This window comes from Schistocerca americana, chromosome 4, assembly GCF_021461395.2.
Source record: "Schistocerca americana isolate TAMUIC-IGC-003095 chromosome 4, iqSchAmer2.1, whole genome shotgun sequence".
Taxonomy (NCBI): domain Eukaryota; kingdom Metazoa; phylum Arthropoda; class Insecta; order Orthoptera; family Acrididae; genus Schistocerca; species Schistocerca americana.
In genome coordinates, this window is record NC_060122.1 from 376,291,180 (window position 1) to 376,435,358 (window position 144,179).

A 144,179-nucleotide genomic window follows, 5' to 3' on the forward strand; every position below is an offset into this window, starting at 1 on the left:
CGATGAGCTTCCGTCAAGGAAATTATGTCACGGTATTCGCCTAGGATAGAATGGATGTTGCTCCGAACCCCTGGACAAGCCTCGTCTGGTGGTATTGTCTCCGATATTACTGTCTTGAGCCTTGCAGCCAACATCAGCGCGAAGATCTTATAGTCAGTATTGAGCATTGTGAGCGGTCTAAATTGATGGGCGCTGAAACTGGCTGCCGATTTCGGTATTGATATAAGCAGTCCTGCCAAGAACTGCGAGGTAACGTCAGCGTCAGGGCTCAATAACGCATTGTACATCAACACCAATTGGGACATTATGAAATCCGCAAATGCGCGATAAAATTCGAGTGTCAACGCATCTGGCCCAGGGGACTTGTACACCGCATCCTTGGTGAGTGCCCTCCGTATGTCATCTTCCGTTAGGGGTTCCAATAGCGCCTCTGCATCCAGATCATCCACCTCCGTTTGCATCTGCCACAAAATTTCGTCTCTTATCCGATTGTCCGTCGGGGTCCCAGTGAAAAGGAGGCGGTAATGCTCCAGAAACGCAGAAGCAATGTCCTGTTGTGACGTCAAGGGCCGACCATCATAATCATGGAGCACTGTGATCAAGAATAGGCGATTACGTGCATGTCCCTTGGACACGTGATGCATGCTAATACGTTTTCCATCGACTTTGTCTATGCACCGAGCGCGAATCGAAAGTCCCTCCAGTCGACGTCTCGTGATCGATAAAATGCACGGCTGAATGCGATAGACTTCCGCTTGACGCTCGAACGATGGGGCCCTGGAGAACAGGTCACGGAGCCCCATGTAGTAATAATCAAGTGTATCTCGGAGCCATTTCGCTTTTTCCTTGCCATACGTAATGAGAGCTCGTCGTATCGCCGGTTTTGCACATTGCAGCCACCATGAAAGAACCGTACGGTGCATCGGCAGACGGCGACTGCATGTCTGCCATGTTTCTTCGATCCGCTGTGTAAGTAGGCTGTTTAGGTTTTTTTATTGGTAACGCCACCTCTGTATGAAAATCACTGGCTGTGCTGTGTGCAGTCTGTGGCTGCTTTGCATTGTTGTAATACTCGCCATTGTAGTGTTAGGCAGCTGGCTGTGAACAGCGCGTAGCGTTGCGCAGTTGGAGGTGAGCCGCCAGCAGTAGTGGATGTGGGGAGAGAGATGGCGGAGTTTTGAAATTTGTCATGAACTGCTATATTTATATATGATGATATCAAGGTAAATACATTGTTTGTTCTCTATTAATATCTTTCATTTGCTAACTATCCCTATCAGTAGTTAGTGCCTTCAGTAGTTTGAATCTTTTATTTAGCTGGCAGTAGTGGCGCTCGCTGTATTGCAGTAGCTTGAGTAGCGAAGATTTTTGTGAGGTAAGTGATTTGTGAAACGTATAGGTTAATATTAGTCAGGGCCATTCTTTCGTAGGGATTTTTTGAAAGTCAGATTGCGTTGCGCTAAAAAATATTGTGTGTCAGGTTAAGCACAGTCTTGTATAATTGTTCAAAGGGGAAGTTTCAGCTGGCGGCATTCGAGATCCACCAATAAGGATGGATTTAGTTTCCATCAACTAAGGCTCCGCCACACCAGCTGCCGTGGGATGGTTAACGTGCATAAATATGCAAGGTGATCCGTAAAAGCTGTAGGCCAACGTTCAGCAGCCAAAACGTGATCCCTTAAACCGTCAGAAACATAAATCCGATCCAGCCTGCTCGTCGAGTGGCCATGTCCCGGCAGATCGTGTGCAATGAGTGGCAGGAGCTGAAATTAGGAGTTTGATCCTTCGGTGTGAGAACGCAGTTAAAATCCCTTCTACCAAGATGTGATCATATCTGCCATGGAATAGGGTGGCAATCTCCTCCTAGCAGAATCGTCCTCGCGCCCGTCGATTGTCAGATCCGGAGGGTGCATAGATGTTGATAATACGAATGCCGTTCACGATCATAGCCAAACCCCGAACCGAAGGTAGGTAATCGAGGTCATACATCGGAATCCCTTCCCGGACTAATATCGCTGTGCCACGGCCTCCGTCTGGAGTCGGCGCTAGATAAGTGTTGTAACCACGCACGTCGGGAAATGCAGAATTGCAGGTGTCCTGCACCAGCAGAATATCCACGTCTGTGGCGTAAATCATATCCCGGATAAGCTGCATCTTTGCAAGCGAACGTGCGGAGTTAATGTTCACTGTTCCCACCTTATACGCTCGGTCCGTTGTCGTTGTCATGCTCGTGTCATGTCATTGTGAACTCCAAAGACTTTAGTCCACTATTCGTGCTCGGAGGGGTGCCCGCCAACGGGTTGCCCTCCGTTGTTTTCGTTCCGTGGTTTGCATCCTATCACCCGTGGTCTAGGGGTAGCGTCTTTGATTCATAATCAAAACGTCTTCGGTCCCGGGTTCGATCTCTGCCACTGTCTAAATTTTGATAAATAATCAGCATTGGCGGCCGAAGACTTCCGGGATAAGAAGTCAGCCTCATTCTGCCAACGGCCTTGTCAAAGAGGGCGAAGGAGCGGATAGAGGTTCAGGGCACTCTCTTGTCCTAGGGGTGGGAAATTGCCCCTAAAGGCGGAAGAATCAGCAATGATCAACGACATGAGGATGCAGAAGGCAATGGAAACCACTGCATTAAAGACACGTAACGTGTATCCACAGGACATGTGGCCTGTAATTGAAGAAGTGTCATGATGATCTCTCCATTGGCAAAGGATCTCTGGGGGGGGGGGGGGGACTGCCAAAGGGGAGGTTACCATGAGATAAAGATTGAATAATCAACGAAAGGACAACGTTCTACGAGTCGAGGCGTGGAATGTCAGAAGATTGAACGTGGTAGGGAAACTAGAAAATCTGGAAAGGGAAATGCAAAGGCTCAATCTAAATATAGTAGGGGTCAGTGAAGTGAAGTGGAAGGAAGACAAGGATTTCTGGTCAGATGAGTATCAGGTAATATCAACAGCAGCAGAAAATGGTATAACAGATGTAGGATTCGTTATGAATAGGAAGGTAGGGCAGAGGGTGTGTTACTAAGAACAGTTCAGTGACCGGGTTGTTCTAATCAGAATCGACAGCAGACCAACACCGACAACGATAGTTCAGGTATACATGCCGACGTCGCAAGCTGAAGATGAACAGATAGAGAAAGTGTACGAGGATATTGAAAGGGTAATGCAGTATGTAAAGGGGGACGAAAATCTAATAGTCATGGGCGACTGGAATGCAGTTGTAGGGGAAGGAGTAGGAGGAAAGGTTACAGGAGAATATGGGCTTGGGACAAGGAATGAAAGAGGAGAAAGACTAATTGAGTTCTGTAGCAAGTTTCAGCTAGTAATAGCGAATACCCTGTTTAAGAATCACAAGAGGAGGAGGTATACTTGGAAAAGGCCGGGAGATACGGGAAGATTTCTATTAGATTACATCATAGTCAGACAGAGATTCCGAAATCAGGTACTGGATTGTAAGGCGTACCCAGGAGCAGATATAGACTCAGATCACAATATAGTAGTGATGAAGAGTAGGCTGAAGTTCAAGACATTAGTCAGGAAGAATCAATACGCAAAGAAGTGGGATACGGAAGTACTAAGGAATGACGAGATACGTTTGAAGTTCTCTAACGCTATAGGTACAGCAATAAGGAATAGCGCAGTAGGCAATACAGTTGAAGAGGAATGGACATCTCTAAAAAGGGCCATAACAGAAGTTGGGAAGGTAAACATAGGTACAAAGAAGGTAGCTGCGAAGAAACCATGGGTAACAGAAGATATATTTCAGTTGATTGATGAAAGGAGGAAGTACAAACATGTTCCGGGAAAATCATGAACACAGAAATACAAGTCACTGAGGAATGAAATAAATAGGAAGTGAAGGGAGGCTAAGACGACATGGCTGCAGGAAAAATGTGAAGACATCGAAAAAGATATGATTGTCGGAAGGACAGACTCAGCATACAGAAAAGTCAAAACAACCTTTGGTGACATTAAAAGCAACGGTGGTAACATTAAGAGTGCAACGGGAATTCCACTGTTAAATGCGGAGGAGAGAGCAGATAGGTGGGAAGAATACATTGAAAGCCTCTATGAGGGTGAAGATTTGTCTGATGTGATAGAAGAAGAAACAGGAGTCGATTTAGAAGAGATAGGGGATCCAGTATTAGAATCGGAATTTAAAAGAGCTTTGCAGGACTTACGGTCAAAAGCAGGAGGGATAGATAACATTCCATCAGAATTTCTAAAATCATTGGGGGAAGTGGCAACAAAACGACTATTCACGTTGGTGTGTAGAATATATGAGTCTGGCGATATACCATCTGACTTTCGGAAAAGCATCATCCACACAATTCCGAAGACGGCAAGAGCTGACAAGTGCGATAATTATTGCACAATCAGCTTAACAGCTCATGCATCGAAGTTGTTTACAAGAATAATATACAGAAGAATGGAAAAGAAAATTGAGAATGCGCTAGGTGACGATCAGTTTGGCATTAGGAAAAGTAAAGGGACGAGAGAGGCAATTCTGACGTTACGGCTAATAATGGAAGCAAGGCTAAAGAAAAATCAAGACACTTTCATAGGATTTGTCGACCTGGAAAAAGCTTTCGACAATATAAAATGGTGCAAGCTGTTCGAGATTCTGAAAAAAGTAAGGGTAAGCTATAGGGAGAGACGGGTAGTATACAATATGTACAACAACCAAGAGGGAATAATAAGAGTGGACGATCAAGAACGAAGTGCTCGTATTAAGAAGGGTGTAAGACAAGGCTGTAGCCTTTCGCCCCTACTCTTCAATCTGTACATCGAGGAAGCAATGATGGAAATAAAAGAAAGTTTCAGGAGTGGAATTAAAATACAAGGTGAAAGGATATCAATGATACGATTCGCTGATGACATTGCTATCCTGAGTGAAAGTGAAGAAGGATTAAATGATCTGCTGAACGGAATGAACAGTCTAATGAGTACACAGTATGGTTTGAGAGTAAATCGGAGAAAGACGAAGGTAATGAGAAGTAGTAGAAATGAGAACAGCGAGAAACTTAACATCAGGATTGATGGTCACGAAGTCAATGAAGTTAAGGAATTCTGCTACCTAGGCAGTAAAAGAACCAATGACGGACAGAGCAAGCAGGACATCAAAAGCAGACTCGCTATGGCAAAAAAGGCATTTCTGGCCAAGAGAAGTCTACTAATATCAAATACCGGCCTTATTTTGAGGAAGAAATTTCTGAGGATGTACGTCTGGAGTACAGCATTGTATGGTAGTGAAACATGGACCGTAACAGAAGAGAATCGAAGCATTTGAGATGTGATGCTATAGATGAATGTTGAAAATTAGGTGGACTGATATGCTAAGGAATGAGGAGGTTCTACGCAGAATCGGAAAGGAAAGGAATATGTGGAAAACACCGATAAGGAGAAGGGACAGGACGATAGGACATCTGCTAAGACATGAGGGAATGACTTCCATGGTACTAGAGGGAGCTGTAGAGGGCAAAAACTGTAGAGGAAGACAGAGATTGGAATACGTCAAGCAAATAATTGAGGACATAGGTTGCAAGTGCTACTCTGAGATGAAGAGGTTAGCACAGGAAAGGAATTCGTGGCGGGCCGCATCAAACCAGTCAGTAGACTGATGACCAAAAAAAAAAAAAAAGAAAGTTAGTTGTCATCAGTCGGGGTGAGAATTCCTGTATCTCTTCGACTGGGTCCGCCCAGTCGCAGTGGTCATCAGTCCCAGAAACGACCTCTGATGTAGTTGGATGAGGCTGCCGTGACATTGGCCCTGACTCCTCCGTCGGCAGTGCTGGGTCAGTCGGTGTCAGTGAAGAGGTACCGTCTGAAAGGCAGGACATCCGCTCACCACCTGAAGGAATCCTGTCAGCGTCCTTTACAGGCACATGTTCCGTGTCAGATAGTTCTTCTGCTAGTATAAATTCCGCGTCCCCTAGGCTAGGGGGGGGGGGGGGACACACGTGTCACTCGAACTGTGGCGACGCTTTTTGCGATGTGTTTGCGTGCCCTGTCCTCTGATGCCGTAAGCGACGCCTCACTGTGGTCGTCCATCTTTAGTTGGTCTTTTGCCGGCGCCACTGTCTCGACCTCTACTTCCACGCCGCGTGCGACGTCTGAGGGCGCAAAGGTTCCTCCCTCATCTGACATGACGTGGGTCTAGGGGCACTGTCAGTATCACCTCCACGCTCCGCTAATTCGGTCTGCACTGGCATCAACACGTCCTTGTCACGCTCCGAACTTGGCAACACCTCCCGTCGGGCTACCGACACGTACGTCATCGGCAGCTGAGTGGGAACTTCTCGCTGTGACGCTTCTCCATGTGGCAGTTGCATGACGCGGCATTGTATGCTCTCCGAACTGGTACGTCCTTCTTCACCACAGCCATGTGCGTGGCTGGCCATCGTAAATGACAATAGCTCTACATCCTCCAATGTATAAATAAGAAGGAATATGTTTGTTAAGGACGATCCGCACCTTTTGGACGCCGTTTGGCACGGGATAGGTGCTAAACTAGCCCAGCGTTCAGGCGTATGACTTGTAAGTAGGCTGTTTAGGTTTTTATATTGGTAACGCCACGTAGCGCTTTGTATGAAAATCACTGGCTGTGCTGTGTGCAGTCTGTGGCTAGTTTGCATTGTTGTCTGCCATTTTAGTGTTGGGCAGCTGGATGTTAACAGCGCGTAGCGCTGGGCAGTTGGAGATGAGCCGCCAGCAGTGGTGGATGTGGGGAGAGAAATGGCGGAGATTGGAAATTTGTTAGACTGGATGTCATGAACTGCAATACACATTATGACTTTTGAGCACTATTGAGGTAAATACATTGTTTGTTCTCTATCAAAATCTTTCATTTGCTAACTATGCCTATCAGTAGTTAGTGCCTTCAGTTGTTTGAATCTTTTATTTAGCTGGCAGTAGTGGCGCTCGCTGTATTGCAGTAGTTCTAGTAACCAAGATCTTTGTGAGGTAAGCGATTTGTGAAACGCATAGGTTAATGTTAGTCAGGGCCATTTTTTGTAGGGATTTTTGAAAGTCAGATTGCGTTGAGCTAAAAATACTGTGTGTCAGTTTAAGCACAGTCTTGTACAATTTTTCAAAAGGGGACTTTTCATATGTCGAGCCTTAGCCGAGGATACCTCACTGGAATCTTCAGATTTTTTCTTGTAGTTTGTGTAATTAGTGTAGATTTTGTTTATTGCTAGCGCGTAATTGTAGAGAGAATCTTCTTTGTAGTTGCAGTCTTTCATTGTTGTACAGTAAAACAGGTGTGGCACGCATGTAAATTTGCACCAAGTATTTCGCAGCTTGCAATTAACTATATATTATTTTCAGCGCTATGTTAATGTGTTCTCTTATTTTCTGTGTTATCGTGTGAAATGTTGTTACAATAATGGCGTGTGAAAAACGTAACACTAGGCTCCAAAGTAAACAGAGAAATAATAGTGACGACAAGCGTAGCTTACCAGCACCGCTGTGTAATGAATTAACAGACATTCAAAGTAGTAATTTGGTAACTGTGCACAGGGAAATGGAGCGGGCGTCAAATAATGGTGTAGACAGTGAAACAGGTAGTGAACAGGGAAGCATTATCGATCGATCGGTCGGCAACAGCTCGCCTCAGGAATCGGGAATGACAGAACACAATATTGCAAATCCTTTGACTCAGGTTTTGGGTTCTCACCGTTTTCTCAAATGAGTCAAGACACATTTTCCGCTTGTCAAAATGTGAATGTTTCCGGTGCAAATTCACTGCCGAAAAGCACTCAGTCCGCAGCTCGTGGTCGTGCGGTAGCGTTCTCGCTTCCCACGCCCGGGTTCCCGGGTTCGATTCCCGGCGGGGTCAGGGATTTTCTCTGCCTCGTGATGACTGGGTGTTGTGTGCTGTCCTTAGGTTAGTTAGGTTTAAGTACTTCTAAGTTCTAGGGGACTGATGACCATAGATATTAAGTCCCATAGCGCTCAGAGCCGAAAAGCACTCAGGGACATGTTTCAGACACCAGTGCATTGTTATTACAATTAATGCAACAAATGGGACAAAAGCTTCAAAAGTTAGACACAATGGAACAAAATCAGAGACATACACAGCAAAAGCTTCAAAAGTTAGACACAATTGAACTAAATCTTCCAAAGTTAGGCACAATGGAACAACACCAGAGACAAACACAGCAACAGTTAGACGCAATGGAACAAAATCTTCACACGACGCTTGAACAAACACGTGAAGATTTAACTACTGAGTTACATAAAATCGAATCGAAATGTCAAAAAGTCTGTAAAGACGTAAAAACACAAATTTGTGAGCATTTTCAACCTATTTTTTCGCGGCATGAAAATGCATTACAGAATCACGAAGCAGCCATAAAAGAACTGCAAATTATTGTTCATGAAAGTCATGAGACCTTACAAGCTAAAATTGACTCAGTTGCATCTACCGATTCGGTTACGCAATTTGCAAAAACTCAGGAAAACTTAAAGGACACAGTAGAAAGACACATGGAGGAAATTAGTTCATTATCAGAGAAAGTAGTTGAACTTTCGGATCAGCTAAATAATTTATCTACGAAGGTAGATGATAATCTGAATGACACAAAACCGGTAGTCTTTAATGACACAGAAGAGTGCGAACAAATTAGGAAATTCAAACAAAATTAGAATCAAATTAGTACGCAACACCAAAGAGAAATCCGGGAAGTACAAGATCAGCTGACACAAGTAATACAAAAATTACATATTTCAGAGGACACTCGCGCTCCAACACGGGAGGAGGAACTTAGAAATACGGAACAACCACAAAATAATAACACAGGACACTTCGGAAATTATGAAAGAAATTTGCAAGGCACACCGAATTTTGAGATGGAATCGCCGACATGATGATTTTGACTATAAGCTGTTCATTACTACACGTAAATTCAAAACATTTAAGAATTCTGGCATCGACATTCATCCACAAGCATGGCTCCATCAATTCTCTCATTGTTTTCCTCCCAACTGGTCATTAGAGCACAGATTAGAATTTTCATTCACGATTGTCACAGTGAAGGAGAATTTTACCATGCCTTCCTCTCAGCATATTGGTCTCAAGCTATACAAGACCGAGTAAAACATAGCATCATAATGATGAAACATTTCGAACAATCTGAATTTTCCAGTCTTGTGAAATATTTTGAAGACATTTTGCACAAGAATCAGTACCTGTCAAACGCATACAGCCCCTCAGAACTCATCCGCATTTGCTTAGTCAAATTACCTGAACATTTACGACATATTATTTTGGCAGGACGTTGCAAAGACGACATTGAAGCTTTTCAGGGACTCTTACAAGAATTAGATATTGACACAGACAGTCGCGGGATGCGAAAACAGGAAAACAATCACTACAGGTCACATCCGTCACAATTCCGTGACGACAGAAACAATAACTGGACGCGACAAGGCTATTCTCACAACACAAATCGTGACCAAAACAGACACCACCCGTATGACAACCGTTGGCAGAGTAGTAATAATTACAGGGAAAGATCACCTCTCCGCGGTTATGACTATGACAGAGGTTACCTTAGAAACAGACAATATGGGAACAAAAACAATTATTATCAAGGAAGACAGAATAACTTCAGACGCAACAGTTCAGCGCGCAGTTACGATTCTGGGAGAAATTCTCCACCACATGACCGACAAACAAGAAACTATGTAAACTACCGACAAAACGACAGACCTGAATTCCATCAGAACTGGCGGGATTCAAACAGAGCAGGGCACTCTCGACAAGGTGAATTTGTAGAAGTTAGGTCTCCTAATCCCAATAACGACGCACGCCAACAAAGAGACAGACAATGACTCGCACCGCAGGCAGCCACGTGCGCCGGCTGGCTCAGAGTAAAATTACATAGATGCTAACCTTGAGAAAAATTTTAGCATTCCTTACCGAAATACTGTATAGCACATGATAACTGCGTTGAAGTTGAAACTCTGCATACTAGGAAGAGTAAAGGTTTACACCACATTTCACATGTATAACCGTTTATTGAAAGATGATCTGCTTTTTAACTTTGTCTTTGCCATATAACTTTTCACTTTACATTACTAGTATGCTTTGTCAGACTTAGAATCTGTTAACATGCAACAATGTTTGAAGTTAAATATCCAGTCAAGAACCAAGAGAACTTATTTAAACAGAAATTACGAATGCATTATTATTGTGAACAGACGACACAGTGTTATTGTGTGTGTACATTCTTGCTTGTTAGTTGCATGATTACGTAACGACTATAAGGCTCACATACTTAGAACATTTACCAGTACTGCTAATGAGATTTTAATGCAACATTTTGGTTTACTTGAAAATACATTCTGGATTTAAAGTACTTTCAGTGAGATACCAGATGACATAGTGGTTAGTTTATGTGACAGCTACACGATTTTATCACAACGCTACTAATGAGTGACAATTTACAATGTTGCTTTTGCAGTGTTTCTGTTATATATCTGCACAGTTTTCTGTTTTATTCTGGAAAGTAAAACATGTTTTTGTAGTAACTTTCGTGGTATAGCTACAATGAGACAGCGTTTTCTGTAGCACAACAATACGTTACAGTACAGTACTTTCTTCATCACAACAATAAGTGTAACAACTACGATATCTATACACAAAGCATTTCACTTTTGTTTATCATGAGGTAAGTACATTGACTTCTGCAGAACTTAGCTTTCAGAGGACAATAACTATGAGACTTCCACAGAGATTATCTTACAACATGACGCATAGTTTAGCGCTACAGTACACGTATTTGAGTGATTAATTTCGCACTTAAAACATTTATTTTTTAAAGATATTTGAAGTACAATGATACAAGGGTTTTCCGTGATACATTTCATTCCATTGCTGTAATCTGTAACACCTGATGGTATAATTACATTAATCCTCAGGGGGGTACACGCTTACTTTGTGTACCATGTGTTTGTCAAGCACAAGGAGCCCTAGCTAATATGGTATTTGCTTATACAACTTTACACATCAGTACCATATTTCTCTAACACATAAAATACACAGCTATCTGATTATTTAAACAGAGAAACAAACAATTTTTGCTACGTCAGTGACAGATGTTTAGCAATTACACAGTTGGATAGCTTCAGACTTATGAAATTGTATTTCGTCTGTATTTTGTGAACTGTTCATATTTTTTCGGAACCATTGTGATACTATGAGAGCTTTGAATGATGTATTTGGTATGGGATCATGATTTTTAAAGTACGTTTGAGGTAGATGACACTTTCGACATGAGCAGAGAATTTTTTTTAGGTTTTGAAATTATTGAAGGAAGCTATGACGATTTTGATATTTGGCTGAGGTTTCATGATGTTATGATGACGATGTGTATTACGCTGTTGCGGTATGTTTATGATCAATAAGCTGATGCTATATGAGGAATTTGATTATGCTACGTATTTATTATGATGAAATATTGAAGAAGTGTCGACGAATATGTATATGTGTAATAAGGTAAGGAATGATGAGTAGTGGTTAGGGACTCTGACTTGTGAAAAAGTATGTTGGAAACCAAGAATCGTACTTTAAGTGTTATGAAATGTGTCTAAATGCATGAATGTACCACAATGCCGACGAATATTTTTTGGACACTGTTATATTTATAGGATTTTGTTTCTAAAGATTTGCAATGCAAATTCTTGAACCGTGAAATTTTTATATGAGACTGTCACAGTAGTGCAAACTGGTGTCGTAAATATTTCGGTAAGAAAGCCAGGTGACCTTGACGTAATGCGTCTTGAGCGGCCAGCTGTGTCAGATGCCTGGAGAAAAAGCCATTAGTGTGTGCCTTTTCAGAGCCACAGGTAAAAAAAAAGAGGGAGGCCATTATTCTCGCTGTTAACATTCCTTTGTAGAAAGCATCGTAAATATGACCCCCTCTAACTTCAAAACATGATTACACTGTAGAGTTCTTAATTTATGATATTTACTGAAATGAAATGATGAGAAACATTTCATGTCTATTGTCTTGCTAGTTGAAAGATTGTTTACTACATTATGAAATGCCATATGGCTAGTGAATGACGTTTCACGCCTTGCTTTGCCTATTTTGTTTAATATCTAGTTCCTAGCTGCACTGCAGCATTGGTTAAAATAAAATTTTATAGATGTACTAATATAAATATTTTATGCCTACAGATCCTGTAAAAAATAACTTTATGATGAATGTACTCCAAAAAAATGAGGGAGCACAAAAAGACATTTCCACTTCACAGGAATTGCATACATAATTTTTGTCAGTGACTTGGGTACTTGTCTGCTAGAGCAAGTTACAGTGATGCATCACTCTAGTGTTAAGATGTGACATAGGTATTAGACATGGTCATCTTTACTGTAATATTTTTTCTGCTTGAGCTTTTTCATGATTAGATATAAGTTATTGCATTTGCTGCTGCTGTTTGCCAGGCGTAGTGTTATTAAATTTCACTTTGTATTACTCTGTTAATCTAGTTTTACTACTGATTTATTTTTCTTGTTTGCTGTACATTGCCTTATATTAGTTGTAATATTGCTTTTGCTTTGCTAATTTATGCTGCTTGCTTTGCCATTTGTATTTTTTATCATTGCTGTTTGTGTTAATTGTTTTGTGCTGCTGCATTGCCTCGTTCCTTAGTTTAGCATCTGAGCTCAGTAGATTTAAGTTAGCTTAAGATGGGGTAGACTATATAAGAGAATGAGTTGTGATGAATTGGAGGAAATGCATTGGGAAGCTATAAGAAAATGGTTTGGCCAAAAAAAAATATTTTGAAAGAGGATATGAGCAAAAAAGTAGGGTTTAGGGACAACAGGTTTAAGTAGGATTTTCTTGGAAATAAATGATAAGGTAAGATAATGGAAAATAAATAATGAGGTAAGAAATATGTGAACATATAAATACAGAAAGCATGCTTGGATAGAATTTTTTTGGTGGAAACAAATGTTGAAATAAGAGGAAAGATATATGGAATGAAGTTTTGGGGTGAACTGCAGTACCAAATGTCACACTGAAAACAAACCCTGTCCTGTATTTTTGTGTTATTACACTATGTGAATTTGTGTTTTTCCTGTCTTAATGTGTTTAGCTAATAAGAGTTATGTTGTAGAATTGCTCTGATAATATGTTATTTTCTTTGTAAAGATGTTTAGACATTATGTATTCCGTTCTGTTTTAATGCTCATGTGTGAAGTTGATGTTTCGAAAGATATTCTGATCTTTTATGTACGTACTCATGTCATAATTCCTGTAACATTAATGTATATGTTATTTCGATTCTTTTGTAAAGCCTGTACTACAAATGTTATCTGTATTGTTATGTTCTTTAATGATGTATTTTGTACCTTTGTAATTGTATTCTTATGTTATAAAATTGTAATTGACACCAGTTCTTCATATTATTAACTTGTAAGTTCCATTTCACTGCACAAGTTTCTGTTGGTCATAGTATATGGACAATATGTGAGAAGTAGGGACTGTTAGTGTTTGCACGTGTGTTAATAATTCAGCAAGGGACTGGATAACAGCATTGCTGGTTCTAAGGACAATTCCAAAAACTTTGTGAGTGCACAAGTGGTGGTTATGGACTTGCTACATTGTCCGCAAGACTCTTCGATGGTGATTGTGCACCTCCACAGTCGCAGCAGATGGCTGCTGGCCATCTCTACAAGGACTACAGTGGGTGTACACCTTTGATGATTCATCAATACCATTATTTCTACAAGGACTACAGTGGGTCCGCACCTCTGGTAGCCCAGCAATACCACAATCTCTACCAGGACTACAGTGGGTCTGCACCTCTGGTGGCCCACCAATGCCATAATCTCTACCAGGACTACAGTGGGTCTGCTCTGTGATGACCTACCTACCAATAGTCTTCAAAACTTCGAATGACTCTGTTATGGGTTTGCTCTGTTGTGGCCCATTACCTGTCTGCATGTCAAGAGTCAGCACTGTCTCTCCGTTGGAAGGACAACACTACTTCTTCAAGACTGCATGGAAATCCACTACTTCCGTGTGTATTTTCTTCTACTGCTCAGACTTTGAGAAAAACACTGCTGTTTTACTGTGATGAACGATCAGGACTGTCTTTATGGACTGTGAGAAAATTTTAGCTTTTGACCAACATTGTATCAATAAGTATGTGCATTTGATTTCTTTGTTATTGTAATTATGAAAAATATTTTCAAATCTGTATTGGCCACTGCCCAAAACAATTTGTAAAATTTTTTGTGGGGAGCATGGGGGCTATGTAAGTAGGCTGTTTAGGTTTTTATATTGGTAACGCCACTTAGCACTTTCTATGAAAATCACTGGCTGTGCTGTGTGCAGTCTGTGGCTAGTTTGCATTGTTGTCTGCCATTGTAGTGTTGGGCAGCTGGATGTTAACAGCGCGTAGCGCTGGGCAGTTGGAGGTGAGCCGCCAGCAGTGGTGGATGTGGGGAGAGAAATGGCGGAGTTTGGAAATTTGTTAGACTGGATGTCATGAACTGCTATATACATTACGACTTTTGAACACTATTGAGGTAAATACATTGTTTGTTCTCTATCAAAATCTTTCATTTGCTAACTATGCCTATCAGTAGTTAGTGCCTTCAGTTGTTTGAATCTTTTATTTAGCTGGCAGTAGTGGCGCTCGCTGTATTGCAGTAGTTCGAGTAACCAAGATTTTTGTGAGGTAAGCGATTTGTGAAACGCATAGGTTAATGTTAGTCAGGGCCATTTTTTTGTAGGGATTTTTGAAAGTCAGATTGCGTTGCGCTAAAATAGTGTGTGTCAGTTTAAGCACAGTCATGTACAATTTTTCTAAGGGGACGTTTTATAGACTGAGTACCGCTCCATATGGTCGCAGCGATTCAGCAACCATCGATTCTGGTACCTGAAACGGCAATTCAGAGGTCCGAATGACCCTCACACCCAAGCCTGAAGGAGCTACTGTTACATCGCTGATGCGGCCATCACAGTGTCGAAATTTAAATTCTCTTTGAGCAGCGGCGAGACTTGTTTCACACGCAGATTCATCGGTCATGACGTACACTATTCCAATTAGGTCTGTAGCAGGTAAACGAACTACTTCCCTAAAAAAACGCTCGATTTCGAAAGTTTTTGGTGTGGCATATTCGGTGTCAAACGTAAACTGGAGCGCAGTCTTTCTAAAATTGTGTTCCATGGCGGTCTAGTCAGACAACAACACGCGCGAGTATCGGCGGTGTACACACTTCCTCGTTCACGCGCGCCCGCGACCGGGGCAACAGGTCCGTGCCGCGCCCCCACCTAAAGCAGGCTGTGTCCACTAAACCACCACCTCAGATGTTAAGAGGGTGCCGCTTTCCGCTCTCTTAAGTCACTGCTCCTCTCTCTCTGTAGTTGTGGCGAGTGCTCGCTAGGTGACAATGGCGTCGTTTACCAACTTCAGTTTATCAGAATTCAGACAGTTGGTACGCAGTATTCATAAATTATATAGGAAAACCTTCCTCGTGAATCAGTGCATCTGTTAGTCAAAACGGGATCAAAAGCGCTGCTTCAATTCCTGATGTTAGCCTGTACATACAGACGGAAGCGAGAAGGCCACTTCAAGAAGGCTGTATTATTATTACTACTACTGTGAATACGTAGGCTTTCCCGGCGTAATAAGTCTTGAAAGTCTCTTCGGGGCTGTTGCCGGATCCTAGAATCAACTTGACTCGATATTTCGGCGATCCAACTGTTCACCATCTTCAGGAAATGCTGCTTATGCTGATGAGTCCCGCTGAGAACTGACGCCAGGTTGCAAATCGACGTCCTATATAGGCCACCGTTCAGTACACGGCTCATGCGCCGCCCATCACGGTTTCTGGCTTCCAAATCAGGGAGGTGACGCCGCCCTTAGTGAAACACTGCTGGCAACGATATATCGCAATCAAGGCTGCACCGAAGAGCGTTCAGTTTTGATGCGAGATAATACAGGATTCCACGTTTTGCTAAGAGGAAACCCATTGTCTCTGTTGATTAAATTATCAGCCAACCTAATTTCAGTCGCCTCTTTATAGACACTATTCCAAAAACCGGAAATGTTGGCAATCGCAACAGTTTCCTCAAATTTCATTTTGTGTCCCTCATTTAGGCAGCGTTCCGCTACGGCCGATTTTTCCGGCTGGTGTAGCCTCGTGTGACGGCGATGTTCCACACACCTGCCATTCACTGTGCGAATAGAACGGCCAACGTATGCTTTCCCACATTAACACGGGATTTTGTACACCTCGGGTTTCCTAAGTCCCAAATCATCCTTAACAGAGCCGAGCAGAGCCCTAATCTTAGAAGGTGGACGGAACACACTCTTAATGTTAAAATTCCTTAAAATTCGTCCAATCTTAAACGATAAGCCTCCAGCATAAGGAAGAAAGGCCACAGATTTATGTTCCTCTTCGAACACGTCCGGAGACGGTGCAAATCCCATAGCCCGACGAATCTGTTTCTCGGTGTATCCATTTTCCTTAAAAACAGTCATCAAATGCTCAAGTTCTTGGGTTAAGCTGTCTGCGTCGGAAATGGCATATGCTCTCCGTACCAAAGTCCTAAAGACGCCACTTCGTTGGTGTGGTGGATGACAACTCTTAGGGTGCAGATACCAATCAGTGTGTGTCGGCTTTCGGTGAACACTGTGTCCCAAAGTTCCATCTGGTTTTTTATAAACCATTTCGTCTAAAAATGGAAGCGTCCCATCACACAGAGACAATGGGTTTCCTCTTCGCAAAACGTGGAATCCTGTATTATCTCGCATCAAAACTGAACGTTCTTCGGTGCGGCCTTGAATGCGATATATCGTTTCCAGCAGTGTTTCACTAAGGGCGGCGCCACCTCCCTGTTTTGGAAGCCAGAAACCGTGATGGGCGGCGCATGTACTGAACGGTGGCCTATGTAGGACGTCGAACTGCAATCTTGCGTCAGTTCTCAGCGGGACTCATCAGCAGAAGCAGCATTTTCCTGAAGATGGCGAACAGTTGGATCGCCGAAATATCGAGTCAAGTTGATTTTAGGATCCGGCAGCAGACCCGAAGAAACTTTCAAGTACTACTACTACTACTAAGAATTAACGCTACTACATGATGTTTCATGTGTTTGTCTCTATTCTTGATTGCTTCAGAAATAATGAATTAAGTTAAACATTGGCCACAGTTACTGTAGCGCTTGCTGATCGCGATCCTCTGACACCTCTGTTCTCTGAATGATTTCTTTTGGTAGTTATTAATTTTGTAATGTATTCAATTACTATCCATTTTAACACAAAATTAGCTCACTACGTTTTCATCGGATAGATTAGTCCTTTACGGCAGGAGACACTCCTTGAAATTTCCACTCTACTGTACTTAATCGCTGCTCAGTTGCTACTGAAGTTTGGAACCTGACGATTTTCATTACGAGAAAACCTGCCAGAATCAGCTGGTTTTCTGCTCCGATCTGGTCACATAACATTCCTGTCCACAGTGACGGAGCTGAGACGTATGCAAACAACACTGCCGTCCGGCTCATTGCTCGCTACACTCCCCTCCGCTCACCCCCTCTTCCATTCGCGAATGGTGCACGGGAAGAATAGCTAATGGTAACTCTTCTTATGCCATCGAATTTCTTGGTATTTACTGCTATGGACACTTCATGAAGTGTTATATCTCGCTCGTCTCTCCCTGAAACGCGCAGTGTCGGAAATTCAACAGTATGCCTCTCTTTCCACTGAAAATAGATATGGATTTCCATGAATCTCTCACACTAACTTAATGAATTCATGACGAAATGTGTTACTCCTTTCAGTATCCCGTATCTCTTAATCCTAAACAGTCAGGTCCGTGACTATGGAGGAATAGTCAACATTCATTAGACATTTTGTGGATGATGTATATTTAATTAGTATTCTTGCAATGAATACATTTCCTATACCCTGTTAACAACTTCCGTAACTCTAGACTCATGTAACTGACAGTTTTACGGTTATGACTTTTTCCTGTAATATTCCCCCTGCACGTGACCGAAAATCTTATCGTTATCTTATCGTTACGACTGTTTCCAGTGGTATTCTGCTTATGTAATAAGAGAGTAATGTATTCTCGACTATTTACGCAGAAATTTACATTTGCTTGCGTGGAGTTACGGTACGCGATAACAGAAACCGTACGTTCTGTAACGTGGCAGAACTCGAAATAATATTATCAATTAACCGGTGGCAAGGCATGAAGATCAACCCAATACAAGTGTTTTGTTGATGCCTGATATGAATTTATGATTACTTTATTGTCAAATAGGACTGTTTTCGATATTCGAATCATTATTTTACATGAACTTGATGTACGTCTTTAAAGCGCATTTACTAGGCCTCCTTTAATTAGGAGACCGTTGTACTTCCGTCGATATGGCTTTTGCTACTAGACATTTGCAACTCTTTGTAGACAGGACTCAAGTAATTCATTAAGTCTGAAATAAGAACCAAACATCTATGTTAATTTTTATTATTCATCAGTACAGTGAGAGAACTTCATAAACGTCATAAATACGCGACCAGTTATGAAATGTGGAATATAAGCTAAGTAAAACCAGTGGACAAAAACAGGACATTTGGCAAGTTGCTTCCCAACAACATGGAAACACAGGAGGTGAAGATTTAAGAAGTTTAGCTGCCTTAACCTACATAGAGTACAACTATGGCTGATTGATACAGATCTCTTAGAACGGTGAAAGCTGTGAGAATGCAATTTTTCAGACTGCGAAATGTTTTTATATGAGTTTCTATGTTTCATATCACTACCCATAAACGTAGGTATCACATTCACGAAATACATGGATTCCTTGGTTGACCACTTCTACATTCCTGTAGATGACAAAAAAATGGAGTTCTATGTAAGCGTGCCAAGTTTCGAACTGAAGTTAAGTAGTGCTGTTTCACCGCACAGATTGCCTAACTTGATTTGATATAATGTGCCACCCATTAACTAAGCAGAATGTCACGTTCGTTAATATTCTGCTTGTCCTATCTGGTGCTAATATTCGTAAATAAAACTGACTCCATCGTAATCCTCAAATGAAATTAATCTTCGCAAACAACTACCACTTCGTAGTGCAAGTTCGATGTCGCGACAGGAAGATAATAGTAGTACACTGATTTAGTAATTGAAACCACCAGATAGAATCCGTTACAGTGTATGAAACCAACTGACATTCCTCTCACGGTCTTTTTCTAATTATTCAAAACCGTAAATTAATTATTTCATCTATAACATGAGTAATTGGATCACTGCTGCACAAAATGCTGAATGGATAAAATAGTTTAACGTCTTCAGCTGGTGATTGAATGACTTCAGTGTTATGCGTTTCGGGATAACCCATGATCAGATATCAGATACATCGAGTTATACAGATGGACTGAAGCTATATGGTTATATATATAACTGTCAGAGGCACATAAGTAACAGATAACTTGAGTTCATCTTTACAACTCGATGTATCTTATATCTGACAATGGCTTATCTTTAATAATGCTAATGTCAGCATTTTTCCAGTACTGTTCCAACTATGTAATATGGTCGCTTGTTTCCTGTATGACTTCTTGACCCATCTCCAGTGAATGACTGGGATTTAAGCAGCTATGTAATCTGACGCAATTAAGTTCAGTTAAAATTCATTTATTCATAAGTAAATGATACAAGCACAGCACCTTTAACGTGCTGTTGCTTCCTTGAACTTTAGTGGCTGCGGGAGATTTTTTATATATGAATATCGTTTCTTATGTCTTTCATTATTCTAACGAGTCAAAAAGAATACCGCCCGGAATCCTAAATCCCCAGCTGTATGCTATCTTTGGACTCCTGTCGTCACACCGGCAGATATAAAACTCTGCGAAGTATTCGCTCTTAACTTGATCCATGATAGCGGAATTTCTGCACTGTCTGTGTAAGAAAGAGAAAGCAAGGCTAAGAGTGAGAGTGAAACATATTATACAAACAAAGGTAAAGACAGATATGGCCCGGACATACAACATATTCCTCACCGAGGTGGACAATATAGGAAACGTCTCTGCCATATCTAGACTTACCGGCAGTAGGCTAATGTACCAGCATTCTAGCTACACGATACAGCAACAATGCTGTTCATTGCAGCCGCATTGGAGCACCAGGGCCACACAGTGCTGTAAAATATTGCCCGCTTAACAGCACCATTTGATATTTTTTGAGTTTAAGCCTAAAAAACGGCGATATTATTTATTTTAAGATTCAATTTATGGAACTTGTAGTAGACAATGACAAAGCAAGGCATTCGATCATGGAGAGTTGGTGTTGTCCTTTCCGAGCCTCAGTTTTATGTTTTTGAATTCGCAGCTGTACTGCGCAACAAAGAAAGGCGGAATGAAGTTTCTCTTTCGTGTCATGCCGACTAACAGCGTTCTCTACTACGACATATTGTAATCGACTACGTGGATCATCCCGACTGTTGGGGTTATCACATTTTTCTTACTACTCATTGCAACGTCATGCTATGGAACATAGTGTAGGCCTACATTCTACATGTTTTTCTAAACTGAGTTTTTTGCTGTGCACATTTTACTGCATGCGTACTCTAGAAAGACTCTTAGGAAGTTGGCTGGTGGAACACTGACCTGTATGAATTGACCAGCAAAAAAATGCTTCTGTCGGAGAACAAAAAATGCGAACAAGTTTCTATTTATTTAGAGGACTCTTGAAAAGTGCGGCTCCAGATGCCTCTTTGTCTTCCTCAGCACCTTTAAAAGTTTCCCAAAAATTTTAGCATTCAAACATATTCGCACCTTTTTTAACGTGCAGTTTATCATAAATTTCCACAAGTTCCCCTAACTGTAACTCAGTCATACCCCTTAGTCCAGCGCTGTAAGTCGCTCATATACGTCCACTCCCAGTTGCTATTTTCACTCACTCATTCAGCCCAACTCACTGTCGGTATCTCTGTGTCAAAGCCATGGTCTCCTACGTTCTATCCTACTACCACAGTATCCTCAATGGCTCCCTCTTGCTCCCTTTTCCTGCTAATATCTCGTTCCTTCGTTCCTACTGCTGCTGTCTCTTCTCACTATCACTATTTCTCCCTTCGTCGTTCTCACTGTCACATACTCGCTCATTACCACTCTCACACGGCCATTGTCTTCTTCGCTCTTCCTGTAACACAACCATAGTCTATTATCTTTCAGTATTTATTACTTATCTCTTTGCCACTGCCACTGTCTTCTTCTCTCTCTGAATAAATAGCGTGAACATGTTCACATGCCAAAATTTTTGGGAAAATATTTAAAGGTGTTGTGGAGTCTAGAATGAGGCAGCTGGTACCCCTCTTTTCAGTCATAGTCTTTTAAATGAACAGGCAAATATACCTCATTCCTTGTGCTCTGGTAGGAGCATTTTTTCGCTGGTTCCTATCTTTTCCCAGCTACAGCACAGCACAGCCCAGCACAGGGCATGTAACTCACTCGAAAAGAAATGTATTGGTCAATAATATTTAGATAGCTTACTTACGTGAAACTGAAGTAATGCAAAACTAATGTTACACCTCAGACCGGATTTCCCGCAAAAAATGTGCATGTGCTTCGGTACTACAACATGAGGTTCCTAGGTGATAACGGAGACGCTTTACAGCTTATTTCTCCGTGCTACCTCACTTTATAAACGTATTCGCCTCACACCGGATTTTAGGTGTATGTTTGACGAATACCGTTAGGCTGTTGGAGATCGTAATTATTTTAAGAACACATCTTAAATATTACAGCCATATGCTATGCATAGCCGTATCGGTATGTGTGACTGGGTGTTAGTACCCAAAAATAAAGTTTGTCGGCTGTTTCTCGATAGCGGATAAATATTTTTGAAAGTAGGTGATGGCTAGTCTAGTTAATGCCAGAAATTTAAGTTTTAACCAATTTGTTGCTGTTATTTATTGTTTAGATTTCGCTTCATACCGGATTTTACGTGCAATTGAACCTCTGTATCTTGAAACGGATAAAGGTTTCAAGTAAATTTTCAAGGTCTTTCAATATCAGGATCTTAGAAACACATTGCAAGACTTCACACGTCAGCTGTGCATATCCATCTTGGAGACCTCGGCTGGGTTTTGGTCAGCTGGCGACGGCGAAAATATAATACCCTTTATGTCAGATTTTCCGAGGAACCGCTCATGAGCTAACGGTGCCTCCATACACTGAAGAGCCAAAGAAACTGGTACACCTGCCTGATATCGTGTAGGGCCCCTGCGAGCACGCAGAAATGCCGCAACACGACCTGGTATGGACTCCACTAATGTCTGAAATAGTGATGGAGGGAGGTGACACTATGAACACGGCACAGCTGTCCATAAATCCGGAAGAGAACGGGGAGTGAACATCTCTTCTAAACAGAACGTTCCAAGACATCCCAGATATGCTCAATGATGTTCATGTCTGGGGAATTATGTGGCCAGTGGAAGTGTTTAAACTCAGAAGAGTGTTCCTGAAACAGTCCTGTAGCAATTCTGGACGTTCGGGGTCTCGCATTGTCCTGCTGGAATTGCCCAAGTCCGTCAGAATGACAATGGACGTGAATGGCGGCAGGTGGTCAGACAGGATGCTTACGTTCGTGTAACCTATCAGAATCGTATCTAGACGTATTAGGTGTCCCATATCACTTCAACTGCGCACACCCGTCTCCATTACAGAGCCTCCACCTACTTGAACAGTCCTCTGCTGACAGGCAGGGTCCATGGATTCATTAGGTTGCCTCCATACCCTTACACGTCCATCCGCTCGATACAATTAGAAACGAGACTCGTCCGACGAGGCAACATGTTTCCAGTCATCAACAGTTCAATGTCAATGTTGACGGGCCTAGGTGACGCGTAAAGCTCTCTATTGTGCAGTCATTAAGGTACACGAGTAGGCCTTCGGCTCCTCTGAAAGGCCATATCGATAATGTTTCGTAGAATGGTTCGCAGGCAGACACTTGTTAATGCCCCAGCATTGAAATCTGTAGCAACTGCACTTCTGTCACGTTGAACGATTGTCTTCAGTCGTCGTTGGTCCCGTTCTTGCAGGATCTTTTTCCGGCCCCAGCGACGTCGGAGATTTGATGTTTTACCGAATTCCTGATATTCATGGTACACTCGCGGAACGGTCGAACGGGAAAATCCTCACTTCATCGCTACCTCGGAGATGCTGTGTAACATGGCTCGTGCAATGACTATAACACCACGCTTAAACTCACTTAAATCTCGATAACCTGGCATTGCAACAGCAGTAACAGATCTAACAACTGCACCGGACACTTGTTATCTTATATAGGCGTTGCTGACGGTATCTCCGTATTCTGCCTATTTAATATCTCTGTATCTTTTTATTACAAATTGAACCCGCAGTATGAGCACATATTATGCAAGCATGCTGTCGCATGCATACTGTGATCGACCACCGTTGACGTTAAGTAGCAGAGAAAACTGTTTAGTACACATGCGCGTGCGAGAACAGAAGTTGTATGCTGAATTTAAAATGTTGAAATGTGTTTGAAATCTTACCAGACTTAACTCCAAGGTCATCAGTCCCTAAGCTTACACACTACTTAATCTAAATTATCCTAAGGACAAACACACACATCCATGCCCGAGGGAGGATTCGAACCTCCGCCGGGACCAGCCGCACTGTCCATGACTGCAGCACCTAAGACCCCTCGGCTAAACCCGCGCGGCTGTATGCCGGATTAACGCTCGGTGAAATGTCAGGTGTAATTCATTTCCGAATTAGATTAGTTATTACCATTTATACCCATTAAACACAGTGTAGTCTGCTGTTTGACGTTGATAGCGATAAGCCAATGATTCAACGTCGTTTGGCGACTATCGATATCAATCGGCGCAGCTACTCCCATTAGTCAATTCGCTGCGAGTCTTGTTAGGCTACACTATAGTTAAACTCAAATGCCATTCAGTGTAATGAAACACATATTTTTTTCATGGAATTTATTGTTGAAAGAGTGTTGAAAAGCCTTCAAAAAATGTTAACGGAGATACTTTTACATTCAAGTCAAATGACACGTTGCGACCTACCGTATGGCATGTCCTCGCTCTCACAGGCCTGTTGAAATGGTTCCGTAGAGCATAAGAACCAGTCATTATGCTATTAGAGGAGGAGCGAAAACTAGGAAATTGTATTAAAAAGCTTATGGAAAACTTAATACTATAGAGTTCTCGGACCTAGGAAGTACCCCTCTGATCCCTTTCTAAGAGCAGCGTCTGTATAATTTCAGCCGTACAGATTTGGAACATCTTGTATATTTTTTGATCCATTAGAACGGATCATACCAGTAGCTGGAGAGTAGGCAATAATATACTAAAGAGGGAGCATTCACAACTGGACACATACCGGTGTACTCGCTTATTCGCAGTGATTTCGCAGTGATCCACACGTTCAGCCATACAGAGCAGGTGTCCGGAGTGAGAGTCGCTAAGAACAGGGTGGAGACCGGACCCTTCGCGCAGGCCTTTGTCCACTGCCGCGGCCAGCACAGACGGGCCGCAGACGCTGCCCACGCCGCCCTCCGCCATCACACTTGGCCGGCTTCCGCCTCATTCCGGTCGCCACACCAAAGCCGTACATCCGCGCCGTCTTGTCCTCTTCCTCCCGTCCGGAGTATTGTTCTGGGGTCCTTTGTCGTCGCTAGCGAAATTGCAGAACCGACGACTTCCGTGTGCATTGGGTGGAGGGTGAGGGGGTGGGGGGGAAGGTCACCATGACCTACGTTGTCATTGAGGTATTGTACTGGAAGCCAAGTGCTACTGCTGGCACGCAAAAAGCGGGTGTCACTCGTTGTAGGTAGAGCTACGTTTAATCTCGGGTAACAGCAACTTCTGATATCAATTGTTCAAATTGCTGGTAAGGACGTAATATCAGTCTGAAGAACATTTCTTGAGTGGTTGCCATATTCGCAACGAAACTACAGTTCAGTGTTAATACGGAGCTTAGTAGGGCTTTTGTTCTTCAGTTCAAAACTTTTTTTTAAATTTACACCTGAAGTGAGGACTATCAAGCAGATACGAGGGCAGATATGTTACTTCTCCGATGGACAACCTACGTTTCAAAATACATCGAGTGAACGAAAGTCACAGGAAGTTGTATCATTTTTATATGTGGCGTATAAGACGGTAGCTGCGTCATATGGCTGGAGTCTTGACACGATACCTCACCAGTATGTTACAGAGAGATGTTTAGCGAAGTCGAGAGATAACCAACTTTGAACGCTGGATGATAATCATTTGCCGTTGCTTCACAACAGCACAGTCATTAGGTCCACTTGAAAATCGATGTGAAGGCCCAAATCAATCGTGGAATTATTAAAACAGAGTACAAATCAACACCTGAAGCGACATTTCTTTAACTGAATATACAGTTTCGGGGTAACAGCACTTTTAGAACACGTGGCAGTATGTTACAGAGATGTGTGTAGCGAACTTGGCGAAACGCGGGATGATAATCATCTGACGTTACTTCACAACAGCACAGTCATCACATCCATTTAAAAACGATGTGACGGCCGAAACCAATCGCGGAATTAGTAAATATCAGCTCCCGGAGTGACGTTTCTTTAACTGAATATACAGTTTTGGGATAACAGCACTCTTGAACATGTGACGACTACGAGTAATAAGCTGAAAAATCTAAGTCGCCTATTCTATGGTGGTGAATGGGCAACTTATGATTAAAGCACAGCCTTATGATGAACGTAGTATGCAGTCTGTTACACATCAAATCCGTAAAACTCGTGGTACCATAGATTATAGTCTTGACAGCATCTACGCTATTGCGTTTTCTTCGAATCCTCTTACCACAAGCGACGTGCAGTCATGTGAATTTGTGGGATGTTGTTGGACGCATTCAAATTATAAGATCTTCAATACGATTTCTTTAATGCGGTATTAAAATTACCTTAACGTAGATGGTATCCAGGTAACATCTTTTTGTGTCAATCTAGTGGTGTTGCTGGGTTGTCCTGATCGCAGATACAAAGTGAAATATGTCTAACAACGTAACCGATGGCAAAAAGATTAAGTATACAAAAAAAAAAAAAAAAAAAACACTGTTCGTCAAACAGCGCAGGCAAAATACAGATTATAAATACGGCAGTCTGAAATAAGCACGACTGCGACAAACGGAATATTTTATGCGTTCCACTGTCGATCACTTTTCAGAGGAAGTCGAACGTCGATATTAATTACCCTTATTAGCATGCAAATAAGAAACTGAATATATATCTTCAATACCTAAAATGTTTGACTACCGTATTAATTAAACACAGCTTTAAGAATTGAACCATATCTTCTCGTACTTGGAGCTTTGCGTACACTGAGTACCAAGCATCAATTCATATATGCTCGGTTTTTAAAATAACATGATCGGTTTGAGCAGTGCGCAACCTAGGCCATGTCTCATTACTTTCTATAACAGCTCCTGCTTCACACTTACACCTCAAACAGAAGTCTTGAAGACTATAAAGCTCCAGTGACAACATGTAATCCGATGAGTGCTTGTGAGGTAACCAGTTACTTGTATGCAAAATATCGACACTGAAAACAATGCAGATGATTTGATTAGAACGCATTTTCAATGTACGTCATCGAGAATCAAAAGAATTGATTGTTAACGCGACACAACTAAATCATATTTCGGTGTATAATTATTGTTGGGTAGTGTAACTCAGTTCTTTCTTAGTGATTATTCTTGTAATTAAGTGTAGTAGTTAGTTGAATACTTCCATTTGGCATTACATGTTTCCTGTAACTTTTCGAGCGAAATCTAAAAAAAAAAAAAAAAAAAAAAAAAAAAAAAAAAAAAAAAAAAAAACAGACAAAGTGATATGCTATTTATACGCAGTTCACCTGTAGGCCTCTCTGGTCATGCACTGGTACATTTTGCCGGCCGGAGTGGCCGAGCGGTTAAAGGCGCTACAGTCTGGAACCGCACGACCGCTACGGTCGCAGGTTCGAATCCTGCCTCGGGCATGGATGTGTGTGATGTCCTTAGGTTAGTTATGTTTAATTAGTTCTAAGATCTAGGGGACTTATGACCACAGCAGTTGAGTCAAATAGTGCTCAGAGCCATTTGAACCGCTGGTACATTTAAGTTTGCAGTGTGTAGTATGAGGGGATGCACTCACCTCCCCTTATTTCTGCTTTAGAATTACACGGAACGCAACTGGTTATACTGTACAAAATTAATTTATACCATTTTACTTCACAGAGAGCACAATGTGATATTCGGTAATACTTTACAAGTTGCGCGTGAGCTGCAGCCCATGACAGGTGGAGACATACGACTGCTTGCTGTAGTGTCTCGAGGATACCTGAGGCATTCAGCAGTACCTGGGTGCACAAAGGATGTCGAAAGTCCACACATACACAAAGTCACAATATTTCCCGTGCAGATTATACTGCACAGATTGACCTGTCTAGTTTGCAAAATGCCTTCAGATGGTAACTGGAACGAGGAGTTAAGGTACTCTACACTACTAATGTCATATCAACAAAGAAACTTGATTGGAACCTAGACGCGGTTACACCTGAGACATGACTAAAATTAGAGACAAACTGAGACAGATTGAGCGATGGCAGGTTCTGACACTGACATATTTGTGTTGTCCAGTGAATGAGAATTTATGTATTTTAAGTACTTAAACATGATTAACTTGAGAGTAAAAATTATATTTTACCTTCGTTTTGAAAGGTCAGTATCAAGAAAGTGTATTCCACTTAAGTTAAGACTTCTAATCCTTTTAAAGCTTCATACCATTATGGCTTCATGCTCTAAATCGAGAAAAACGTAATGCAGATGGCTAAAAACATTCCTGTAACGTTCGAATACAGCGTCAGGAGGGGGCAGCTTGACACTGTCACTCCAATTAAATATCTAAGCATATCATTTCAGAGCGACAGGAAATTGAATCAGAGCGTTAATTTGGTAAAATAGAAGGGGAATGCTCGACTTCGTTTCATTGGAAGAATTTTGGGTAAGTGTAGCCATTCAAAAGAGAAACGGTGCATAGACGACATTCCGGCCCATTTTTGAGTACTGTTCAAGTCGTTGGGGTCCACACTAGATCGTACGGTACTACTGCGCAAATTTAGAAAACCGTGATTTGAGGCCGTCTGCAAAACAATTCTATTGCCACCAACGTACACTTCTCTTAAGGACCACGAAAATACGATGCGAGAAATAAGGCTTCGTGCGGAGGCTATTAGACTACTGCGCAAATTTAGAAAACCGTGATTTGAGGCCGTCTGCAAAACAATTCTATTGCCACCAACGTACACTTCTCTTAAGGACCACGAAAATACGATGCGAGAAATAAGGCTTCGTGCGGAGGCTATTAGACAGTCGTTTTCTCCTCGCTTTATTTGCGAGTGAAACATGAAAGGTAATGACTAGTAGAGCTAAAAAGCACCCTCCGAAATGCACCCTACTGTGGTTTGGGGAGTATACTGTATACCAATTATGTTGCAGCATTCATCGTTTGTACAAAAGATTCTGTCTTTTACACTTGAAACGATAAAATGTCGTTTGCACGAAACCTGACTTTATCCACAGCAAGAAGCCTCGTCTTAGTGACAGCTTTGACTTTCGCTAGAGCGCTGCCTATTTATCACATCTCCTCTACACGGCCGGCCGGTGTGGCCGAGCGGTTCTAGGCGCTTCAGTCTGGAACCGCGTGACTGCTACGGCCGCAGGTTCGAATCCTGCCTCGGGCATGGATGTGTGTGATGTCCTTAGGTTAGTTAGGTTTAAGTAGTTCTAAGTTCTAGGGACTGATGACCACAGATGTTAAGTCCCATAGTGCTCAGAGCCATTTGAACCATTTTCCTCTACACGCTTACTTGAAGTAAACTTCGTAATTTTGCGACTTATGTTTCGGCCTAATTTAGTGGGTATGTTTAACCAGACCGTGGAAGCCTGGAAATCAGTAATGTTCATCTCACTTGCAATTCAGAGGATCCAGTCTAGCAAATCTCCCTCAGTAACTCGCATTGACTCTCCAGAACGGTTCTTTAAAATACTTTATCTTTCACACACTTTTGCTGGTTTTCGAACGTGATGCAAATCTTTCTTCCATTTATATAATTCACGTTTCGATTTTACGAAAGGAACACTGCGTTTTCTCCGTAATTCACTAAGTATTTATGTTGTCTTTGTCACTGCAAGTTCTTGCTGTACATGTTTTCTTTGGGCTAGAACGGTACTCAGTTTTTGTTGAGCACTTTAAGTGGCACATCGGTCGTCGTTAGAACCACAATTCACAGAATCATCAGAGATAGTTACTGTTTCTTCTAACGTTTCCAAATTTGCAACAAAATTTTGACATCATTCGGATGAATGTTCAAGAAATTTATTAATAAATAACAACGTAATTCGATCTTCAGAAGAAGTAGGTGATTTCGATTGCATACAACGTTCTTGATATTTCTTCTTTGCAAGATTGAAAACATTAATTTGATTTCACATTACTGTTAAACTCTTGAACCTGTGTAAAGATAAACGTTATTATGTACCATGTATGAAGAAAACACAAACTAAATTAATTCAGTTTTATCTCCATTGTTAACACTTATCGATACCGCAAAGGCAATTCATAATTACTATGATATGAAAACAGGTATACATCTGCGTAAAGCATTAAGATAATTCCCCTTATACGAAGTAGTTTGCTTCGGTTAGTCTATGTTGTGTTGAGCTCCTAGAAGCTACAAATGACGCACTGCTGGGGAAGGAAGGCGATAACAGGTTTCAGTAAGCGGCGACAAACATTACAATCGTATGAGCAAATGATTTATATAGCATTCTTCGTCTGAGATTTACAACTATCGCTCAGTAAAATTATTCCATGAGAGCCTTCTTGTTGACAGATAAACCTTAACAGCGAAGAGTCACCCTACAAAACCGTATAATTGGTCTAGTACTGTGTAGAATCGTTTCTGTGTTTCTGATGAACGCGCACAGGTAGTCTTATACGATTATTTGTTGCTAGGTAGCCACTTTTTGTAGACATCGTGTTCTGACAGAATTGCGGTAGTTAAATAGCAAGTACCTCCACATCACTCGCAAATGCTCGCTTTATAGCATGCTCGTAATGGTGCCACACGAAAACGCTGTTATATTCTTAATAATGTCACATTATAACAGTGAACTTCGTGTTTCTAGCGCAGGTTCGTTCATTTGTTATTCAAATGATTTCATGAAAACTGTAGATTTAACACGAATGTGTAAAGGAAATGTGTCAATGGATATACGATTGCCTCATAGTTTTTTTATTTATTATTTATTCCCTTCTTACGGTGAATGTACACTTGGCACCACATTTAGACGTGGCGCTTTTGATATGAGGCATGTACAGCGAATCTTGTTGGCGACTGTATTATCCATCTATGTTTGCTGTTAATCATCTCAAGAAGGATGCTTGGATAAGGAGTCATATACTCGGTTTTGGCATACATTTTTCCTCTCAATCACGCATAATGAACTCTTAACATGAAGAAAAACTAATCCGTCGATGCATGGCTTCCTGCTTTGGGTAGAGGACTCTAAAATGTGTGGTGCTCGTGATGTACATATTTCAGCACGACACATGTTAGATAGCTGAATTTAATATTCATACAAATTGGCAGGGGCTTCTTTATCAGTGGATCTGCTCTTGGAGTTCAATGTAGTAAGGTTTTTAAGATGTTCCTGATACATCGGAAGACAAAAAATGTCTAGGTCACTTTTGTGTGTAGGGGACTGATGACCTCAGATGTTAAGTCCCATAGTGGTCAGAGTCTTTTGAACCATTTTAAGGCGTTCAGCCTGACCAGGTTGTCTGTAAACACGTCTCCGACGATTGTCTGGTTGAAGGCATATGTGACACTCATCGGTGAAGAGAAGGTGATTCCAATCCCGCGCGGCCGATTCCGCATGTCGTTGGGCCCATGTGTACTGTGCTGCATGGTGTCATGCTTGCAAAGATGGACCTCGCCATGGACGTCGGGAGTGAAGTTGCGCATCATGCAGCCTATTGCGCACAGTTTTATTCGTAACACCAAGTCCTATCGCTGCACGGAAACCATTATTCAACATGTTGGCGTTGCTGTCAGGGTTCTCCCGAGCCATAATCCGTAGGTAGCGGTCATCCACTGCAGTAGTAGCCCTTGGGGGGCCTGAATGAGGCATGTCGTCGACAGTTCCTGTCTCTCTGTATCTCCTCCATGTGCGAACAACATCGCTTTGGTTCACTCCGAGACGCATGGACACTTCCCTTGCTGAGAGCCCTTCCTGGCACAAAGTAACAATGCGGTCGCCATCGAACCGCGGTGTTGACCGTCTAGGCATAGTTGAGTTACAGACAAGACGACCTGGTGGAATGACTGGAACCGATCGGCTGTCGGACCCCTTCCGTCTAATAGGCCCTGCTCATGCATGGTTGTTTACATGTTTGGGCGAGTTATCTCTGTAGTGATATCTCTAAACAGCCAAAGAGTCTGTGTCTGTGGTACAATATCCACAGTAAACATCTATCTTCAGGAGTTCTGGAAACCGTGGTGATGCAGTACTTTTTTTGATGTGTGCATTTTATTTTTATGTTTACTCTTCAGGGACGTTTGGTACATTCCGCTGAATAATACCGATAGATGAATTATTCGAAATACAGAAGTTTCGAACACCACGAGAATCGCGCAAAGGCAGGTTTGCAACAGTGATGTTTCTTCGTATGAATCTCACTCGGCGAAGGAACTTCGTTAACACTGAAGATTTCAATCGCTGACAATAATTTCTCGGCAAACCACGCAAAAGGGATCACTTTGCCGAAAACTGGTGCTTGCAACTGATCGTGAGTAAGGATACATTCCAAAAATTCCACGGGAAACAATTTCAAATATTTTTTACATTAATTAATTAGTTAATTGACTTTTTTAATTCATTCACCAGACATATAATGTGTAGACGATTAAGGTCAACATTTTTGCGATGTACATTACACAACATTCAGTAGTAATCTTGTACGGATATCGGTAGATAAATGAAATACAAAAATAAAAGTAGTAATCTGGTTTCGAACACGGGGCGTAAAAGTGGGAACCCGCGTGACTAGCCACTCTCCCAGCGTTTCGGTTGAATTGCTTACTCGCTGAGAGGAACACAGAGTACTTCGAAAACTTTGTCCTTATCTCATAAACGGTTGAAAATTTAAGCATAAGCCGAGATACGTGTTTCCTTATTTTGACTCCTCTCCAACTGAGTAAAGTTTCTGGAAACTCGAATTATGTCACTCGCAGTGTTCGCCTCTTCAGTGCAACGGTCTTCCAGAGTCCTGATGGTGTGATCCATATATCACATGCCACAACTGCAGGTAATACGGTGTACCCGCATCTTACTCAAACCAAGATCATCGTTTTTGGAACATAAAAATCTTAGTCTTATATGGAGGTTGGAAAACAAATTTCACATCATATACCCGCAAAATACGATCAGTCTTATTAGAAACGCAATATTCCCTTATCCTAGAGGATTCGTCTCTAGTGATACCTAGTGGTGCATTTCGCATTATATGGGGGTGTTGGGATGGTTCTTATAAGATGGTGCATTTGTTTAGCTACCAACTGTCTTATGCGCAACAGATTCGTGGGTCTAATTAAAAGAACATTACGACCCACAACAACTCTCACTCCTATCACTCGATAGGCCCATCGCTGCTAGAACCTTATCAACGAAAAGGAATACGAAAGTATTTTTTTTGTAGTTTTTGGGTATGGGGTCGATTTGTGTTAATAATGAAGACAGGAGGGGTTGATACTGAAATAAAAATGGTGCGTTAAGCTGGTTAGCACCTTGTGTCCATCTTCTGTGACTCTCATGACCTGGCGAAACTGCTCGCTCCAGAGATTGCAATTGCGTTAGCGCCTCGCCAAATTCTCGCATCCACGGCACATGCGATCTTTCTCCTACTGCGTACTATCAAGAGCTTCCGTTCCTCCGGCTGCCTCTGTTAGCCTTGCAGTTAGACAGCTCTACCCTGCAGCTCTGACAAGTTGGCGGTGGCTGGCAATAGCCGGTAGCGGGCTCTCTGAGTCTGCGAGAGCTTTTCCTGCCTCGACTCTCTCAAATTTAATTAAGCTTTTAACGTAAAGCCTGGAAGTGAGCTCTGAGTTTCTGTTAGCGATGAATGTGTCGTGAATGAAACATGGACGGTGGAGTAATTTTTATACAAGGTGTTTCCGCAGTAATGGTACAAACTTTCCAGTATTACAGCTAAAGGCAAATTATCTGCAGCAGACGAGGAACGGAAATGACTATGTCCAAAGTTACGGAACCGAATGTATAGTGAAAAACGGGAACTTACTTTTTACTTGTGTCATGTAAATGATGTACTAAACAGAATTATTGATCACGTAATACAACATCGTACCAACCGTTTCTGTACACTACTTATGCAAACACGTACTCGTAATCCGCGTTTCACACTGTCCGCTTGTAAAATATAGCTTAAGCGTATTTTTCAGTACTAATTTCTATTTGCGTATTAGGCGTTAGGGAGCAAGGTTGGAGCGATAAAGTGCTGGTGCACAGCTGAAACAATCTAGTACACAATATGGATTTATCAAACAAACTATATATCTTGACAAAATACAGAAGTCTGTAATTAAATAATTTTCTATGACACACGAATCGTAGCCAATCAAACCTTAACAAAATTTAACTGTACTTATTACTCTAAGGTCATCAAGTAAAGACTACTAAACTTCAGAGATCAACAGTAGCGGCTGCTTTAAACTTTACACCAAAACATGCATTCAGTTAAATTAAAAGAGGATAAAATAATTTGTCAAATAACTGAAAGAATCGTTAAGTGAAATTGGACGAAGCTTAGAATATTTAAAAGGCTTCAGAAATACACGCTTGACGGAAGCTCCAAAATTTACATCAGGCTTGTAGTCAAAGAAATTCATAACATAGCAACAAAAAGCAAAAAATTTACTACATGAATAGAACACAAAATCAAAATGACTGAATGAACAATATGGAGACGCTCTACATGAGTAGTTTTGGTAGCAATAGCGGCTTCAGGCCTAACAACCCACAAAAAGAGCTTATACTACTTAGGTTTTTCAGATAACTGTACCAAGACAATTATTCAAACAATCTGAAATCAGTGAAATTTTACAGTGCTTGGACCATGAGACAATTTAAAGTTACAGTTCGGTACCAAAAATCGTGACAATCCAGTCAATTCTAACTGACAGTTAATGTCTCAATTTACTATATAACACAGACACGTGATAAACTGGTGGAAAGTTCCAATAAAACATATCAAATGGGCACGCCCAAAGGCGCCAGGTCTCAGTAGTAATTAATTTCGCGCCCACAACACAACGAATCATTTTGCTGATACAGAGCTTAAACTAGTGGACTAACAAATATACCTATTGCCCCACATGCTAGCACTCTGTGAAACTAATTTTTATACCCTCTCCGATTCACACGACTTGGGTAATCAAACCCCAACCCCAAGACAGTGGTCTACCTTAGCACGTTTAAAACGACTCACCCTTAACTGAAGCATACAACACAGCAATTACTGAACTATCCAGAATACATCGGTACAAATTTGTAAAATCAAAAGCAACTGTTTAAAACCATACTGTCTAACAGTTAAGGCTTTGTTTCGAGTACAGGAACTTAAGAACTCTTTAATCTGTTACCTTGTTCGATCACAATTTGCACCAAAAATCTTTGAATAACAGACGTAATACAGGAAGCCAAATTCAATGGCGCGACCCACATGCAGCTACACGCTATACTATAGAAACAATAACAGGTACAGAGTCAGCCTACAACAAAAACAGGCAGAACATAAAATTTCCGTAGGACAATGTACAAATCCAAATAACCACGCTGAAAAAAATTACGTGTGAACTGCCACGGTCGTAAATGAGCCCAAACGGTTTCGAAGTAACATCGTCACCAGACCATAGGACAATTTTAAGGGTTAAATACTCCCTCCAGCTACCACAAAACTTATGTATCACAATAATTACAAAATACAAATCCGAATGCACACGGTACAAAAAATTACGTGTGAACTGCCACCGCCATAAAACAGCCCACACGTAAAGACAATTTTAAGCGTTAACTACTCCCTCCAGCTACCAGAAAATTGATATACAAAAACAATTACAAAATACACATCCGAACTCTCATCGGATTGGAGTTAAACATGTGTGATCTGCCAATACATTAATTCTGACCACACTGTATAAAATTTGTATGCTTGTGATAATTCCTTAGCCTAACCCGCACACAAACGAAAACAACACAAGTGCCTCCACGGCTAAAACATCAAAATCTACTTAAATGACCAGGCGCTGAGATGCTCACCGAAGGATCCAGACTGTAGTATGATCCACATATTAACGGTCAGTCGCCGTCTGTGCAGTCTCAAATGGCTGTCCATCGTGACCGCCAACGAGCGACAACGGCGTATTCCATATCAGTAGCGCCGCGCCCTGACCAACACATCATAACACGGCTCCACACTGTCTCCAAACGTAAACACAGCTCAACTCTTCTCAGACCGCGCGAGCCCCTACATCCGCCTTTTTGACAGCTCACGGCCTTCAAAACTCGGCAAATCCACAGACCAAAACCAGTAAAAGGCACTCGATCGACCGATCGTGGCGCCTTGCCTGAAAACTTGCGGGCACGGCACAGTCTACGACAAACATGTTCTTTTGTTGTGTCAGTTCGCACTATGAGTCGTGAAATCTGTTATAGCTGTAGGGCTTCTTTTGTGGTACTCCATTAGTTTTGTTTCCAGTAAACGTTTCTGTTATAGGCTATATGTGTCACTGATTGTTCTAACTTGAAATATTCATTTTCCGGGTACAGTAACTTCTAGTAATCAAAGCCGACCGTCTTGTTCAGGTATTAAAGTATGGACAAGGATATAAGTTGTAGTCATGCTTACGACGGCTCACGCATGTTCACTAGAGCACTGGTCAAACCTTATGGCTATTGTCAATTTCCACTTTATCCGTCATCTAATTATATACTGTTTCCTCATATTTCGTGATTTGTGAGAGCATTCAACGCTTTTTAAATCACTGGGTGGTTGCTGTTCGCCGCTCTGTATGAAATAGGATGATCGAATGGCACTGTAATGTATCATTTCACGGCCACCCATGCGTGTTAGTCCTGGTTAATTTCTTTGCCGCCTCAGACAATTTCCGCTCACTGAGGAAAGGGGTTTTTCGTTTAGATAGAGGTGATGAGAGAGAGTTTACCTAGTGCTGCTTAATGGTGGTGGGTGCAGCGTACATGGCGGAGTTAGCGAGAAATTTCTCCATGGCGGCAGCTGCAGAAACGGTTCTTAACGGCGTACCAGGGGAGCATCTGGCAGAAGTGCTGTAAGCTGGAACGGGGGGCACACCTCGTCCGTAATCCGCCGGGAGAATTCTATCTGGGATCGGTGCACCTCCCCGACCCGGAAGCAGCATTTTATCAGGTATTGATATCTGGCCGGGTAAAACCGAAATCGGTAATCATCTTTAATAAAAGTAGACTGTAAGCAGGTTACTACAGAATTTCATCTTCAAACGTTCTTGTACTAATCCTCAATTATTTGTTGTTAGTGTTCAAAAAATGGTTCAAATAGCTCTGAGCACTATGGGACAACATCTGAGGTCGTCAGTCCCCTAGAACTTCGAACTACTTAAACCTAACTAATGTAAGGACATCACACACATCCATGACTGAGGCAAGATTCGAATCTGCGACCGTAGCGGTCGCACGGTTCCAGACTGAAGCGCCTAGAACCGCTCGGCCACAACGACCGTCTGTTAGTGTTCCCAGCTATGTATCCCTTTAGTACCATGTGTTGCAATCTATGTATCCCTCTTGTACCGCGGATGTCCTACCACAGCCGGCCGGAGTGGCCTTGCAGTTCTAGGCGCTACAGTCTGGAACCGAGCGACCGCTACGGTCGCAGTTTCCAATCCTGCCTCGGGAATGGATGTGTGTGATGTCCTTAGGTTAGTTAGGTTTAAGTAGTTCTAAGTTCTAGGGGACTGATGACCTCAGAAGTTAAGTCGCATAGTGCTCAGAGCCATTTGTCCTATCGCAAGTCCTATAATCTAATCCCTTCTCCTTTTCAATGTTCTCCATATAGTCCATTTTTGGTCGATTCAGAGAAGAGACTTTTCATTCCTTACCAGTGCAACGAATTTTCAACATTTCTCTGTAGCACCACATCTCAAACGCTACTATTCTGTTCTCTTCTGGTTTTGCCAGTGTCCATGATTCACTATCATACAATGATGTGCACCAGACGTGCATTCTCATAGATTTCTTCCTTAAATCAAGGCGTACGTTCAGTTATATTAGGGTTGTTTTGGCCAGGAATGCTCTTTCCGCTCAGCTAGTCTGCTTTTGATGGGTTCCTTGCTTCGTCCGTCTTGGGTAATTTTGCCTCCAAGATAACGGAAATTTTTGCTATTCTCATTTTTCAAAAATGTTCAAATGTTTATGAAATGTTATGGGACTTAAATGCTAAGGTCATCAGTCCCTAAGCTTACACAATACTTAACCTAAATTATCCTAAGGACAAGCACACACACCCATGTCTCATTTTTCCTACTTCTCATTACTTTCGTCTTTGTTCGGTCTACTCTCAATCCATATTCTGTAGTCATTCCATCCAACAAATCCTTTCAGCTTCATTGAGTATATCTGTCTCCGCAGCGAATCTTATCGTTGATATCCTTTCATCATGAGTGTTTACCCCCACCCTTGAAATTCGTTTCATTTGCGTCACTGTTTCTTCGACGTACATATTCAGCAGCAGATGAGAAAGACTACATCCTTTCTAACAGCTTTTTAACCCGAGCATTTAGTTCTTGGTCTTCCAGTCGTATTCCTCCCTCTAGGTTTTTGTAAATGTTGTTTGTTACCTATCTTACGCTTTAAGGTACTCAAACTGTTCTCTGAAATTTGAACATTTTGAACCATTTTACACTGTCAGACGACGCTTTTTCTAGGTCGACAAATCCTATGAACGTGTCTCTATTTTTCTTCAGTCATGCTTTTATTATCAAGTAACGTGGAGTCAGAGCCTCCCGTCGGGTAGACCATTCGCTTGGTGCAAGTCTTTCGTGTTGACGACACTACGGCGACTTGCGGGTAGATGGGGATGAAATGATTATGATAAGGAGAAAATCCCCGACCCAGCCGGGAATTGAACCCGGGCCGTTAGGTATGACATTCCGTCTCGCTGACCACTCAGCTACCAAAGGCTCCATCAAGTGTAACGTCAGCACTGCCTCGCAGATGTCTTTGCCTTTTGTAAAGCGAAACTGATCGTTTTCTAACACATTCCCTATTTCCTTTTCTATGCTTCAAATATATTATTCCGGTCAGCGACGAGGCCGGCCGGAGTGGCCGAGTGGTTCTAGGGGCTACAGTCTGGAACCGAGCGACCGCTACGGTCGCAGGTTCGAATCCTGCCTCGGGCATGGATGTGTGTGATGTCCATAGGTTAATTAGGTTTAAGTAGTTCTAAGTTCTAGGGGACTTATGACCTTAGAAGTTAAGTCCCATAGTGCTCAGAGCCATCAGCGACGAGGATGCGTGAAATTTTAAGCTGATTGTGCAGTAGTTCTCGTACTTCGACGGCTTTGCTATCTTTTGATTCTGTGAATGGTGTTTTGTCCGAAAATAGTAGTGCTAGTCTAAGAATAAAGTATGTCAGTTCTCGTTTGTATGCGATATGAACGCCAAATGTATAGTAACCGAAATTTCATGTATACCGAAGAAGATTGTGAGCGTGCTCATTGTCAATGAGTCGTCGTTCATTTGTCAACGATTTGTGCACCGTCTGCAGCTCGACCGTTTCTACGGAAACACTCTCCGCAACAGAGCTATCTGCGGCCAATCGAAATTGGGTAGGGCACTGTTTGGTTCCGAGAACTCAGTCGCGAGGAAGAAATTTGACGATGGATCGAGTAAAAGAACAAGTCGACGCTCTGAAGGGCGCGGGAGATAAGAACACCGCCGAGAAAGTACCGCCCGAGGACAGCAGGCGAGAGAGCACCGGCGCTGCGGAACGGGTCGAGACACCGGAGGCTGCGGAGAAGCTCGGCGACGAGGAAGCGGCTGCAGAGCCGGCGGGCGTCGTGTCCGGAGACGCGGCGCAGAGGGGCAGAGCGTCGACGTCGCCGGGAGAGGAGGACGCGGAGGTGGACGCGGCGCTGGCGCGGCTGGCCGAGTCGGCGCCGGACCCGGCGGCGTTCCGGCGGCGCGTGCTGCGGCTGCTGCGAGACACGGAGCGCCGCATGGCCGAGAGCGAGGAGGCGACGCCGGGGGCGGTGCGGCGCCGCGTGCGCCACCTGCGCTACCTGCAGCTGGGGCTGGCCTACCTGCGGGCCGCCTTCGACAAGGAGGTGTTCCAGCTGCAGCGCCGCTACCACGCCCTGCTGCAGCCGCTGCGCGAGTGCCGCCGCCTCATCGCCGCCGGCCTGGCCGAGCCCACCGCCGAGGAGTGCGCCGGCGCCGCCGCCGAGGACGCCGAAGCGCCGCCGGTCAGCGGTGAGTGAGCTGCCGGCACCGCGGCTGCTGGTCTGCTGCGCCTGTGGGAAAGGCAGGATGTATTTGCTTTATACAGGGTGTTACAAAAATGTACGGCCAAACTTTCAGGAAACATTCCTCACACACAAATAAAGAAAAGATGTTATGTGGACATGTGACCGGAAACGCTTAATTTCCATGTTAGAGCTCATTTCAGTTTCGTCAGTATGTTCTTCCACCTACGCTCAATGGAGCACGTTATCATGATTTCATAGGGGATAGTCTACCTGTGCTGCTAGAATATGTGCCTTTACAAGTACGACACAACATGTGGTTCATGCACGATCGAGCTCCTGCACATTTCAGTCGAAGTGTTCGTACGGTTCTCAATGACAGATTCGGTGACCGATGGATTGGTAGAGATGGACCAATTCCATGGCCTCCACGCTCTCCTGACCTCAACCCTCTTGACTTTCATTTATGGGGGCATTTGAAAGCTCTTGTCTACGCAACCCCGGTACCAAATGTAGAGACTCTTCGTGCTCGTAATGTGGACGGCTGTGATACAATACGCCATTCTCCGGGGCTGCATCAGCGCATCAGGGATTCCATGCGATGGAGGGTGGATGCATGTATCCTCGCTAACGGAGGACATTTTGAACATTTCCTGTAACAAAGTGTTTGAAGTCACGCTGGTACGTTGTGTTGCTGTGTGCTTCCATTCCATGATTAATGTGATTTGAAGAGAAGTAATAAAATGAGCTCTAACATGGAAAGTAAGCGTTTCTGGACACATTTCCACATTACATATTTTCTTTCTTTGGGTGTTAGGGATGTTTCCTCAAAGTTTCGCCGTACCTTTTTGCTACAGCCTGTATGTACTTTAAAGGAAGATCACTGCTGTCAGCTGCAGCGGGACATTAAGCAAAATCAGCAGCGATGGAGGAAAATGTCTAGCGGTCCGGGATCCCCTGCATACTAGGAAGGTGCCGTTACTATTGCACCATGCGGGCCACAGAGGTATCACAACTGCACTGACTCACACTCCGCTGGGTAATTTCCAAGAATGATTGCCTATCGAAGTCGGGGGTCCAAACGATACATATCGAACGTGCAATTATAAATCGATCATGCGAGTATCGTTGCGAGCGTTGTGAGTATGTTTAAGGTGGTCACTGCAGTAACGACAAAAGAAAGAAGTTACAAAAATACTTGTAATTTCAAATGAGACTCTTTACCTTATACGTCGTCGATGTTACCGTCATGTGGCAGTCCATGTGATGTATATGCTACAGGGACAGTTCCCTTTTTCCCATATCCAGGGTAAACTCTGCCAATATCACGCAAGTATATCACAAGTGGTTCAAATGGCTCTGAGTACTATGGGGCTTAACTTCTGAGGTCATCAGTCCCCTAGAACTTAGAACTACTTAAACCTAACGAACCGAAGGACAGCACACACATCCATGCCCGACGCAGGATTAGAACCTGCGACCGTAGCGGTCATGCGGTTCCTGACTGTAGCGCCTAGAACTGCTCGGCCACTCCGACCAACTCGCGCAAGAATATCGGCAGATTGTCGCGTGCATTAACTTTCCCTTGCAGACGCAAGTTGTGGAAGTACAGATACTGAAAGAAGTATAGGTCGTCCCTTTGTCCGGGACGCCCTCCCTTTTTGTTGTAGATTTAACAGATTTCCACTGCCGCTCAATATTCTGGGTGTGGACACTGGGGTCGTCCGAAGACACGAACTTCGCACAATGGTTGATGAATTCGTGGTCGAACCCTTCAGCTTTCAGAGTCTTGTAAGACTGAAACCCGTCTGTAATAACTTTAGTACCAGGAAATATGAAGTGTTTAATGGACACACTAAAGTGCTTGTCTTGGGACAGTACTCTCACAACGAAACACTTCCGAGACTCTCTTTCTATTCTACCGAATACCCAAATGTGATCTATTCCACTTTTCGAAGGTTGTCATCTCTGGTTTTTTCGTCTATCTATATGAGATTCGTCTACTTCTACAACTTTATTCGCTCCACCAATTGGTACACTATCATTTGTCACTACCACGTAACTCTCGGCAAAACCAGAAGTAGTCACACACGATATTTGCAGATAACTCTGTTTCCGATGCTGTTGCTTGCAACGTGTAGTCTCAAATCCAGCACGATACAAGAATTACGCTCGTCTGAATGTATAACTTGGAAGAGTCGAACCACGTATTTTTCCTGACACTCGTTCGTTTTCCGCACTGTCCGCAATGAAATTGCGACGGTATTTCTGCATCGACACTCCTCTTACGAAGTTTTACAGACTTTGCAGCACCACAGTCAACACAGTCCCTCCTTCCCCCGTCCAGCAGATCTCCATATTTGCGGCAAAATGCCAAACAACTCTCTATGCTGGATACAAATGGAGTTAGAGTTTTCCACGTCAGAGAATTCGCACATGAAACGTCAGAAACACCAGACACTACACTAATTATCGACAGAAACAGACTGAGTTTCCCAATCAGGTCACAAATAATTAGGGTGGGAATGTAATGTAGACGAACTAAAGGAACGACGGAAAACAGATAAAAATGACTAGAACAAATAATAGATCATAACGCCCGCCACGAGACTCGCATGATCAATTTACAATCGCACGTTCGATATGAATCGTTTGGACCCCGCGACTTCGATACGCAATCATTCTTGGAAATTACCCTCCGCCGATAGCCACCTGTCCGCCGTCCCAGTGCGCTATACACTTGTTTGCTTCTCAGAGATTCAGACAGGAGGTCGGGCGTATTTGTACATTCGCACTTGAAGGAGGGGGATCCATTGCCCAGCAAGGCTTAGCAGTTGTACGAATGTGCGGTGGCTGTCCGAAAGAATAGACACCATTCATAATCTGCAGCTGCGAAACATTATATACTTATAGTTATACGCATATAATTATATACATTTCGGACAGATACGCGCATTCACATAATAGTATTTGCTTTCCGAGGCTAATTTTCGTTATTGGTCCTAACGGAAATCAAATTGGCAACGGTAACCATCTGTGATGTACACAGGGTGTTCGGAAATTCGCATTACAAACTTCTAGGACTTCTAGAGGAGAGGGAGTATGTAATATTTTGAATAGCAACCCTTCTTAGGAAACACATAATTTCAGTTCTACGATGGTTTCAAGTGTAGCGCGTCCACGTCCGTCGAGGGAATAAAATGTATTGGAGTTGCTTGTCCTGATATGCAGTAGCCGGATTTAACCCCTATGGACCACTTCTGTGGGATTGTATGCAAAGTTTAATTTACGAGACTCCTGTAGAGACAGAGGAGATCTGCTGGCACGAGCTGTGGCCACTGCATTAGAAACTGAAAAAACATCAACTGGGATGGAGAGCGTGTCCCAGAACATCCATTGTGGCCACAATATCTGAAGCAACGTTGGTGGTCGCCACATGGAGCAGCTATTGCAATGCTTCAGTACTGTTCTGAACGTGCAGTATGCTGTTTATATTTTTTACTATTTTTTATTTAAAAAATAATATAAACACATAATGTTTAAGTGTAAATACAAGCAAATGTGCTCAAATCATAAATGGATAAATCGCTACGTTTCCTTTCGATTTGCTATCCAATAACCGTACAGCATCAAGCCTACTTCAGTTTCCCAGGTAGAAGTAGATGAGTTAAAACATCTGAACTGAAACCGCCGTAGAAGAGAAATGGCACGTTTCCGGACATGGTTCCAATTCAAAATACACTACTGGCCATTAAAATTGCTACACCAATAAGAAATGCAGATGATAAACCGGTATTCATTGCGCAAATATATTATACCAGAAATGACATGTGATTACATTTTCACCCAGAACAACCACATTTTTGCCGTAATAACGGCCTTGATACGCCTGAGCATTGAGTCAAACAGAGCTTGGATGGCGTGTACAGGTACAGCTGCCCATGCAGCATCAACACGATACCACAGTTCATCAAGAGTAGTGACTGGCGTATTGTGACGAGCCAGTTGTTCGGCCACCATCGACTAGACGTGTTCGATTAGTGAGAGATCTGGAGAATGTGCTGGCCAGGGCTGCAGTCGAACATTTTCTGTATCCCCAAAGGCCCGTACAGGACCTGCAACATGCGGCCATGCATTATCATGCGGAAATGTAGGGTTTCGCAGGGATAGAATGAAGGGTAGAGCCACGGGTCGTAACACATCTGCAATGTAACATCCACTGTTCAAAGTGCCGTCAATACGAACAAGAGGTGACTGAGACGTGCAAGCAATGGCACCCCATACCATCACGCCGGGTGATACGCCAGTATGGCGATGACGAATACACGCTTCCAACGTGCGTTCACCCCGATGTCGCCAAACACGGATGCGACCATCATGTTGCTGTAAACAGAACCTGCATTCATCCGAAAAAATGCAGTTTTGTCATTCATGCACCCAGGTTCGTCGTCGAGTACACCATCGCAAACGCTCCTGTCTGTGATGCAGCGCCAAGGGTAACCGCAGCCATGGTCTCCGAGCTGATAGTCCATGCTGCTGCAAGCATCGTCAAACTGTTCGTGGAGATGGTTGTTGTCTTGCAAACGTCCCCATCTGTTGACTCAGGGATCGAGAAGTGGCTGCACGATCCGTTACAGAAATGCGGATAAGATGCCTGTAATCTCGGCTGCTAGTGATACGACGCCGTTGAGATCCAGCACGGCGTTCCGTATAACCCTCCTGAACCCACCGATTCCATATTCTGCTAACAGTCATTGGATACCGACCAACGCGAGCAGCAATGTCGCGATACGAAAAACCGAAATCGCGATAGGCTATAATCCGACCTTTATCAAAGTCGGAAACGTGATGGTACACATTTCTCCTCCTTACACGTGGCATCACAACAACGTTTCACTAAGCAGCGCCGGTCAACTGCTGTTTGTGTATGAGAAATCGGTTGGAAACTTTCCTCATGTCAGCATGTTGTAGGTGTCGCCACCGGCGTCAACCTTGTGTGAATACTCTGAAAAGCTCATCATTTGCATATCACAGGATCTTCTTCCTGTCGGCTAAATTTCGCGTCTGTAGCACGTCATCTTCGTGGTGTAGCAATTTTAACGGGCAGTAGTGTAACATCTACCCGTGCGCCCGCTCTGTGTCTCGTGAACGGACAGAAAGAACTCGGTTTCAGACGATTTTGATTCCTACAGAGGAGATTTTCAGTCTCCAGAAATGTCATAATATGCGAGCTTAAGACACGTCCGAAAATTTTTCAACACACCAACGTCAGAGATATAGGCCTATAATTTTGTGCATCAGTTCGACGACACTTCTTGAAAACGGAAATGATTTTTCCACTCATTAGGGACGCTTTCCTTCTCAAAAGACCTACGGTACACAGCTGCTCGAAGAGGGGCAAGTTCCTGCGCATACTCTGCTTAGAATCGAATGGGTATCCTTTCAGGTTCAATGGCGTTTCCACTATAAGGTAATTTCAGTTGCTTTTCTATTGCTTGCTCACTTATTTCAATATTTATCATTTTGTTGTTCGTGCAACTACTTACAGGACGAACCAAAGTGTGAGCTTCCTCTGTGAAACAGTTTTGAGAAAAGACGTTAAGTATTTCGGGATTTTCTGTGTCATTCTCTGTTTCAAAGCCATTATGCAAACAGAGAGTCTGTAGAGATGCCATCGGCCCTTTTACTCATTTAACATAAGACCGGAACTTCTTGCGATTTTCTGTTAAGTTAGTAGCTAGAGTTCTACCTTAGAATTCGTTGAACGCTTCACGCGTAGCCCTCCTTACGCTAATTTTGGCCTCGTCTAATTTTTGTTTGTCTGTGAGGTTTTGGCTAGTTTGAAATTTGCAGTGAAGCTCTCTTTGCTTTCGGTTGTCGAATCAGGGTGGTATTTTCCATCCCTCACAGTTTTACTCGTGTCATACTTTTTTAAAGCGTAGTGTACGATGCTCTTGAATTTTGTCCACTGATACTCAACATTGTCAGTGTTGGACATGAAATTTCCGTGATGACTTGACAGGTAATCTGTCTCTTGTCACTGTTGCTAAATAGACAGCTCTTCCTACATTTCTTTGCACACCAACTTAACAGCCGTGTTTAGCGATGCTGTAACGGCCCTATGATCGCTGACTCCCAGTTCTGTGCAGAGTCGAAAAGTTCGGTTCTGTTTGTAACCAGCAGGTCTAAGATATTATTTTCACTAGTCGGTTCTCTGATTAACTGCCTCAGCTAATTTTCGGTAAGGAACTTAGAACTATTTCACATGGTTCTCTGTCAGTACTACCCATCCTAAACATGCACTACAAGCAAACGTTTGCATGTTATATTGTTCGATGTGCCACACGCTATACAACCCTCCATCTTCTGGCAATATTGGAGCCAACAGACAATCTAAACTGTTTACTTTTTTCCAATCTGTCATAGATAGTGGTTTTTGTTTCCTTTTTCGAATTAGTTGGTCTTATTGCTCCCTTATGGAACTACAACGAAGCTGAAAAATGTGGTAATGCGTGTGGTCATAGACACTTCTAGATTCTTCCAAAGAACTCTAAGAGCAATATTAAATTTATTGATTGTCAGTATGGATTTATACGAATGAGATGACAGGCATGCTGTTTAGTGCAAATGACCTAAGCCTATTACACACCCACTTCTTCTTACTATGTTCATTAGCAGAAACGAGTTTAAGATGTCTCACATAAAAAAAAAAAAAAAAGAGAGAGAGAGAGAGAGAGAGGACAATGTAAATGCTCCTCTAAGTGGCAACATTGAGCAACCGGAGAAAGGGCAGTGTATTACAACTGCGTGTCTAATAGAAAAAAACCTCAAGGTATCTCATCCCTTCTACTGCAGTAGTTATCTTCTGGAACGTCGCAAAATGTTGATTGCCGTGTCGTAGAAACGGAATTCCGCTTGGCTAGTGCCATCTCTTTCTGACAGCACAGGTTTGAAAATGCAGCGTATCCCGATTGCACGATAACGCTGGGATGAAATTAAATTACTGGGAGTGGAACGAGTAGCTGTAGGATTTTGTGGATTTTGTGTTTAGGGTGTGACCTGGTTGGTCCACCTAAATTGCTGTGAGCGTTGATACCCAGCAGTAAAATTCAATGAGGTAGATAAAAGTCTCTCTCTGACCACATTTACGTGAATGTGGTAGCGCGCCACGGAACTACTACTGGATTAGGATATGGCAGTCTAGCGTCAATCTCTGCCTGAATTGCTGCAGAGCGAATAGCGTTGGTATTCCGCCGGACAAACGTCGTAGTTACGTTTGTTAAGAGATATTGTTTGAAATAAGTATCTTTACCCTACTGAGTGACAACTTAGCCTGACTTGCAGATTCCAGTCTATGTAAAGTGTACCATAATTTATATTGAAAACTGGCACGACTTAATGTATATGGTAATAAAAGCAAAAACGTTCCATTAAACGTTTGTGTAATAATTAACAATGTGGATTTACAATCCGCCATTGATTTCAGTACGAGATATTGTCCTAGTTACTACAAATGTATTTTCAATGCAATTTTTTTGATTAAGTCCCCATCTAATTGACCCTAAATATAACCCATGGCCAATGGCTGGGACACCGGCACAGTTATCCGCTGATGTAAGACGACATCTAACACACCAGTATGGTTGAAGACGGACAGGTTGAGCAGGACCTCCAAGATCAGCTGATCTCAATCCTGTGGACTTTTTTGGTCTGAGGATGTCTAAAAAATTTAAAATCGAGCCTACATTTATCAGATGATCAGTGGCTGTTCTAAGGAATTTAGTGCTCACAGCAGAAAGGAATGCATGTGACATTTGGAACACTTCTTTGAAAGCGTACGTGTCAATAGTAATTAGCAACACTTAACGTGCTAAAGGAATACAGCATTGTTCAGTCACATCACCTGTCAAAAGCCTGAACAGCGACTGACTGCAACGCGAACTGTTGGGAGACGTGCACGCAGAGAGTCAGTGAGGTTCTGGAAGGTACGGACACTGGTGTGCAGTCATGACGAGTCCAGTGTTGTGGTCAGCAGTGCTAGGTTTTTCGATTGAGGATCGATGGCGCCAACAGTCCAATCGATGTTGTCCCACAGATTCTCGTTTGGGCTTACCCCTGGAAGTCTCGTTGCCAGGGGAGTGCGGCAAATTCATCCTGGTGCACTGGGAAACACGCACATACACTGCGAGCTGTGTGACACGTTGCATTGTCCTGCTGGTAGATGCCACCGTGCCGGGGAAAACAGCAGATGCATACTTGTGTTGCTCCATTGTAACTTCCAGAATGACGACATCCCCCAGGGAATGCTGAGCCGAGCGCGGCTCGCGTTCATGGCGTTTATTGTTTGTCATCTTCTCTTTGCGGTACTGCCGCCTCGTTTTTTTGTTCGATTTACTGGAAGTTGCTGGTTTGCTTGTCCGTGGGTGGCCGCAGCTGCGCTTATCGATAGATCCACTGACTTACTATCTCTGGAGCGACCGCTAGTATTTCCGGGTCGACGTCCGTCGCGAGTTCAGTCGTGGCGCAGCGCCAGTGAGGTCCGGACAGCCAGTACTCACCGACCGCTTGCGACACACATGCACTGTCCGCCGGAAGGAGACTGGAGTGGACACGACCGTTGGTTAGTCGCTCAGTTGGTCGTCTCATCGGGCGACGTGTATTTCGTCTTCCGACTGTAACTGGGCCCCTTCCATTGGTCATCTGATGTGCAGTGAGATCCGGACTGACGAGACTCACTTGACTGTTACCAACACGCGTAAGTTAAGTGGGGACGACCTTGGTTGAAACGACCGTTGGTTAGTCGTTCGTTTGGTCGTCTCATCGGGCGACGTGTATTTGGCCTTCCGACCGCTTCTGGGCCCCTTCAATTGGTCATCAGAGGTGCAGTGAGCTCCGGACAGCCGAAACTCACATGACTTGCCAACACACGTAAGTTGAGTGGGGACGAGCTTGGTTGGAACGACCGTTGGTTAGTCGATCGGTTGGTTGTCTCATCGGGCGACGTGTATTTGGTCTTCCGACCGCTTCTGGGCCCCTTCAATTGGTCATCTGAGGTGCAGTGAGCTCCGGACTGCCGAGACTTACTTGACTGTTGCCAACACACATAAGTTGAGTGGGGCGATCTTGGTTGGAACGACCGTTGGTTAGTCGATCGGTTGGTCGTCTCATCGGGCGACGTGTATTTGGCCTTCTGACCGCTTCTAGGCCCCTTCAGTTGGTCATCTGAGGTGCAGTGAGCTCCGGACAGCCGAGAATCGCTTGACTGTTGCCAACACACGTAACTTCAGTAGGGACGACCTTGGTTGGAATGACTGTTGGTTTGTCGTTCGGTTGGTCGTCTCATCAGGCAACGTGTATTTGGTCTTCCGACCACTTCTGGGCCACTTCAATTGGTCATCTGAGGTGCAGTGAGCTCCGGACAGCCGAGACTCACTTGACTGTTGCCAACACACGTAAGTTGAGTGGGGACGACCTTGGTTGGAACGACTGTTGGTTAGTCGTTCAGTTGGTCGTCTCAGCGGGCGACGTGTATTTGGTCTTCGGACCGCTTGTGGAAACTTGGGTGTGTCGATTTGTCATTTCTACTTGTTGTTCCACGGTGATTGGTTTTGGGATTGTCGAGTTCTGGGTGCAAGTGTTTACGTGCAACTGTGTGTAGCATCTGTGATTTCCACTGAGGAGAACAATGCTGTCTGTGTACTGGAGTAGCCAGTCGGTCGGTTGCGACAAAGAATAGCGTGTGTATGTTTCCTGGCCGTGTTGATGCTATCCGGCACGGAGTGTAGTTCAAGAGTCCTGTCTTTTTTCATATTTGTCAGTGGTTATTGTGCCTTGACTGTATTTAGACGCCTATGTTTGAAGACGTGGTGCTGCTGGTATCTTCGCCCTCGCTGACATGTTCGGTTGTCGTGCCGTTGGTCGGCTGAAGGGAATTGGTTAGGTTGTTGGTCGGGCCTTCCGCCGTCCCTGGGTCGTGTTGCCGTCCGTTTATTTAGTATTACGCTTGGCTGCCTGTCTCACCTAAACTTAAGTTACAGTTACTTCCGCATGCGGACCCTTGAAGCACTTATGAGCACCACTGTTCTGTTGTTTTGGATTGTGATTTTCTTTTAGTCTCAAGTCCTGTGCGACGCCTTCAACCGTGTATCAGTTAGTTTTAATGTTCAGTATGCGGCCATCAGCCGAACGTCTACGTGAAATATTTTAACATAAGGCCTTCAGCTGTCGTAAATTAAAATATGAAAAATCCGTTGTTTAAACCTTGAGAATTTTCTTGGGTCTGAAATTTTGTTGTCCAGGCCTTAAGCCTTGAGTGGTTCTATGTTCAGTATATGGCCTTCAGTGTAACTCTATGTGAAATATTTTAAGATGTGGCCTTCAGCAGAGTATTTATGTAAAAGTTTGGTAACTAAGACCTTCAGCCGCGTGTATTCCTTAAGATAATTTTAATAATCTGTATTCGAGCGTTCAGCCACGTTGTTTATGAACGATTCTAAGCTCATGTCTGATTAAGTATTTTTACCAAATAAAGTTTGTGTGTTTCTGCAACTAACAGTAACTGATCTTGGCCCCTTTCCACACCTATAACCCTGATCTGCTCTGCCCTGCGAAACCAAGATTTCAACGGCCATGACAATATTCTCCAAATCATAACGCTCATTCCTATGACCTAGCCTCCCGGCGACTGTTGCAGGGTGTTTGGTCTCAGTTTGATGGGAGTGAAACGTAACTTATCTCAAAAGTCCTCCTGTCGCCGCTCAGTGGGCGTTAAGTTGCGATATTGGCGTGCAAATTCCAGGCTTCATCGCCGATGAAGAGCAGTCAGCATGGGTGCACGAACCAGGCATCTGCTGTAGAGGCCAATACGCAGCAACGTCCTCTGACCGGTTATTGAGGAGAGACTGTTGGTAGCCCTATGGTTCATCTTGACGGTCTATCGCTCAACAGTAGCAGTTCCGTTCGCCCGAACAAGGCTTCGCAGCTGTCTTCCACCCCGTCAACTAAGGGCGAGGGTGCACTGCAGTTGCCTTGGCGCTGGTTTTGGATAGCGCCAATTTGGCATGCATGGTATTCTTCAACTACGGAGGCGCGCGAACGGCTTACAAACTTAGCCGTTTCGGAAATGCTTCCAGCCTTGGCTCAAAAAACAATGATTATGTACGTTTGGACGTAAGGCATGTCGCTTCGTTTCCGCATTACGACAACGACTGCACCGTTTACCGCGTCCCCCTGACACACTTTGTACACCTTGTACTGCTAGGGCTACTACCAGCCGTCTGTTAGTTGTTTAGCACATAGACCGCAAACATAGTTGGTGGTCACATTAATTTGTAGGAACATGTATATTTCTCGTTAAGGTAGGCCTTGGGTGAAATTTGAGGACAATTCGTTTGGGACTAAATCGAAAACATTTGCATTCCTAATTTATATATACTGACTAGGACAATATTACGTAGTAAGGTAAGTGGCTGATCGTATCCTGACGTTCCCAATAATCTCAAAACGGTGCGTACGCATCGAACGTTTTGCTTATATTACCATATATTTTTAGCTACATTTCAGTGGCAATTATATTATACCCCACGTATTAGGTGTTATAGAATCAAGTTCTTCCTCCTTAGGGATATCAGGGTTTGGTCTGCAAACCAAATACTGCTTTCTTCCGTGTAACCAGATACTCCAAAAATAATTTAACAGACTTTGTAAGTTGGCTGCTTCTGTGTTGGCAGCGCTGTGATGCGCTTTGCATTGGATCTGTGACTGCGCTTTCTTTGTAAGAGACTCTGAGGCTGGTTGGACTCGTTGTTGGAATTAATCGCCAGTAGTGTTGGGTTGTTGGAAGTTAGTCGCTAGCAGTGATGGAAATACTGTTGAGCAGTTGGAGGTGAACAGCCAGCAGCGATGGGTGTTAGAGGTAAGAAGTTAGCATTGATGGAGGTTAGAGGTCTGGAGTGATAACGTAGGCTAACGATCTGCAAGTATCCGACTTGGAGATTGAAAATTTTTCATGATTATATATATTTGTACTGGATGTCATTGACGATTTATATTCGTGTTTGAACTAGATGTCACATTATTAAGGTAAAAATACATAATTTGGTTTGCAAAAAATCTTTCCTTTGCTAACCACTGCCGATTAGTAGTTAGCGGCTTTAGTAGTTAGAATCTTTTATTTAGCAGGCAATATTGACGCTCGCTCTATTACAGTAGTTCGCGTAATGAAGATTTTTGTGAGGTAAGTGCTTAATGATATATATAGGTTATCGTCAGGATTGCTTCTTATTCAGAGCCATTCTTTTGTATTAATTATCTCAAGTCAGGCTGTAATTTTTTTGAGCAGTCAGACTGCGTTGCGCTAGAATATTTTGGGTCAGTGTTGACATGATAAGAAAAAGTAAAGAGAAAGTAGGCTCAGTACGTTCAGTTTTACTCAGCTGTTTCAGAATCAAATAACGTAGAGGTTCCATCTTCTCACTCATTCAGCAGTTTAAGTACAGACACACACATTTAAATAAAGAAGTTTCAACTTTCACAGGAAAAGTAAAACATGATACTAGCCTATTTGTACCCTGATGTGAATAAACTGCTTGACAAAGAAAAAGAAGCACGCAAAGGGAAAGGTGATGAAGGCGATCGGGTGGGGGGGTGGGGGGGGTGGAGGGTGGGGGGGTGGAAGGAAATTAAATGAAACTTCATGGTTAGAGAGAGTATGTGAAGATACATAAGAGATTATAAAATTTAACCAAATTTACAAAGGACTTAGCAGCACCTTGTGTGGAACAGCATTGTTCAGTTAAAAAATGGCAGCACCACACTGTCGCATCATGGGTAAAACATGAGCAGGCATGATGTCCGTGACACCCGTGACGTGCATACGAAGTTCCCTCAATCACTACCAGCTGTGACTCGCAGTCAAACCAAAGACTTCCCACCCCACGACATCAGCAGAATCACCGCCGTGCCTCTCGGAACATACTGGAAGAACGGGGACTGTCCCCAGGTCGCCCCATACTTGCCGGCGAGAGTCATCGAGGGTAGTGCAGAACCGCGATTCATAGCTGAACTCTTTGCGACGCCATTCATCAATACTCCATGCTTCCAGGTCATGACACCACTCTAAATGCAGCCGTTTCTGACGTGGTGCTAACGACAGCCTACGTATGGGACGTTAAATGCCTAGGTTCAGATGCTCCCAGCCTCCGACCACTTGTCCATGACGAGACAGTACTTTGCAGGGGAACAATTACTTCTTCTCGGATGGCGGGCGCCGATGTGTTCCACCATACGGCAATCATCCCTTGTGGTGGTCAGACATGTTCCTCTGGAACGTTGGCTACGAGTATACCTACCCTTACATTCCTATGCAGTCCAACATAGGGTCACCGCCACATCCGAATAGCCCAAAATTCTAAGTGTTGCACGATTCGACCGTGCGGCAAATGGAAATCAACAAATGGTTCAAATGGCTCTGAGCACTATGCGACTTAACATCTGAGGTCATCAGTCCCCTAGAACTTAGAACTACTTAAACCTAACTAACCTAAGGACATCACACACATCCATGCTCGAGGCAGGATTCGAACCTGCGACCGTAGCGGTCGCGCGGTTCCAGACTGAAGCGCCTAGAACCGCTCGGCCACACTGGCCGGCGGAGATAAACAATGACGTCATTCTGTAAGGATTGAGATCAACAACGAGGTCATTCTGCAAGGTCCTGATAGCGCTCTCTCGTACGAATAAGCTACATTTCCCTTTCCTTCACAACGATCTCTCAGCATCGTACGCTGCACCTCCTGGTTACAACAGAAAATTCGAGCAACACGAATATAGTATGTGGGACGCTCTATTTTTCACAGTGAATAACAACTCTAAATAATTACACACCTACCGACGGTGGGTACGATTACGATGTTACTTTGATATTCGACCAGGTGTTTTGCGGGCTTCACCTCTATCACGCACCGTGTTACGACCACTCCACACCGCGAGACTGAATGACACCTGATGAATATTCAGTCACGTGACGTGGTAAGGAAATTACACAATCGGAGCGGAGACGAATGGTGAATCAGTCTAGTGGCGAAATTCCTTGCCGCAAGCTACTTCGACAAAGTGGAGAGCACCTAGAAGCGTACATCTCGCAAACAACGAAGTTAGTCGGCTGTTCGTGTGCTTCTGTCGGGAGCAACTACGGAATGTGGTTCAATGACGGTGATACCACGAGTGGGGGGCGTGATCTATGTAATCCACCCCTTTTCACAGAACTTGGAGCTCGGAGGTTTGCACACGCTGTAGATCACGTTAGGAAGCGACCCGTGGCAGGTCTGACGGTAGACCACAATGCTGGTGGACGTGCTAGAGTATTTCGGAGCATATCGTTCAGATAACATTGTTGAATTTGTGCGACCATGAAGCCGTCGGCACACAAACCGTGCATTCGAACGTTAGCGTTGAGCGTGCCGAGTTTCTAACAACAACAAAAAAAAAAGTGAAGCACCCACATGACATGGTCAAATGTCAGTGTTGGCGGGTATGGAAATCATTGGAGCAGCAGTTCTGTGTGACGGTTAGAGCGGTCGACAGAGTTCATTAGCGTTCGTGTTTCGTGTTGTTACGAAGCGTGGTAGGGTACTTAAGGGACGTGAACAGCTTACGATGTTGGCTGGTCACTCTGAACGAGACGGAGACGCCGATTACTAGAGTGAGACAGCGTTATCAGCAACTGACAGAGTTTGAAACGGACCTCGCTGCGACTCTACAACTGGATGGCTGGTCAGTACCCAGATTTGTGAGGTATTCCGATGCAACAGCGGGTCGATGCTGTACTGCATATGGACGTGAGGGAGAGCAGGCATACTTTTTGTCAAGGTGCCGGCCGACCAAGCTGACCATCAAGAGGGAGGATCCGCGTATTGTGCACCAAGCACGACGTAAGTCCTTCACATCTGCGCCTGCCATTCGAGAACAGGAAACTGACCCCTCCAACGTGTCATGTTACCCCGTGATATTGGTCGGAGAACAGCAGCAGAGTGGAGAATTACCGCTCCATGCGTAGGCTTCCCTCAACACAGCAACGCTAATGGGGCCGGCAACTGTGACCGAGCGGATCTAGGCGCTTCATTCCGGAAGAGCGCTGCTGCTATGGTCGCAGGTTCGAATCCTGCCTCGGGCATGGATGTGTGTGATGTCCATAGGTTAGTTAGGTTTAAGTAGTTCTAAGTCTAGGGGACTGATGACCTCAGATGTTAAGTCCCACAGTGCTTAGAGCCATTTGAACCTGTGATCAGTGTCTAATATTCAGAGTCTGTTAGTCACAAGGCATTCACTCGGTTCCTAACGACAGATTTCTTTACTGTGAAACAAAAGGAAAAAAATATGAATACGGTTTTCAAACTAAAAAATGGCCTATAAAAACAAATAACCAAAAAATAGTATCGAGCTCAGTTTAAAGTTCTGTTTAGAACTCAGGGATTTTAACTACACCATGTGTGTTTATTGAACCGGGGACCTAGAAACAACGGATAGTCTTCGTCCCGCCGTAGCCCTCAGTGGTTCACAACCCCACAACAGGCCACAGCAGTCCACCCACCTCACCGCCGCCCCACACCAAACCTAGGGTTATTGTGCGGTTCGGCCCCCAGTAGATACTAGCAACGAAAATATTATAGTTCATCTGAAATGCGAAATTCATGTAGATATTTTTGTAATTATTAGAGCTACTAAGATAATCTGTGTGTAATTCTGTGAGAAGATTTTTCACACTTAATTTGAATGAAAACGGAATTATGATGTCTTAAACGGTTCAGGAAATATCTGAAGTGAACAGCTTAGCTGAATCGTCCTGTACATTTCACATGAAAGCTTGCTCCTCGCTAAGCGTATCTAATACATTGTCGGCCATTTCCTGGAACATAGTGAATAGACTGAATCGTAATAGGCCTCACATGTAACTTAGCGTTACTGGGTAAGACTTATGTCCTAACTGGTACTGGCAATACAAGCATATACAGGGCTCCCCCCCCCCCCCCCCCCCATGAACCATGGACCTTGCCGTTGGTGGGGAGGCTTGCGTGCCTCAGCGACTGATCTGGCCTTGTAACAATAACCAAAACGGCCTTGCTGTGCTGGTACTGCGAACGGCTGAAAGTAAGGGGAAACTACGGCCGTAATTTTTCCCGAGGGCATGCAGCTTTACTGTATGATTAAATGATGATGGCGTCCTCTTGGGCAAAATATTCCGGAGGTAAAATAGTCCCCCATTCGGATCTCCGGGTGGGGACTACTCAAGAGGATGTCGTTATCAGGAGAAAGAAAACTGGCGTTCTACGGATCGGAGCGTGGAATGTCAGATCCCTTAATCGGGCAGGTAGGTTAGAAAATTTAAAAAGGGAAATGGATAGGTTAAAGTTAGATATAGTGGGAATTAGTGAAGTTCGGTGGCAGGAGGAACAAGACTTCTGGTCAGGTGACTACAGGGTTATAAACACAAAGTCAAATAGGGGTAATGCAGGAGTAGGTTTAATAATAAATAGGAAAATAGGAATGCGGGTAAGCTACTACAAACAGCATAGTGAACGCATTATTGTGGCCAAGATAGATACGAAGCCCACACCTACTACAGTAGTACAAGTTTATATGCCAACTAGCTCTGCAGATGACGAAGAAATTGAAGAAATGTATGATGAAATAAAAGAAATTATTCAGATTGTGAAGGGAGACGAAAATTTAATAGTCATGGGTGGCTGTAATTCGAGTGTAGGAAAAGGGAGAGAAGGAAACGTAGTAGGTGAATATGGATTGGGGCTAAGAAATGAAAGAGGAAGCCGCCTGATAGAATTTTGCACAGAGCACAACTTAATCATAGCTAACACTTGGTTTAAGAATCATGATAGAAGGTTGTATACATGGAAGAACCCTGGAGATACTAAAAGGTATCAGATAGATTATATAATGGTAAGACAGAGATTTAGGAACCAGGTTTTAAATTGTAAGACATTTCCAGGGGCAGATGTGGACTCTGACCACAATCTGTTGGTTATGACCTGTAGATTAAAACTGAAGAAACTGCAAAAAGGTGGGAATTTAAGGAGATGGGACCTGGATAAACTGAAAGAACCAGAGGTTGTACAGAGTTTCAGGGAGAGCATAAGGGAACAATTGAAAGGAATGGGGGAAAGAAATACAGTAGAAGAAGAATGGGTAGCTCTGAGGGATGAAGTAGTGAAGGCAGCAGACGATCAAGTAGGTAAAAAGAAGAGGGTTAGTAGAAATCCTTGGGTAACAGAAGAAATATTGAATTTAATTGATGAAAGGAGAAGATATAAAAATGCAGTAAATGAAGCAGGCAAAAAGGAATACAAACGTCTCAAAAATGAGATCGACAGGAAGTGCAAAATGGCTAAGCAGGGATGGCTAGAGGAATAATGTAAGGATGTAGAGGCTTATCTCACTAGGGGTAAGATAGATACTGCCTACAGGAAAATTAAAGAGACCTTTGGAGATAAGAGAACCACATGTCTGAACATCAAGAGCGCAGATGGAAACCCAGTTCTAAGCAAAGAAGGGAAAGCAGAAAGGTGGAAGGAGTATATAGAGGGTCTATACAAGGGCAATGCACTTGAGGACAGTATTATGGAAATGGAAGATGATGTAGATGAAGATGAAATGGGAGATACGATACTGCGTGAAGAGTTTGACAGAGCACTGAAGGACCTGAGTCGAAACAAGGCCCCCGGAGTAGACAAAATTCCATTGGAACTACTGACGGCCTTGGGAGAGCCAGTCCTGACAAAACTCTACCATCTGGTGAGCAAGATGTACGAAACAGGCGAAATACCCTCAGACTTCAAGAAATATATAATAATTCCAATCCCAAAGAAAGCAGGTGTTGACAGATGTGAAAATTACCGAACCATCAGTTTAATAAGCCACAGCTGCAAAGTACTAACACGAATTCTTTACAGACGAATGGAAAAACTAGTAGAAGCCGACCTCGGGGAAGATCAGTTTGGATTCCGTAGAAATACTGGAACACGTGAGGCAATACTGACCTTACGACTTATCTTAGAAGAAAGATTAAGGAAAGGCAAACCTACGTGTCTAGCATTTGTAGACTTAGAGAAAGCTTTTGACAATGTTGACTGGAATACTCTCTTTCAAATTCTAAAGGTGGTAGGGGTAAAATACAGGGCGCGAAAGGCTATTTACAACTTGTACAGAAACCAGATGGCAGTTATAAGAGTTGAGGGACATGAAAGGGAAGCAGTGGTTGGGAAGGGAGTAAGACAGGGTTGCAGCCTCTCCCCGATGTTATTCAATCTGTATATTGAGCAAGCAGTAAAGGAAACAAAAGAAAAATTTGGAGTAGGTATTAAAATCCATGGAGAAGAAATAAAAACTTTGAGGTTCGCCGATGACATTGTAATTCTGTCAGAGACAGCAAAGGACTTGGAAGAGCAGTTGAACGGAATGGATGGTGTCTTGAAGGGAGGATATAAGATGAACATCAACAAAAGCAAAACGAGGATAATGGAATGTATTCGAGTTAAGTCGGGTGATGCTGAGGGTATTAGATTAGGAAATGAGACACTTAAAGTAGTAAAGGAGTTTTGCTATTTGGGGAGCAAAATAACTGATGATGGACGAAGTAGAGAGGATATAAAATGTAGACTGGCAATGGCAAGGAAAGCGTTTCTGAAGAAGAGAAATTTGTTAACATCCAGTATTGATTTAAGTGTCAGGAAGTTATTTCTGAAAGTATTTGTATGGAGTGTAACCGTGTATGGAAGTGAAACATGGACGGTAAATAGTTTGGACAAGAAGAGAATAGAAGCTTTTGAAATGTGGTGCTACAGAAGAATGCTGAAGATTAGATGGGTAGATCACATAACTAAAGATGAAGTATTGAATAGAATTGGGGAGAAGAGAAGTTTGTGGCACAACTTGACCAGAAGAAGGGATCGGTTGGTAGGACATGTTCTGAGGCATCAAGGGATCACCAATTTAGTATTGGAGGGCAGCGTGGAGGGTAAAAATCATAGGGGGAGACCAAGAGATGAATACACTAAGCAGATTCAGAAGGATGTAGGTTGCAGTAGGTACTGGGAGATGAAGAAGCTTGCACAGGATAGAGTAGCATGGAGAGCTGCATCAAACCAGTCTCAGGACTGAAGACCACAACAAACAAACAAACAGGGCTCCCAACACCGAAATCATCAGCGTCCGCCACCTAAGTTTCTTGAGCAACTATGTAACACTCTCGCACCAACTAAACGACCCCGTGACGAAATACGCTGCTCTTCATGGGATCGTCTCCATCTCTTCCATCAGTTACAACTGGTAAGGGTCCCGTGTTGATGAAAAATACTCAAGAATCGGTGGAACAAGAGTCTTGTAATCTACTTACTCTTTGGATGAGTTACATTTCCTTATGACTATTCCTGTGAATCTCAGTCTGGCAATTGCTTTTCTTTTCATTTAAGGTCGCTCTAAATAGATACTCCTAGATATTTTATGCAAGATATTGTTTTCAGTAATTTGTCGTCAATAGTGTAGTTGTAAAGGGGTGCATTTCTTTTCCCATGTCTGCGCAATATGCTACATTTATTTACGTTCAGGGCCAGGTGTCACAGCCTGCACAACTCATCAACCATATGTAGGTCATTCTGAAAATTGATACTATCTTCTGGCTTGCTGCTTTGTTGTAGATAACGAAATCATCTGCGTACAATCTTAAACAGCTTCTGATACTCTCCAGTGCATCATTTATATACTCTGTTAACAGTAACGATCCTGTCACACTTCCTTGGGGTGCTCCGGAAATTAAGAACGACGTGTTGAGTTCTGTCTGCAAGGAAGTCTTGCATGCAGTCTGAAATATGGTCCGATAGTCGCTAAGCTCTTACTTCTTTTTCACTAAACGACAGTGCGGAACGGTGTCAAATGCCTTCCTGAAGTCAAGAAACGCGTCAGCAGCCTGAATGCCATCGTCCACAGCGCTATGGATCTCATGGAGAAACAGAGCGACCTGAGTTTCGAAAGAACACTGTTTGCGGAATCCATGTCATTCTCTGCCATACGACGCCATAAAGATAACGTATGGAGAGGCATGTAGTCAGCAGACCGTTCTCCCGGCCGTTTTTCTGACATTCCAGACCTTAGAGCCGCTATTTCAGAATCAAATAGGTCCTCAATTGGCATCACGAGGCTAATTGCACCCCGTAACAGTCCTCCCAGCAAGCATAAATCCTTGCCAGTACTAAGAATCGAACACAGGCCATCCACATGGCAGCTCTCTAAGCTGACCACTAACTGCGGGGGCGGACTTAATAGTGGTCTTGAGGTTTCCTTAATGTTTTTGGTGACATCTGGTCGGAAGACGGATGAGGGATTCGGCATCATGATTACACTGCTCCTGCTCCAGCGCTCTCAAGATCGAATATACCCAACGTTATACACTAGGAACGTGTTAGGAAAGCGAATCAGTGGGAGTATATTTTGGAAATAACACAGTGCCGTAGTCAGCTACATATTCGGTGGATAATTCTAACGATTATTTTATCGAAATTATGCGAAACGAGTCAGTTTATAGGACATGTGTACATGACTGATGTTAAAATTGATGAAAACATTATTAAATTACTCCTACTCATGCGACTATACTCAAAAGTAAGTTCTTTTTTAATTTTTTGCCTCATATTGAATTCGTTTCTGAACAACGGACGGCCTTAATAATGTGCTTTAAAGCTATAATTTTGTAGGTCTGGATATCATTCTTCTTCTCAAATTGTGATGGATTAATCATGACGAAATTCATTAGCGAATGTATGTATTGCGACAGCTCAGTTGTGATTTTTAGCCTCTTGAAGAGTTAGCTACATTTCACCGGTGGGTGAACAACACACGTTATTCATACTGCTCACTTTTTTCCAATGAATACTTTCTTTCTAAGAGATGATTTCCCACAGAAAATTATTCCGTAAGACATTATTGAGTGGAAAAGTGCTAAATATGTCAGAAGGTTGATACTTTTTTTCAATATTAGGAATTATATACAGAGCAAAAGTACCTGAAATTATTCGTTTGAGAAGCTCAGTAATAAGCTACTTACAATTCAAATTTTCATCAGTATTTACATACGGAACTTTCGTGTTTGCATAAGTGCCGATTCTGTTTGTTCAATGTCAAATGAGAAGTCGTTCACGCATATAAGGAATAGTAGTGGACCCTAAATTGAATCCTATGGAACTCCATTTGCAGTGTCTGCTCAGCATCTAAAATTTTGTAACGTTCTTACAATCTTTGAATTGTTCAGCGCTACCTTTTACGTTCTGTAGTTTACGTATGATTCAAACCAGCTAAGCGTAAAACCATGAATTCCAAAAACTTGAGTTTTCTTAGAGAGTAACATGATCTTCACAATCAAGTGCCTTGCAAAGATCACAAAAATATCAACTGGCGATATATTATTATTTAAGGCTAGTATTATTTGATGCGTCAATACATAAACATCATTCTCAGTCGACCAACCCTTCTGTAATCAAAACCGCGATATGCTAAGCAGACTGTTTACACTTAAGTGTAAGACTACTCTTAAGTGCACCATTTTTTCAAATACTTCGGAAAAATATGTAAATAACGAAACTGGACGAAAATGGTTTTAGTCTGTCTTATCACCTTCCTTATCAAGATGTTCAACAACTGCGTGTTTACACCTGTCTGGAAGAATTCGCCGTGCCAGTGAGGCACTGAATAGATCGCTAAGGAATTTACTTTTCAAACTGGAAAATTTTTCAGAATTCTCTTTGGAATTCCGTTAACATCGCATGAACTTTTGCTTTTTAGAATTTTTTCTAATTCCGTTAGTTTCAGTGAAGGATTTTGGTGCTACTTCTAGTTGCTGAAAGTTCTGTGGAATATTATTCTTAGTATATTCTCTTACTTCTTCAACTGAACCATTTAACCCTATTTTTACTGCTACATTTAGAAAGTGATTGTTAAAGGTACTCTCATATTGTTAATTATAGACCACAACGTTGTCTTTTAGTGCAGCTGATGGAATTGTCCATGCTTATAATCATCAGTGTAAATTACAACGCAGTCGCCGTGGTCGGATAAAACTCCATAAAACATCGATTTAAAAATGTAGTGTGCCGTGTAATTCTTTTTATAGTTAACAGGACGTGGTAAGGAATTTATTTATTTTATTTTATTTATTTATTTCCGAACTGTAGACCTGTTACTGATGTTCAAAACAGGTCGTACATCTTACAATATTCGTTTTTCATCATTTTACAGTTTTCTTTTCTTTTGTTTTATCTACAGCAAAGAAGGATACTTTTCAACATAACTATAATTTAAGGTTGAAATATAAACAAAATTTTGTTGTTTTTTTAAGAAGAATATAAAAAGATGATAAAATAGCGAAGAAATTTGTTAGTACCATCACCGAATGTGACTGACGGTGAATACCTCGGAATGGTTTCTTCGAGCCGTTGACCACCAGTCTCATACACACACACACACACACACACACACACACACACACACACACACATGGTTATTAGTGGAGGAACAATATTGCTTATCATATTTATTACTAATCCTATGTATTAACTACACTCCTGGAAATGGAAAAAAGAACACATTGACACCGGTGTGTCAGACCCACCATACTTGCTCCGGACACTGCGAGAGGGCTGTACAAGCAATGATCACACGCACGTCACAGCGGACACACCAGGAACCGCGGTGTTGGCCGTCGAATGGCGCTAGCTGCGCAGCATTTGTGCACCGCCGCCGTCAGTGTCAGCCAGTTTGCCGTGGCATACGGAGCTCCATCGCAGTCTTTAACACTGGTAGCATGCCGCGACAGCGTGGACGTGAACCGTATGTGCAGTTGACGGACTTTGAGCGAGGGTGTATAGTGGGCATGCGGGAGGCCGGGTGGACGTACCGCCGAATTGCTCAACACGTGGGGCGTGAGGTCTCCACAGTACATCGATGTTGTCCCCAGTGGTCGGCGGAAGGTGCACGTGCCCGTCGACCTGGGACCGGACCGCGGCGACGCACGGATGCACGCCAAGACCGTAGGATCCTACGCAGTGCCGTAGGGGACCGCACCGCCACTTCCCAGCAAATTAGGGACACTGTTGCTCCTGGGGTATCGGCGAGGACCATTCGCAACCGTCTCCATGAAGCTGGGCTACGGTCCCGCACACCGTTAGGCCGTCTTCCGCTCACGCCCCAACATCGTGCAGCCCGCCTCCAGTGGTGTCGCGACAGGCGTGAATGGAGGGACGAATGGAGACGTGTCGTCTTCAGCGATGAGAGTCGCTTCTGCCTTGGTGCCAATGATGGTCGTATGCGTGTTTGGCGCCGTGCAGGTGAGCGCCACAATCAGGACTGCATACGACCGAGGCACACAGGGCCAACACCCGGCATCATGGTGTGGGGAGCGATCTCCTACACTGGCCGTACACCACTGGTGATCGTCGAGGGGACACTGAATAGTGTACGGTACATCCAAACCGTCATCGAACCCATCGTTCTACCATTCCTAGACCGGCAAGGGAACTTGCTGTTCCAACAGGACAATGCACGTCCGCATGTATCCCGTGCCACCCAACGTGCTCTAGAAGGTGTAAGTCAACTACCCTGGCCAGCAAGATCTCCGGATCTGTCCCCCATTGAGCATGTTTGGGACTGGATGAAGCGTCGTCTCACGCGGTCTGCACGTCCAGCACGAACGCTGGTCCAACTGAGGCACCAGGTGGAAATGGCATGGCAAGCCGTTCCACAGGACTACATCCAGCATCTCTACGATCGTCTCCATGGGAGAATAGCAGCCTGCATTGCTGCGAAAGGTGGATATACACTGTACTAGTGCCGACATTGTGCATGCTCTGTTGCCTGTGTCTATGTGCCTGTGGTTCTGTCAGTGTGATCATGTGATGTATCTGACCCCAGGAATGTGTCAATAAAGTTTCCCCTTCCTGGGACAATGAATTCACGGTGTTCTTATTTCAATTTCCAGGAGTGTACTTTAGGTGCCCATCCATGTACAGCATTTGACGATTTCTTGGCTAGATCGCCAGCACCTTATGCTTATTTACTGTCACATCTCAGCTTCCTCCTCCTGTTCGTCCTCATTGTCACTATTTGCGCTGTCACTGTAGGTATAGCAGTCCACCCTCTGGAGATTGTTGTTACGCTGCACATAGGCATGTCTGTAATGTCGTGTCCGCATGTACTCTTCATGTGTTGTTTTTGAAATACTGTTTGTCAGTGCGTTTAATTGTGCCCATTGTTTTTCGTCTCTTATTGCTGTGTATATATCTATGTCTGTATCTGTGTAGTCTAAGTGTAGTGTATGTCTATTGTTCGCGTATTGCCAGCAGGAAAAGACAGTGTGTTCTGGGGAACCTTCTTCCCCGTATGTGCATGTAGGTGTCTGCCTCAGACTCACGCGGACTAAGTGCGTGGGATAAGGTACGTGTCCGGTTAAGAAATGTACCATACCGCGGCTTGGATCCATATGTCTCATTCTCAACCGCTACCTTATGTCAGGGAGGAAGTCGTGCAGTGTATCCACACGCCAACGTATCGTCTCTATGGGCACACCGGTTATTGTGTGTACCTTATCTAGTCTCCCCACCTTTAACCAGTACCTTGCAGCTCTGCATTTGATGGTGATATCTATGGGGCACATTCCGAGCACCACAGACAGTGCATCCGCTGAGGTGGTACCGAAGGCTCCAGATAGCCTCAGTAGGAAACTTCTCTGCCCTCGTCTGACCGATGCTTTGTTGGTGACCACTTTCAGTCTGTGTGCCGACGTGCTAGCTGCAAAGCTGAGTACTGATTCCAAGAGCGCACAGTGGTATGTCCGTATGACTGGCAGAGGTAGTCTGTACTGTTTTGAATTTAGCCTCACCAGTTTGTGTAGTATTTTTTCTGCTTTGTCTGTTGTTAGCTTTATGTGTTCGTGTAAATTCAATTTTTCTTCTATGTGTACCCCAAGATAGCGCGTAACGTGTGCTCATTTGATGTTTGTGCCCCCAATTTTAACCGAAGGATTCCTTTGGAGTGATGCTTTCAGTAAAGTGTATGTTGTTTTGTTTTCGGCTATCCTGAGTTTGTTGTTGTGACACCACTGAGTAATTGTTTGTAGTATTCCACTGGCTTTCTCTTCTAACTGGGCTCTGTTGTTTTCAGTGACTAAAACTAATAGATCATCTGCGTAGGCGACAATTCCGTCTGACATGTCATCCCCATCCAGAAGTTGTAAGAGGGGTTCGATTGTTATGTCCCAGAAGATGGGACCGCAGATCGACCCTTGAGGACAGCCTTCGGTAATTCTTTTAATTACTTTCCCGGTGTCCATCTGCCATTTGACTGCTCGGTCTTTGCAGTAGTCTAGAAAACTGTTGTACAGTGACTGCGGTACCTCCAGATGTCTTAGGCTCTGAAACAGTGCGGGCCACCAGAGATTATCAAACGCTCAGGCAATGTCAATCATTATTGCCATGGCGTATTTCTGTTTTGTGGTGTTAACTAAGTGCAGTGCCTGGTTGATGGCATCATCTATTGATCTGCCAGTTCTGAAGCCGAACTGGTGTTGGCTCATACCCCTGAGAGCTCTGTGTGTTTGCAGGCGCTTACACAGTAGCTTCTCCTGAATCTTTGCTAGGGTGAAACTTCCAGGCAGATTAAAACTGTGTACCGGACCGAGGCTTGAACTCGGGAGGTACTGGCAGAATTGAAGCTGTGAGGACGGGGCGTGAGTTCAAATGGTTCAAATGGCTCTGAGCAGTATGGGACTAAAATGCTGAGGTCATCAGTCCTCTAGAACTTAGAACTACTTAAACGTAACTAACCTAAGGACATCACACAGATCCAAGCCCGAAGCAGGATTCGAACCTGCGATCGTAGCGGTCGCGCGGTTCCTGACTGAAGCGCCTAGGACCGCTTGGCCACTTCGGCCCGCCGGGGCGTGAGTCGTGCTTGGGTAGCTCAGATGGTAGAGCACTTGCCCTCGAAAGGAAAAGGTATCAAGTTCGAGTCTCGGTCCGGCACACAGTTTTAATCTGCCAGGAAATTTCATATCAGCGCACACTCCGCTGCAGAGTGAAAATCTCATGCCTTTGCTGGGATGTTTATTAGGCATATTGGCCTGTAAGTCTTTGGATCTGAAGGATCCCTGTCCGCTGATTTCTTAATAATGACTGCTTTGGAAGTCTTCTATACTGTAGGTACACTACCCAGCCGTAAGGCATCGTTCAGTAACGTTGTTAGGAACGGGGTGATCTGCGGTGCTAGTTTTTTCAGTGTTTCCGAGTGGATACCATCTGGTCGAGATGCTTTCTTGTTTTTGAGCTCTGAGATTGCTGGCGCAACCTGTTCTTGCGAAAACGAATACTTTGGTCCGCAGGCATCCCCAACTTCTGGCTGCGGGCGCTGAGGAACTCGCTGACGGTGGGCCCGCTGATCACTGAGCGCGACGCCGAGGTGCTGCGCCACCTGGTCGACATTCGCGTCGTCATGGAGGACCGCGAGCAGCCCGGCTTCCGGCTGGAGTTTCACTTCGCGCCCAACGACTACATCGCGGACTCGGTGCTCACCAAGGAGTTCGACGTGAGCTTCGACCCAGAGCCGGAGGACCCGCTGTGCGGCGGCGGCATGCGCATCGTCGCGATGCGAGGCAGCGGCGTTACCTGGAAGTCGCCGGAGGCCGACGTGACGCGGCACCCGCGCTCGGGCAGGACCTGCGACTCCTGCTTCCACTTCTTCGCCCGGTAAGCTTGCACCGGCCCTGTCTTCATCAGCTCATGCCAGGCCACCAGAATATACTGAGGTGAGAAAAGTCATGGGATAGCGATATGCACATATACAGATGGCGGTAACATCGCTTGCACAAGGTATAAAAGGACAGTGCATTGGCGGAGCTGTCATTTGTACTCGGGCTATTCACGTGGAACTGTTTCCGACGTGATTACGGTCGCACGACGGGAATTAACAGACTTTGGACGATGATTGATACTTGGAGCTAGACGCATGGGACATTGCGTTTCCGAAATCGTTAGGGAAACCACTACTGCGTGTGCCGGGATTACCAGATTGCAAACATTACCTCTTACTACGGACAACGCAGAGGCCGACGGCCTTCTCGTAACGACCGAGGGCAGCAGCTTTTGCGTACATCTACATTTATACTCCGCAAGCCACCCAACGGTGTGTGGCGGAGGGCACTTTACGTGCCACTGTCATTACCTCCCTTTGCTGTTCCAGTCGCGTATGGTTCGCGGGAAGAACGACTGCCGGAAAGGCTCCGTGCGCGCTCGAATCTCTCTAATTTTACATTCGTGATATCCTCGGGAGGTATAAGTAGGAGGAAGCAATATATTCGATACCTCATCCAGAGACGCACCCTCTCGAAACCTGGACAGGAAGCTACACCGCGATGCAGAGCGCCTCTCTTGCAGAGTCTGCCACTTAAGTTTGCTAAACATCTCCGTAACGCTATCACGCTTACGAAGTAACCCTGTGACGAAACGCGCCGCTCTTCTTTGGATCTTCTCTATCTCCTCTGTCAACCCGACCTGGTACGAATCCCACACTGATGAGCAATACTCAAGTTTAGGTCGAACGAGTGTTTTGTAGCCCACCTCCTTTGTTGATGGACTACATTTTCTAAGGACTCTCCCAATGAATCTCAACCTGGCACTCGCCTTACCAAGAATTATTTTTATATGATAATTCCACTTCAAGTCGTTCCGTACGCATACTCCCAGATATTTTACAGAAGTAACTGCTATCAATGTTTGTTGCGCTATAATATAATCATACAATCCTTCTTTCTATGTCTTCGCAATACATTACATTTGTCTATGTTAAGGGTCAGTTGCCACTCCCTGCACTAAGTCCCCATCCGCTGCAGATCTTCCTGCGTTTCGCTGCAATTTTCTAATGCTGCAACTTCTCTGTATACTACAGCATCATCCGCGAAAAGCCGCATGGAAGTTCCGACACTATCTACTAGGTAGCGTTACCAGTGCTCACACACAAGCAACACTGCGTGAAGTAACCCCAGAAATCAATGTGGGAAGTACGACGAACTGAACCGTTAGGACACAGCGGCGAAAGTCGGCGTTAATGGGCTACGGCAGTAGACAACCGACGGGAGTGTCATTACTAACTGCACAATATCGCCTGCAGCTCCTCTCCTAGGCTCGAAACCTTATCGATTGGTCCCTAGACCACTAGAAAACTGTTGTCTGGCAGATGAGTCCCGATTTCTGTTGATAAGACCTGATGGTATGGTTCGAGTGTGGCGCAGACCCCACGAACCCATGGATCCACTCTGTCAACAAGGCAGTGCGCAAACTGGTTGTGGCTCGATAACGATCTGAGCTGTGTTTGCATGGAATGGACTGGGTCTTCTGGTCCATGTGAACCGATCATTCACTAAAAATGATATGTTCGGCTATTTAGAGACTATTTTCAGCCGGTCATGGTCTTCAGTACTGTGTCACCAGGCCACAGATGTCGGCGACTGATTCGAAGAACATTCTGGACAATTCGACCGAATGATTTGGCCATCCAGACCGCCGGACATGAATGCCATCGAACATTTATGAGACATAACTGAGAGGTCAGTCCGTGAACAAAATCCTGTCCCTTCAACACTTTCGTAACTGTAGATGACTATAGAGGCAGCATTGCACAATATTTCTGCAGGACACTTCCAGCGATTTGTTCAGTCCATGACACGTCGAGCTGCTCCACCGCGCCGGCCAAAAAGAGGTCCTACACGATTTTAGAAGGTATCCCATGACTCTTGTCACCTCATTTTAGCAACGTTAGGAAGTAAACTGAAACGTTTTCCTTCTCGTCCATCCTCGGAACTTCCGCAGCGTTGGGCGAAAATCCAATCGCGGCCGCTGCCAGACCCCTTCGACGTGCGTTGGGCGACACTAATTACGCTACATATTGCTTCGTGGTTTTTATAGGAACGGTTTACTGGCGGATCTGGATCAGTTCTTTGTTCTGCTACACGTATACACATACATACTCTTACAAGAGGAACATAGAAACTTACCCTCACTTATTTGATTCGTATTGACTCGATGTGCAGGGCACCACTAGCACCTCAGCATATGTTACACGTTTTCGAGCAAAAAAAAAAAGCTTCAAATGTTTAGGCTTGCTGTACAGTTTGTGTGATCGCTTTTAATTATGGAGCCCACACCCGAGCGAAGAAGCACTTAGTTTCATAAGTGCGAGATATCTGGATAAAGACTCATTGCCGGTACATCTTCAATTGTATTCCCACATCATTCTAGCAACACTGTCCGAATTACCGCAACCTATCGATTCATTTGTTATTTCCAAAATTTTTCTCTTGGACAAAGGAGATTTCTTTTCGTGAGTAGGTTCAAATGGCTCTGAGCACTATGCGACTTAACTTCTGAGGTCATCAGTCGCCTAGAACTTCGAACTAATTAAACCAAACTAACCTAAGGACATCACACACATCCATGCCCGAGGCAGGATTCGAACCTACGACCGTAGCGGTCACTCGGTTCCAGACTGTAGCGCCTAGATTCGCACGGCCACTCCGGCCGGCTTTTCGTGAGTAGTTTCGATATAATATGATACACAACAACTATCAGTCAATTCAGTATAGCCATTTTATTTATATTAATGCATGTACATTTGGGAAAAGTAACCTAGGGAGTGCTGCACGAATGAGGTTGATATTGATCACAGAAGCATGGAAAACAATAATTATTGCGGCATACAGCGTATGCGAAGAAAGCCAAATTTCTGCATGGGCATGTTTTTTCCAATAAGCCTCTCGCAAAACAAACTTAGTTTACATTCATAAACGATTCTCCGTCAGCACACAACTTCGTTGCGTACTACATACATCTGTTGTTAGAATTACAGGTAATGAAAGAAAAAGCGCCGAAACCAAGATTAGATCCAGACACCTTGCAATAATGAAACTAATTGCTTACTTTTCTTCTCTCCTTCTTTCTTTTCTCGCTCGACTGTGGACTTCTTGAGTGCTAGGAACCATAGGAAGTATATAAGCACTCCTCAAATCTTCAAACTTGGTTTTCTCGAAGTGGGTTGAGAAATGCGTGTCCCCGTTTACGTATGTTGAAAATCCAGTTGTGCCTTACACAACCTATCAACACGAATCAAATCGGTGCGGGGAAGTCCGTAAGGTCCTCTTGTTAGTTCGTCTAACGCTAGGTGGCATATCGGGCGACACGTTTGCTCCAGCGAACTTGCTCAGCTGCCAGGCTTTCAGCTTCCTCCCGGTTTGTCGTCATGCACACATTTAAAACAAAGTTTTGTTTTCGTTACACGCTACCAGTTTTCCAGTAAAACTTCTTTCATGGAATGGAAGGAGTTGTCTGGATCGAATTATTTTGATTCAAGTTAAGACTGCATTATTACATGTCGGGAGTTTTATTTTATTCGATAAATGCCCAATTTTTTCTCGTTGACGCAAAGTGAACCATTTTGAGCCACTACTAGCTTCAAAAATGAGTATTCAAAGTCATTCTTTCTTCTAGCCGGCCGCGGTGGCCGTGCGGTTCTAGGCGCTCCAGTCCGGAGCCGCGCTGCTGCTACGGTCGCAGGTTCGAATCCTGCCTGCGCTGCTGCTACGGTCGCAGGTTCGAATCCTGCCTCGGGCATGGATGTGTGTGATGTCCTTAGGTTAGGTAGGTTTAAGTAGTTCTAAGTTCTAGGGGACTGATGACCATAGCAGTTGAGTCCCATAGTGCTCAGAGCCATTTGAACCATTTTTTATTTCTTCTAGTGTTGTAAATATGGACTTCGTTATTCTTGTTGAATTGTGTCGAAAGTTTTTTCATTCATAATTATCAAGTTATTCTCTCAGGAAGCGACTGATAGTTAACCTTGATGTTCTGTGCCACATTTATCTGGTTTTTATTTCTTCTTTTTTGCGGTTGAATCTTAAAAGAATAATCAAACTCAACACAGCGAATCTGGTTTAACAAAGGGTGTTTGCAACTAAAAATAGTGCCAAATGATATCACCATAAAGTCAAGAACGTATGCAATGCTGTCAAGCATCCACAGTTAGCGCTTTTCATTTACCTTTGTGACGAATACGTACAGCGGTTATATGCAGGAGGATTCCGAGATTATGTTAAAAACTTTCAGAGATCATGAAGAAGGGTAAATTTTGTCAGTTTGAGATAAGGAACACTGGTCTGGAAAAGACGGAGCCGATACTTATAGCTGAAAACCGTTCTGATACCTCTGATAATGGAATGCATACACCGGATTATAGGGCAGGCACCATTCAGAGGTGGTACTATAGGGGAAAAGAAAAAGAAAATAAAAATGCCCAGTAAACATGGGCTAAAAAAAGCATAGCTTAAAAGCTATGAGCACTTGTTCAGTGGAAAAGGTGTATTTCCCAGTGTCCAACATGAGCGAGTGCTCATAGCTATTGAGGTATGCATTTTAGAGCCCATGTTTCCTACACGTCGTCATGGAATCATTCTGTCTGCTGGCGGGTTATAATTAAAGGGCAGCTACCCACAGAGGTCCAGTACGGGCTGTAACTATCGCACGCCAACCAAACTTCATATATATGCTAATGCGTTAATGCGGAACTGATTTACATTCAAAAAATTATTTCCTGTATTGGCCACCAGGTGCAAATCTGGCGCTGTACACTCTTTTTATGACGGTATCACATCCACGCTGTCGTTTGACAAGCCATAACGTGAGTGATGAGTATGGTTATCGAGAAGAAAGTCCATCCGCTGCTAGCGAAACTTTTTGATGTGAACAGAAGCGATCACAGAGCAGCATTTAGAGAGTATGACCGACTGAAAGGTCTGAGGTGAGACCCGATGTCATTAAATGGTTAAAATAATACGAGAACGAAATTTGAAGGCAAGGGTGAGCTTGGTGTGCCACCTGGAAGAGGATGGCGGCCCATCCCAGTAGAGGTTACTGAAGAGGTTGCCGTTGCTGTAATTGACAATGCAGCACGTGCCACGGGTAGTACTAGTGCTCGTGCAGTGTCACGTGAATTGTCCATTTCATGATCAACAATACGAAAAGTTTTGCGGCTTAAGTACAATCCATCCAAGATCCAGACGGTGTATCAACTGAAATAAATGTGTGTGAAATCTTATTGGACTTAACTGCTATGGTCATCAGTCCCTAAGCTTACACACTATTTAATCTAAATTATCCTAAGGACAAACACACACACCCATGCCCGAGGGAGGACTCGAACCTCCGCCGGGACCAGCCGCACAGTCCATGACTGCAGTGCCCTAGACCGCTTGGTCGACTGAAATCTCATGATCCACCGCAACGTTGAGTATTTGTACTTCCATTTATGACACGGATCGAAGATGATGAAACGTGGCCAGATAATATTCTACGCAGTGACGAGGCGTAGTTTACGCTCCATGGTGCACTGAATGCACAGAACTGCCGAATTTGTGGTACATTCGGTTCGCTCTTCTTTGAAAAGAATACACCCAAAGTTCCTGTCTGGTGTACCGTGTGGCTGGCCGCTGTGGCCGAGTGGTTCTACGGGCTTCAGTCCGTAACCGCGCTGCTGCTACGGTCGCAGGTTCGAATCCTGCCTCGGGCACTGATGTGTGTGATGTCCTTAGGTTAGTTAGGTTTACGTTGTTGTAAGTCTAGGGGGCTGATGACGTCAGATGTTAAGTCCCATAGTGCTTAGAGCCATTTGAACCTTTTATTTGTGTGTGTGTGTGTGTACCGTGACGTCTGCATGTTGGACAGCACGCGACTCCTGGTTTCGAAGAGCGCCCTTTGTCGAAACTACTGTTTTCTATACTTCGGAGCAACACCTTATATCGCCCGTCCAGTGAAAGATCTCCTTAACGCTACTTTGAAAAAAACGGGTCCGAGCACTATGGGACTTAACTTCTGAGGTCATCAGTCTCCTAGAACTCAGAACTACTTAAACCTAACTAACCTAAGGACATCACACACATCCATGCCCGAGGCAGGATTCGAACCTGCGACCGTAGCGGTCACGCGGTTCCAGACTGTAGCGCCTAGAACCGTACGGCCACCCCGGCCTGCACACAACTTTCCACGAACATTTTATCTCCAGAGGTTTTCCATATGCATGGCCTGTAAGGCCACCTGATCTGAGTCGATGTGACTTTTGGCTCTACGGATACCTAAAAGAACGCGTTTATCGGGGACGTTTACGGTCTCTGCCTGATCTGAAATCCAGTGCGTAGAAACACGTTGCTCACATTTCGCCGGAATAGCTATGAGCTACTATTGATCACATCGTTTTAGGGACGCAGCATCTCTTTGACGTCTCCGATGCTCGTGTTGAACAAAGCACTTTTTCGACATTTCTGCCCATGTCCCGTTGCTAATCCATTACATATGGAAACACTTACATATTCCTTTGTTGTAGTAAGAGCGCCAGATTTGCAGCTGGTGGCCAAAATTGGTACTAATGCTTTTCCAGTGCAAATCGGTTCCGAATTAACGCGTTCGCTTATCTACCACGTTTCGTAGCCCACACAGGACCTTTGTCAGTAATTGCACTTTAATTATAACCACCTGGTATTGTGAAGGTGCAGTTAAAATGCCAAATACTCCGAAGAGTACAGCCTACAGACTATCCTTACTGTCTGCTTTGCTGCATCCACCACTTTTTAAGTGATAAATTACCCTGGAAAAGTATTCCATAGGGTATTATTTTGTGGAGATAAACAAAATATGTTAGGACGTTGATTCGTTTATTTCCAAAGATAGCTATTATGGATAGAGCAAGAGCAACTCGACTTAATAGTTTGAGCCGCTCAGAACTTGCCTCTTCCAGTTCAACTTTTAATGAATATGCACGTCAAAAATTTTGAAGTTTCTAACCTTGTTACCTCTCTCCTCTTCGGGTGCTACATCGGTTTTATGTATGAATCTGCTTTTTGTACGAATGTCTCCAAGTCATGTTAGCGAAGAGTACTCGAGTTCTGCCTTGCACCTGAGCGAATCCCGTGATGTGTGTTCTATTATAAAATGACGCATCTGACAGCTTTTACCTGCACGTGTCCTCTTGGGCTATGGTCTTCACATTGTCTACTGGAAATTTCGTCAGATGCGCTAAATTGTGCTCTTACACTATTGCTTCGTGTACCATTGGAGCTGACCGCTTGCTGACACACTATTTTTAAATTCTTATAGATATATGTGGATATCTTATTGCTCCCTAGCAACTGAAAACCAGTGAAATTTCAAATATTTTCCTTGCCTATGTCAGTAATTTACTGGAAGGAGGATAAGATTTAATGTCCAGTCACTGAGAGGAAAATTATGAAGCCAAAGCGCAGACTGGAAAATGATGGTGAAGGAAATAGGCCATCTCTTACTTAAATGAACCACCTTTAGTTATTTATGAAAAATATACAAAATTTTAAATTATAGGGCTAGCAGAGGATTTGAAAAGCCGTCCTCCACAATACGAATCTAGTGCCTTAAAAACTACTTGACCCGCAATATTTTATTGCAATTCAAAACTTTCGAATAAGGGTGGCCACATTTATAAAAACTTATGTGGCTGAGTAGTCAAAACATTGTTACTGTCGTAAAGACATATTACATCACATACTATTATATATTAAGTGAGCAACATTGACAGATAGATTGCATTTACATTTTATTCGTGGTTTCTGTTTTTAACAGTTATTGCAAACACCAACCGTCACAGATCCTGATTTGGTTTTTCTGTTATGTACACTCTTCCTAACAAGGTTCAAATCAGACATCGATATAAGTGAAACTTGCTTCACATAGCAGTCTTACCGATTATTATTGTGAACTTCATTAAAACATACGTTCTTCTCTTTGTAGGGAACTAATGTACTTGCCAACTCAAGCATGTGTCAGATATCTGTTTCATTTCAGCATCTGAAGTTGTGTCTCTGTGATTTGCTGAGTATTCATTACTTGAGCTATACTCCCACTGGTGCATCCACTTAAGTGAATTTACGTTGCAGTAACGACTGTCTACATGAAATACTTGAATACACAGATCGGCTAAAGCGTTAACAGTTTTTTCACTCACAGAACAAAGACGAATAAAGAAGCGGTGCTCTTGTCCCATGAACGAAACCTCTCACTGCATGTATAAGAGGCAGTCAAATGAAAACGAGACAGCTGGAAAGTGAAAGCTGTTAATACATTTGTCCCATTGAGAGAAAAGATGGTCAATGCCTCCGTGGAAAAATGTTTGCGGTAGCATACAGGAACATGATTGTACCCGGGCGTGCACCTCTTCATCTCAAGCAAATAGTCAACCATGAATTCTTTTCTCCGGGGCTCCAAAATCATGTAACTCGCATGTCAAGGTGGTTTCGAGCATGCTATAGAAGTTTCGCTGTGGAGAGCTGACGTATCCCCGGTACATTCCAGATCTCTCCTCGTGAACTTCGTTCTTGGTCTTCAAGTCTTATGTTTCAAACTCTATTCTTGTACACATTGTATATCGCCAGCGTTTCTCTGCGAATTACTCCTATTTTTCTAAAAATTTCTAATATCTTGTACAATGTACAATGTAGAACGCTTTTTCCAGGTTGACAAATACTATGGACGTGTCTTGAATTTTTTTCACTCCTTCTTCCATTACCAAGTGCAAAGTCGGAACAGCCTCTCTGACGCCTTTACCTTTCCTAAAACCGAACTAATTGCTATCGAACAGGTCCTCAAATTACTTCTGTACATTCTGTACATTGTTTTTTTCAGTCAGTTTGATGCATGAGCTGTTAATCTGATGGTTAGATAATCTTGCACTTCTCTGGTCTTGATATTTTGAGAATTATGTGGCTGATATTTTTTTTAAAAGTCTGATGGAACGTCGCCAGTCTCATAGACTATACACACCAACTTGAATAGTCGTTTGATACCACTTCCCCCAATGATTTTCGAAATTACAATGAAATGTTATCTGTCCCTTCTAGCTTATTCGATGTCAAGTCTTCAAAACATCTTTTAAATTCTGAAACTATTAGTGGATTCCCTATGTCTTCCATATCTATTGCTGCTTTTTCTTCTTCTATCACATCATCAGATACATTCTCCCGCTTCATTGTACTCTTTCCATCAATCAGATCTCTCCTCTGCGTTCAACAACGGAGTTCCCGTTCCACCAACTTCTATTTTATTTTCACTGAACTTTGTTTCGTCTTTTCTGCACACTGAATCAGTCCTTCCGACGATAGTTTCATTTCAGATTTTACAATTTTCCAGCAGCCGTTTTGCCTTGGCTACCATGCACTTCCTATCTATTTCATACCTAAGTGACTTGTATTGCCGTATACCTTTATTTCCTTGTGCATTTCTATATAGCCTTCTTTCGTCGATCAGTTGAAGTATTTCTACGGTTCCCCAAGATTTCCTCGAATGTTCAAATGTGCTTGAATTCCTAAGGGACCAAACTGCTGAGGTCATCGGTCCCTGGACTTACACACTATTTAAACTAACTTAACGCTAAGGATAACACTGGCACCCAAGCCCGAGGGAGGACTCGAACCTCCGGCGGGAGGGGCCGCACAATTGGTGACATGGCACCTCTAACCGCGCGGCATTTCTTCGTAGTTAATTTCCCTGTACACACATTTATCTGTCAGACATATGTTACTGCTCTTTTTAGAGACATTAAATTTTCAACTGAACTGCTTAAGACGGTTTTCCTTATCGTGCTATCCACATCCTTAGCAATCTTCAAATGAGTCTCATCATACCTCAGCACTTCAGTATCCCTCTTCCTTCCGCATCGATTCTTCAGGACGATACTCTTAAACGCCAGTCTACTCTTTCATCATTTCTAAATCTAAGTATATGCCTCTTCCTGGGAACACCTTACATTCCAGTATTTGACTTGAGAATCACTGTCTGTTCCTCATACATTCAAGCCGGAATCTTTCCGTTTCCGGACTTTTTAAAGTGTATCTCCTCACTCTCTTGTGATTACTGAACAGAGAATTTGCTGTTACCGTCTGAAATGTATTTCGTACTCAGCCAGTCTTCCTCCTCTCTTATTCCTATTGCTAAGCTCATGTTGTCCAGTGATTCTTTGTTCTCTTCCGCACATAACAGCATTTCAGCCCTCCATGATTATTTTATTTTAATCTCCCTTTCATACAGAATTACGCGTTGAATACTCTTATATACTTTCTCCATATCTTCATCTTCTGTTTGCGACGTCGGCATATATATAAGAGCTGTTGTTGTCGGGATTGGTTTGCTGTCGAGTCTGATAAGAACAACCCTATCACTGATCTGCTCACGTTCCTATCCGTAACAGGTCCTAATCCCGTATCCTATTTTCTGCTGTTTTTGTTATTTCCATTTATTCTTTTAACCAGAAATTCTTACATTCTTTTCATTTTGCTTCACAGATCCACACTATATCTAAATTGAGCCTATGCGTTGACGTTGAAACATCCCCTTTGAAAAATTTATGAATGGCTGTGCTGATAAACCTCTTACATTATTTGATTTTCAAACAGCTGAGCAAAACTGAACGTACTCAGACATTTCTCTCTTTACTTACTCTGATCATCACTAAACTGACACACAATATTTTTTTAGCGCAACACAGTCTGACTTTCAATAATCCATACAAAAGAATGGCCCTGACTAACAATAACCTATACCTTTCATGAATCACTTACCTCACAAAAATCTTCGTTACTCGAACTACTGCAATACAGAATCACTTATCTCACAAAAATCTTCGTTACTCGAACTACTGCAATACAGCGAGCGCCAATACCGCCAGCTAAATAAAAGATTCTAACTACTGAAGGCACTAACTACTGATAGGCATAGTTAGCAAATGAAAAATTTTGATAGAGAACAAACAATGTATTTACCTTAACAGCGTTCAAAAGTCAAAATATATATCAGTTCATGACATCCAGTATTACAAATTTACTCTCTCTGATGGACATACGTCCAGATAATCCGTTCTCAAAACTCCGCCATCTCACCCCCCCACATCCGCCACTGCTGGCGGCTCACCTACAACTACGCAACGCTAAGAGCTGTTCACATCCAACTGCCCTACACTACAATAGCGACAATTCCAACAATGCCAACCAGCCACAGACTTCACACAGTACAGTCAGTGATTTTGATATAGAGCGCTTTGTGGCGTTACGAACATAAAAACCTAAACAGCCTACTTACAACCATTACAAATGATCTTGCTTTCCTTCTACGTGGAAACTTCTGACATTCCAAGCTCCGACTAGTAGGATGCCATCCCTCCATTGTTTATTCAGTCTTTTTTTCCACCTCCCCTTGGGCACTCCCTCACGGAGATCCAAATGCGGGACTAATCCTGAATGATTTTCCAAATTGAGAGATTGTCATGACATTTTTTCAGTTACAGGGCACATGTCTGTGGATACCAATTATATGTCAATGCAGTAATTCCCTCTGCCGTCTGTATTCTTATGTCAATGATCATTTCTGATTTTTCCACCTTTTAGGGGCAGTTTCCCACCCCAAGGACAAGAGAGCTCCCTGAACCTCTTGTCCGCTCCTCCATCCTATTTCAGAAGGCCGTTGGCAGGCCGGGGCTGACTTCTTGTGCTGGAAGTCTTCAGCTTCTATTGCAGAAGATGTTTATTCAAAATTTAAGCTTTGGCTGGGTTCCAACCGGGGACTCAGGTCGCTTTGGTTACTAACCAGACGCAACTCCTAGTCCACGGGACCATAAATCTAGCCACTTTTGTTATATGGTTTCCCGTATTTTACTAAGCTTACAAACAGTATTCGATTTACAAGTGACTAAACAGCACTGAGGTCAGAAGTGAACAGTACAGGAATTTTACTACAAGTTGTGTGTGTAACGGTGGTGCGTTTTCGTTACAGATGACGTATTTTACACACTGTCACTAGTTTTTCAGTCAAAGGCACTACAGTTCTTCAAATTCACCCTACTCCCCTCAATACAATAATGGCACAAACAATAATATTTGTGAATGTGAACTACAGTCTTCATGCCAGCTTGATACTGCCCACCACGATTTTTTTCTTATGCCAGACACATCATCAAAGACTAACACTTACACGAATGTCCTTATTTACTTTTTGGATACATTCCAGTCAGTGCAGTCTCCTCAAATTTTTTCCGCCTGCAGATTTCTCTAGTATCGTAACATACACTTTATCATCCTGACCTTTCTTCCTGACAGTGTTTTTAACAAATTAATTTCCTCGCCAATTCCGAGGAGAACCTGCAAATACCATTTAACTTTTGCGATGTTCTGTAATACCACACTCAACGTCTTCGATTACCTTGTTCTGTGGTTTACTCACAGTCACATCCATATAGTACTGTGTTCTCAGAAATTTCTTCGTGAATCAAAGGCCCATGCCTGATACGAGTAGATAACTTTTATCGAGGAATATTCTATTTACCTGTGCTGATAGCTTTCTGCTCTCTTTGTTCCACCGGTCACCCATTATTTTACTGCCACGGCATTAGAATTCCTTCTCTTCGTCTACTACATGGACCCAAAATTTGTGGTTAAGTTTCGTGTTAATGTCATTTCTGCTAGTTCTCAAACTTATGGTCTTTTCTAGGCTTGCTCAAACCTTATTATATACTCCGTATGCTGTTCCTTTCATTGAATAGGCGTTGTTATTCTACCTCACATTCACAATTGAAGCCACTATCATCAGTGAGTCCTATCACTGATATCGTTTCACTTAGAATATTACTACTACATCTCAATATTTCCTTCAACACCCTCATTCCTTATTTTTGTGGTAAATTCAAGCAACTCGTAACCTTTTACACTGCCGAACACTTTTCGTATGTCGACAGATCCTAACTATTGTTCTCGCGTCTTTCTTACATTGTCATGCACAGCGTCAGAACAGTCTCTTTGTTACATTTATCTTTCTAAATCCAAATTGATAATCATCTAAAGTACCTTAGTTGTCAAGGTGACGGTGCAATAGTTCTTCATTTTATCTGCCTTAATGTTTGCTGTATAATGATATGTCGGTATTTTCATAGAATCTAGCCACTAACTTGAGTAACTATTTGGTTCCTCTAATCATTTAAAATATTGGGGTGGACCGTTCAATGCCTAAAGCCTTCTTTGGCCGCAAGGCTCTGACACTCCTGAGTCAAACACTGCATCTTGTACGTCACTAACAGACACATATATCATCTGCTCTCAAGACAGTAGAAAATTTCTCTCTTCATTGATATCGTCGGTGTAATCTTTCGACTAATCCCATTCATTCTTGGTACTCTATACATCCTCAGCATCTGTAAGAATAATCGTTGGAAAAACCTGAAAACCTTGCACAAAAGAAATTATATTTCTTGACCGGTTTCAGGCATCTAGTGGCCTTCTTCAGAAGAATGGAATTAATGCATTATTAACGAGAGTACAAAATAAACAGATGTATTGCTGTAGTCGCAACTGCTAATCTTTTGAAGAAGGGTAGTAGAAATTTCTTTTGTGTAACTTGCTGCTGATATAATGAACAACCTTTTCATTCTCTTCCTTTAACGATGTCATTACCTTTGCACTTTTAATTTGAATCCTTCTCATTTTAAGATCTTAAAACGCTGTTTCTTTATAACTCCTTCTGTCGACCATTTCCATCTTGATACTGTCATGTTTTCCATGCAACCACTTGGCTTTCGTTTATTTGTACTTCCTTTTGAGCTCGTTACTATGTGCCTTACATTTTTTAATTCACTTCTGTACTTGAATTTTTTTGTATTCCCATCCTTCGTTGATGAACCGAAGTAATTATTCTCTTACCCAAGTTTCTTTTCAGTTACCTCCATGCACCTATATTTGTCTTTCCAACTTCTATGATGCCATTATTAGTGCTGTTTGCCTTTCTTATACCGAATAGACTACTGTGATATTCATTATTGCAGCACCTACAGGCTCAAATAATTTCAAGCGTACATCACCATTCCTCAGTACTTCAGTATTGGATACTTCCTTACATAATGGTTCTCCTTGAAGGCTTCCGCAAATTTTACCACCTTTTCATGGATACGAAATTGTGCTTTTAGTCTCTACGTTATGTTGGGTGTACCTTTCAATGCTATATCTGATTTCGAAATCTCTGTCTCATCATGATGTGATCCAATAGGTGTCTTCCGGTGCATTCAGAGCTTTTCCACGCTTACCTTCTACTCTTCTGATTCTTCCATCATGCATTTGATATTACTATATGAAATGTATTGCAGAATACAAGGAGGCTTAACTCTCTCATTACTGTTATGTAGCCTCCATTCTCTTTTCTATTCCTTTCCACACTATAGCGTTCACATCCTCTATCATTTTTAATTGTGTTATTCCCTAAACTCTCTAAGCTACCTTTTCAGCTCTCTTATGTGCTGTCGCTATCTCGTAATCGTCTTATTCATTACTTCAGCACCTATAAATCAAACATTTCTTGGCACTGCTTTTTTTACTATTCTGGTATGAATATGGATGTTACACAGTAATTCATTCTTTAGTCTGTATACCAGTTCATTTCGAATTCTACTACCGTTGTACCATTGTCTGCTGTTAGTGATATTACCCCACATTTGCCTGCCCAGAAATACGTGTCTTGCTTATATTTCACCGAAGCGACTCTTATTACTCAGGGTGATTCAAAAAAGCGTTTACAAACTGACAATGCACGTCGGGCATACAACAAGGATCAGTAATCACATAGGAACCGAGAGTCACGAAGGCCATCTGGGGCTAATAAATGGCGTTGCTGTCATATAGTTACATACTAAAAGTGGACGTCCACAACAGGATCGCCTGACACCGACGCTGCATTGTTGGCGCACCAATTCCATGATACCTGGTGTAATCTCGAAGGCATTTTGCTGCCACAACAATCCTGCCCACTAGGTCGTTCGGCAATGGAACAGTTGTTTCTCACACAAGGCCCTTTAGATGCCCTCACAGGAAAAAAAATCTGTTGGGGACAGATCGCGTAACCATGGCGGCCATGCGACTAGCCCACCGCGACCAATCCAGTGGCTCGGAAAGGTTGCCTGCGGATTTGCCCTCACGACTCTGATGGAATGCGGGGGGGGGGGGGGGGGGGTCCATCGCGCTGAAATCGAATGCGGAGACAAATAGGCATGTGAATATTATTCAGCATGTCCGGCAGAATCTCTTGCAGGAGTACGAGATACGTGCGACTATCAAATGGGTCCGGCAGAATGTAAGGCCCAATTAAACAGTCTCCGACGATGCCAGTCCACAAGTCAAGGGTGAATTTGCGTTGTCAGATATGCGTAGATGTAGCATGTGGATTCACATTTGCCCATGTATGCAGGTTGTGAAAGTTCTACGCACCCTCGAATGAGAACTCAGCCTCATCGGAGAAGACGACACTTGGTGTGAAGTTATGGTCGCGTGACCGTAGCGCCCCTCGTGGCGTTTGCGATCTACGGTTCCTATGTGATCAATGATCCTTGTATTATGCCAGATGCTCCATGTCAGTTTGTATAGTATTCTGAATCACCCTGTGTATCCTGAGACATTGTATGTCCAGTTCTATACTTTCTGGCGTCCCTACTGCAACCAGGTTTCTGATATACCACGTTCATACTAGTGTAACATTACAATTTTTTTGGTTTCTCAACCTTTTTCCCATGGCCACCTCTCGTTTAGCAGCCCCTCACATAGTTTCGAGTGGGAAATTAATCCGTAATGTTTTGCTTATGAAGAAATCATCAATGCACTTTTTTCATCCTCAGACCAAACTGGCTGATTATATATATTGTTTTACCTCAATGCAGTGGTTTACCTTGCCTTCTTCATACTCATGCCGTCGATAACAGCATATTCTTCCTCCTTTAAGAGCAGTTTTTCACATCAGGGGGCTAAGTGGTTGGCTGAATGTCTATTTTGCTTCATTATGCTATCGTCCGTTCGATAAATTGTTCTTTTTTTACAGCAATACCACCGATCGGCTCTCCTTAAAATTACACCACTTGTCTTCCCTTACACTAGCATATTCCACAAACTTCAAATACATGGCACCAGTTATCTATAACGAACAGCAACCGCGTCACTGTATTCCACAGATGAAGCAGGAGACATGAAGAAACAACATTGTCAATAGTAAACCGTGAGAAATACTTATTATATCGTATTACCACTATAGTAAAAAAAGGTCACTCTACCCGTGAATAATCCGTTACTGCTCAGTCATCTTTTATACACTGATTATATTATGAAATCTGCCTCGGTGAGCTGATATTTCTATATCTTCGAGTAAGTCAAGCTTGCTTCCCTTCTTAGTTATGTGCAACAAAAATGACGCTAGCCTGACCTGTGAAATACATATTTACCGTAAGCATTCCTTATATTCTTTAAATAACTATGAACATTAATTTGACAACCACTAATTACAGTCAGTAACATGAATATTATTAGACAGCTTTATCAGTTTTCGATACGCTTGCCTGTAACGAATGGAAGCGTTGCATACTGACATCCTTTTGTCCCTGCTAATGACAACTGTTTGTGTCTTGAGTGACGTACAGCAACATTATTCGACCCGCTCGTCATTCTCTTCCACTGTACGTGCATGGTTCTGTGACCCCATTTCTTAGCAGTACCATCTCTTACTTCCTACTTCACAGTTCCCTAAACTCTTGAAGAGAGCTTACGACAAATGAAATCCAGGCCAGGAATACCATTGCTTACTCCAACAGGTAATCCTGAAACAACAGGAATCAGAGTTTCTGAGTTATTTTCTGGATGATACTTGAAAAGTCTGAGCTCTTTACGTGCATCGTTACATATATTACTGGATGAGTGATTAATATTTTCAATCTTACGTTCGGGTCTAGGCTCACAAGAGGCCAACATCCGTGCCATAAACGAAGTGCACGATGCCCATGGTACTGAGCCAGCATTTGGGATCTGTTCTTTGTAATGTGTGGATCTTCTGAAACATGTTCACCGCCACACAAATAATATTTTACGTAGTTGACATGGGACATCCAAAGCTGGGAATATTTTTGAAAGTACGATCCTTCTCTTTGAGAAACAAGAAAATAATTTCAACTATTTTACAGGGGAGGTTCAGTCTTCAGAAAGAGGTATCAAAGAATAGGTACGCTCTTGTCCAAGCAAGGTAAAATCGTACAAAATAATATCACTGAAACCATTTCATAAGTGATCCATAACGGAACGTGCATTCTTCGCAACTATCAACATTTCTTACTCCTCACTATTGCCTGCGTAACGTTCCCTGCCACTACCCATCCGGCATCAGAACCTACATATCACAGCAACACTACTGTAGTGGATATTTATTTTGAAACTGATATATTCTTTGGCATGACTCCTTAGCAAAACTCGATGCAAAATTTGAGATAACTCATCAATATCTATTCATAGAACTGCATTTAATTTTACAGTTAATACCGAGAATGGCTTGTGACCAAACCATACCACCTGCGTTAGAAAGGTCGAGGCCTTCCTTGTAAATTGTAAGCTCAACTAAAACGCTAATTTCATGAAGGCGGCGGACTCCTAGTATTATGAAACCACGACGAGCATGTGCCACATGAGGAAACGGCTTTAAGGCGTTTCAAAATCTTAACCTTCCACGACCTCGACCCCCCAAACCTTGGCCCCTCGATTAATTTTATGGCAGGAGCGAAATGAGGGAGCCGCTTCCTCGAGAGGCCCTCCAGACACCACTTGATGCACGGCGACGCTCCACGCCACGAGGCCATCCGTTATTTTAAAATAATAGAAGGGGAAGTCGAGGCCCGTAGCCACAGAACCTCGTTTACAGGCGATACCTGGAAGGAGATGCTTAGCGCGGAAATCGATTTCCATAAACTATGTAGTCGACAGAAACTCGACTTACAGTATCTCTGGCAGAATAGAAAGCTATTTTTGTTTGCAATGGAGTAACTGTAAACAGTCGCAAACTTGTTTTTCTAGTTCTCAGAGAAAATGGAACTTGGTAAACTGGAGGTGAGCACCTCTGATTTTGCATCGTTGGAAGCACGTGTCTCATGTGCAATGTTTGATGACTTCAGGTACATCATGCAATCAAAAGTACCTGAACACATATCAGTGGGCGGTGTGTCCACCCATCACCTTCATGACGTTTTGCACTCTGCTAGAGTCTCAATGGCTGTGTAGGAATGGCAGCCCATTCTTCCTCAAGAGCTGAAACCAGAGAAAGTAGTCATGTTGGACGCTGGCATATGGAGCGAGATCGACGTTATTCATCCGAAAAGAACTGCTTTGGATTCACGATGGGACTCTGGGCAGACCAGATTGTTTCAGGAATGTTACGGCCCATGTAACACTGCCTCGCAGATGCTGTCTTATGACAAGTTGCACTGTAACACTGATACAATACATCATCGCCAGCGGACTGGTACAGCACTCATTCTGTAAAATGTGTTCCTAATGCTTCCGCGTTTAGCGTTTTCTTAAGTGCAATAAGAGGTCACACCCTATCAATGAACAACACTCCCATACCGTAAGACGACCTCCTCCCTACTTCCTTGTTGACATTATACATGTGCTGGACTGCATCTGTAATTTCCAGACCAAAAATTGTGTAAGGAACGTTAGCAACTATCCAACTGGTTGTCGCTTTTTTGTTATTATGAAGTGAGGCGATGACCAGTGTCAACGCTGTGGCGGCGTCAGTACCACTTATCGTCATGAAATTTGGAATCCGCAAACATTTCCCTGACAGCATTTCACATTAATCTGAACGTGGCGCGGTGCTCTAACGCGTCTATCCCGCCACAGGTATGGCACAAGTTGGACGGTGTAAGGCTGTTTGTTGCTTGGTATGGTTTCGTACATGGCATTATACCAAGAGGCCTTCAGATGTGGTGTGAGGTAACGGGCCGTGATATTCTGCCACACTGCCTTCCAATGACGCTGCAGGGTCCGGACTTCCTCATAAACCTGCCTCTGATAGCGTTATTGAGCTCCTTTGCCGTTTTAATTCGTGGCTCAAAGTATTCCTGTAGAATGCAGTTCTTCTACATGAAGACTTGCCATGTAGAATAATAATAATTGCGAGGGGACTATCAACGGTTTATGGGAGCCACTTGACAAGCCGGTTAGTACTTCCTGAACAGTGCAGCTGTTGCACTGTATGGATGGTTTTCTAAAACGGCAATCGTTCTGTGCGCCAAGATTGTAGCGGGTTTGGCCAGCAGGTCGGTAAGTCCTAAGTCTTCCTTCTCCGATGGCAGTGTGCACTTTAAAGATCTCCTCCCACCACAATATCCTGTTAGCTGCTTGCACTGTAGTACTGCCTGTTTTCTCGGGTACGTTGAAAATTTGCGCTAAAAGAGTGGCATTTGATAAGAAGAAGAAGTTTATTTCTTGACTTTTTTGTGCTAGTGCCAGTTTCCTGCATGCATATCCGCCAGAACCGTTATGGAGTTGATAATCAAACGCCAATTATAGATTGTCGTAGTCTCCAAATTTACTTCGAAACGGACACGTCTTATTTTCTGTTGATCTTTAATTTGAAACCATGGTCTTTCGATCTGATATGAACTGATTAGTGTAGGGATCACAAACGTGTTACTGTGGTTGATGTCGGACTCTGATGCTCGCCTACACATTTGTGAGATAGAGTATGCTTCATCGATATCTTCCCTGTTACTAAAAAGCAAGTCGAGGCCACTTACAGCTACGTATTTATCCACCTGTATAAACTACCGTGCAGTGCATGGCGGAGGATACATCGCACTGTACGGTACCATTTCCTAGCACTTCATTCCGTTTCGATCACGCATGTATCGTGCAAAGAATGATTGCTTAGATGCCTCTCTGTAGACTGTAATTAATGTAAACCTGTCGTTAGTATCCTTTCGGGAACGATATGTAGCGTGTTGCAGAAAATCATTTACAGCATGTTCTTGGAACTTCGTAAGTAGGCTTTATCAGGGTACTTTACTTTTATCTCCATGAGTCTGCCAGTGCAGTTGCTTCATCGTCTCCGTGACATTCTCTTCTGGTCAAACAAACCTCTTACCATTCGTGCTGCCCTTCTCTGCATTGTTCAATATCGCCTGTTGGTCCTACTTGGTACGACTCCCGCATACTAGAGCAACATTCTGCGATGGGTTTCACGAAAGGCTTACGCCAATCTCCTTTACAGCGTTATTGCATTTCCTCTAGTATTCTACGAACAAAACGATGTCTGTCACCTGTTTTATCTACGACTGAGTCTGAGGCGTCCTCCCATTTCATATTCCCAAAAGTGTTACAACCAAATATTTATATGAATTGGCCGATTCCAGCTGTGACTCATTGACATTATAGTCATAAGACGCTAGTTTTCTTTCATTTCATTATGTGCACAGTATTAATTTCTCAACACTTACAGTAAGATGCAAATCTTCGCACCACTTTTAAATCTTATCAAGATCTGACTTGATATTCGTGCAGCTTCTTTCAGACAGTACTTCATTAAAGAAGACTGAATCATCTGCAAAAATCCTCAGGTAACTATTAATATTGTCCTCAAGATCATTAATACATAACACGAACAGCGAGGGTCCCAACATACTTGCGCACCCGAAGTTAGTTCTACATCCAAGATGACATGCTCTGCACTCCCTACCAATAAATCCTTAATCCAATCACAAATTTCGCTTGATACTCCATGTGATTGTACATTTTATAATAAATGTGCATGTGGTACTATGAAATGCTTTTTGTAAGTCGAAATACACTGCACCTACCTGACTGCCTTTATCCAGAGATTTCAGTATGTCGTATGAGAAAAGTGAGACTTGGCTTGGACGAGGTGATTCTGTCCGAAGTACCTCTTTTCGTTTGAGTTCAGAACGTGTCGTAAGATTCCACAAAAAAATGACGCCAAGGATACTGGACGGTAGTTTTGAAGATCGCCTCCACCTTTCTTGTGGACAGGTGCAATCTGTGCTTTCTTCCGATACTGGGTACGGATTTTTTTGTTCGAGGAAACTACGATGGATTGTACTTATGAGAAGGCTAGCTCGGCCTTAAATTCAGTATAGAATCTGACAGGGATTACATCTGCGTACGCACGACGGACTACCCACACGTTGTCAACCAGTATTGCCCGGCACACTGATCTCAGTTTTCGCAACAGAGGATCTAGCGAAGTCGCAGAGAGCCATATGGGCAATGAACAGCCCTGCTTTCCCGAACGTAGGACCTTCATGTAGTCCTACAGACGCCCGGAACTCGAGATTCTTGAATCTGAGTTGGACAACAGATTAATGATGGCATTAGGAATCTTGCTGCCAAATCCAAATTGCAAGACAGTTTTCTTCAAGTAACTATGATTCACTCTGAAGAAACCCTTTGGTAAAGTACCCTGAAAGGATCGCCTGTTGTGGCCGTCTAGTTCTGGCACCCGCGTTTGCATCTCTGTATGTTAGTAGAATGTCTAAGATAGTCCGATCCGAAATTCTGCAGCACACATTCTCCCAAAATAAAAATGGTTCATATGGCTCTAAGCACTACGGGACTTAACATCTGAGGTCATCAGTCCCCTATACTTAGAACTACTTAAACCTAACTAACCCAAGGTCATCACACACATCAGTGCCCGAGGCAGGATTCGAACCTGCGACCTCAGCAGCAGCGCGGTGCCGGACTGAAGCACCTAGAACCGCTGGGCCACAATGACCGGCTCACTCATTCTCCCTAATCGCCTTCATCATGGCGGTTTTTAGGCGAGCAGCAGGGCTATAAAATTACTGACCATAATTTTTCTCTCTGCCGTTACCGTGTGTCTTTCGATAGCAGAATTACAATACCTCCCAGAAAGGCTGCGGGAATTGAAATGCCTACAACTAATTCAGTGTGTAGTTCTGTTATCGTTGCGGAAAGCGTATCGCAGAATCGACGGTTGAATTGATTCAGACGATAGGCCGGATGACCTGGTGTGTTTGCTATAGCAATTATATGTATATTTATCATATTGTAAGGACTATAAGACGCACTTTTTTCTTACAAGGGAACCTCCCCATCGCACCCCCCTCAGATTTAGCTATAAGTTGGCACAGTGGATAGGCCTTGAAAAACTAAACACAGATCAATCGAGAAAACAGGAAGAAGTTGTGTGGAACTATGAAAAAATAAGCAAAATATACAAACTGAGTAGTCCATGTGCAAGATAGGCAACATCAAGGAGCGTGCGAGCTCAGGAGCGCCGTGATCCCGTGATTAGCGTGAGCAGCTGCGGAATGAGAGGTCCTTGGTTCAAGTCTTACCTCGGGTGAAAAGTTCACTTTCTTTATTTTTGCATAGTTATGATCTGTCCGTTCGCTCATTGACGCCTCTGTTCACTGTAATAAGTTTAGTGTCAGTGTTTTGCGACCGCACCCCAAAACTGTGCGATTAGCAGACGAAAGGACGTGCCTCTCCAATGGGAACCGAAAACATTTGATCGCAAGGTCATAGGTCAACCGATTCCTCCACAGGAAAACACGTCTGATATATTCTATACAACACTGGCGACGGCACGTGCGTCACATGACAGGAATATGTTGTCAACCCACCTAACTTGTACACTTGGCGAATGGGTAAAAAGATTCTTGTACCTTGCCCGATTTAGGTTTTTTCTTGTGGTTGTGATAATCACTCCCAAAAAAGTGATGAAAACATGAGCGTTTGTCACATAAAATGAAAAAAAAGTTAAGCTTTTCATCGGATGGAAGGCTTGAACCAAGGACCTCTGCTCACGGTAACCACAGGACCACGGCACTCCGGAGCTTACTCTTTCCTTGTTGTTGCTTATCTTGCGCGTGGAGTACTCAGTTTGTATATTTTGCTTATTTTTTCATAGTTCCACACAACTTCTTCCTGTTTTCTCGATTGATCTGGGTTCAGTTTTACAAGGCCTATCCGCTGTGCCAACTTATAACCAAATCTGAGGGGAGTGTGATGGGGAGGTTCCCTTGTTAGAAAAATTGCTTCCAAAATTCAGGTGCGTCTTATACTCTAACTTAATATCAAAATCTTTAGTGTTTGATTTAAAATTCCGGCCAGTCTTAAAAATGGCTACATATTCGATGCCGCAGGAAACTTATCTCTGGCAACATTGGGTTCAACTGGCAGCATCAGTGTAGCGATGCGACGCACATGAGTTGCGGGGATTCACAAGCCTGCTAACACTGTCTCCCTTCCAAGCCGCCATCATAAACCCGGAATACTGTCTAGCTTATAATGCGCCATAGCTATCTACGGTGCCAGTGAACTTGAACTAAGTGATTTCTGTTATCGGTAACATTACATAATTTTTGTTATTAGCTAGTTTCGTAATAGAAAAAAATAAAAGGTTTTCAAATGATGCGATGTATAAATTAAAAGGAATAAAATATGCCGAAGAACATTGAAACAGAGCCGCTGAAAGGCATTTCGGCCCTCCACCAACAGTAAAAAATCGTTGGCGATTGGCGGGCAAGTAAAGAGGAACTGAAAAATGGACGAAGACTAAACGTGGAAACAGAGGAGTGAATGCAAAATGGCCAAAACTAGGAGGACGTGTTGAAATAGGCTTAAGGACACCTTCAAAATGGCATTGGAATTAGTACAAAAATGATTCAAATACACGCTCGCAAGCTAGCCCTACAATGGAACTTATCAGACCTTAAAGGTTAAGTTGCTTGGTTCTACAGGTTTATGAAGCGTCATGGACTTACATCAAAACCAAAATATCTCAGAAAATGCCACAAGGGTACGAAGAGAAAATATTATCTTTCCTTCGCTTTATTATTCAATATCGAAAGAAAACCACTGTGCAACTAAGCCAAACAGCGAATATTGAAGAAACTCCTGTGACGTTTGATGTGCCTAGTAACAGAATTGCTGCCATGAAAGGTGCTAACTCTATAAGTAAGAAGTGAACATACAAAAATGCGCTTCAGTGCTGTCTTTTCATATTGTGCTGAAGGTACTAAACTTAATCCAATCATCATTTTTAAGCATAAAACAATGCCAAAATTTTCTGAAATACCGTCAGGTGTCGTTCACGTACATGACAAGGGTTGGATAGACGATGCTGCTATGAAATTGTGTAGTAATAAAGTGAGGGAGAGAAGGAAAGGTGCTTTATTCGTGTGCTTGATCAATTTGGTAGTCATTTAAAACATTCTGTGAAACTGAAATTGAGACAGGGAAATACAGAGCTTACTTTTATTTTGAGAGGACTTACTCCACAATTTAAGCTCTTGATGTCTCGATAAATAAACCATTCAACATGTATATGAAAGAAAAATGAAACAAATGGTCGGTAGATGAAATCCAACGTGAATTCACACCAAGGGCAGTTTTAAAGAGACATGCAATCAAGTGTGGCAGTGAATAAAACAGTCCTGGTCTAGAGTAAGAGCACCATTCTAGAGTAAGAGCAGACATTGTTAAACCTTTCAAGAAGTGCGGCATAAAAAAACGCTCTCGATGGCAACAAAGACCATCCTACATACGAAGAGGCAACGATGACGACGAATGGGAAGCAGAAAAGAAGAAGAAGAAGAAAGTTCGGATGCCTATTTTCAGAGATTTTAATAGTCAGATCGGTTTTATAAACTTAGAATTTTTTTTCTAGTCTGGGTTGGCAAAAAGAGTTGAAATATTTTTTAAGTTTTTAAAAATTAAGGTGCGTCTTATAGTCCGTAGCGACTTACAACAGAACGTCGGTGGTACTTGCGTCGTTTGCAGACTAATAATCATAGCTACTACAAGTATTATGTTTTGAGGTTGGTTAGCACCTCCAAGCACATGTGGCTAGAGCACGCCATTAATGTTTATTTTTCCCTAGGCAGCAGTTCAGGTGTTGTGTGGACGAGTGCAGCCAGAACGGTTAGTGTAAACTGAGAGCGTAGTCCACTTACTAACGTAGTTACATCTGTGCAGAAAGCATCAGTTTACAAAGTTTGTGACATATTTATGGGAAGATTACTCGACAAAAAGGAAAACCAAGTAACAGACTGATGTGTATAGCCATTAAGATACAACATACAAAAATATCTGCATTTATACCCGGTACACCCTGTATATATAGCATCGAGAACTTGAACTTTCGTGAAACTTTGGTAGAGATGTGCCAAACACGTTCTGAAGAAAATGTTTGGTATTCCTTGAGCAAGACTGTTCACGACTACGTTACCTATTTCCTTTTGCTCAAAAAAGTTGGTGAAGTATATATATGCTTCCGAAAACATCGCAGCTTGGGCGGTAAGATGTCCGTTTTCCCCTTTTAGTTCTTCGAGGCTACGTTGGCGGCGGCGCTTGTGTTCCAGCATAATATATTGTAAATATAGCACTTTGGTTGGCTTCTAACAATCTTGCCTTCCGCTTGAGCACTTTGAACAGTGAGGTACTCCACCTAAAGGTGTTTCAGTCTCGAGAAATGCCGCAAACGTCGGATGAGCGTCTGAGATAGGATTTTACGGCATTGTGTATGCGCTAGAGAAAGAATTCAGTCATAGATTTACGCGAAAACGCTATCTTTGCACTGTACGTTTCCAGGACCGATTTCCAAGCCCTCTAGTGATCCACCATTTTATGGCGCTTGAGAAGTTAACGCGTTGGTCGAGAGACTGTTTCTAGATCTGCTGGAGTTAGAATCGTAGTGCAACGGCCTGCAGATTTTGGATATTTTGTCTCCAGTTTTCGGTGTACTTCTGTTTCACTATGTGCGGCTGTCTTAGGGAGCACGTGTAAGCACAGCAATAGGAGAATGTGAGATGTTCTTCTTAATTCTCACGATATCACTTGCGCAATTTCTTGTCACGTAGATTCGGTCAATTCTACTCTGCCCTGTCGCGTAGTAATGAGTAAATATCGTTGGTTGGGATTGAGATACCTCCAAGTGTCTGCTAAATGGAGGTTACCTATTAACGTCTTTAGTCCTTGGCACCTGTTACGATCTCTGCTGTTGGTCTGCGTTGTCTGTTACAGAACTGAAGCAGTAATAAGTAAGTGACGACGCATACTTCTGCTGTCTTTCCTGAAGAAGTGTAAACACCAACAAAGAAAACGTCTTCCATCATACAGGCAGACGTTTCCATTCGGTAATCCTGAGACATTTTTAAAAACTAATGAGTGAGCGACAAAAATTGCGATGCTGCACTTGTATTGCGAGTCGACATTTAAAAGTATCTGAAAACCTGGCATGTACCCGATTTTATTGTTGCGGATGTCTTCCAGGAGGGCTACATCTGTTTTATTATTATTTAAAATAAATTTCTCAAAGACCTTAATTTAAAGGAATATTCAATTTTGCTGATGGTCAGAGCCTCAACAATAAATGGATTCGGTGTACCATGGAAAATATAAGTAAAACAAGCTGACAAAATGATGTTAAAATTCAATATCTGCTCCTCGAAACCACCATTCGCCCCCCCCCCCCACCCCCACCCCGCACCGCCATTCCCCCCCCCCCCCTCCCCCCAAAACGTCTCCACTTCTTCCACCGAGTCTGCGGTAGTGAGGTTTTCTACACCGACGTTAAAAAGAAGCAACACCAAGAACGAGCTGTTAGGCATATAGACGAAACTTGCTAGGAGTGTACATCTCAACGATGAAGTCTGTTCAGCATCAGCGCCACGACGAATATGCAAATCAGGTTTGCTTCACTCTCATGCTATAACGATCTTGAGCGTTAGTTACCTGTAAAACTGGACGTGGTGAGTTGATGTTAGTCAAGAATGCCTTTAAGGAGACAAACGCGCGGTTATCAACACGCCACTGAGTTTGGACGACGTTGTGTAACGGGGCTAAGATAAGTTGGACATCTCTTCGGCGATACTGCGTAAGGATTTGGCAGGAATGTAGCCACTGTACATGATTGCTGGCAGCAGTCGTCATGAGGACGTACGTTCACAAGAAGACCGGATTCTGTGTGGCCACGTGGCACTACCGAAAGGGAAGACCATTGTGTTCGGCGTATGGCTCTGACACGTCGTACGGAATCTACAGCAGCAATTTGAGCGGCAGTTGGCACCGCAGTGGCAGAACGAGCTGTTACAAATCGGTTACTTCAAGGACATCTCAGAAGCAAACGCCCTTCCACTGACCAAAGCAGTGACATTTGCTACTTCGGTGGCGTCAAGCAAGAGTTCATTGGAGAACTACGTGGAGGTCTGTTTTGCTTTATGATGAAAGCTGGTTGTGCATCGGTGTCAATGATGCCTGTGTGCTCTTTAGGAGGAGGCCGGTTGAAGGCCTGCAACCAACCTGTCTTCGTGCTGGAAGCACTGGACCGACACCTGGAGTTACGGTCTGGGCTGCGATTGTATTTGACAGCAGGTGCACTCTCGTGATACTCTCAAACACCCTAACTGCTAATTTATGCCTCAATCTGGCGATTCTACCTGCTGAGCTGCCATTCGTGAACGGCATTGAAAGGAGTGTTTTCCAACACGATAACGCTCGCCCACAAATCGCTGTTGTAACCCAACTTGCTCTGCAGAGTGTCGATATGTTGCTTGGGTTGCTCGATTACCAGATCTGCCTCCATTAGAACTCATATGGGAAATCATCGGCGACAACTCCAGTGTCATCCACAAACAGCATTAACCGTCCCTGTACTGATCTACCAAGTGCAACAGGCATGGAGATCCCTACCGCAAACTTACATCTGACACGTGTACAAGACACCATATGCACGTTTCCATGATTGCATTCAACATCCTGCCGGTTACACCGGTTATAAATGTACCAGACATTCACGTTTGCAGTTACTTACGTCGCGCTTACATTAACCTGTGATTTTGCGAATTTTATCACTTAAACATCCTACTTAGACCAATGTATTCGATAAGTTTCATTAGCGTACATTAATTGCTTTTTGGTGCTGTGATTCTTTTCCCGTCAGTGTAGTTTGGGGATTGCAGCAGCCAGCAGGGTTTCCTGCGGTCCATAGCAGTGCGAGTAACGGCGCAAGCGCTGGCGTGGACCGCCGCGCAGTCTCTGCTTTATAGATGTAGATTTTCCTCGCATGGGGCTTTCTGAAAGATTTGCTGTTCCCTTTGTTCGCGCCTGAACTGTTGGTCCACTGGTTTTGTAAACTGTGTAGGGCAAGAGGACTGTTGGTCGCTCTCATTCCTACAGCCTTGAATGTGCTTATTGGCTTTACTCTGGGGAACCATTTTTGGTTTTCGAGATTTTTGTTTGATGTCACCCGAAACATCTGCTGGGGGCACAGCCGAACAGTGATTCCTGAACGGTGAATGAACGCGGGGTTTCCAACTGTATCAGGTTGGGACTGTTAGAGTGCATTTACACTACTGGCCATTAAAATTGCTACACCACGAAGATGACGTGCTACAGACACGAAATTTAACCGACAGGAAGAAGGTACTGTGATATGCAAATGATTAGCTTTGCAGAGCATTCGCACAAGGTTGCCGCCGGTGGCGACACCTACAAATTGCTGACATGAGGAATGTTTCCAACCGATTTCTCATACACAAACAGCAGTTGACAGCGTTGCCTGGTGAAATGTTGTTCTGATGCCTCGTGTAAGGAGGAGAAATGCGTACCATGACGTTTCCGACTTCGACAGAGGTCGGACTGTAGCCTATCGCGATTGCGGTTTATCTTATAGCGGCATTGCTGCTCGCGTTGGTCGAGATCCAATGACTGTTGGCAGAATATGGAACCGGTGGGTTCAGGAGGGTAATACAGGACCCCGTGCTGGATCCCAACGGCGTCGTATCACTAGCAGTCGAGATGACAAGCGTCTTACCCGCATGGCTGTAACGGATCGTGCAGCAACGTTTCGATCCCTGAGTGAACAGATGGGGATGTTTGCAAGACAACAACCATCTGCACGAACAGTTGGACGACGTTTGCAGCAGCATGGACTATCAGCTCGGAGACCATGGCTGCGGTTACCCTTGACGCTGCATCACAGACAGGAGCGCTTGCGATGGTGTACTCAACGACGACCCTGGGTGCACGAATGGCAAAACGTCATTTTTTCGGATGAATCCTGGTTGTGTTTACAGCATCATGATGGTCGCATCCGTGTTTGGCAACATCGCGGTGAGCACACATTGGAAGCGTGTATTCGTCATCGCCATACTGGCGTATCAGCTGGCGTGATGGTATGGGGTGCCATTGGTTACACGTCTCGGTCACCTCTTGTTCTCATTGACGGCGCTTTGAACAGTGGACGTTACATTTCAGACGTGTTGCGACCCGTGGCTCTACCCTTGATTCGATCCCTGCGAAACCCTACATTTTAGCAGGATAACGCACGATCGCATGTTGCAGGTCCTGTACGGGCATTTCTGGATACAGAAAATGTTCGACTGCTGCCCTGGCCAGCACATTCTCCAGATCTGTCACCAACTGAAAACGTCTAGTCAATGGTGGCCGAGCAATTGGCTCGTCACAATACGCCAGTCACTACTGTTGATGAACTGTGGTATCGTGTTGTAGCTGCATGGGCAGCTGTACCTGTACACGCCATCCAAGCTCTGTTTGACTCAATGCCCAGGCGTATCAAGGCCGTTATTACGGCCAGAGGTAGTTGTTCTGGGTACTGATTTCTCAGGATCTATGCACCCAAACTGCGTGAAAATGTAATCACATGGCAACTCTAGTGTAATATATTTGTCCAATGAATACCCATGCATCATCTGCAATTCTTCTTGGTGTAGCAATCTTAATGGCCTGTAGTGTACTTCTACCAGCGGAACATCTGGTGGTTGTGAAGTTTGTGCAGCAATACCTTTGACTACTTCACCTAACAGGGTTTATGACGTTTTTCTGTCGACATCCGAGCTCTTTCTTGGTAGGTTTAAATGGAGCCGACTTTATTGGGACGGTCGTTACGGAGGTGGACCACCAACTTACAAATCCCGCACGTATGCAGTTTTCCGCTGTATGATATAATCACCGAAATCCGCCGATGAACATCTACGACGGGATGTGCTTGTGTAAGTCAGTTAGGACAGATCGAACATCGCTATGTACTTGATAGTAATATACACTATATCATTTTTCATTTGATACACTAAGAACATATCCGTACAAATGTAAGGCATTAATTTTTTTCTAGTTGGGGCACTCGAAAGGTGTGTTCAAACCTGCCCAGTTCCAATGCCACATCCTGCGTGTTGCACAGTAGTGTTACTTGTACTGCTGTCACTGTGCTTGAAGTTTCAGATTACCTTTCTTTCCGACGCTAGCCTTCCACAGATATCGTGGTTTGAGAAAGCACGAACACAGGAAGAAGCCTAACTACATGCTGAGTACTTCATCTCTCGGCAAACACAAAACGTAACGAATCAAGTCCTGTTGGAGTCAAAACTTCTGTCGAAAGTTCATTATAGTGTAAAATTTCCAAACTGCGTGTAGTGAAGTCGCCACAAAGCCATACGATTGCGAGTGTCGAAGTAAAAAACTCTTTCGCGCGGCCTGTGCTCGGAGCACAGACGTGTTGATATGCGGGCAGCCAGCCAGCCTAATGTCAACCGCACACGACATTGTTTAATTTTGCTGATCGCGTGAGAACCGGTATTTCCAACGCGGCAAGGGTGTTATCTGTTTTTAATAATTTTAAGATTTTAGTCTACGCTACAAACCTTCCGAAGTGCAAGAACTTGTGTGTTTTATTTGCCTACAAATTTTTAACCCTACAAGTCATACTTCTCTCAATCTTCCACGTTGTAACTGTGTACCTGTGGTAAAGAAGAAGATTTCAATAGAGACACAGCTTTGCATTCACTGTTTCTGCGATGCGAGGGACACCTTGCAATATCGTCATTTATGCATTCAGGTGCAATTAATAGCAAAGCTGATGGTGTCCGATGGTTGCTTTGACGAAGGGAAGCAGATACGTTCAGCTAAAGTATGTTTCATTTAATTTATTGAACGATACATTTAATGTATGTATCATATAAACAATTTCAATTTTTATCATTTATTTAGAAATCCGAAGATTACCTGTACTGTCCGAAACCGATAACCGAGGAAAAAATAAACCGTGGGCTAGTCTTAGTTATTCTGACGATTTGAATAAGGAGATCATTGTGCTGTCTCCACAAAACCACGATGCCGTAGCTCTGTAGATCTCTTTCATTCTTTTTGAACAGACATCTGATGGTGACTTGATAATAAATCAAAACGTTTTCCGACTGTTTGTATAAGCTGAGGATGCAGTCTCTATACATGAAATAAAATGTCTTGGCTGGCTGACTCGATCACCGCAAGGGCCAAGCAGCAAAGGATAGAACCTTGACGCTTGGAGGGGGTATTGATATTAGGCTGTAGGCTTCGTTTACGAATGGATTTTTTGAATTTCCACCCCTAAGGTGGTGAAATACGAGAGCAAAGGCTTTTCGAAAAATGACGCTATTAAGGAAATTTTGAAGTTAGAACAATGATAATCTATATTTGCTCTCTGGGTCAGCATTTTTAGAAAGTTAACTCCTAGAGGAGTGAAATAGTGAGTTAATTTCTTAAATAAATTATTATTAAAGAACTATTAAACATTTAAAGCTACATCTATGGAAATTGGTGTTTGAACTATAGGAAATTCAACCCTTAAGGAGGTCAAAAAGAGAATGAAAATTTATATGAAGATATTATTATGAAAGCATTTTTAAAGGTGCACCTAGGAATATATGTACTTCAGTGGTAGGTTGGAAATTAAAAACAATATGGTTTTGTTTTTCCAAATTCTACCCCTGAATGAGTGACATAGGGGATAAAAAATATTTCGTCGCATTAAAATATTTTTAAAGCTTAGTCTGTCAAAACTGGCATATCATTTCTCGGCTAGAAATAAGGAAATAATTGTTAAGTGGCGAAAGTGTCCGTGGAAATGTCACCACAAGAACTCAAAAGGCAGTATTAACAAAAACCTCCGACTACGAGATTCGCTTTTTGGTCAGAAGTACATTCGGAAAAAAAAATCATGCTTCTATGGCCTCAGTTAGCATTAAAAGTTTAGGTGATGCAGTTCGTAAACAACGCAAAAATTCTGTTAAAGAAAAACAAACAAAAACAGACTTTCTGCAGACCATACAATCGAGATGCTAGTATAAAATAAAATTTAATAGTTCCGTTCCGCTGAGACAGTACACCACGTTCGTGTGAAGTCGACGACTTGTAATGTGCGTCTGCCGCTGCCAAATGCAGGTGATGCAATTGACCCTAAGAGGACCTTCATTCTTTTTTTTTTTTCACTCTGTAGGCAGAGCGGGCTGTTCAAATAATGGCCCATTATACCGTCAGGGACATTTCAGTGAAGTACCAGGCTAACTGGAAGTGAATCAAAGAGAGTCGCAACTGGAAATATTTGGAAGGAGTTTTCCTGTTCGGGGATTTGCCTTACATCCAAGGGAAACCTCCAGAAAACACTGGTCAGACCCAGAAATTTTTACTACTTCATTTGTGAGACATTATTGTTCATAGTCATAGACCGAAATTAAATTTAGATTATGTGCTTGTACATACGTATGTTGGTGCAAGAGCATACACATATATGCATGTATGTGAGTCTTTGTGTATGTATCAGTATGTTTTTGAATGTACACAGTGTGTCCTAGTTCCGCTTTGACTTACTGTGTGAAATTCCTAACCGCAATGCTATCTAGTGATGAGATGCTGTATCATAATCCTTCAAGTTTCAAAATCAGCTGTGTAGCAGGAATCTTAGTCGCAATTGTAATACTATGTGTCTGACATTCGTCGGATATTGGTACTGGAGCAGTGAGACAACATCACGATTTTTGAGTTCTCAAGCGTTTGTGGGCGATAATTCGTCGAATGCGACCCGAATACCGCTAGCCAGGTTCGTGGTTGCTCTTCTACGGCCATACTCCAGCCACCAAGCGAAGATTGTACACGAGTTTTTGCCCAGAAAATGGAACCATAGTTCTGTATCACACACCGCATTCGTCGGATTTGGCCACCACACGTCTTTTGGCTGTTCCCCAAATTGAGGTTGGCAAAGAAGATACACTGCTATGACGTAGTTAAGGACGTGCAAGAAAACTGTACTGCAGTACTAAATACGACTCCAAAAAAACACTATGGGGTCTACTTCAAGACTTTTTAAAACGATTTCAGCTGTTCTGATTCAGGAGGAGAATTTTTTGAATAAATACAAGGATTTTTTGAACTTAATCTATGACTTTCATTATTCATAGCCACAGTTCTAATGTGACTGGAACCGACTTTGCATTTATTTATTGGGTGGTTGTACACTACTGGCCATTAAAATTGCTACACCGCGAAGATGACGTGCTACAGATGTGAAATTTAACCGGCAGGAAAAATGCTGTAATATGCAAATGATTAGCTTTACAGAGCATTCACACAAGGTTGGCGCCGGTGGTGACACCTACAACGTGCTGACATGAGGAAAGTTTCCAATCGATTTCTCATACACAAGCAGCAGTTGACCGGCGTTGCCTGGTGAAACTTTGTTGTGATGCCTCGTGTAAGGAGGAGAAATGCGTACCATCACGTTTCCGACTTTGATAAAGGTCGGATTGTAGCCAATCGCGATTGTGGTTTATCGTATCGCGTTATTGCTGCTCGCGTTGGTCAAGATGCAATGACTGTTAGCAGAATATGGAATAGGTGGGTTCAGGAGGGTAATACGGAACGCCTTGCTGGATGCCAACGGCCTCGTATCACTACCAGTCGAGATGACAGGCATCTTATCCGCATGGCTGTAACGGATCGTGAATCCACGAATGGCAAAACGTCATTTTTTCGGATGAATCCAGGTTCTGTTTACTGCATCATGACGGTCGCATCCGTGTTTGGCGACATCGCGGTGACCGACGCACATTGGAAGCGTGTATTCGTCATCGCCATACTGGCGTATCACCCGACATGATGGCATGGGGTGCCATTGGTAACACGTCTCGGTCTCCTCTTGTTCGCATTGAGGGCACTTTAGACAGTGGACGTTACATTTCAGGTGTGTTACGACCCGTGGCTCTACCCATCATTCGATCTCTACGAAACCCTATATTTCAGCAGGATAATGCACGATCACATGTTGGCCTTTCTGGATACAGAAAATGTTCAACTGCTGTCCTGACCAGCACATTCTCCAGACCTCTCACAAACTGAAAACGTCTGGTCAGTGTTGTCTGAGCAACTGGCTCGTCACAATACGAAAGTCACTACTCTTGATGAACTGTAGTCTCGTGTTGAAGCTGCATGGGCAGCTGTACCTGTACACGCCATCCAAGCCCTGTTTCTGGACTCGCATTCGGGAGGACGACGGTTCAATCCCGTCTCCGGCCATCCTGATTTAGGTTTTCCGTGATTTCCCTAAATCGTTTCAGGCAAATGCCGGGATGGTTCCTTTGAAAGGGCACGGCCGATTTCCTTCCCAATCCTTCCCTAACCTGAGCTTCCGCTCCGTCTCTAATGACCTCGTTGTCGACGGGACGTTAAACACTAACCACCACCACCACCACCAAGCCCTGTTTGACTCTTTGCCCAGGCGTATCAAGGCCGCTGTTACGGGCAGAGGTGGTTGTTCTGGGTACTGACTTTCAGGACCTATGCACCCAAATTGCGTGAAAATGTAATCACATGTCAGTTCTAGTATAGTATATTTATGCAATGACTGCCCGTTTATCATCTGTATTTCTTCTTGGTGTAGCAATTTTAATGGCCAGTGGTGTATAACTACCTGGTATGTATGCTTGGTAGCGTTGTGCGCCGAGGACCATGAGAGTAAGTATGTGGCTCACGGAGTGCCCTGTGCCCTGGTGGCAGGGACGCGCCTGCGGGCACCAGCGACGACGACGAGCTGGACGCGTGGGAGCGCGACGTGGACGTGGGGCTGCACCTGCAGAGCAGCCTGGTGCCGCGCGCCGTGCTCTTCTACACGGGCGAGGCCGCCCAGACCGACTACAGCGACTCCGAGTACGAGTCCTACAGCAGCAGCTCCAGCAGCAGCCGCAGCCGGCGCTGGGAGTAGCGGCAGCACGTCTGGCACTGACCACACTAGATAAATCGCAAGTGTATCCGTCACACAACCACTGTTCTCGCTGAATCCTCGTTTATGGACAAATTAAATAAGGTGATGTGATGTGCAATACGGTTTCATTCTTTCCACTAGAGACCCATACAATCATAGGCCAATATATTACGACCACTGCCCACCGTGACGTTGGCTGCCGCATGGTGGAGTTGCGGGCACGTGACGCGTTATCAAAACTGTGTAAGCAGAGCTGACACAGACGGGCTGCATATGGGTAAATCCATTGAGATAAGCGACTTTGACAAAAACCAGATTACTATTACGCTGCACTTGTGAACGTGTATCTCGAAAACGATGAATCGGACCGAATGTTGACGTGCTTCTGTCGTGAGCATCTACGGAAAGAGGAAAGAGACTGAGACTTCCACTAGGCGCTAAATGATTGCGCGTCCTCAACTCTTCACAGAACTTGGGGTTTTGAGGCTTGCCTGCTATGTAAAGTACGATAGATGATGATCTGTGGCAGGCGGCCGGTGCGGCCCAGTGGTTCTAGGCGCTTCAGTCTGAAACCGCGCATCCGCTACGGTCGCAGGTTCGAATCCTACCTCGGGCATGGATGTGTGTGAAGTCCCTAGGTTAATTAGGTTTAAGTAGTTCTAAGTTCTATGGGACAGATAACCTCAGGTGTTAAGTCGCATAGTGCTAAGAGCCATTTGAACCATTTGATCTGCGGCATTTCTGTCGGAAGAGCACAACGCTGCTGTAAGCAAAAGTGTTTCGGAGCACACCGTTCATCATACATTGTTGAATATGGAGCTCCGCAGCAGACCACCCTTACGTGTTCACTTGTTGACCCAGCGACATCGCAACTTACTATTGTATGGAACCATTGGGATTCGACAGTCCGTCAATGGAAACGTGTCGGCTCTTCAGATGAATCACGCTTTTGCTACACTAGGTCGAGGGTCGTCTACAAGAACGCCGCCATCACGCGAACTGGTCGGAGCAGTATTAAACTTTGGGAGAAATTCTCCTGCGCTTGCGTGGGACCTGTGATAGCAACTGAAGACACGCTGAGAACTGCGAACCACCTGCATCCCTTTATCCTTAATGTCTTCCCCGACGACTATTTCATCTTTCAGAACTGTGCTTGTCTGTGTCTCGGAGCCAGAACCGTGCTACAATGATTCGAGGAGCTTATGGTTACCTTGAGGTATTGAATAGAATTGGTAGGGCATATTCTGAGGCATCAAGGGATCACCAATTTAGTATTGGAGGGCAGCGTGGACAGTAAAAATCGTAGAGGGAGACCAAGAGATGAATACACTAAACAGATTCAGAAGGATGTAGGTTGGAGTAGGTACTGGGAAATGAAGAAGCTTGCACAGGATAGAGTAGCATAGAGAGCTGCATCAAACCAGTCTCTGGACTGAAGACCACGACAACAACAACATGGTTACCTTCCGTTGATGTTGAGTCGTCATTCTTATGACTGGTTTTATGCGGCCTGCTACGAATCCCTCTCCCCTGTGCGAACCTCTTCATCTCAGAGTAGCACTTCCAACCTACATCCTCAATTATTTGCTGGTTGTATTCCAGTCTCTGTCTTCCTCTACACTTTTTGCCGTCTGCAGCTTCTTCTGGTACTATGGAAGTCATTCCATGATGACTTAAAAGATGTCTTATCACCCTGTCCCTTCTCCATGTCTGTGTTTTCTACATATTCCCTTCCTCTCTCATTCTGAGCAATACCTCCTCATTTATTACCTTACCAGCCCACTTAATTTCCAGCATTCGTCTGTTGCACCATTTCTCAAATGCTTCGATTCTCTTCTGTTCCCGTTTTCCCACAGTCCACGTTTCACTATCATATAACGCTGTGCTCCAAAGGTATATTCTCAAAAATTTCTTACTCAATTGAAGCCCTACTTTTGATATTAGTAGACATCTCTTTGCCGGGAATACCCTTTTTCCAGTCGTAGTATGATATTGATGTCCTCCTTCCCCCGTCCGTCATAGGTTATTTTGCTGCCTAGGTAGCAGAATTCTTCAGTGTCATCTGTTTCGTGACCATCAATCCTGATGTTAAGTTTCTCGCTGTTCTCATTTCTGCTACCTCTCATTACCTACGTCTTTCTTCGATCTACTCTCAATCCGTATTCTGTACGCATCAGATTGTTCATTCCATTCAACAGATCATGATCATGTAATTCTTCTTCACTATCACTCAGAATAGCAATGTCATCAGCGAATCGTATCACTGATATCCTTTCACCTTGAATTTTAATTCCGCTCCTGAACCTTCCTTTTATTTCCATCGTTGCTTCTTCGATGTAAAGATTGAACAATAGGGGCAAAAGAATGCATCCCTGTCACACACCCTATTTTATCCGAGCACTTCGTTCCTGATCGTCCACTATTATTATTCCCTCTTGGCTCTTGTGCATATTGTATATTAGCCGTCTCTCCCTATAGCTTACCCTAAGTTTCTCAGAATTTCGAATATCTTTCACCATTTTACATACACGAACGCTTATTCCAGGTCGACAAATCCTATGAACACGTGTTTATTTTTCTTTAGTCTTCTTTCCATTACCAATCGCAACGTCAGAATTGCCTGTCTCGTGCCTTTACCTTTACTAAAGCTAAACTAATCGTCAACTAACACAGCACCAATTTTCTTTCCCACTCTTCTGTACATTGTTCTTGTCGGAAATTTGGATGCATTAGCTTTTAAGCTGATTGTGCGACAATTCCTGCACTTTTCAGCTCTTGCAATCCAGTCTTCGGAATTGTGTGGATGATATTTTTCTGAAACTCAGATCGTATGTCGGCAGACTCATACAATCTACACACCAACATGAATAGTTTTGTTGCCACTTCCCTCAATGACTTTAAAAATTCCGATGGAATGATATCTGTCCTTTCTGCCTTATTTGATCTTAGGTCCTCCAAAGCTCTCGTAAATTTTGATTCTAATACTGGATCCCTTATCTCTCCTAAATCAACTCCTTTTTCTTCTTCTATCAGATCAGACAAGCCTTATCCTTCATACAGGCCTTCAAAGTAGTCTCTCCACGTATGCGCTCTCTCCGCTGCATTTAACAGTGGAATTCCCGTTGCACTGTTAATGATACCACCCTTGCTTTGAATTTCACCAGAGATTATTTTGACTTTGCTATATGCTGAGTCAGTCCCTCCATCAGTCATTTCTTTTTAGATTTCTTAACATTTTTATGCTAACATTTCGCTTTAGCTTCCCTGCACTTCCGTTTATTTCATTCCCCAGCGACTTGTACTTCTCTACTCCTGAATTTCCCTGAACATTTTAGTACTTCCTTCTTTCATCGATCAACTGAAGTATTTTTTCCGTTATCCATGATTTCTTCGCAGTTACCTTCTTTGTACCTAAGTTTACCTTTCCAACTTCTGTTATCGTCCTTCTCAGAGATGTCCATCCTTCTTCAACTGTAGTGCCTACTGACCTATCCCTTATTACTATATCTATAGCCTTAGTGAACTTGAAGCTTATCTCGTCATTCCTTTGTACTTCTGTATCCCAGTTCTTTGCATATTGATTCTTCCTGAGTAACCTCTTAAACTTCAGCCTACTCTGCATTACTACTTCATTGTGGTCTGAGTCTATATATGCTCCTAAGTACACCTTAAAATCCAGTATCTAACTTCGAATCTGTCTGACCATGATGTAATCTAACTAAAATGTTCCTGTGTCATTCAGCCATTTCCTAGCATATCTCCTCCTCTTGTGATTCTTGAACAGATTATTCACCATTACTAGCTGAAATTTACTACAGAACTCAACTAGTCTTGCGCCTCTCTCATTCCTTGACCCAAGCCGTTATTCTCCTGTAACCTTTTCTGCTACTCTTTCCCCTACAACTGCATTCCAGTCCCCCATGTCTGTTACACATTCATCTTCCCTTACGTACTGTATTACCCTCTCAGTATCCTCACGTAATTTATGACTTCGTCTTCAGCGTCTGACGTCGGCATGTGTACCTGAAATACCGTTGTCGGTGTTAATTTGCTGTCGATTCTCATAAGAACAAGCCTATCACTGAACTGTTCACTGTAACACACACTCTGCCATATCTTCCCACTCATAACGAAACCTATTCCTGTTATACAATTTCTGCTGCTGTTGACGTTACCCCATCCTCAGCTGAGCAGAAATCGTTATTATCTTTCCCTTCAGCTTCACTGACCCCTACCATATCTAGATTGGACCTCTGCATTTCCCTTTTCAAATTTTCTAGCTTCCCTACCACGTTAAAGCTTCTCACATTCCACGCCCTGACTTGTAGAACATTATCCTTTCGTCGGTCATTCAATCTGCCTCTCATGATCACCTCCCCTTTGGCAGTTCCATCCCGGAGATCCGAATGATGGACTATTCTGGAATATTTTGTCAATGGAGACATCATCATGACACTTTTTCAACTGCAGGCCACATATCCTGTGGATATAGGTTATGTGTCCTTAATGCAACGGTTTCCATTGCCTTCTGCATCCTCATGCCGTTGATCATTGCTGATTCTTACGTCTTTAGGGGTAGTTTCCCATTCCAAGAACAAGAGAGTGCTCTGACAAGGACGTTGGGAATGAGGGTGACTTCTTATGCCGGAAGTGTTCGACCACCAATGTTATTTATTAATCAAAATTATAATGCTGAAGGGTTAGAACACCGGATCGAGGACTTATTAATTACTAATCAAAGACGCTACTCCTAGACCACGGGTGCCTTCTTAAGGAATCCATTTGGGTCGCTTTTGGACGCAAACCCACAGCAGGTTATTTACGGAAATTACATGATCTGTGCGTAGAAATCTAATGCCATATACCTCCAGAGACCTACCAACAAATTGTCAGATCCCTGATATGCAGAATCAGTGACGTATTTCGTTCCAAAGACGGACAAACAAGCTATCAAGCAGGTGGTCATAATGTTTTGGCACATCAGTCCATGGTTATTACCTGATTGTAAGACGTATGTCGCAGTCGAAATATCCTCAGAATTTTTGAAAAAAAAAAAACACCATTGCATGATCAGAACGTTGGGCTTTGGCTTACAGTGTCTGCAAGTTCCATTACTGGCCTCACCATCATTCATCAGACGCTGACTTTGCCGCATTACATTGCCAACATTTTGAAACCATTTGTGGCAAGATTAACGGACGAAGAAAAGACCTACAGTCCATCCAACAGAATGGAGCAACTCTCCATACAGCCAACTGAACCTTAGGACACATTTACTCAGTCTTCACGACTGACCAATTTGTTAGCAGAGGTCAGTCGGCTCGCGGCAGTAGCTGGCCACCCAGGTCATCAGAACTGTCAGGATGCGATTACTCTCTGTGGGGAGCTCTGAAGTCTGAGGTATATTTCAACCACCCTCATGGACTTCGAGAACTGCAGCAGAACATTTCGGATGAAACTGCAGCAATTCCAGCAGTCCAGTTTTGATACGCCTTCAGTAACTTGCTGAGTGCAGCCCAGAAGTGCCAAGAGATGAATGGAGATGACTTTCAACATCTGCTGTAGTTAGGTTATTACTGTATTTCCTGTCCTCTTCTGTTTCTTTGCAACCTGGAATTCTCTTCTCCGGACCACTTTTATTTGCCACACCCTATAGCTTGTTATGGTACATACGCTGGGCTTGTGGTACTGTTGTTATGAGGTCTACAAGAGTAAGTGTCCCAGAGGAGCTGGTATGCAGGCAAATTGTCGACCATGGCAGTGATGAAGTTTGTTACGATCTCAGCGAAAGCCGTGGACATTGCACATTGAAGGCCATGAATGGGAGCTAGTAACTGACAATGGAGAGAATCAAGGTTATAGATTATTCGCCATGTTCTTCATTCTGTAAACTGAGCAAGCAATAATATAAATCTGGGAGAAATGAGAATTAAACATCAGGGAGAAGAAATTAATTCTTAGGGTTTTGTTACTTCGTTTAATCCTATCAGAAACTGAAAATGACTTGGAAAATCAGAGCGGTAGGTCTTGCTGATGACTCTGTGGCGTACAAACGCAAAATAATTTTATTTACAAAAAGCGGATAAAGTGTCACTAGAAGCCTTCCTAAGAGACAATCTCCATTCCTTCCGACCTGACTACGCAAATTTAGACGAGATGCGGCTCAAATTCAAAGATATAGTAGCAACAGCAACTGAGAGATTCATGCCTCATAAATTGGTAAGAGATGGAACTGAGCCCCCATGGTACACAAAACAGGTCCGAACGCTGTTGCAGAGGCAACGGAAAAAGCATGCGAAGTTCAGAACAACGCGAAATCCCGAAGATTGGCTAAAATTTACAGACGCGCGAAATTTGGCACGGACTTCAATGCGAGATGCCTTTAATAGGTTCCACAACGAAACATTGTCTCGAAATTTGGTAGAAAATCCGAAGAAATTCTGGTCGTATGTAAAGTACACAAGCGGCAAGACGCAGTCAATACCTTCGCTGCGCAGTGCCGATGGTACTGTTACCGACGACTGTGCCGCTAAAGCGGAGTTATTGAACGCAGTTTTCCGAAATTCCTTCACCAGGTAAGATGAATGGAATATTTCAGAATTTGAAACACGAACAGCTGCTACCATGTGTTTCTTAGAAGTAGATATCTTAGGAGTTGCGAAGCAACTGAAATCGCTTGATACGGGCAAGTCTTCAGGTCCAGATTGTATACCGATTAGGTTCCTTTCAGATTACGCTGATACAATAGCTCCCTACTTAGCACTCATATACAACCGCTCGCTCACCGATAGATCTGTACCTACAGATTGGAAAATTGCGCAGATCGCACCAGTGTTTAACAAGGGTAGTAGGAGTAATCCATCTAACTACAGACCTATATCATTGACGTCGGTTTGCAGTAGGGTTTTGGAGCATATACTGTATTCAAACATTATGAATCACCTCGAAGGGAACGATCTATTGATACGTAATCAGCATGGTTTCAGAAAACATCGTTCTTGTGCAACGCAGCTAGCTCTTTATTCGCACGAAGTAATGGCCGTTATCGACAGGGGATCTCAAGTTGATTCCGTATTTCTAGATTTCCGGAAAGCTTTTGACACCGTTCCTCACAAGCGACTTCTAATCAAGCTGCGGGCCTACGGGGTATCGTCTCAGTTGGGCGACTGGATTCGTGATTTCCTGTCAGGAAGGTCGCAGTTCGTAGTAATAGATGGCAAATCATCGAGTAAAACTGAAGTGATATCAGGTGTTCCCCAGGGAAGCGTCCTGGGACCTCTGCTGTTCCTGATCTATATAAATGACCTGGGTGACAATCTGAGCAGTTCTCTTAGGTTGTTCGCAGATGATGCTGTAATTTACCGTCTAGTAAGGTCATCCGAAGACCAGTATCAGTTCCAAAGCGATTTAGAAAAGATTGCTGTATGGTGCGGCAGGTGGCAGTTGACGCTAAATAACGAATAGTGTGGGGTGATCCACATGAGTTCCAAAAGAAATCCGTTGGAATTCGATTACTCGATAAATAGTACAAATCTCAAGGCTGTCAATTCAACTAAGTACCAAATAGATAATATTGTGGGGAAGGCGAGCCAAAGGTTGTGTTTCATTGGCAGGACACTTAGAAGGTGCAACAAGTCCACTAAAGAGGCAGCTTACACTACACTCGTTCGTCCTCTGTTAGAATATTGCTGCGCGGTGTGGGATCCTTACCAGGTGGGATTGACGGAGGACATCGAAAGGGTGCAAAAAAGGGCAGCTCGTTTTGTATTATCACGTAGTAGGAGAGAGAGTGTGGCAGATATGATACGCGAATTGGAATGGAAGTCATTAAAGCAAAGACGTTTTTCGTCGCGGCGAGATCTACTTACGAAATTTCAGTCACCAACTTTCTCTTCCGAATGCGAAAATATTTTGTTGAGCCCAACCTACATCGGTAGGAATGATCATCCAAATAAAATTAGAGAAATCAGAGCTCGAACAGAAAGGTTTAGGTGTTCGTTTTTCCCGCGCGCTGTTCGGGAGTGGAATGGTAGAGAGATAGTATGATTGTCGTTCGACGAACCCTCTGCCAAGCACTTAAATGTGAATTGCAGAGTAGTCATGTAGATGTAGATATACGGGCATGTGCCAAAGTTGAGTGAGTGTTGAAGGATACAAGAGGACTTAGAAAAAACTTTATAGCTGGTGTGATGGTTCAAATGGCTCTGAGCACTATGGGACTTAACATCTGTGGTAGGAACTTCGCCTGCTGCTGAACGTAATGTTCATAATGTTCCTTTTTTTATCCATGGAGTAAAACAAAGCGCAGAAATTCACTGGCTGAAGCAGGAATTCACACTTTATACTCTGAAATACAGTTGCTCCATGTCCAGTCACATAAAACAAACATTTAATTAGTAGTTCAAATAATGCTTGAAAGCGACCTACCACAATCATGAAGACAAAAAGTCACATAAAACAATAGAGAACTTCATCACAGAAGTCTTCGGAAACCTACAATACCAATTTAACAACGGATCTGGCGTTAAAATAGATAAACTACGTAACCTTAGAAAACATGAGACACATCAATTTCCAAACAAATATTTCACAACAAAAGTAAAGAATGATTTGTATTCAATTTCTCGACGATAACGAAGTCTTTGAAGATGGGGCACAAGTTTGAACTGAAGAACATGAGAAAGGCAATTGGATGAGCTATTCCAATGGGGCCGCAGCTCGTGGTCGTGCGGTAGCGTTCTCGCTTCCCGCGCCCGGGTTCCCGGGTTCGATTCTCGGCGGGGTCAGGGATTTTCTCTGCCTCGTGATGCCTGGGTGTTGTGTGATGTCCTTAGGTTAGTTAGGTTTAAGTAGTTCTGAGTTCTAGGGGACTGATGACCATAGCTGTTAAGTCCCATAGTGCTGAGAGCCATTATTCCAATGGAATTTTTCTTCAGCAGTTTATGGCAATCACAGGAAAAGTAAATCAGGAAGTCCAGATGGGGATTTGAACTGCCGTACTTCATAAGATATGTAAAAAAGTTGTAAAAATAAATAAGAACCCAAAAGGGATGGGTAATGAACACCAATATCGCGTCCTGTAGAGGGAGCTGAAAATTTTAGTCACCTCCAACTCCAGATTTCTGTGGAGAAATCCTGTTTCCGTCACAGCCTGCTAAAACACTGAACGACGAAGACAACAAGCAACTACTGATAGGTCTTCTAAGTTAAGGAACTCGGCAGGTTACATGCACGGGATGGAGGTCAAATGGGTGGAGAAGGTGAAGAGTTAACAGGAAGACCATCTGAGGCTCGCTACGAACTGCTTCTATCACCTATTCCTACACCATCAAACAAAGCGACACGGAGACAGCTTCCTAATACTTACAGTTACTGCAGACACTGAAGAGTGGACTTTAAGGTTGTCTGGGTCGTTGCAACGCCCAGTATAAAAACCCTCTAATCACGTGCGTTTCCTGTGTCACATCTCAAACTCCACATATTTGTGGCTCCTCGAGAATGTTCCACGGCACTTTCTGATCACGTGTAAATTGTACTTTGACTTCAAGTTGTACTAGGACCTCGTGCTTTCTGCTATTTATGGTGTATTGTGTCTACGTACTTGGCGGTTGCTGGCGTTCAGAATTATTTGCCATTTAGGTAGTAAGTTATACGTTCTGTAGATCATTTGAACGGTTCTTTTATCGAAATGATACTGAACGAGTCACTTTACAGGACGTGTACACATGATTAGTTTTACATTAATGAAGTCATTATTTTATTCGTACTCAGGCAACTATATCTAAAAACTAGTTTCTATTATGCATCCGCTGTCTCCAGAGCCGCCTATCCTGTCGGCAGCATTAGAGTCTGTCGTAAGCTACAGCCAGAGTACTTGGCTGAGAGCCAAGGCGAACTTGTGCGCTCTACAACATTTACGGGTGCGCCCTGTAGTATTTTAGCAAAACATATAGCCAAATATAAAAGAACATATAGCTACTCAATTTTATCTCTTTCACGACAGATAATACGGAACAAGTCCTTAACTGTTGTCGAATAGTTCAGCTTGGTTAAGGAAAGAAGTTGGTTTTTTCTCCTTGTAGTGTCGCAGTATTCGGAAAGTTTATGCCAACTGTCTTCTCTCCTCCATTGCTACTAATCTTAGTTGTCTAACAGTAGCGGATGTTTGGGAACTGGGCAAACATACTTCAAAATAATGAGAGATGATAAAGCCATTGCTGGCCCATAGAGGTCACCCCTTACACCACAAAGAAATTTAAAATTCTATTGAAAGTGTAATTCTCAGTGTGGCGAGAAAAATGATTTGTCGGATGGCAGAATGCTGCGGTCTGGAGAAACAGAATGGTCAGATAATTGTCACATTACTACAGTCATAACAATATACAGTGCTGAGAGTGATAAATTCATTTAATAATGAATGTAGCTGTATTTATAAATGTAACACTTTATCCATGGTAAAGTTCGGTGTGGCCAACACAGTAACTAATTTGATATATTGTAAAAACTATTCCTCAGAAATGTATATATAGTGCGCCCACAATTTTTTGTGGCCTTTTAAATGCGCTCGAAGCTCAAAAAGTCTGATAACCACAGGCTTAGACTCTCAGAAAGTGCTCTTAGGGAACAGTGGGGCTATTCCGCTAACAGGGATGACCCGCCTAAAATAACAAATTTTGCAACTGAGCCCCAGTTCGTCACAGAGTCAAGGTTGTTTTGCCTTCAGTGTGAGCCAGTACCCTTGTGTCGCTGCATGTGGGTGTAGTACGGGTTTTTTCTGTTACTTTATTGACAGAACACAAGAACAATCTCTAGAGGTAAGCGAATTGTGATGGATTTTTTAATGTAACATTAAAATTTATCTATACCATGCACAATAAAGTGTGATTTTAAACTTTTGTTTATACTTGTATAAAAGCACAAGTTATGCAGTGTGTGTATCAACAAATATTGCTGACTTTTTCCACAAAGGTCTGATTTGAGACGTTTCTCGAAACGTCTGCACCTGGCGATATTTCTGCTCAGTCAAATTATTAGTGTAATTGATGTTTTACTGCAATGTTGTAGACAATATGTTTTCTTGGTTTCTTTTGAAATGGTACATGAATACAAAAGGAAAAAGCTAAGTGCTTCATGGTCCAAGGAAGATATGAAACAAGCAGTAACAACTATTATAGGCTGTTCCTCTGAAAAAGTACCAGCAATGTGCTATCTGATTTTTCGTAGTGTGTAAGTGCAAAAGGACGAAACATTTTTACTTGTGGTAAGCGCTTGTGATATTGATACTGAAATACACAGGGTGGAATAGCCTCTTGGCTCGGTGGGACATCCCCACCATTGTTATATAATGAGATTTGTTCGTATAATAGTTTGTTCCAGTTAAGGAATTTTGACCATTTATGCACTGGAATGTATTCACAATGGCAATACGATAGCTGTATCACACTGATAGATTATTTGGATATTTTTATGTAAGATTGTATAGGGCTTACAGCTGAAATGAGCGGAATAGCCCCGCTGTACCCTAAGCGTCTTAAAGCTCTCTCGTTCCCTATAGATGGCACGCAAACAGATAAAAGAAACACACTAACTGATGTGAGTGATACAGAATGCATCAACAATGCTAAGATTAGTTATATGAGAACTGTGTAACACCACGAGGTGTCGCAGAAACACAGAAACACCTAATAACTATCAAAATCATAATGAGGAAAGTTCAAACTAAATATATGACACATATAACTCCAAAGCACACAACCTTAACTGCCCATCAAAGATAAACAAACACAGCACTTCACTTACTACTGTAGATGCATTAAAAACTGCTCAAACATGAACCCCCCCCCCCCCAACTAAAAACTCAAATAACCAACCATTCGATGCTACATGACTGTTACACTCTTGCAAACAATAGAAACCAATAGAACACCAACAAACTGATGGCAAAGGTAAATGTAATTAAACCATCAACATCAAACTTAACACCCTCTGATTGCACATCTATCTAAACAAATGTGCAAACTGGAGAAACAGATAACGTCATTGATGATCAGATGCAGAAACAAGGGAAGACCATAGCTGCACACACACAAGAATTTATAGCCATTCTAAAACTAATGGCATGACTTCTTGTTTGACAAACAATTCTATTTACAAAAAGAAGGGCTAGCAATGCGCACACTCATCAGTGGCCTACTTGCCAATATATTTCTTAAATACATTGAAAACAGAATATTTAATGAAAGTTTAAATCAAAACAGTACAAATCTATATACTTGTGGAGCTATGTAGATTTCTCATGATTTTACTAGATGTAACACGTGCCTAGCTATTGCAGGTGATCAGTGACATAGTATCAGACACAGAATTCAATCATCTGCATATCGAAGCATACAGAAAGAACAGCATACGTAGTTATTAAATATACTAGAACCCACAATCACAAATACACCCATTAACAATCAGTCCAGTCACAAAACGAATTATTTCAAGTTGGCGTAAGCAACATATAAATTTTGGAAATGGATGCCTATGGAAGCGATTCAGTGGTAAGGTGTTTACCTAATATTCATCTCATTTCCTATGGGAGTATGTAATCCAAAAAATTCTCCTTCATGCCAATAAGAAATTTTAAAAAGTCTAACGACGTATTTTAAAATAAATTTTAAATGGAAACTTTTCGAGAGTATACAAATGAATTTTCGTTATACAGAAAGTCTCTAAATTACTAATAAAACCTCCTGACAAAAAGTATGTGCATTAAGAAATCCATTCTTGTCGGATCTAAAACTCTGCGATTTATAACATAAATTTTTGTGTTTGGCAGAAAGCCTACTGGAAAGAGAATGTGAAGTATATTTTACATATGGTACTCTAAAATAGGTACGGGAATGTTATCGAAGTACAGATCGTTCCTCTGTCAAGCGTTCTCTAAGTTCGTGACGCAGGGTGCGTTTAGTATATTTCCTCAATCGGACAGCCATTACCGTGTAACGCATTGTCGCAGTATGTTTGGCAAAAGAATACTATGACGTCTCCTATTGCTACCTACTGGCACTTCCACGATCAGGGTAAGTGTAATGACCTTTTTCCATGCCCATCCGGTATTCTTCAGCCCGTCGAGAAATGTGAAAGCGAGGCGACGCAACAATATTTGTTATTGCAGTCAGTATTTGTTGATAATGTCCTCTCTTTTCTGTAATTTGAGTCTATATCCGAGTTTACGCAAATCTTTTCAAGTCTCTTCCGTTGCTAAGTTAAGCTTCAGATTATTACTATCGGCTAGCCGCATTGCTTAGCGGTTGCACCAAAGATACTCATTAAGAGGTACTAGGCGGCCGATTCGCGTTTTTAAATGAATTGATATCTTTGATTAGCATAGCACATGTACACCGATTTAATTCTTCAAAAGACTCTGGGTTCATTTAACACAGCAAAACACTTTGTCCCTTGGAAATTATTCCCTTTTCAACTATTTTTACTACTACTATTATTATTATTATTATTGTCCAGAGATAATCCGATACACGGTTCACTTCTTCTGATACTCTGTTCGAAATCGTAGGACATTATAGTTTTTCCTTAACTCGGTTTTCATTAACACAGTTTCTTTTATATGATTCACTACTGTGAATGGTCACACCTTAGCTCGATAATAAATGTCCAAACAGGTCTATAATCGAATGCCAAGTTGCGAGGCGAATTTGAATAGTAGGTTCTCTAACAACCCAAGTTCTTAAATTGGAATTAATGATGCCGATCATTTATCGATTAAGATTTTCGCTGGGTGCTAGCGTTGTCCCAGTTCTATCAGTTTTCTAGCATTTCACAGTTAAACTAACAGAGGTTTACTTTTCAGTAGCCTGGCTTCCAATGATGTTTACTATTTCAAGCAGTGGCACATGAACTTAAGTGACACGAATACTCAGGACCCATATTCTAAAATCTCCGACACTAGAATCTCGGACACAAAGACTCCCATATGTTAAAGACTCTAAAGACTTCCAGATGCTAAAGACGTTAAGAATTCGTTCATTGTTTTCATATATAAGTTGTGAAACAAACGGAACGTTCGTAAAAAACTCTTTGAATACATCCTTTGTTAGTTTGCGTGTATTACTCTATTCCATTGGCTCTTATTATGCTTGCATTTAAATATTCCTACTTCAAAACGGATATTCATGATTTTTTAAGAAATTCGGGAATTATTGGTTCAAATGATTCAAATGGCTCTGAGCACTATGCGACTTAACTTCTGAGGTCATCAGTCACCTAGAACTTAGAACTAATTGAACCTTACTAACCTAAGGGCATCACACACATTCATGCCCGAGGCAGAATTCAAACCTGCGACCGTAGCGGTCGCTCGGCTCCGGACTGCAGTGCCTAGAACCACACGGCCACTCCGACCGGCCAGGAATTATTCATTCCCAGTTCGAATATATTTCGATTAAAAAAAAAAAAAAATATATGAAATAGCACTTACACAGCGCCCCAACTATGACTACTTTATTTCAGTCAAATCGTCATCGTTTCAGTTAACCGCGAGATATGCTAACATTACGCCTATTCAAATTTTGTCTTAGAGGTTTGGGGTCCTTCCTTAACTTATTATCTAAAACTTAGATATTTCCACTTTTCGTAACATCAATTAAATATTTCATTCATTTAATATCTGTACTGAATAAGTCAGCTTAAAATTAGCTATAAATTTCACTTTAGATACTGGGCACAACTTAAATATTCACTCTATGTCTTTTACTGAATACGTCAGTTTGTAGTAACTGCACATTCCAAACTACGAATAGTCTTAAATATTTTATTAAAAATATTAGGACTTGATTGTTGTCTTGTTTGTTGTTAGCCGGCGAGGTTTGCGATATCTTTTCATTTCGGTGCACAGAGTGGTTGTTTGGGTTCTGCAGGCTATCTGTGCTGTTGCAGGTGTGAGGCGTAGGGAATATGGATAATCGAAGTCATCTGCTGTTGTTCCGCCTCTTGAATGGCTAAGCAACAGACTTCTTCATTGTCTGCCTCATGTTGCGTCTTCTTGTAGCTTGCAACATGATTATATATGTTGTGCCTTATTTTCAATGGCTAGCAGCACAAAGTTTTCATTATTTGACTTATGTTGCCTGTTTTTATAGCTTGCAGCATGATTGTATATACAGGATGGTCCATTGATAGTGGCCGGGCCAAATATCTCACGAAATAAGCATCAAACGAAAAAACTACAAAGAACGAAACTCGTCTAGCTTGAATGGAGAAACCTGATGGCGCTATGGTTGGCCTGCTAGATGGCGGATATCAACTGCGTTTTTTAAATAGGAACCCCCATTTTTATAACATATTCGTGTAGTACGTAAAGAAATATGAATGTTTTAGTTGGACTACTTTTTTCGATTTGTGATAAGTGGCGCTGTAATAGTCACAAACGTATAAGTACGTGGTACCACGTAACATTCCGCCAGTGCGGACGGTATTTGCTTCGTGACTACCCGTGTTAAAATGGACCCTTTGCCAACTACGGAAAAGGTCGATATCGTGTTGATGTATGGCTCTTGTGATCAAAATCCCCAAGTGACGTGTGCTATGTATGCTGCTCGGTATCCGAGACGACATCATCAAAGTGTCCGGACCGTTTGCCGGATAATTACGTTATTTAAGGAAACAGGAAGTGTTCAGCCACATGTGAAACGTCAACCACGACCTGCAACAAATGATGATGCCAAAGTAGGTGTTTTAGCTGCTGTCGCGGCTAATCCGCACATCAGTAGGAGACAAACTGCGCGAGAATGCTACATCACCATCGATTGCACCCGTACCATATTTCTAAGACCAGGAATTGCATGGCGACGACACTAAACGTCGTGTACAATTCTGCCACTGGACACAAGAGAAACTACGGGACTATGACAGATTTTTAGCACGCGTTCTATTTAGCGACGAATCGTCATTCACCAACAGCGGGAACGTAAGCCGGTATAATATGCAATATTGGGCAACGGAAAATCCACGATGGGTGCGACAAGTGAAACATCAGCGACCTTGGCGGGTTAATGTATGGTGCGGAATTATGGGAGGAAGGATAATTGGCCCCCATTTTATCGATGGCAATCTAAATGGTGCACTGTATGCTGTTTTCCTGCGTAATGTTCTACCGGTGTTACTACAAGATGCATGACAGAATGGCGATGTACTTCCATCATGATGGATGTCCGGCACATAGCTCGCGTGCGGTTGAAGTAGTATTGAATAGCATATTTCATGACAGGTGGATTGGTCGTCGAAGAACCGCACGTGCACCGGATCTGACGTCCCCGGATTTCTTTCTGTAGGGAAAGTTGAAGGATATATTTGCTATCGTGATCCACCGACAACGCTTGACAACATGCGTCAGCGCATTGTCAATGCGTGTGCGAAAATTACGGAAGGCGAACTACTCGCTGTTGAGAGGAATGAAGTTACACATATTGCCAAATGCATTGAGGTTGACGGCCATCATTTTGAGCATTTTTTGAGTTAATGTGGTATTTACGGGTAATCACGCTGTAACAGCATGCATTCTCAGAAATGATAAGTTCACAAAGGTACATGTATCACATTGGCACAACGGAAATGAAATGTTCAAACGTTCCTACGTTCTGTATTTTAATTTAAAAAACCTACCTGTTACCAACTGTTCGTCTAAAATTGGGAGCCATATGTCTGTGACTATTACAGCGCCATCTATCACAAAGCGAAAAAAGTGGTCCAAATAAAACATTCATATTTCTTTACGTACTATACGAATATGTAATAAAAATGGGGGTTCCTATTTTTAAAAAAACGCAGTTGATAACTGTTTGACCTATGGCAGCGCCATCTAGCAGGCCAACCATAACACCATCTGGTTCCACCCTTCAAGCTAGACAAGTTTCGTTCTTTGTAGTTTTTCGTTTGACGCTTACTTCGTGAGATATTTGGCCCGGAAACGATCAATGGACCACCCTGTATATTGGGTCCTCTTTAACGGCTAAGCAGCACAACGTTTTCATCATTTGCCAACTCACGTAGCCTCTTCTTCTAGTATGGAACATGCCCATCGAAACAGAGGATCTTCTTGCCCTCACATCTCATAGAGTCTTGGATGATTACGCCATACGACGTGTGATTTTAGATTTTTCGTTCTCTTCCATTCCCATTCGCCCATTCTTCGTCTCTATTGTTAAGCTTCGTAATACGTTCTTAGGACTGACTACAGCTGCCGATCTTCTTCGGTAGGGTCTTCTTTTCCTTCAGACTCTTCATCTGATTTATACCGATGCTGCTTGTGGACATCCGTGATGTTCTTGACTTGACTGATGATCGAATTTCAGGCTGACATCAACGGACAGCTTTCTTCTTGCACAAAGTCTTCCAGTGATGAACTGCAGGCAAATAGGTCTTGTTTGCTCGTCCCGCTCCGCTTCTAGGTTGCAAGGCGACATTGAAGCCTTCTGCCTACGTCACGGACCGTCTCGTAGCTCGTAGTTAACCGTTTCTGGAGTCGGGCAGCCGAGAGATAACTCGACCCATCAGATAGCAGCAGCAATCACTCAGGTTGTTTGGGCTGCGGCCTCACTGCTGTCTTCACACATGCTCCAGAATGACGAATATACAACATGAAGTACACACACAGACATGATATAATATGTAAACAAAATGTCCGTTAATGTCACTCAGTAGATTTCTTCCTCAGCAATCAACGTTCCTTTTCACTAATGTATGAATTCTTTTAGCCTTTCTAATACTTTATAGCATTCATTTTCTCACTGTTTCCACATGCGATATTTCGTTGTTTCACAATTACTCTTAATGCTCGAATCACTTTCATATCCGCAGCTTATTCCGAGATTCTGTTCTATTCTGTTCCGGGCACAACTCTATTGAAATAATTGACACTTCACTGGACAGCAAGCACCGCGACAATAAATAAATTCGGTAGTTCATTGTCTTTGATCTTAACCTAAGGCCTCTGTTCACTAACAGTTACATGCGAGGCACTCAAAACATTACAGAACGAAGTATTAACAAACTGCATTGTTATTAACTACTATACTATTAAATAAGAAATATGTTTATATCCACTATGATCAAGACATTATTAAAAACAATAAACTGTAATACTACTCCAGCTGAGTTTCTCAAAATGTAAGAACTACTCAGCTAAAGTTTCTCTTTCAGCGTTCCATTAACTATCGCTAAAGGTTTCATCCATAAAATGTCTTCAACTCTTTGTGAGGAAACAAACCCTTGGGTTGGCCCCCTTCGCGTTTATTAACTAACAAATAGCTTCCCTCACGCGCAATTCTAATAATCCCGTAAGGTCCGGAGTAAACATGTTGCCATTTCTTGTTTAACCTCTTAATAGCTGATGACGTAGGGTGTTTCCTTAAAAGGACGCTATCGCCCATGGTATATGTCACAGTTCTACCCGGCTGACTATCGGATTTGGCCTTCCTCAGTTGCGCCGCATGATTCACGCACGTTATCCAACAACGACTCCATATCTTTGTTTAGCTCGGCCAATGTCGGTGAAGGTTTAATCCACCCATTAGAATAATTATCAACGCTGGAGTATGTTTGGTGGATCAGTGCGGCATGTTATTGTGAATCTCTTCAAAGACCGACATCTACTCCACCCACTCATATTGTTGCGTTGCAGTATAAGTGCGAATAAATCTGCTAAGGTCTCTAAATATACGTTCAACAGACGACGGTTCTGTACGATATCGCGATATTAAGCTACGCTTTATGTCTCATTTTAACATATACTCCTTCCAAGCCTTGCTGATATAATTTAATGCTTTATCTGACAGAATACCGCTCGGCTTACCAACCTTAGGTATGTAGTCTTTAATTAGGTGGTTCAATATAGGCTTAACATTAATAGACCTTGTTGGGTCATTTTAAAGCATTTTGAAAACAATTCATGAAAGGCAATTACTTATTTAAATCTATCTGATGCAGTCGGAAGTGATCCGATCACATCGAGGATACTATCGCTGAAGGCTCTCATGAGACTATTGGATGTAATACCATGTTAGTGCAGTAATTAATAGGTTTTACCATTTGACATAGGGTGCATACCTTCAGATTGTTTTTATTTTCCGTTTCATGTTGGTAAATGCAAACAATTTTGACTGATTTTATCGTTACACTAAGTATCACTAAAATGTCCCCAAGAGTAATGTGTATGCCATAGGAATATGGAAATGTATTTTTGATGTATACGCACTTTGCAACTTCCTTTATTGATATTCGCTCCGTGAAATACGATCCTCGAATGCAATTCATTATTTAATAATCAATGATCCTTTTCACCTGTTAAAGTATTTATTATACGGTTACAGTTCATATCTTTTTCTGTTAAGATTGATAAATGTTTACACATATATTTGTAGTCCTTCCGGAATGGCATATTTTTCAATAGCACTAGCCTAAAATTCTAGTTATCTTCTATTACATTGTCTTCATCGGTTAGTTCCTGTGGTAATGGAGATAGTGCGTCGGCTATTATATTATCCTTAACTTTAGTGTATCTAATATCCATCTGGTACTTCTGCAATAGCAGTGCTGACCTCGTTAGCATTGCATGTAATACTTTACAGTTCAGTAGACATGTGACAGCCTTATGGTCGCAATATATAACGGTTCGTTTCCAATATACAATATACATGAGCTCACGCAGCACCGTCACATTGCTAAAATTTCCCACTCGGTGGTCATATAAGCCCTCTTGCAGTCGGATAAGGTGCGGTTAGCGAAGTGTTGTTGATATCTTCTGGATTGTCAGCTTCTTTTGTCTGAAACAGCATCACACCGATCCCTGTAGCCGACTCCTTGGTTGTTGTTGTTGTTGTGGTCTTCAGTCCTGAGACTGGTTTGATGCAGCTCTCCATGCTACTCTATCCTGTGCAAGCCTCTTCATTTCCCAGTACCTACTGCAACCTACATCCTTCTGAATCTGCTTGGTGTATTCATCTCTTGGTCTCCCTCTACGATTTTTACCCTCCACGCTGCCCTCTAATACTAAATTGGTGATCCCTTGATGCCTCAGAACATGTCCTACCAACCGATCCCTTCTTCTGGTCAAGTTGTGCCACAAACTTCTCTTCTCCCCAATCCTATTCAATACTTCCTCATTAGTTATGTGATCTACCCATCTAATCTTCAGCATTCTTCTGTAGCACCACATTTCGAAAGCTTCTATTCTCTTCTTGTCCAAACTATTTATCGTCCATGTTTCACTTCCATACATGGCTACACTCCATACAAATACTTTCATAAATGACTTCCTGACACTTAAATCTATACTCGAAGTTAACAAATTTCTCTTCTTCAGAAACGCTTTCCTTGCCATTGCCAGTCTACCTTTTATATCCTCTCTACTTCGACCATCATCAGTTATTTTGCTCCCCAAATAGCAAAACTCTTTTACTACTTTAAGTGTCTCATTTTCTAATCTAATTCCCTCAGCATCACCCGACTTAATTCGACTACATTCCATTATCCTCGTTTTGCTTTTGTTGATGTTCATCTTATATCCTCCTTTCAAGACACTGTCCATTCCATTCAACTGCTCTTCCAAGTCCTTTGCTGTCTCTGACAGAATTACAGTGTCATCGGCGAACCTCAAAGTTTTTATTTCTTCTCCATGGATTTTAATACCTACTCCGAATTTTTCTTTTGTTTCCTTTACTGCTTGCTCAATATACAGATTGAATAACATCGGGGAGAGGCTACAACCCTGTCTTACTCCCTTCCCAACCACTGCTTCCCTTTCATGTCCCTCGACTCTTATAACTGCCATCTGGTTTCTGTACAAATTGTAAATAGCCTTTCGCTCCCTGTATTTTACCCCTGCCACCTTTAGAATTTGAAAGAGAGTGTTCCAGTCAACATTGTCAAACGCTTTCTCTAAGTCTACAAATGCTAGAAGCGTAGGTTTGCCTTTCCTTAATCTTTCTTCTAAGATAAGTCGTAAGGTCAGTATTGCCTCACGTGTTCCAGTGTTTCTACGGAATCCAAACTGATCTTCCCCGAGGTTGGCTTCTACCAGTTTTTCCATTCGTCTGTAAAGAATTCGTGTTAGTATTTTGCAGCTGTGGCTTATTAAACTGATTGTTCGGTAATTTTCACATCTGTCAACACCTGCTTTCTTTGGGATTGGCATTATTATATTCTTCTTGAAGTCTGTGGGTATTTCGCCTGTTTCATACATCTTGCTCACCAGATGGTAGAGTTTTGTCACGACTGGCTCTCCCAAGGCCGTCCTTGGTTACGATGCAAAAATCTGTTGTCATACCCAGATGTCTCTACAAGATGGAATTAAATAATGATTCTTCGATTTGTCGAAAGCTGCGCTGCACTCAGCAGTACATTGCCAGGTTACGTTCTTCCTTAGCAAATTTAATAAAGCCTCGTTGCTTAATAATCGATTCAGTAGAAATTTTCGAAAAAACGATGTGAGCCCCATAAATTTTTTAAATTGACTCTTATTACTTGGATATGGGGAATCCCTAATTGCGTCCAGTACAGTCCCCTCAGGTGAAATTATATGCCCTAAAAATTTTAATATATCCCTTCAAATTTAGCCGGCCGGAGTGGCCGAGCGGTTCTAGGCCCTACAGTCTGGACCTGCGCGACCGCTACGGTTGCAGGTTCGAATCCTGCGGATGTGTGTGATGTCCTTAGGTTAGTTAGGTTTAATTAGTTCTACGTTCTATGGGACTGAAGACCTCAGAAGTTAAGTCCCGTAGTGCTTAGAGCCATTTGAACCATACAAATTTAGATTTTGTCAAGATCACTGCAACCCCACATTCCCTAAATAAAGCGAGTACTCTTCTTAATAAGTCAGTATGCTCTTCGCACATGGAGGTTTCAACTAATAAACCGTCAACATAAGCACTCACCTTCTCTAACAGATCTGGTCCTAGTACAGTATCTAAAGCCACGATAAAAACACCACTGCTCAGATGCAATCCAAAAGTTAGTACCTTAAAGAGGTAACACCTGTCTACAAAGATAAAGGCTGTGTATTTCCTAGTTTCCTTAGAAAACTTGAACGCCCAATATGAGGAGCGTAAATCAGTCGAGATTAAATGTTCACACTGTGAAAGTCTTGCACTAATTCTTCGATATTTTAGGGTCTTGTTCGTGCTGCTTTAATAATTTTATTTGTATCCCTTGCATACAATACGAGGCGAATATTCCTGTCAGCTGTGGGTACTGCTAATGCGGGACTAATACATTGCGAGTTAGATGGTTCGATAATTCTCCATTATAATATTTTTATGTTATACTTTGTGACTGTTTCTTGGCTCAGGGAATGGAGTAAGAAGCTTTACAATAAGTTTGATGTGGATAGACACCCATGTCATGAATGTAGTCCTTGATCACACCAGGTTTCTGATCGAAGACTTCCAAATATTCCTTTAAGAAACTCGGTAATTCATTCCACTATACTTCAGTTAATTCTTTATTCTCGATAACGTTTCTAACACCCAAAGAGTGGTCTGTTGGTAAACCGCTTAGTACATAATTGTTGTGTGAATGTCATGTATTAGAACCTAAATAAATAATCTTTGTTATCTGGCAGGTTCGGTCGTGCAATTCCAATTTCCTCTCCAGATTCAAAGCAATAATTCGCCCCTCATTGGCTATGGTGTATATCCCTTTTAAGAGATCAATTACTGCATTTTTCTCCCTCAGAAAATCCCAACCCTAGATGCTCGGATAAGGTAGTATAGGAGCTAACAAGTAGGTACTTAATAGTCTTTACCCTTGTGCAACCACATATACCTGCACTAGAGATTACATAGGAACGGAGTGAGCACTCAGCGTACTTGGCAGCGTACAGTTTGAAACTGGTGACACAGCCAATTTTTGCTAACTATTCGATTGTTTAAACAGACAAACGCTCATCATACTAAAAGTCGCAACAGTATCGAGCAGGATATTTACAGGTTCGTTATTTATTAAAGCTTAGACCATTGCCTGTACCATTTCACTAGGCTTTATTCTACATCCATTCGAATTTTCTAGTAATTCTTCTCGAATTTCCAGCCCATAGTTGTATCTTAGCACTCTTACTTCTAATGATGTTTTGCCTTCCTCTTTACGATCAGCCACTTCCGGAAGGCGTAAAAAGACTGGCTCTAGTTTTTTGATTCAGTTATCATATCATTATCCCATCCCCTGCAACTACCACTTGTACTAAATGGTACTGAGCAACCCATTCACGTTCTTGATTACACGGCCTGTTTTCAGTTTAGTTTATCATTTGAGGAGGCATGTATTGCCCTGACTTCTCTATTGCCTTTGCAGATGTTGTCCATGGAACGGCCGTCTGGTTATCTCATTGAACGTGTCTCATCTCATTATTCTCATGTGGTGTATTATGTTTGTTTTTATTACCCTTACCCAGTTGATGATCATGTGAATTAGATGTTCTGTTTCCCAAATGATCGACAGTACACTGATTACTACCGTGGAAATTTCGATTATGCTTATTACCGTTATTTCATTTTTATTTTCCGTTGTGATGGTTTTCATTGCAACAGTTACCGTAGTATACATTGTACAGATTCACATTTTATGTCTGATTTCCCAACTTCCTAGCGTTCTCTTGGATTATATCTAGCAAGTCTCTTACTGACAGGAATTGATCTAAGTCATCATCGGGTACATTATTTAGTTTCTCTTGCAAGTGAATTGGTAATTTCCCTTTCAGATTCTTAAAACCTTCATATAATTAATCAGTTCCTCCCAACATGGCGTCTTATTTATGTACCTTTCGAAATACATTATAATTGTGCCCGTCTTCGGGTTATAAAATTCTAGTCTTAAATCTAGTTTCTAGGTCTATTTTGTTTACTGTTCGACCAGCATTTCGCAATAAATACTTTTTCAAACTCATATCATGACGTAGGACTACAAGTCGCAGCTACCTGAGATTCCCATGGCGAGACTTCACGACTGATTTTCGACCTATAAACTGAATTTTGTCCTGCTCATTCCAGGGTTTAGGAAACACATTTCGACAACCTTTTGTGGAGACCATATGGTGGGCGCCATATTTATCTTTAGGCAACGTATGGAATAGCCTGATTTTAAATATACTATTTTCGAATTTTGTCGACGGAGTTGCACTTCGACAGTCAAAATGTCGATTCCCGTAATATGAATCTTCGCTAATGGTATCCGACTTCTGCCAGCAGTCATTCACCTCATCTTCCTTATCTTTGGATTCATCAGTGAACATTGGTCGGACAATCTATCCAACGATTTTAGCTCGGTTGACTCACCTTCCATACATAATAATCATTTGTTGACTTGACTCTGTGTGGGGGAATGTCTGAGATTACCTTTTCCTTAACATTCTGGGACTCTGCTTTAAATTACTTTATAATCTCGATGTTTCCGTGTATCGATAATACATGCTTGATCGATTTACTAACTGACTTCACAGCGCACTGTACTTGAGATCGTACCTCCTCTGATTTAGTCTCTAACCACTCGGAAATTTCTTCCTCAGTCTTTTTCGTCTGACGTATTAAATAATTTTCAATATACCCTTGACCTGTTAACTGTAGGTTTTTTATTTTGATCGATTAATCATCCACTCCATCTGTCACGGTAGACTGCTTCTTACGTATCTCTTTCACATCCTTCTCTCAAGTATTTACCGACCACTGTAATGTATCATGTTTACTACTTACTAAATTTAAGTCAGTCTCAATTTGTTGTGTTCCTTAGTCATCCAACGCCTATTTCCTTATTTTGAGCCTCTAACGATTTAATCGCCTTTTCGATTTCCTCCGTAAATTCTCGGTCTTTCTGATCCAGTTCTTCCTTGTGTTCTCGGTCTTTTTGATCCCGTTCTTCCCTTTATTTTCGTTCTTCTACCTCCCGTTGCCGATTAGCTTCATATTTCCTCCTTAAATTCTCGATCCTTTCGATTCCGTTCTTGATTTGTCTGTACTATCTCCTCCTTGAATTTAATTAAAAAGTCAAACAAAACATCCGCTCCCCCTTTCATTAGTAGGTTTAGCCATTCTGCTAGGTCATACAGTTGAATCACTGTTGGGTGTTGACATTCGGACGTGGTTATTTTCAGTCGTCTCCGTCGCAGACAACGAGTTTTTCCGGTCGCATTCGATGATTCTAATTCTCCTGCCCTATTAATCTATTCAGGGAATATGTTTTCTATCCTATTATCATCCATTTCCATTCCCTCCTTTCTAGTCATATTTTCGTTCAAATCCGTTGCATTAGATCTCAAACTATAGGAGTTCTTAGACATGGTCAGATACTGCAAATTACTACCAATCAACACTAACGCATCTACAGATACACAACACAAAAAGCAAAAATATCAAATCAACAACGCGACAAACTTGCCGTAGTCATCCACCCCAGCTTTTACAATACATTTAATTGAACAGTTGTTAGGGCAAGCTCACCATGTCAATTCTTTCGATATATCGATGTATATATGCCGATGACATTGTAATTCTGTCAGAGACAGCAAAGGATTGCAAATTTTTTATTCATATGACCGGTTTCGGTTCATTCAGAACCATCTTCAGATCTGATATTTCAGTTACAGGAGTAACCCGTGCTAATCCAGCAACTTTCACATGTAGAAGAGCAGTTGAATGGAATGGATAGTGTCTTGAAAGGACGGTATAAGATGAACATCAACAAAAGCAAAACGAGGATAATGGAATGTAGTCGAATTAAGTCGGGTGATGCTGAGGGAATTAGATTAGGAAATGAGACACTTAAAGTAGTAAAGGAATTTTGCTATATGGGGAGCAAAATAACTGATGATGGTCGAAGTAGAGAGGATACAAAATGTAGACTGGCAATTGCAAGGAAAGCTTATTCAATAGGATTGGGGAGAAGAGAAGTTTGTGGCACAACTTGACTAGAAGAAGGGATCGGTTGGTAGGACATGTGTTGAGACATCAAGGGATCACCAATTTAGTATTGGAGGGCAGAGTGGAGGTAAAAATCGTAGAGGGAGACCAAGAGATGAATACACTAAGCAAATTCAGAAGGATGTAGGTTGCAGTAGGTACTGGGAGATGAAGAAGCTTGCACAGGATAGAGTAGCATGGAGAGCTGCATCAAACCAGTCTCAGGACTGAAAACCACAACAACAACAATACTTGGATTCTGTGCCTCGTGCGGGCACGACGTCTATCACTTTCTGTTCGTTGTCGTATTTCCTTCCTGTCACCCCGGGCGTAGTTTCTCAAAGACAGATAACTTATGGGACCAATTTGTGATGCCTCCTATTGCTGATTACTGGGAATTCCACTATCAGTGAAAGTGTAATGTCCTTTTTCTATGCTTAGCCAGTATTCTTCACCTCCTGAAGATATGTGAAAGAAATGCGACACAACACTATGTTATTGCAGCCAGTATTTGTTGATAATGTCCGCTCTTTCCACTAATTTGGGTCTATATTCGGAGTTAGGCAAATCTTTTAGAGTCCCTTTTGTTAATAAGTTTAAATTCAAATTATTACTTTCCTCTTGCTGCGTTGTTTAGCACTTGCCACCGAAGATTCTCGTTAATAGTTACTAGGTCGATTCGCGTTTCAAAATGAATTGATATCGATGATTAGGGTAGCACATGTACAGCGAATTAAGTCTTCTGAAAGACACAGGTTTCATTTAACAGAGCACGACGCTTTATCCGTTCAAAATTATTCCCTTTAATATTAATTTGATTATTGTTATTATTATTATTATTACTTTCCAGAAATCATCCATAACACTATTCACCTCTCGTGTTACTGTGTTCGAAACCTTAGGACACTATAGTTTTTCTTTAACTCGGTTTTTATTGACACAGTTTCTTTGATATAGTTCTTTACTCTGAATGGTGACACTTTAGCTCGATAATAAATGTCCAAACAGGTCTATAATAGAAAGTCATGTTACGACACGAGTAGTAGCTTCGGCAACAACTCAAGTTCTTAAATTGGAACGAATAATATCGATCTTTTATCGATTGGAATGTTCACTGGATGTTAACGTTAGCTCAGTTCTGTCAATTTTCGTACTTTTGACAATAAATGAAACGAACAGTGATTAACTTTTAATTAGCCTTGCTTCCAATTAAGTTAACTATTTAACGCAGTGGCGCATGAACTTAAGAGATACGAATACTCAGGACCCGAACGCTAAAATATCGAACATAAGACTCCCGAACACTAAAAGTCCCTGACGCTACAGACTCTCAGATGATAAAGGCGTTAACAATACGTGCGTTGGTTTTATATAGTAGTTGTAAAACAAAAGGGACGTAAGTTAGAAACTCTTTGAATGAAGCCCTTGCTATTTTGCATGTAATACTCTATCCCATTGGCTCTAATTATTGTTTTATTTAATTTTCTCTACTTTAAAACAGGAATTCATGATTTTATACGAAATACGGGAATTGTTCATGCCAAGTTCGAATAAACTACAGTTTCAAGAAATACCAGATATGTAACAAGGAGTTGCAGTACCAAAGAACAACTTGTAGAAGTTCATATTAATAAATGGTGATAAGAACAGCTACAATTTACGGTTTTCCGAGAAACTACTTCACATCACACTACGTAATCGTGATCCGAAGTCTTCGTAGAAGTCGGACAAAAGCCTTCTGAAGCACTATAGCTGTTAACAAACAACTATTAATGTAAACTGTAGTTTCCAATCAGTTACACACATTTCCCACCCGTAGTTAAGCATGACTTTACCAGCGCATTTTCTGTGACGTTAACTACCGTTGGGTGAGTACGTTAGGACCACCCAAAAAATACGAAACAGAAAATTATAAATTTCGTTGTTGCTTATTATTTATGCCACTTTTTTAAAGGGATACTTATTTGTAAGTGTGATTCAGAACCTGAAAATATTCAATACGACATTTGAAAACTTGCATCTATTAGTAACTGGGAGACACTTTGACTATCTCATTACACTTAAATTTTTGGATTAAGTTTAACTCAAAAAAATCTAAAACAGTTAGAGAATCTGGTGGAAGAATACATTAATAACAATATTTTTTTAAATTTTAAAATACTAACTGCACATTACAATACTTACAAAAGATGAGCATAGGGTTATCTCCGTCTCCCCTCCCCCCCCCCCCCCCCCACCCCACCGTTTGGTAAAGCTTGGGGTAAATTAGTCTCGATACAACACATCACGGTATAATCAAAGAATAGTGTAAATCATTGTGACATGTCAAACTGTAAAGTAATAACCGCAAATTATATTTGTGACCATGTCTTGAAGTGAAACTTACTTAGAAATTTACAGTACCTTTTTCATAAATAAGTCAACATTCTAGTTCGTTTCTACTGTGGAAGTTCACACTTATTAGCCACAGTGAGAAAACTGTTACCCTTAAACAATGTTAATACGGGTAACTGTTATTATATTACCGACTATTTAATTGATCCATGCCTTCAAGAGGCACTTACTTTAAGAATAAATTAGACAAATATTTTTGCCTCATAACTTACTGTTCCTGAATCAGTTTCTGTTTCACCGCTTTTTATTACTTTCGTAAACACTAATAACCGCCTTGCAACCAACCCTTTACTTTACTCTTATTCAGAGGAACAAAGTGAGTTATTGATAAGTAGACGACGTTTGTACAGCATGAAGGTTGGTTATGGTAATGGAAACCAGCTACGGAAAGCGGCCAAATTTCAGATTTTCAACAAATTACATTCTTTCTTTATTTCACCAAAGTGCTTCAACCATGTATAAAATCAAGAAATTAACCACGCCATCTTAGCAAAGTCAGAAAAATCAGAGACTGCAACATCACTCGCGGTCTCGATAAGTCAGGAGAAGGAGGAGGGTTCCGCTGCACATATCATCGGATATCAAAAACCATGGACAGCAACATTGGGCGGAATGCACAAAATCACATGTACTTAACAAGACCCAACAAAGAGTTGAAAGGAATTATTCACTTGTGCGTAAGAAAAATTTATTTGGAAGAAACTCGAAGGAGAATTTAATTTGGACACTTGATATATTTGTTTTCTTGTTGTATATATATATAGATATATAGGGTGATTCAAAAAGAATACCACAACTTTAGAAATTTAAAACTCTGCAACGACAAAAGGCAGAGCTAAGCACTATCTGTTGTCGAATTAAGGGAGCTATAAAGTTTCATTTAGTTGTACATTTCTTCGCTTGAGGCGCTGTTGACTAGGCGTCAGCGTCAGTTGATGCTAAGATGGCGACCGCTCAACAGAAAGCTTTTTGTGTTATTGAGTACGGCAGAAGTGAATCGACGACAGTTGTTCAGCGCGCATTTCGAACGAAGTACGGTGTTGAACCTCCTGATAGGTGGTGTATTAAACGTTGGTATAAACAGTTTACAGAGAATGGGTGCTTGTGCAAAGGGAAAAGTTCTGGACGTCCGAGAACGAGTGATGAAAATGTAGCACGCATCCAGCAAGCATTTGTTCGCAGCCCAGGAAAATCGACTCGCAGAGCTAGCAGAGAGCTGCAAATTCCACAATCAACTGTATGTAGAGTCCTACGAAAAAGGTTAGTTATGAAACCTTATCGTCTGAAATTGGTTCAAGCACTGTCTGCAGCTGATAAGATTAAAAGAATCGATTTCTGTGATTTTATCCTTGCTCAAATGGAAACAGATGAATCTTTCGTTTCAAAGATTGTGTTTAGTGATGAAGCAACTTTCCACACTAACGGGAAAGTCAACCGTCACAATGTCTGTACCTATGGGGCACTGAGAATCCGCGGGAAACAACTCAGTATGAACGTGACTCGCCTAAGGTGAACGTTTTCTGTGCCATTTCAGCCAATAAAGTTTTTGGTCCCTTTTTCTTCGAAGGTGCTACTGTAACTGGACTACAGTATCTGGAGATGTTAGAGAATTGGCTGTTCCCTCAGCTCGAACAAGAAGCACAACAACTCATATTTCAGCAGGATGGAGCGCCACCGCATTGGCACTTATCTGTCCGTAACTACCTGAACGTCAACTACCCGAGGCGATGGATCGGCCGCCAGGCAGCCCGTGACAGAGCACTTCATCACTGGCCTCCAAGAAGCCCTGATCTTACCCCCTGCGATTTTTTCTTATGGGGGTATGTTAAGGATATGGTGTTTCGGCCACCTCTCCCAGCCACCATTGATGATTTGAAACGAGAAATAACAGCAACTATCCAAACTGTTACGCCTGATATGCTACAGAGAGTGTGGAACGAGTTGGAGTATCGGGTTGCTATTGCTCGTGTGTCTGGAGGGGGCCATATTGAACATCTCTGAACTTGTTTGTCTTGGTAACTGGCGTAAACTATGATTCAAATTTATTTTACTTATGTATGTATCCTTTTATCCCTGTTGTATTTTCGTTTATTTGTTTGTCATTTATTATTTGCAGTGTCAGTCAAGTTATTTCCGCGACAGTAACGTCATATCCCACCACTCCTCTACATGAGTGTGCAACAACGTTAGTGAGTAACTATTTATGGAGTGGCCAAATAGCTTGCGGAATTGTTGTATACTTGACGTGAAATTGTAATTTCTTAACACTTTGGCCCGACAATGACGTCAATTACAACTGCAATTCGACAGTGTAGAGAAATATCCAGACATAACATCATAGGACGATTGACCAATACTTACAAATTAACAAGGACAATTTACAAATAACATTTCATTGGAATTTTTCTTAAATGTAAGGCTACGACACATCCATACCTTATGGAGAGAACGATTTTTCTGAAGCTTTATGAAGGGCAGTCTAGAATCTATTTTGCTCCAGGTATGCCATTAACAATTCTTCAATATCCTGGATTGCTCTCTTAGCCAAGAGTTGACATTGGTTGTATCGTGGTTTACAATTGACGATTTCAATCATATTTGATACTTCAGACAATATAGAGTTTAGAAATTCTCGTACGTTATCGGAAAGCCAGACAACAGGAGCTCCGAAAGTGTCATAAACGTCAGGCAAGTTAGTGGCTTCTTCTTCTGCGCGCCTACAATTTAATGTTTTCAAAATAATGTGTTTTGTTGGATGATCTTGGCAAATAATTATAAATTGATAATCGTTGCAGCTTTTTGATTTCGTGTCAGATTGAACTACGCACGGGTATCGAAAGCTGAATGCAGAAAATGCTTGCTTTTTTTTCCTTTTTCCATATTACCTGATTTATTTTGGCACTGCGCATAAGACGTAAATAAATCTTGATGCTTTCCTTGCCGATGTTACATTACATTTCTCTAGTTCACAAGCTATTTTATTTCTTCCACCATGATCTGATGACGAATGTGTTACATAATAAATACATCACCGGTTATCATTTCCGTTGCTGACGCAGCTGCTCATAGAACGCGACTTACTTTAAATTTCATCAATGTTCAGCTTAAGCTCCTATATTTCATCGGTGTTTATTTATCAGGCCATCATTAACACGGATAGGTACTGTGACTGATGTGTTCAGATGATAGCCTAGCTGGTGAACCTTCGCTCACAGCTCGAGGCGGTGTTGGCTTTGGTAACGCAGCTTGAGGCTGTTGCCAATGGGTATCACTATGGGAGATTGTACAGGGCGATCCGATGAACGTCCTTCATGACCCACGTGTCCTTCGATCGGTTCACTACTGTGTTCGGCCCGGTACTGCCCACACTGAGGTTTCCCCCTCACCTGTAGTCGAGTAGGGGGTTGTTCCAAGGTGTGGCCGGCAATGAAGGACCTTTTGAAGGATTGATCAGCGGGCCTCCCATGTTCGTCTCACAAACAGGTTAGGGCGCTGTCTACGACTGACCGAGTCCCTGAGCTGATGAAGTGACTCGCTCTATACAGGAAGAAGCCTCTCGGCCCACTAGATGTGGGCACCTTCACAGAGAATGGAATTACTGGTAGTTGAGAGCTTCAGTGTCAGCATTTAATAGGGACCCTTACGGATAGGGTTGCGTAGGAGGGGAGGAATCCATTGTGAACTCCGTGTGCATACGCGGAGAAGTCATTCTAGATGTTGACCAGGTACTGGTTGCCATGTAGAGCACATGGTGCAACCACCTGAAGGTGATGGCTCATATTGGTTCGAACGATGTGTGACGATTTGGATCTGAGAGATTCTCTCTGGTTTCAAGAGGCCAGCACAAGTAGTAAAGAGCGCCGTTCTTGCTTGCGAGATGAAGGCGGAGCTCACCATCTGTGGCATCGTCGACAGAGCTGACTGTGGTCCTTTGTAACAGAGTCTGGTAGCGGGTGTAAATCAAAGCCTCAGAAGGTTCTGCGACAGTGTCGGCTGCGAATTCCTCGACTCGCGGCATAGGGTGGTGAGTTTCCGGGCTCTGCTAAATAGATCAGGAGCCCACTACTCACAGCAAGAAGCTATTTGGGATGTGGGCGCTGTGTAGAGGGAACAGGGCGGTTATTTAGGTTAGATGGCCTCGAGAAAGCACAGAAAGGCCTTCAGTTTCAAACGGTGCAGGACGAACACAGGAAAAGACCCAGAGCTCCAAGAGCTAACAGAAAGCACTGAATCTCAAATCGTTATAGGTGTGGAAAGCTGGCTAAATCCACAAACAAGTTCAGCCGAAATCCTCAAAAAGGACCTAACTGTGTTCAGGAATGCCGGCCGCGGTGGTATTGCGGTTCTAGGCCCTCAGTCAGGAACCGCGCGACTGCTACGGTCGCAGGTTCGAATCCTGCCTCGGGCATGGATGTGTGTAATGTCCCTAGGTTAGTTAGGTTTAAGTAGTTCTAAGTTCTAGGGGACTTATGACCACAGATGTTGAGTCCCATAGTGCTCAGAGGCATTTGAACCATTTTTTTGTGTTCAGGAACTATGGATTAAATACAGTGATTTAAAATACCGCTTAAGTTGTAAATTTCTTTATTTTCACACGACCGGTTTCGGACTGTTATAAGCCCATCTTCAGGTATCGTACTGGAAATAGCAAAAGACGTGAGACAATTTTCACACGCCGCAGCACACAGAAAAAACAACAATTGTTTTTCTAGAAAGTTTTATAAACTTTTAAAAAACATTTCGAAACCCCCGGTCGGGCTAGGTGCTGTGAAACCCATGTCAATGCGGAAGCAGCACCAGAGGGTCAATTATAGTGTCCGATACCACCCGTCGGCTTTGAGCAATGACGTGGTGTGTGATGTTATTTTGTTTGTGTAGCAGATTGCTGTCGATGAACGTTAAATGATTTCTTTGGATTTCCTAGTTGCGCGCGTGTATTAAAAATTCGATGTAGATTGTTTTGTTTTCATCTCGTAATTTGTTTTCGGCATCTTTTGTTAATGTAAGTAGTCGTGATTTATAGGTAGTCATGATTTATAAGGTCTTGATTTCTCCACTGTTCGTTATGGATGAGTCACTTCTTTTTATTGTGGAAATTCTGCTTCAGAAAATGAGTGACCGTAAAACAACTATAAAATTTTTGCTATCATTGGGCGTCACTGCTGAATTTTGCAAGTGTAGTGTCTGTGTAAATTATATAGTTTTGACGAAGGTTGCTTTATCACGAACTTCCGACGAATACACGTGGAGGAGCAGAAAAAATAACATATGGAGATCCATACGCAGGGGGACTTGGTTCGAAAGATCGACGGTGAAGTTAGAAGTAATTGTCACGCTAACCTACTATTTTTACTATGAATATTCTTGCAAATCTGTCATGCACGAAGCAGGTTTTTCGTGTAGCACTGTAGTCGACTGGTTCTCGTTTTGTAGAGAAGTTTGTGGGGAATTTATAAAGTATAAGGAGTCATTGGGGCACCCAGGGGTTACAGTTGAAGTAGATGAGTCACATTTTGGAATGAGAAAGTACGAAAGGGGGAACGAGGTTATTGGGCTCTGGGTTTTTGGAGTAGTAGTTTTTGGAGGAGATTGTGCTGATCTTGTACTTAGGGTTGTACCAAATCGGACAAAGGAAGTCTTGACATCTTTAATAGAAGAATATTTGGAAGAAGGTTCTGCAGTCAAGTTGGATAGGTTTGCTTCGTACAAGGGGTTGGGTGAAAGGGTTTATCATCATTTGGTCGTGAATCACAATATTGAGTTTAAAGATAATAAGACGCGGGCTTGTACTAATACTATCTAGGAGTATTGGGGAGCTGTAAAATCTGTTGTCGGGCGGGGAAAGAGAAGGATTTCAGTGTTGCAAGGCCATTTACATGAATATTGTTGGAGGAAGTGTATCCCTAAGGGTTATTGTTTATTTCTTGCATTTATGAAAGTAGTCAGCAAAATGTACAAGCCTCGTTTTGTAAGTTAGGTGTTGGTGGGTGTGATACTTTTTTCTTGTTTTACGTTGCGTTTTTTTATGTTACTGTATTGTGGGAGTGCTACTTTTTGGTTTCCCTGGAGGGAGGTTTTTCTGTCGTTTTAATATTTTCTGGTTACAATGGTGGGCCGAGGGGTATTGCTGTGTCTTTGCCGTTCATTTTTTTTATTATTTTGAAATTTTGCGTCTGATTGAGGGTGGGTGGTAGGGAAGAACTAATTTGGATGGTTTTTCCAAATTAATTACATCTTTTTCACCTTGAGAACATTCCCTTTTTTCTTATAAGAGATTTATCATAATTTCATGATTTCTATATGGATAGATGATTTTGATATCACTAGATAATCTTCACTCCCGCTTTCTTACTAATATTTTTGAAAACTGCGCATAAAACCAGAGATAGAGATGTGTCAGTCATGCAGTTATTGTTGCCGTCAATAATGAACGCCTTCTTTTCACAGTCGTCTTCAGTCACCAACACAATTCTAGGATATATATGAAACAACAAAGTTCAACCATGTATGTAAATATATACACTGTTCTCTGAAACGGATTTGTTTGCTTACTGTGCCAAGATGTTCTGTCTCTCATGTGATCTTTTATTCCTGTGATCCATCATAGGAGAGAGGTACTTAGTACGTAATTTACAAATTAATATAAAGCGCTGCAGTGTTAAAATGTCTTCCGAACAGAATCAGAATCAAGACGTCTAGACAGCGGTAAACGGCGCTCGTTTACGTAAATTACTTACTCATTACTTCTACGTCTTCAAGAGAAGAAACTTATATCTTCGTCAAATACTTGAAACAGTATCGTCGTCTACACAGTACTGTACAATTCAGTGTAAGTACAGCACTTTTCTTGTGGTACAACCTAGTGCAAAGTAGGTCACCTACCTCATTGCGTAGAGTAGGATAGTATCTACTTCCTTGTGCAAGACTCCATCACTATCTCTCTAATATCGTGAAGCTAGAGCATTAATCGGAAAACTGAACTTAAGAGTCCTGTAAAGGTGTTCGTGCAATGAAAACCATGATGGTATTAGGTGAAACCGCCTTATGAGAAAGGGACATTCTGAGTTGCAAATAGTGCTTATGTTTACAACGCTCTCTCTTATATTTAGAACCAAAATCATCAAGAGTTGCGTAACATACTAACGCAGGAATCGAGTGACGATGGCAAGCAGCACTTAATTCCAGTATAAAATAATATATGTTACCTAACTGTAAAAAATTCCAGGAACACTAATATTCCTACTTAATGTATTTTTATATATCTGATCACATATCCAGAGGTTACTCAGGAAATGATGCATGCTGAACACGGAGAACACTCGATGACAATAAAATGCAGTGTCATTAGAGGCGATTATTTCGCGGAGGACAGCAACATGCTTCGACTAGACAACGACATGCCGAGTTTATTTAGTTTCCCGGCCAGATATAGGAAGAAGTCAATCAGGCAAGCTAATTATATTTGTAATTTTTCACACTCCTTTAAGTACTTTAATATTACTGATTTACAAACCAGCTTCTTCCTGACATCCTTCACTGCCAACTGTTATCATAGCTTTACCTGATTCACAGTAATATCAAGACTTCTCTCTTTACAACCATTTATATCTAATATAAGCTATTTGTTTTGTGTTTTCTACAGAGGGATAAGTGTTCTCATCAAATTTAATTAGCAGGCCATAACGTTGATAAGTTAAAATAATTTACTGCATCATTATCCATCTGGCGGGTTAATAAAATAGAGGAAATGGTCTTGTTAATGCTTTACTTATTTTGCGTCAGTATGTAGTCCCGCACATTGTCTTGTCATTTAGTTAGTTACAATTGGACAGTGAAATCTAAACCTCTGTTCTACTGAAGTAAGATTTTCGAGAGGTTTCGTAAAGAATATTTTTATCAACAATACGAAAATAACGTATCCAAACAATGCAGAACAGCAACAAAACTGTGCAGAGAAAGATCAGCATTTACCCGCCTATGAAAAACAAAAATGTTACGGTTTGGGACGGCCTGTGACGGCGCTATTGACGTCATGCTTCGTGACTTAGCTTTCTGGACTAGTCTCTGAGTTTGGAGTTGAGCTTATTTTTCTTGAGTAGTATGAGAAAATTATTCAACATTTATATCTCCACCCAATGGACGATGTTGGCCGTCACCTCAGTTATGCGCGTTCTCACTGTTCTTGTCCCATCCGCTACTAATAACAATTCTGGGCAGAGTGCTGGCTTCTGTTAGCACATTTACTTACTATAAGAAGACATTGAAAACATTCCTCTCTTACGATAGAAGCCCCTCTGACATACTAAGCGCCTTCGAGGCACCGTTGATCGAGTGAAGTTGAGTGCCCTAACGTTGGTCGAGTGTGTCAGTTGGGCAGCGTTGTGTTTGTGATCCGTCGATCACCTCGAATGGGAGTATCCGCACTTTCCAACACTGTAGGACTCAGAGCTGTGTGTGGTCAACCGGGCGTGGGAGAGCTGACAGATTTTCGCGACGTTGTTGCGATGATGAAAGACGCCCCGCCCAACGACTCACTGTGATGCTATTCACTACCAGATCTCATTAGACATTCTGCAAAGGCCTATGAATATCTGCCATCTTTTGGTTTTCCGCCAATAGAAATTCAGTGAAAGCTATCCGCTTGGAACCCATCTCCGTTGTAGACATCATTTTCAAGGCTATTTATAGCGCTACCACCTATCATCACTTTATGAAGCTATAGGGGCTGAAGCGGTTATATTCTACGAGTTCTCACCATAAATTTTGCATTTTCTCAATCTAAACTCAACGAGGAAAAAAAGTGTTACATTACTTGTTGAAAATCCCTCGTACTATTTAACATTTCCGCTGCATAACATCAAAGCGTATCACTTTAGATTACACACTTCTTAAATACTGTTCGCTAGCTGATAAGATAGTGTAATAATAGGTTTTCGTTTAAAGTTCCTATGTCAACTTGCTCGACAAACAACTCTTTTACCTACAATGTTGGTCAGTAATCATCTCAGATTCTTAACGTAAGATTAAAGTTTAGCAATCAGATTTTAAGTCAATCAAACAGACTATTTTCTCACTGTTCATAATTCGTTACTTCAGAGAAAGTTACATTTTGCAATGTTATGACACTTCCTAAATTTATTTTGGGTACTTTTCGCAAGTACGAAGACCCTTCACTATACATGTCCGTCGAGCAATAATTTACCAAAATTAACTTGTCCATCAGAAGCTTCAAAACTGGTTTCATCAGTTATCATCAGATTAAATCAGAAGAGTTATCCTTCCAGTAACCGTCAGTCAAAGGTCTTTTAGAATTTTCTTGTAAGAAATCCAATGCCAGTAACTTCAGTAGGCTTCTACAGTACAATTACTATGTTGATCAGTAGATTTATTAGAAACATTTTTACTAACCTTCGGTTTATTTTACAAATGTTGAAAACATGTAATTGTTATGCATGTTCAAGACCTTATGTAGAAGTGATACATTTTTATATATTCATTTCAAACAATTCTGCACAAAGCGCAGATGTGATGCTGACAACGATGCGGACCGTCGTCGCTCTCGTGATATTGACCCGTACTGCCGACTTGCTGCGACGCTGGAACCGATGAATCACTTGCCAGTGGCTACTCCATGCAACGTGAAACAAATAGAAAAACAACATTTCTGTGCACAAATCATAGAAGTAAATTTACATATTGAATGTGTATGCTGTTATGGCTTACCTGATGTCACTCAAGCGGAAAATAAGGGCGCTGCTGCTCAGCAGTTCGGTATACTACAAGATCCACAATTCATGTACATAATTTTCTCTTGTTGACATTGCCTGTTCAGGATTACAAGTCCATGGATATATTTATCTCTGAAATGGTAGTTGGGTTGGATTTAACAAACAAATACTGGACGACATATTTGTTCATTTGGCTCCTATGTGACAAACAACAACACAAGTGAACTGCGCTGAACTATCTTACTGCATCAAAGTTGTCAGCTTCACACTGTGTTGAAAAAATTACACATATGTAGGTAGAATGCAATATTCACTCTGTAACGGAGTGAGCGCCTATATGAAACTTTCTGCCAGATTAAAACTGTGTGCCGGACTGAGACTCCAAATTGGGACCTTTGCCTTTCACGGGCAAGCGTTCTACCGACTGAGCTACTCACGACTCACAACCCGTTCTCACAGCTAAATGTCCTACAGCAGTACCTCGTGTCCTACCTTCCAAAGTTCACAGAAGCTCTCTTGCCAAACCTGCAAAAGTAACTGTTGCTGTGTGCTGTCTATACCTGTCGATATTGTGCCAAGTCTCCCCATAGCTGTACCAGTTCAACTAAGACTAGGTCTTTTGTTGTTCTGGTGGTGTGTGACGTCATTTCCATGACGTCATACAAGTCCTCTGTAAGAAATAATATGTGTCTTATTAATTCATATGATTATACTTCTTTCATATCGGATGTATTGTGCTGCCACCTACTGCCAGGTACTCTATATCAGCGATCTCAGTAATTGTTAGACATCGTGAGAGAGCAGAATGCTCTGCGGAACACATGGTCTTCGAACGTCGTCAGGTGACTGGGCGTCACTTGTGTCATACGTCTCTACGCGAGATTTCCACACTCCTAAACATTCCTAGGTCCACTATTTCCGATGTGATAATGAAGTGAAACGTGAAGGGACGCGTACAGCACAAAAGCGTACAGGCGGACCTCGTATGTTGACTGACAGAGACCGCCGACAGCTGAAGAGAGTCGTAATGTTTAATAGGCAGACATCTATCCAGACCGTCACACAGGAATTCCAAACTGCTTCATGATCCACTGCAAGTACTTTCACAACTAGGCGGGAGGTGAGAAAACTTGGGTTTCATAACCGAGTGGCTGCTCATAAGCTACACACCACGCCGGTAAATGCCAAACGACGCCCCGCTTGGTGTAGGGAGCGTAAACATTCGACGATTAAACACCGGAAAAACGTTGTGTGGAGTGACGAATCACGGTACACAATGTGGCGACCCGATGGCAGGGTGTGGGCATGACGAATGCGCGGTAATTGTCATCTGCCAGGGTGCGTACTGCCAACAGTAATATTCGGAGGCGGTGGTGTTATGGTGTGCTCTTGTTTTTCATGGAGGGGGCTTGCACCCCTTGTTGTTTTGTGTGGCTCTGTCACAGCCCAGGCCTACATTGACGTTTTAAGCATCTTCTAGATTCCCACTGTTGAAGAGCAATTCGGCGATGGCGATTGTATCTTTCAACACGATCGAGCACCTGTTCATAATTCACAGCCTGTGGTGGAATGGTTACACGACAATAACATCCCTGTAATGGACTGTACATACAGAAACAAAAATCACTAGAAATATGGCAAAATTAAAAACAACATAGTGCTATTGTAATGTATGCCATAAGGTTCCGTTTCATCAGAGGATTATGAAGCTGATTTTGGATGTTGTCCACGAAAAAAGTGGCTCTGAGCACTATGCGACTTAACTTCTGAGGTCATCAGTCGCTTCGAACTTAGAACTAATTAAACCTAACTAACCTAAGGACATCAAACACATCCATGCCCGAGGCAAGAGTCGAACCTGCGACCGGAGCGGTCGCTCGGCTTCAGACTGTAGCGGTAGAACCCCACGGCCACTCCAACCGGCTGTCCACGAAAAGTAGTGCGAGAGTTATATGAGTTATCTCCCAGCAGACATTACTGTGCATATGTACTTCAAAACACACGTGATCAGAATAATTGCAGGCCGGTGCGCCTCTTGATGTACTTGAAGTGGAAATGGCTGAGATGTATTGAGTGACTGATCCAGTGCCTTTCTGGTAAGAGGACAGTGCCGGCCTTGTAGTTTAACAGTTTAAATTCTGCCTTGTGCGGGTGCTCTATCATTTGACTCTGATCATCAGTTCCAGAGTGGCTGTCGAGAAGGAACTACTTTTCACCGTTCCCTCCCACAATCCGAGTTTAAGCACGTATCACATTTTTGGCAAGCCACAACCACACAGAGTAAAAAGCAGCAGATGTGCACTGTCTGCTATATCCTTGGTTGCAGACAGTTAGCGAATTTGATATTACTGTGGCTAAGAGCCCAACTGGGCACCTTTTCTCGCTCGATGATTTACAAAATAACTATCCTTTTACGCCGTCGCCAAGGTAGCCCCTTTAGGTCGGCAACACATCTAACACGACACAGGACCGAGGTTGCCTATGCCCAAAGCCGTAAGCAATGGTAAACATCAGCTGTTTTGGAAACAGACATTCCGCGTACTACTTCCTGCAAAGGGAGCTCGAGATAGCCTGCAGGAAGTATTACTACACCAACATATGATTGGCTGATCAATACTATTTAAAGGCTAGAACCAGCACCGGAAGTCAGTTCACGCCGAACACCGACCTCAAGGACGTCTCCACGGAAGACTGCATCTTCGGCATCGGAATAAGACTTGGAATTAAGTGTATGTGCGTTACAAAAGACTCTTGTGGGAAACTTAAAAGTTATCTTTTGTTGCCTCTAGTAGGAAATTCTTACGGGCTTTGTGATTGTGACTTTTCGTTGTTATTCGGTCTTTTCCATGTAGACTCACGTAAATAAAAGTTGTGTTGTAAAAACCTTCGAATTGTCAGTTACAACATATCCGATACTCATTTCTGAAATTTCTATTTACTCAAATAAATGTGCAACCATGTACACTTAACGAAACAAAAGTGGAAGTAGGGGACAATTTAGAGAGCCAATTATCTGCTCTCGGAATTAACAATAATCATATTAAATTAACGAATTACATTTTGGTAATCAAAGAAAGAGATTTTTATTAAATGCGTCTCATGAAGAGATTCGTCATATGTGACTCACTCATTACTCCAAGTGGCAATTTTCTGCTGATTTGAATATTTTAGTTCAACATTATTAAAGAGAGGAGGATATCTACAGCACCTCATTTCACGTTTTGGAAACAAAGTGTTGGAACTGAATTCGTATTTTGGAAGACGACAGTTCAGATCCCTTTCTAGGGATCCAGGTTTAGGTTTTCTGTGATTTACCAAAAGCTCTTGAGACAAATTCCTGAATGGTTCCTTCGAAAGGGCACAACCAATCTCCTTCTCTATTACTCCTTGATCTGGGCTTGTGGTTCGACATTAATGTTGAACTGTGATATTTATTTCTTTTATCAAATCCGTCTTTTATTTTCGCGCACAGGAAATCAGCAACAAGAACCAGATGATACGAACCTTATTAAAACACAATCACCTGTTTAGTGTGCGCTAGAAAAGCGCGTCAAAAGAAGTTCTTCGCCTTTGGAGCAGGCAACTCCGGTGACAATTCATATTTTCTCATTCTGGCTTATGTGGATCAGGGATTAGAATAATGCACAGTTCAGTGCTGTAGTTTTTAGAGGAGTTTTCCAGTAGTTTAGTACCATAGTCAGTACTTAGAACTAGTGAAATGCCGAATTTGCACGCCGCCTCAACAATTAGACTAGGCTTTGCGAGGTTGTTTCTTTTTCCCAAATCAAATTACTACACAACCGCTAATATTGAGAGACGATATCAGAGCAATTTAGTATCAGAATGAATTGTTCAATAGAGTAAAAGTGGTAGTTAATTATTTTATTATTGACATGGTAGGTAAAAAAGTACACAGCTGTTAAATATGGATCACTGTGTGGGTGCGTGGAGGAATCCAATTCTGTAGTGGAAACGACTGACACAACTAAGTAAACCGACAGGTCCTTTAGACGTATTGTTCAAAAAGTTAGAGACGGTGTATTCTACGCTGCCTATCACACTGAAATGGGTAGGTGAATTGACGACCAAACAAGACGAGTTATCGGAAAAGCAAGATATGTTTGTGAGCAAACAAGACGAGTTATCTAAAAAAGCAGATTTCCGTGATGTTCGAGTTAGTGAAAAAACATACGAATTTGCATGCAGTTAGCAAAATGTTTTCTGAATAACGAAATGTTATTACGTCAGGGGTTACCGAACTTTCGGTCAAATAATATTCTTTGACAAAGGACTTAGCCAATGAAATAGCGTCGTTAAAATTATTATATGTCAGATTACTGGGAAAGGTACAGAAATCATATAATGCAGACCTATGACATAAAGAAGATAACCTCGCTGTGGAACAAGGCAAAATAAGACAATTTTCAAGGCAAAGTTCTCTATTTACATCCGCGTGAAATTGATCACT

The 144,179-nt window shown here is 42.5% G+C and overlaps 1 protein-coding gene across 1 annotated transcript; it reads left to right on the plus strand.

Moving 5' to 3' along the window:
• Window positions 1-39,037: 39,037 nt before the first annotated feature.
• LOC124613497 (nucleosome assembly protein 1-like 4) lies at window positions 39,038-114,525 on the plus strand. The gene is made up of 4 exons (XM_047142204.1): window positions 39,038-39,629; window positions 66,054-66,417; window positions 101,442-101,626; window positions 114,470-114,525. Exons 1-4 carry the CDS (start codon window positions 39,038-39,040, stop codon window positions 114,523-114,525), a joined length of 1,197 nt encoding a protein of 398 aa, XP_046998160.1.
• The last annotated feature ends 29,654 nt before the right edge of the window (window positions 114,526-144,179 follow it).

Coding starts and splice junctions, on each gene's coding strand:
- LOC124613497 (XM_047142204.1), top strand. CDS start 39,038: ATGGATCGAGTAAAAGAACAAGTCGACGCTCTGAAGGGCGCGGGAGAT. Junction 39,630..66,053: donor CGAAGCGCCGCCGGTCAGCG/GTGAGTGAGCTG, acceptor TTTGGTCCGCAG/GCATCCCCAACTTCTGGCTG. Junction 66,418..101,441: donor TGCTTCCACTTCTTCGCCCG/GTAAGCTTGCAC, acceptor CCCTGGTGGCAG/GGACGCGCCTGCGGGCACCA.